The 138,136-nt window shown below is 38.2% G+C and overlaps 19 protein-coding genes, 1 long non-coding RNA gene and 1 pseudogene across 28 annotated transcripts; 8 read left to right on the top strand and 13 right to left on the bottom strand.

Moving 5' to 3' along the window:
• The first annotated feature begins 12,656 nt into the window (after positions 1–12,656).
• On the top strand, positions 12,657–13,780 carry LOC103455304 (uncharacterized; annotated as a pseudogene).
• Positions 13,781–14,515: 735 nt separating this feature from the next.
• Positions 14,516–15,070, bottom strand: LOC139191257 (uncharacterized mitochondrial protein AtMg00810-like). Its single transcript, XM_070811834.1, has one exon. The coding sequence runs from the start codon at positions 15,068–15,070 to the stop codon at positions 14,516–14,518; it is 555 nt and encodes a 184-aa protein (XP_070667935.1).
• Positions 15,071–15,156: 86 nt separating this feature from the next.
• Positions 15,157–18,874, bottom strand: LOC139191256 (uncharacterized). The gene is made up of 4 exons (XM_070811833.1): positions 18,092–18,874; positions 17,819–17,936; positions 17,646–17,755; positions 15,157–16,194 (listed from the first exon to the last, which is right to left on the bottom strand). The coding sequence occupies exons 1-4, from the start codon at positions 18,872–18,874 to the stop codon at positions 15,157–15,159; spliced, it is 2,049 nt and encodes a 682-aa protein (XP_070667934.1).
• A 5,745-nt stretch (positions 18,875–24,619) lies between these two features.
• LOC103455202 (glutaredoxin) lies at positions 24,620–27,155 on the top strand. The gene is made up of 4 exons (XM_008394788.4): positions 24,620–25,289; positions 25,487–25,575; positions 26,702–26,800; positions 26,923–27,155. Exons 1-4 carry the CDS (start codon positions 25,189–25,191, stop codon positions 26,994–26,996), a joined length of 363 nt encoding a protein of 120 aa, XP_008393010.2. The 5' UTR covers positions 24,620–25,188; the 3' UTR covers positions 26,997–27,155.
• Positions 27,156–27,914: 759 nt separating this feature from the next.
• Positions 27,915–31,722, bottom strand: LOC103455201 (LRR receptor-like serine/threonine-protein kinase GSO1). The gene has a single exon (XM_008394787.4). It carries the CDS (start codon positions 31,156–31,158, stop codon positions 28,225–28,227), a length of 2,934 nt encoding a protein of 977 aa, XP_008393009.2. The 5' UTR covers positions 31,159–31,722; the 3' UTR covers positions 27,915–28,224.
• Positions 31,723–35,754: 4,032 nt separating this feature from the next.
• On the bottom strand, positions 35,755–39,856 carry LOC103415229 (uncharacterized). Its single transcript, XM_008353566.4, has 5 exons — positions 39,355–39,856; positions 38,465–38,531; positions 37,782–38,180; positions 36,632–36,975; positions 35,755–36,318 (listed from the first exon to the last, which is right to left on the bottom strand). Exons 1-5 carry the CDS (start codon positions 39,433–39,435, stop codon positions 36,103–36,105), a joined length of 1,107 nt encoding a protein of 368 aa, XP_008351788.2. The 5' UTR covers positions 39,436–39,856; the 3' UTR covers positions 35,755–36,102.
• Positions 39,857–40,396: 540 nt separating this feature from the next.
• Positions 40,397–43,164, bottom strand: LOC103415230 (uncharacterized). Its single transcript, XM_008353567.4, has 5 exons — positions 42,867–43,164; positions 42,286–42,352; positions 41,936–42,069; positions 41,273–41,716; positions 40,397–41,107 (listed from the first exon to the last, which is right to left on the bottom strand). The coding sequence occupies exons 2-5, from the start codon at positions 42,310–42,312 to the stop codon at positions 40,693–40,695; spliced, it is 1,020 nt and encodes a 339-aa protein (XP_008351789.2). The 5' UTR covers positions 42,313–42,352; positions 42,867–43,164; the 3' UTR covers positions 40,397–40,692.
• Positions 43,165–44,449: 1,285 nt separating this feature from the next.
• LOC103415231 (protein MODIFIER OF SNC1 1-like) lies at positions 44,450–54,309 on the bottom strand. 2 transcript variants are annotated; one of them, XM_008353570.4, is made up of 11 exons: positions 54,011–54,309; positions 53,041–53,117; positions 52,760–52,834; positions 52,624–52,668; positions 52,134–52,497; positions 49,798–49,900; positions 49,238–49,312; positions 47,803–49,108; positions 47,449–47,719; positions 44,765–47,378; positions 44,450–44,684 (listed from the first exon to the last, which is right to left on the bottom strand). In XM_008353570.4, the coding sequence occupies exons 2-10, from the start codon at positions 53,070–53,072 to the stop codon at positions 44,862–44,864; spliced, it is 4,788 nt and encodes a 1,595-aa protein (XP_008351792.2). In that variant the 5' UTR covers positions 53,073–53,117; positions 54,011–54,309; the 3' UTR covers positions 44,450–44,684; positions 44,765–44,861. The 2 variants fall into 2 exon arrangements, with proteins under 2 accessions (XP_008351792.2, XP_008351793.2); XM_008353571.4 differs by lacking the exon at positions 49,238–49,312.
• A 1,278-nt stretch (positions 54,310–55,587) lies between these two features.
• LOC103415232 (uncharacterized) lies at positions 55,588–59,278 on the bottom strand. 5 transcript variants are annotated; one of them, XR_011575620.1, is made up of 7 exons: positions 58,044–59,205; positions 57,324–57,476; positions 56,993–57,139; positions 56,653–56,805; positions 56,325–56,447; positions 55,970–56,199; positions 55,588–55,877 (listed from the first exon to the last, which is right to left on the bottom strand). XR_011575620.1 is itself a non-coding variant. In XM_029092737.2 (6 exons), the coding sequence occupies exons 1-6, from the start codon at positions 58,176–58,178 to the stop codon at positions 55,800–55,802; spliced, it is 795 nt and encodes a 264-aa protein (XP_028948570.1). In that variant the 5' UTR covers positions 58,179–59,278; the 3' UTR covers positions 55,588–55,799. The 5 variants fall into 5 exon arrangements, 3 of the variants coding, with proteins under 3 accessions (XP_028948570.1, XP_008351794.2, XP_028948571.1); XR_003768410.2 differs by having other exon boundaries at positions 57,324–57,482; positions 58,044–59,192; XM_029092737.2 differs by lacking the exon at positions 55,970–56,199 and having other exon boundaries at positions 57,324–57,482; positions 58,044–59,278.
• Positions 59,279–59,722: 444 nt separating this feature from the next.
• Positions 59,723–61,593, bottom strand: LOC103415233 (plant UBX domain-containing protein 10-like). The gene is made up of 3 exons (XM_008353573.4): positions 60,924–61,593; positions 60,391–60,564; positions 59,723–60,167 (listed from the first exon to the last, which is right to left on the bottom strand). Exons 1-3 carry the CDS (start codon positions 61,482–61,484, stop codon positions 59,763–59,765), a joined length of 1,140 nt encoding a protein of 379 aa, XP_008351795.2. The 5' UTR covers positions 61,485–61,593; the 3' UTR covers positions 59,723–59,762.
• Positions 61,594–73,379: 11,786 nt separating this feature from the next.
• Positions 73,380–77,455, top strand: LOC103455200 (protein neprosin). Its single transcript, XM_008394786.4, has 7 exons — positions 73,380–74,236; positions 74,558–74,644; positions 74,751–74,963; positions 75,066–75,230; positions 75,395–75,448; positions 75,581–75,727; positions 76,802–77,455. Exons 1-7 carry the CDS (start codon positions 73,778–73,780, stop codon positions 77,177–77,179), a joined length of 1,503 nt encoding a protein of 500 aa, XP_008393008.2. The 5' UTR covers positions 73,380–73,777; the 3' UTR covers positions 77,180–77,455.
• Positions 77,456–79,505: 2,050 nt separating this feature from the next.
• On the bottom strand, positions 79,506–83,201 carry LOC103455199 (arginine-specific demethylase JMJ20). Of its 2 annotated transcripts, none has more exons than XM_008394784.4 (9): positions 82,890–83,201; positions 82,330–82,500; positions 81,898–82,060; positions 81,670–81,787; positions 81,462–81,531; positions 81,286–81,366; positions 80,866–80,922; positions 80,642–80,753; positions 79,506–80,394 (listed from the first exon to the last, which is right to left on the bottom strand). In XM_008394784.4, the coding sequence occupies exons 1-9, from the start codon at positions 83,097–83,099 to the stop codon at positions 79,952–79,954; spliced, it is 1,425 nt and encodes a 474-aa protein (XP_008393006.2). In that variant the 5' UTR covers positions 83,100–83,201; the 3' UTR covers positions 79,506–79,951. The 2 variants fall into 2 exon arrangements, with proteins under 2 accessions (XP_008393006.2, XP_008393007.2); XM_008394785.4 differs by having other exon boundaries at positions 79,506–80,532; positions 82,890–83,171.
• Positions 83,202–84,553: 1,352 nt separating this feature from the next.
• On the top strand, positions 84,554–88,751 carry LOC103455303 (cell division cycle protein 48 homolog). The gene is made up of 9 exons (XM_008394890.3): positions 84,554–84,682; positions 85,295–85,460; positions 85,562–85,790; positions 85,907–86,673; positions 86,772–86,993; positions 87,126–87,197; positions 87,280–87,561; positions 87,697–88,056; positions 88,337–88,751. The coding sequence occupies exons 1-9, from the start codon at positions 84,624–84,626 to the stop codon at positions 88,637–88,639; spliced, it is 2,460 nt and encodes an 819-aa protein (XP_008393112.2). The 5' UTR covers positions 84,554–84,623; the 3' UTR covers positions 88,640–88,751.
• A 746-nt stretch (positions 88,752–89,497) lies between these two features.
• On the top strand, positions 89,498–92,393 carry LOC103455198 (kinetochore protein SPC25 homolog). The gene is made up of 8 exons (XM_008394783.4): positions 89,498–89,759; positions 89,972–90,037; positions 90,278–90,424; positions 90,902–91,000; positions 91,078–91,167; positions 91,272–91,394; positions 91,557–91,783; positions 91,954–92,393. Exons 1-8 carry the CDS (start codon positions 89,591–89,593, stop codon positions 91,963–91,965), a joined length of 933 nt encoding a protein of 310 aa, XP_008393005.2. The 5' UTR covers positions 89,498–89,590; the 3' UTR covers positions 91,966–92,393.
• Positions 92,394–93,079: 686 nt separating this feature from the next.
• On the bottom strand, positions 93,080–97,333 carry LOC103455197 (short-chain dehydrogenase TIC 32 B, chloroplastic). Its single transcript, XM_008394782.4, has 7 exons — positions 96,849–97,333; positions 95,855–96,086; positions 95,656–95,735; positions 94,781–94,934; positions 94,613–94,691; positions 93,642–93,729; positions 93,080–93,543 (listed from the first exon to the last, which is right to left on the bottom strand). Exons 1-7 carry the CDS (start codon positions 96,976–96,978, stop codon positions 93,314–93,316), a joined length of 993 nt encoding a protein of 330 aa, XP_008393004.1. The 5' UTR covers positions 96,979–97,333; the 3' UTR covers positions 93,080–93,313.
• Positions 97,334–107,724: 10,391 nt separating this feature from the next.
• Positions 107,725–108,501, bottom strand: LOC108171110 (uncharacterized). The gene has a single exon (XM_017326787.2). It carries the CDS (start codon positions 108,499–108,501, stop codon positions 107,725–107,727), a length of 777 nt encoding a protein of 258 aa, XP_017182276.2.
• A 1,475-nt stretch (positions 108,502–109,976) lies between these two features.
• LOC103455196 (uncharacterized) lies at positions 109,977–111,603 on the top strand. Its single transcript, XM_029092285.2, has 3 exons — positions 109,977–110,282; positions 110,870–110,955; positions 111,077–111,603. The coding sequence occupies exons 1-3, from the start codon at positions 110,258–110,260 to the stop codon at positions 111,332–111,334; spliced, it is 369 nt and encodes a 122-aa protein (XP_028948118.2). The 5' UTR covers positions 109,977–110,257; the 3' UTR covers positions 111,335–111,603.
• A 737-nt stretch (positions 111,604–112,340) lies between these two features.
• On the bottom strand, positions 112,341–115,428 carry LOC103455195 (SUPPRESSOR OF ABI3-5). 2 transcript variants are annotated; one of them, XM_008394781.4, is made up of 9 exons: positions 115,097–115,428; positions 114,847–114,940; positions 114,593–114,653; positions 114,393–114,505; positions 114,209–114,301; positions 113,761–114,033; positions 113,413–113,633; positions 112,865–113,074; positions 112,341–112,621 (listed from the first exon to the last, which is right to left on the bottom strand). In XM_008394781.4, exons 1-9 carry the CDS (start codon positions 115,292–115,294, stop codon positions 112,493–112,495), a joined length of 1,392 nt encoding a protein of 463 aa, XP_008393003.2. In that variant the 5' UTR covers positions 115,295–115,428; the 3' UTR covers positions 112,341–112,492. The 2 variants fall into 2 exon arrangements, with proteins under 2 accessions (XP_008393003.2, XP_008393002.2); XM_008394780.4 differs by having other exon boundaries at positions 114,209–114,307; positions 115,097–115,402.
• Positions 115,429–117,953: 2,525 nt separating this feature from the next.
• LOC103455302 (galactinol--sucrose galactosyltransferase-like) lies at positions 117,954–122,877 on the top strand. Its single transcript, XM_008394889.4, has 4 exons — positions 117,954–119,216; positions 120,386–120,563; positions 121,236–121,600; positions 122,156–122,877. Exons 1-4 carry the CDS (start codon positions 118,011–118,013, stop codon positions 122,726–122,728), a joined length of 2,322 nt encoding a protein of 773 aa, XP_008393111.2. The 5' UTR covers positions 117,954–118,010; the 3' UTR covers positions 122,729–122,877.
• A 2,164-nt stretch (positions 122,878–125,041) lies between these two features.
• LOC103455194 (transcriptional regulator DEF1-like) lies at positions 125,042–128,293 on the top strand. The gene is made up of 4 exons (XM_029092388.2): positions 125,042–125,409; positions 125,732–126,013; positions 126,511–127,627; positions 127,833–128,293. The coding sequence occupies exons 1-3, from the start codon at positions 125,218–125,220 to the stop codon at positions 127,612–127,614; spliced, it is 1,578 nt and encodes a 525-aa protein (XP_028948221.1). The 5' UTR covers positions 125,042–125,217; the 3' UTR covers positions 127,615–127,627; positions 127,833–128,293.
• Positions 128,294–129,754: 1,461 nt separating this feature from the next.
• Positions 129,755–132,890, bottom strand: LOC103415228 (uncharacterized). 2 transcript variants are annotated; one of them, XR_011575410.1, is made up of 4 exons: positions 132,671–132,890; positions 132,490–132,577; positions 131,855–131,915; positions 129,755–131,128 (listed from the first exon to the last, which is right to left on the bottom strand). It is a non-coding gene; the product is annotated as an uncharacterized lncRNA (long non-coding RNA). The 2 variants fall into 2 exon arrangements; XR_526169.4 differs by lacking the exon at positions 129,755–131,128 and having other exon boundaries at positions 131,683–131,915.
• Between the last annotated feature and the right edge of the window lie 5,246 nt (positions 132,891–138,136).

Here is a 138,136-nt window from a genome sequence, read left to right as displayed (position 1 = left end):
AAGCTTTGTAGGTGAAACTTTTTTAAGTGAAGCTTTTCGGGTGAAGTTTTTTTTTTTGGGTGAAGCTTTGTGGGTGAAGCTTTTTAGGTGAAGCTTTTTAGGTGAAGCTTTGTGGGTGAAGCGTTGGAGGTGAAGCTTTTCGGGTGAAGCTTTTTGGGTGAAGCTTTTTAGGTGAAGCTTTGATGGTGAAGCTTTGTAGATGAAGCTTTGTAGATGAAGCTTTGTAGGTGAAGCTTTTTTAAGTGAAGCTTTGTGGGTGAAGCTTTGTGGGTGAAGCGTTGGAGGTGAAGCTTTTCGGGTGAAGCTTTTTGGGTGAAGCTTTTTAGGTGAAGCTTTGATGGTGAAGCTTTGGAGGTGAAGCTTTTCGGGTGAAGCTTTTTGGATGGAGCTGTTTTTTTTTTTTTTTTTTTTTTTTTTTTTTTTTTTTTTTGGCGCTTGACACGGTCTTCATTTGCTTGTTTTGTAGTGACTGTGGAAGACGGATATAGCTCAATTACCTCTTTATTGAATTCATTGCCAAATGGCCTTCATTACATAGGATGCCGAACGGCTATAGCTCAACACTTGTACATCGTGAGTCTATTTATAGTAGTACTTCAAGTGATCAGCGTTCCATGGATGGCCAAGGGTCTTGCCATCGGAGCTTCTAAGTGTGTAAGAGCCAGGGCGACTGATGCCAATGACTTCATACGGTCCATCCCAGTTTGGACTAAGTGTGCCTTCACTCGGGACTCTGTCGCAGAGTAATCTTTTCTTTAAGACCCAGTCTCCTATTTTGAAAGAACGAGGCTTGACCCTAGAGTCATAATAGTTGGAGATGCGCTGCTTGTAGGTGACATTCCTCAAGTGAGCTTGGTTTCTGTGTTCCTCGACTAAATCCAAGTTGAGGGTGAGTTGTTTGTCATTTTCACTTTGAATGTAGTTCTGGACTCGGAATGTTGCTTGCTCGAGCTCAACAGGGACAACCGCCTCTGTGCCAAAGGCAAGTGAGAATGGAGTTTCTCCTGTTGAAGTCCGATATGAAGTGCGATATGACCAAAGAACTTGGGGTACAAATTCTGGCCAACAGCCTTTAGCTTTGTCCAAGCTGGTTTTCAAAGTGCGCTTGATTATTTTGTTGATTGCCTCAACTTGTCCATTAGACTGGGGATGAGCTGGAGAGGCAAAGCATAAGCTGATGTTGAACTTAGAGCAGAACAACCTGAACTTCTTGTTGTCAAACTGTCGCCCATTGTCAGTGACTATCGCATTGGGAATGCCGAATCTACAAAGGATGTTCTTCCACACGAAGTCTTCTATCTTTGCCTCAGTAATGGTTGCCAAGGGTTCTACTTCGGCCCACTTTGTGAAGTAGTCCACTGCAACGACTGCGTAACAGACTTTGCCCTTCCCTGCCGGCATTGGGCCGATCAAATCAAGTCCCCACTGGGCGAAGGGCCAAGGGCTGATCATAGGAGTAAGAGGCTCTGGAGGGGAATGAGGAATAGCCGCATATCGTTGACATTTGTCACATGAGCGGGATACTTTGATGGCATCCTGGTGGAGTGTTGGCCAGTAATATCCTTGGCGAAAAGTCTTGTGTGCTAGGGACCGAGATCCAGCATGATCTCCACAGACTCCCTCATGTATTTCCCGAAGGACGATTTCCGCCTCGGCAGGCGTAAGACACCTTAAGTATGGCAGGCTAAAACCTCGCTTATAGAGTTGATCATTGATGATCAGGTAGCGGGTAGACTTGTATCGAATTTGCTTAGCCTGGACTTTATCATTTGGGAGGATGCCATGAGCAAGGAAATTATAGATCGGGGTGATCCAACTATCCCCCTGTTGTAAGTTGCATACTTCTGCGGCCATGGTGCTTGGTGTTGCCAACAGTTCGACATGAATTTTTCTTCCAATCTTGTCTTCCACAGCCGAGGCGAGGCGAGCCAGGGCGTCTGCATGACTGTTTGCCGCTCGAGGAACTTGGGTGATCTGGTAGTGGAAGTGCTTGAGCAAAAGTTGTGTTTGCGCAAGATATGCTGCCATGGAGCTGTCCTTAGCATCAAAGTTGTTGGTAACCTGGTTGACCACCAATTGGGAGTCACTGAAAATATCAATTTGTTTAACCCCGAGGTGTTTGGCCAAACGTAATCCTGCTAGAAGGGCTTCATACTCGGCCTCATTATTTGATGCCTTGAATTTGAAACGAAGAGCATACTCCATTGCTACTTTGTCGGGTGTAGTCAAGACTAGTCCCGCTCCACAGCCCTGTTGGTTGGATGAGCCATCAACATACAGACTCCATGCTGGGGTTGTTGGTTCTATCTTCTGAGCTTCTGGGGGTAATGAAGCCACTGCTTCAGGTGTAGAAGCAATGTCAACCGGATATGTGAAGTCGGCAATGAAGTCTGCCACTGCTTGGCCCTTCTCAGCTGGCTTTGGTTGGTAGGAGATGTCAAACTCACCCAACGCTATTGCCCATTTGATCATTCGCCCTGAAGTGTCAGGACTTTGGAGTATCTGTCGAAGAGGATAATTGGTAAGCACGATGATGGAGTGCGCTTGGAAGTAAGGGCGGAGTTTTCGAGCAGACATGACCAATGCCAGAGCCAATTTCTCAATGTTAGAGTACCGTGTCTCCGCATCTTGTAAGGCTTTGCTAGCGTAGTAGACAGGTCGCTCAATATTCCCATCCTTTCGAATGAGAACGGAACTTACGGCTGAAGCTGATACCGATAGGTAGATAATGAGAATGTCTCCTACCTCGGGCTTGGAGAGTAGAGGGGCTTTACTCATGTACTCCTTGAGGTTTTTGAATGCCTCGGCACATTCATCAGTCCATGTAATGTACTTCCTACTTCCCTTAAGTGCTTTAAAAAAGGGAGCACATTTGTCTGTGGCCTTAGAAATGAACCTGGTTAAGGCTGCCACCTTGCCAGTAAGGCTCTGGATGTCCTTTGAAGTTACCGGTTCCTTCATGTCGAGGATTGCTTTGATCTTCTCGGGATTAGCTTCAATGCCTCGTTGGCTAATCATGAAACCTAAGAATTTGCCAGAGCCTACGCCGAAGGCACATTTGTTGGGGTTTAACCTCATTCGATACCTCTTCAAAATAGTGAAAGTTTCAGATAGGTTGGTGATGTGTTGGTCAGCATGTTTGCTCTTGACTAACATATCATCAACGTAAACTTCCATGCTCTTCCCAATCTGCTCGGCGAACATTGAGTTGACTAGTCTTTGATAAGTCGCTCCTGCATTCTTTAGGCCGAAAGGCATGACTTTATAGCAGTATAGTCCTCTGTCGGTAGTGAAGGCTGTGTGTTCTTGATCCGAAGGGTTCATGAGGATTTGGTTGTATCCTGAGTAAGCATCCATGAAGCTCAGGAGTTCACACCCGGCCGTAGAGTCTATAAGTCTGTCAATAAGAGGAAGAGGGAAGCTATCTTTCGGACACCCTTTGTTTAGGTCGGTGTAGTCAACACACATTCTCCACAAGACCTTTTGAAGCAAAAGACTTTCTTTGGTCGGATTTTTCTTAACAAGGACCACATTTGCTACCCATGTCGGGTAATTGACTTCGCGGACAAAGCCTATGCCTTTGAGTTTTTCAACTTCTGCTTTCATTGCCTCGTATCGTTCAGCGTCATAAGATCTTCGCTTCTGTCTCACCGGCTTGATCTTGGGGTCAATACTCAAACGATGACAGATGACATCGGGAGAGATGCCTGGCATGTCCTCGTATGACCAGGCGAAGACTTCAGTGTTCTCTTTCAAAAAAGATATCAATGCTAACCGAAGGGGTGGTGACAATGTGGTGCCAATCTTCACCATGCGATCTGGATAATCTCTTGAGATAGGTACCTTCTCCAACTCTTCAGCAGGTTGGGCTTGCTGGGTGAAAGAGTCATCTCGAGGATCATCGGGTTGATTGTTGCTATCAGGAAGATCCAAGTTCGCTTCATCTAGGCTGGTCTTTGTGACTTAGTCATGTACAGACAGGGTTTCCTTGGGTCCGGGCAAGTGTTGTTGCTTAACTGAAGTGTTGTAACATGATCGTGCACTAAGCTGATCTCCTCTGATGTAGCCGTTGCCATGGGGGGTTGGAAATTTCATCAACAGCATATGCGTGGATACCATAGCCTTGAGATCATTGATGCCTGTGCGCCCAAAGATGACATTGTATGCCGTTGGGCAGTCAACCACTAGGAAGTTAGTGGTAATGGTAGCCGTGTAAGGGCCTGTACCAATAGTAAAGGGTAAATGTATGCTCCCTAAGGGTTGCACGATATCACCGGAGAAGCTTATCAGAGGAGAAATCGAGCGATCGAGCAAGTGTTCAGCTACACTGAGTGCCCTGAAAGCTTCGGCAAACATGATATTGACCGAAGCCCCTGTGTCTACGAGGATTCGTCGAACATCAAAGTTGGCTATGTGAGCCTCCACGATCAATGGGTCGTTATGAGGGTAGATGATGCCTCTTTCTTCCTCAGGGTAGAAACATATCGGATCCCAGTTAGGCTTTTGATACTTCCCTCCCCTGATGTCTTCCACGTGAAACACTTGGTGACCAGGCCTCAGAATTCGTTCACTGTTTTTCATGGCCCTATTGGAAGATTCAGATATGGGTGTGCCGCCGCTTATGGAATATATGACATTCACCTGGCGTTGGTTACGGTTATCCCTTTGAGGGTGAAGGAGGAATTGATCAATTTTTCCTTCTCGTGCCAAAGCTTCAATACGATCACGGAGGATGATACATTTCTCGCTATCATGGCTGTTATGCTCATGGTAGCAACAAAACATGCCCGCGTTATTCGGGGGCGTGTAATCTGGGTGCCTCGGCTTTGGCTTTGGTATCAGGTGAGCTATGCTGGGGTAAATGGCCGCGCATGTGGCATTCAAGGGCGTGTATGTCTCATACCTTGGGGTAGGGGGTATCTTGACGCGGGTTTGACCCACTGCATTGACTGCCTGGGGGCGAGCGTTATTGTGGCGATACCCTTGGTTATCGGGATAGTGTCCCTTACTCTTTTTACTGAAATGAGAGTGGTGAGGATGGAAATCCTTCCTCTTGCCTTGAAATTGATATGTCTGTTGATTCGGCGAAGCATTATGCAAGGCATGGGGAGGTGCCACTGCTGTTTGGAAAGTCGAGGTCTTCTCATTTAGGTGAGTCTGGCTTCCACCTCCCACTTGTTGATAAAGGATGGTTGTAGGGGGTTTCTCCTGATATGTCTTTGCCTCGGCGGAGGCATGGTTATAAGCCTGCGCCATCACCTCAGAGTAAGTCTTCCAAGTATTGGCATTGATCATGTATTTAAAGAAACAATCACGTAGGCCTGCCGTGAAGGCTTTGAGGGCAGTCTTGTCGTCTGCCTCGGCACACCGGGAGTATTCATGGCTGAAGCGGCCAGCATACATACGTAATGACTCATCTGGCTTCTGGCGGATAGTGTACAGGTCATCTGCAGAGTGCAAGCGATCGGTTTGGAAAATGTGTTGGGAAACAAATAGTTTCCTCAATTCCTCAAATGAGTCTACCGTCTCAGGTGTAAGACGACAATACCAATTTAGAGCTCCGCCAGAGAGGGTGGAGGGGAAGAGAAGACATCGCTCTTCGTCGGTGTGCATTCGGTATGCCATGGTGGACTCAAAGAGGTTAAGGTGCTCAATCGGGTCCTCTTTTCCAGTATAAAGTTGCAAGCCAAGCTTTTGCTTTGTCTTTGCTTGAAGGGGGGTGTTGAGGATCCTCCTTGTAAGAGGGCCAGGCCTGGGTTGGTTCCAGTCAGGTATTTCAGCCTGTCGTTCAGCCTTCAACTTGTTTACTTCCTCAAGAAGTTGTAGGACAAGGGGGTCCTGAGCGGAGTTATGTGCCACTGGAGCTTTCTTTCGTAAATCTCCATCTCCTCTTGGAATTAGGAAGGTTTGATCAAGGGCATGTGATTTTTCCCTGGACTCGTTGTACTGGCTTCCAGGGTATGTCTGTCGGAACACCTCTGAGTCCCCTGTACCCTCATGTCTCTCTAGGACTTGTTGCCCCTTCCCCAAATTGGTGGCCGGCTCGGGCCGTGGCAGGGGACCGAGTCTCTCAGAAATCCTTGGGTCATTGATCTTTGAGCTTATATGGATGGAATTCTCTCGACGTTGCTTCAGGAAATCCCGACAATCGCGAAAGACGGCTTTCGATCCTTCTGCCCCTTCAGCAAAGAGGTGTCTCCCTCCACTTCTCATGGTTCGGGTCGAAGCAACTGGGTTAAGAGAAGCCTCATGTTGATTATCAAGTCGAAGGGTAATCTGTTCCCTATCAGGGATATCTATGTCGAATGCATGTGACCCTCCATGTTGGAGGGCACCCAGTTGATGGTTGACTTCCACGGGGGCAACAAGCTCGCGTGTCTGAGCTTGCCTAGCTTCGTGGAGTGTCTCGAAGAGCTTCTCATATTGCTCCTGGAGGACCTCATTCCTCATTGCTATCTTGTTGTTCTGAGCTTCCAACTCATCGACTTTAGCTTGAAGAAGAACTCGTTTTCCTTCCTTCTTTCGTTGTTTCGCACTATGTGCAAGGGGGGTGTCATTCTGTGTGCTGTGGCTTCCTTCGCTTCCCATGTTGGAGAGGGATGCCTGGTCAAAAGAAAGTGTACGAATGATAGAAACCAGCTTGACACAGCTGAAGAGAGTAGGAATAAGTGTCGTTTCCCACAGACGGCGCCAAATGTTGATGCACAAAATCAGCGAAGACTTTGGTACAACAGAAAGTGTCAGGTTTTATGACCTTCGCTTGGTTGCTTCGGTCACTAGTGAGGATAAGTACGTAAATGAATAGAGACAGAGAAGCAAACACAGGATGTACGTGGTTCACCCAGATTGGCTACGTCCACGGAGTAGAGGAGTTCTTATTAGTAGTGGAGGGCTTACACAAGTACAAAGGATCAAGCTCTCAATTTAGTGAGTTCTTGTGAATGATTTCACACAAAATGGCATTCGGCCATATTGTGGGGGAATGACCCCTATTTATAGAAAAACTTGTAGCTTTGTCACATTGACATGTGTCATGTTATGATTGGTTCTTGATGTTGACACGTGCTGCGCTCTGATTGGCTTCTAATCTTGACACGTGTCGAGTAGTGATTGGCCTCCTGGTCGGAGGGGAACTCTTCTGGGTCCTTGACAGTATAGCGTTGGCCGGTGCTCGGTAGTTTCGGGATTGGTCAAGTATGGTACAAACATCCTATATAATGGAAAAAACACTCAAATATCAATCTCATAAGACGGGACATATAAAAGCTTTAGAAGGCACACCTATTTTTTCATTTTCTTTTTTCCGTTTTAGTTTCTCAATTCAGTTGTCAAAGTTATTTTCTTTCTACTAACGTGTGTTTTTTCGTTTTAAGGAGTATCATTTGAGTACAACTTTTTTAGAGCGCTCATAAAATAACTTTTTGATAATTTTAGCTAAACTTTTGCTATAAATTAGAGAGCATGATTAGAGATGCTTGAAAACAAATCAATAAACTTTTAATGTAATTTCATTATGTGATAAACCCAGACTAGATCACAGCAGCAAAATGATAAACTCAAATCCCACTTAAATTCAAACAGCCAAATTATCAGATCTCCTAAATATCACAATTAAAATCTGAAACCCATTGCAGTACCAAAAAAAAAACCCAATTCGAATTGACTGTTTTGAAACGAGAATGAAACTCTCTTTGTGCGGTGGTTGGTGTGAGTGAGTTAGACAGCCAGTGAGAGAATTTGTGGGCATCTCCAATTATCAGATGGAGAGTAGGCGACGAGGAAGGCCACAAGGAGATGACGATGAGGATGAAGAGAGCATGGATGGCGAGAGAAGGCAATGGCAAGAGAAGGCAACCGGGAGGACGACGATGACTAAAGAAGGTGACGGGGAGGACGATGACGCTGAGAGAAGGCAAGAGAGAGAGGGTCGAGTTCATGAGAGATGAGAGCAAAACCGACTAATAATCCAAGCCTTTTGGTTGGTTTTATTAAGCATGTGTGTTGATGCACAAAACCGGATGGGTCTTGGAACAACGTAAATCCGACCGTGAACCTGCAAGAAAGTAAAAAACACAAGATGTATCGTGGTTCACCTCAATGTTTGGGCTACGTCCACACTGATGTTGATTGTATTTCTCTGTAACTGTATGTATGGATTACAAATGTGAGGGGGAGTCCCCCAGAGAAAGAGAGAGTTTGAGAGAGCTTTGCTCTAAATATGAAAGCCTATGTTTAGGGATATGAGGCCCCTTGATTGTGAGGGTGAGGAGTCCCTTTTATAGACTAAGGGCTCCTCCCCTTTTACATAGATCGCTTATTTCATACGAGTGAACGTCAAACGACCGAGTCCATATAACTAGTTCTATCTGATTCTTTATACGATCTACCAAACGAGGCCTAATAATTGTACATGACATTCAGCGCCCTGGAGTATCTGGATCTACTGCAGGAACTGACACAATAACACAAATGCCAAACTTAAGGGCTAGTATAAGAGTCAAACTTAAAGGCTAGTATAAGAGCATCTTTAATAGAAACAGTAAAATCACTAAAACTCTATTTCAAAGAGTTAAATCTAAAAATCTCATCTCCAACAACCTCTATAAAAGTGTATCTATTATAGCAAAATGAACAGTTACCTTTTGGTTCTTTACAGCTACATTCATCCTTCCTTTTTCTAGTCTATTTTTTCGTTGCTATCAATTTTATCTTGGTTATGTGTATGTTCTTTTCTGTTGTTCCTTTTTTTTTTTTTTTTTGTGTATTTTCATTTGTTTGCTTTGTTTTTTTTAATTAAAGATGATAATTCTACACTTGATTTACAATAAGAGAGCGGGAAAAGCTTGACCTTGGACACAATGAGTTGAAGAGGAAAACCTTAACCACTAGGACAATCCACTACTTGTGTTTTGCTTCATTTTAAACAAGTCATGAAAACTAAAATAAAAACATTTAGGTAGAAAAAGCTAAAGTTAAAACCTTGTGTTTCATTTTGAAAATGTCCCAAACTGTAGTATGTAGCACGTAAACTACATTTAGTCTTTGTAGCTTGTAACGTTGTTTGTACAAAGATTAGGAATGAAAAATTTGTAGTTTATCGTTTAATTTTTCAATATTATTTTTATCTAATTTTTTTAGAGCTTTTAGATTGGGACCACCCGAAAAAATTCTGGATCCACCACTAATTAGAGATGGTCCGTGATAAAATATTAGTTAAACAAGCAACGATAGAGTATCTAATCCTAGATTCCTAACACATTCTAATGGAAACAAGGAAAGCAATAACAATTGATGAATTATATTATCCTTTATTTCTCATTTGTATCTTTGCTCAAGAAATTATTTTGATGAAATGGGTTTATAATATGAATGCATTAGCTTTAAATACTAAAAAAAATGGCATAATCACGAATCCTTTGTCAACAGGTAATCAATAAAAGAGGACGAAACATAAATTTGATTTGAAAATCCAAAAGGACTAATATTTTTTTTTTTTTTTGAGCTGTGTTTGAGGTTACCGGTTTTTTCCTTAAGTTGTGTCCGCACTCTCCGCGTAACAAAACACACACACCAAACACAACCCAAACTTCGTTTATTTTCAGAAAATTTTTCTTGTGACTGGAACACGGATGGTACATCACGTGTTTTTATACAAGTGGTGGGAAATTGTTTTTATACTCGTGTTCCGGTCACACTAAAAATCTCTGTTAATTCAAATACTCACCGGCTTTTGCAGCCGCCAACAAACAAAGGTAACATCTTCTTCTATTTAAATTGTGAATCTAATTTTGGTCGAAGCCCACACCTTGACACAAATTATAATCCCTTCAAGTTATGCCTGTAAGGTGTTTATTGTTTGACGAAATGCCTAAGTAGTTTTGAATCGATGAATGAGTTGTTGAATTGTAATCTTGTCTTGGCCCAAAGATAATGGATCTAGCCCATACACAAAGAAAGATCTATGCACATGCTAGAGAATTCTAGCAAAGTTCAAGTTGGTGGAAGAGTCTAGAAGAATGGTGAGGATTCCACCAACATACAAGATTAGTGTTGATAATTCTAGTATAGGAAGGTAGTGGAATTGTCTAGATATATCTAGCATGATATTTCCATGCTTCTCCAAGGTTCCATCCATGCCTATAAAAGGAGAAGGCATCCACACCATTTGAAACAACCAAGAGAGCAAGTAGTGAGAAGTGAGAAGAAGCAACAAAGCTTCTAAGAGTGTTTGAGTGTTTCCTCTTGTACTAGTTTGTGAGTGAATAAAAAATCTTGTGTAAAAATTTTGAGTGTTCTTTCTTTCTCTTGCCTATGAATTTCGCTGCATTACATTCTTCTTTGTGAGATAAACATCTCCAAAGTAGTGAAGTCTTTTTAAGCCCCAACAAATTGGTATCAGTGCGGTACGATCAGGGACCGTCTCTATTGAAGCTTTTGAGAATCGTGAGAAGTTTAGTACTTCGCAAGATTATTGGTTAATCTTGTTCGGCTTATCGAAGCTCTGCCGACACGATGGGAGACCTTCAAGTTGTTGGAGGAATCAAGAAGTTGAACAACAAAAATTACAACACATGGGTGATGTGTATGGAGTCTTACCTACAAGGCCAAGATCTTTGGGATGTCGTCGCCAGTAATGAAGTTATGCAGCCATATAAAGACACCAGCTGCACTTTGAGGAAGTGGAAGATCAAGGCAGGTAAGGCCATGTTTGCCTTAAAAACCACAGTTGAAGATGACATGTTGGAGCACATATGGAAGGCCAAGACACCAAAAGAAGCGTGGGACACCTTCACCACACTCTTTTCAAAGAGGAACGATACAAGACTGCAGCTTTTCGAGAATGAGTTGTTATCGGTGGCTCAACGAGACATGACGATTGCCGAATATTTCCACAAGGTAAAGTCTATTTGCCGTGAAATTTCTGAATTAGATCATAGTGTTGCCATTGTAGAATCCAAGATAAAAAGAATAATTATCCATGGATTGAGACCCGAATATCGAGGTTTCATTGCCGCTGTACAAGGATGGCCGACCCAACCATCACTTGTTGAGTTTGAGAATTTGCTTGCTGATCAAGAAGCTTTGGCAAAGCAAATGGGAGGGGTCTCGTTAAAAGGTGAAGAGGAAACGCTCTACACCAAAAGTAAAGGCAGCTTTAAGCACCATGCTCATGGTGGATCTAAAATAAATGGTGACAAGGCGAAAGGTCATCAAAGAAGAGGGATTTCTCGACCAGGGGGAGCTCCATCGTATCACGACAACCGTGGTCAGTCCCAAAACAATAAAAGGTTTGAGGGTAAGTGCTACAATTGTGGAAAGAAGGGCCACATGGCGAAGGATTGCTAGTTCAAAAAGCATGCAGAAAGTAACGTTGTCAACTCAAAGAAGAAAAGTGAAGATGATTGGGATGTCGTAACATATCTAGTTATGGGAAAGAATAAGACGCTGAAGCATCTTTTTGGTGGTGCTCAAAAAATGAAGTGTTGCCTGACTCAAGAGAGATTAAAGATATGTTGCAGGAGAAAATGGGAGACCAAGCTGCCCAAATCCAATCGAGTCCAGATGAGCTCAAGGAATTGCTTGATGGTGACGATGTCAAGCAAGAAGTACCTAAGAGTCATTGGCAAGTAGGTGTGTATCAACCACCAAGAGAAGTAAGACCTAGTGAAGTGGAAGTATCAAGTCCACAATCACAACTGATGAGGTCAACGAAAATACCAAAGTCAAATCCCAAATACGCCAACGCAACCATAGTAGAAGAAGCAGTTGAAGCTGAGATGCTTAACGAAGCATCACAAAACTCTGAGTGGCATAAAGCTAGAAGAAGAGGTCGATGCGTTAAAGAAATGTCAAACTTGGGATCCAGTGGCAAGGCCAAGAGATGTGAAACCCATATCATGCAAATAGGTGTTCAAGATAAAATATCGACTCAATGAGAAGAAAAGAATGAGCTGGTGTTGAGGGGGAGTGTTAAAGATCAACACCAGCCCATTAAGATCAGTTGCTATAAAGAAACTAGATTGTTCTAGTTCAAACATGCATGGGATTGTGCTAGAAGATTCTAGTAAGTAATATTGAAGGTGGCCGATGCATGCTAGGAAATGCTAGATAATTCTAGCAAGTTGTTTGGATGGTGATGCATGTATAAAAGGTGCATGCATATTAAGAATATGCTAGAAAACTCTAGCCAAAGTGCAACGATTAGTGTTTGGGTTGAAAAGCAAGTCCACCGACTTAATAGGCTGGAATAATCTAGAATAACTAAGTTTGTGGCTAGGATGAATTTAAGCCATGTTAACCGACTTAGTTAGTCGGCAAACCTCACTATAAATATGTATGTATGTTGTAATATAAGTAAGCAATCAAACAAGCAACAATCAAGTAAGCTTGTAAAGAAGTAGTAAGCAGCCAAGTGAGAGTGAGAAGCAAGAATAGTCTTGCAGGAATGTGAGTGGTCTAGAGTTTGTCTCTACAAAGTGAGTGAGTGTCATTGCTTCTCAAGTGTGTCCTTGAGAGTTTGTTGTGTTGTTATATTTTGTGAGTGTAATACAAGTAATTTGTTTACTTGTGTTGTCTTGCCAACACTTGTGTTAGAGTTGTGTACTCTAAGTTTTTCCTCAACATGAGTATCTAATTTGTTCGAAAGTAATCCGGGAATGGATGTGGCACGTTGTAATTTGGAGGGCAATGCTGACGCTGTAGAGTTTTGTCCCCACGACAGGTGCCGCCATGTTCTGACAGCTTCAACATACATACTGCAAGAGGGTGATCGGCCGAGCCAAGCTGGAAGGATATCACTTTTTAACGTTGGTGCTGAATTGGGTCGGCTTGATTTGTTTCAGCGGATTGAAACAGCGGGTATTTTCAATACTAAGTGGAACCCAGTTGGAGACAGTGTGAGTCTCTTCTTGCTCAAGCCTACGTTGATGGTTACTTGAGAATTCACGGTCTAGAGTCGTGCTCAGATGAAGCTCAAGGAATGGAATGCTTATGTGTTCCTTGAGTAGTAAGCAATGAAAACATTTTAGGGTTTTCAATATGCTAAAGTGTTGTGAAATTTTGGTGCAGGGTTTTATTTGAAAGAGATAACTTATGAAAAGATCAGTCATTCCATGTGCCTTTTCCTAGATTGGAACCCTTCAACGACGTCTATCACCGTGGGGCTTTCAGATGGTTCAATCCGGGAATCCCAACTTGAGACAAACGAAATGTGGAATGCGCACGATTTTGAGGTTTGGACAACTTCATTTGATATCCACCAGCCCCAGTTGGTAAACTGGTTCAGATGACTGCAAATTCAAATGCTGGGATTTGCAGGACGGTCCTTCCAACTTGGCATTTCAGAACACAAAGGCCCACACAATGGGAGTTTGCTGCATAGCCAAAAATCCCAATGACACGAATAACGTAGTTACTGGTAGCTATGATGAGTACCTGAGGGTGTGGGATGTAAGATCAATATAAAAAACCTGTTAATGAAGCCTCTATTTGCTTAGGGGGAGGAGTGTGGAGAATCAAGTTCCATCCTTTTGCAGCTGGTCTCGTATTGACACCTTGTATGCACAACGGGTTTTCGATTGTCAACAATAATGAGGATAATACTGAAGTGATTGAAACATACAGCAAGCATGAGTCATTTGCATATGGAGCTGACTGGCACACAGACAAATCACTCAATGAAGGCAAAAGGAATAGCACTTTAGTTGCTACTTGCTCATTTTATGACCGGCTTCTTCGGATATGGACACCGGAAAGCAATTCGCAAGGTTTTTCCATTTGAGTACATCACTTTAGTTGAGCTGGGAACGATCCAAATGGTGTCACTTTCGGGGATTCTGCATTCGCACCTCATTAGGTACGGATTAGTCATGGAACCTATCTGTTGACTTTTGAAGTTTCTGATTTTTATTATGGAAATCATGATAAGAGCATACGCAGGTTACAAATATATAGGGGAGTTTGAGTGAGTTGTAAACTACACTCAACACTCAAGTTACCTATCCCAAATCTCCTTGAATCATGCTAAACAACCAGCATAGGGAACATAACTAAGCTCCTTGGATTAAAGAGTTGACAACAAGATAAAACCTTATACAAGTTGATAAGAACAAGAAGAAAATAAATGGCTATTAACTAGGTAAAACACTAATAGGGTTGACAAAAACCTTATTGCCCAGATAATACCAAGAAACCCTAATTATGAGGAACCCTAAGTAACCAGAGGTCTTTCAATACTCCCCTTCAAGCTGGATCCAGAAGGTTGATGGATCCAAGCTTGCCAAGAAGCTTTTGAAATTGATGGGAGGCTAATGGTTTGGTGAATAAGTCTGCAAGTTAATCGTAGCTCCTGACAAAATGAGTTTTGATGACCTGTGATTGTACTTGTGCACGAACGTAGTGACAGACAACTTCAATGTGCTTGGTTTTCTCGTGGGAGACGGGGTTGGAAGCAATGTGCATTGCTAACTGGTTGTCCCAAAAAAGGGACATGGATTGAGGAGTGAAGACACCAAAGTCACAGTAGACCTTTCAGCCATATTAGTTTACACACAGTAGATGCCATGGCTCGATATTTAGCTTCAGTACTTGATCTTGCAACGACTGTTTGCTTTTTACTTTTCCATGTAACAAGGTTACCTTCCACAAACGTGCAATACCCTGTTGTAGACTTACGATCAATAAAGTTGCCAGCCCAATCAGCATCATAATAACCTGTGATCTGAGAGCTCTCATTCTTCTTCATGATTATGCCACGACCCACTAAACTTTTTAGGTACCGAAGTATTCTTTTAAGAAGATTAAAATGCTCCATCGTGGGAGAGTGCATAAATTGGTTAGCAATGCTTACTGAATAAGCTATGTCAGGCCTTGTAATAGTCAAATATATCAACTTACTAACAAGTCGCTGATAATAGCTTATGTTTAGAAGTGGTTGCCCCTCTAAGCTAAGTTTGAGCTTGATGTCAAGAGGTGTATAGACAGGTTTAGCATCACTCATGTTTGCTTCCTTGAGAAGATCCAGAACATACTTCCGCTGGCTGAGAAAGAAACCCTTGTGAGAGGTTGCCATTTCTATGCCAAGAAAATATCTCAGTAAGTGATTGCAAAACATTGTTGTAGTGAATGCTTGAGCTAATTTATTTCTTTAGAATTGTCTCATGTAATGATCAAATTATCTACATATACGAGGATTATTAATTTCCCAGCAGTTCCTGTGCGCACAAACAGTGAAAAGTCTGCATTGCTTCTTTTAAAACCAACACTTGTAAGGATTGAACTGAGCTTGGCATACCAAGCTCTTGGTGACTGTTTAAGACCATAAATTGATTTGTGCAATTTACACACAACATCAGGTTCATGACTTTGAGGATGACCTGGGGGTAATCTCATGTAGACTTCTTCTTCAAGATCACCATGTAAAAAGGCGTTCTTTACATCCATTTGATACATAGGCCACCCTTTGTTAACAACAACTGAAATGAGTACTCTCACTGAGTTCATCTTTGCAACATGAGCAAAGGTTTCCTTGTAGTCCATATCAAATGTTTGAGTAAAGCCACGAGCCACTAATCTTGCCTTGTGTCTTTTTATGGATCCATCTGAGTTAAATTTAACCTTGTATATCCACTTACAACCTATTGTCTTCTTTCCCTTGGGCAGTGTCACAATGCTCCAAGTTTTATATTGATTAAGGGCATGCAGTTCATATTGTATATCTTGCTGCCAAACCTGTGAATGATTTGCTTCTTGAAATGATTGAGGCTCAACATGCTCAGATACATTACAAAGAAAAACGGCGTATTTAGATGACAGTTTTTGATGGGACACAAAGTTGGACAATGGATACCTTGGCTTGTAAGTGACAAAGTCTTGCAGTCTTGCTGGATAATGTCTTTCACGAATGGGATTTCGTCGAGGCGCAACAGAAAGAGACTCGTATGGAGATTCCTCAGGTGCAACGCTGTGGAGAGATTCATCTTCAACAGAAGTGTTGGTGTCACCACTTGAATCTGGTTGGTTAGTTTCAGCATGGAACTTTGTGTGATGTGCAAACACTATTGCCTTAGATTGAGTGACTTCAGTGGCAAGTATCTCAGTCTTTGGCAATGGAAAAAGGTCCAAGAAACACTCCCCCTGACTTGTACTATCCAGAGATTTGCTGTAATAAGGGTTAGTTTCATGAAATCTAACATCCTTGGAAACAATTAATCTCTTAAGTTATGGATTGTAACATTTGTATCCTTTTTGTGTGGACGAGTAACCAAGGAAAATACATTTGGTTGCCCTAGGATCTAGTTTGTCTTGATGCAAGGGTTGAGTATGGATAAAACAAATGCATCCAAAGACTTTAAGGTGTGACAAGTCCACTTTTCTATTGTTGACCATTTCCATTGGTGATTTGAACCCCAAAACCCTACTAGGTAACCTGTTGATCAGGTAAGCTGCTGCCATAACACTTTGAGACCAAAATTGTTTTGGTACATTCATTTGGAACATTATGGCCCTAGTTTTTTCAAGAAGATCTCGATTTTTTCTCTCGACAATACCATTTTGTTGGGGTGTGCCAATACAACTAGTTTGATGCATGATGCCATTGTAGCTTAAATATCGAGTCATGACTTGGGACATGTATTCGGTGCCATTATTAGACCTTAGAGTTTTGATTTGAAAGGAAAAATGATTTTTAACAAGGTTATGAAAGTTCTTAAACACTTCCATCACTTCACTCTTTGATTTTAACAAATATAACCAAGTGGCTCTTGAATAATCATTAACAAGGGTTATGAAATATTTGTAACCATCAGAAGATTCACTAGTTGGTCCCCATATATCAGAGTGTACAAGTTTAAAAAGATGAAAAGCCTCTAGACAAAGATGAACCTAGAGGTAGTCTAGTTGCCTTTGACATATGGCAAGTTTCACAGTGAATTTGTTCTTTGCCTAAGTCGGGAAACAAGGTTGACAAAACATGTTGAGAATTGTGAGTTAGTCGTTGGTGCCATAAGGAATGATCTTGAATGGAGGCATGGATGAACTTAGACTTGGCTTAGAATCCACTAGGAAAGCTTTTCGATATGTAATAGAGACCATCTAGGTAAAACCCTCACCAATCGTCCTTTTGGTGACATAATCCTGAAAAAATGGCTAAGGGCTGGTTTGGTATTGTTGTGCTTTGAAAAAAAACTGCTATGAGAATAAGCGGCTATGCTGTGAGAATAAACGGCTGTGAAATAAATCAACAGAGTGTTTGGTAAATTTTTTTGTAAAAGTGCTTTTGGAAAAAAAAAAAGCAGTCTAATAGTGGGTCTTTTCATTAAAGAAGCACTGTAGCTCCGTGTGCTTTGAAAAAAAACCAGTTTTCTAAAGTTGCAAACAGCAGCTTCAGTTTTTTCCTTTGATTTCAGCTTATTCTCACAGCAGCTTTCAAAATAAGCCTTTTTTTTTCAGTTTACCAAACACTTAAAACTCTCACAGCTTTTTTTCATGGGTGCTTTTTTTTAAGCACCTCACTCCCAAACTAGGTCTAAATAGTTTAAGGAATTTGTGATTTTTCCTACTGAGAGAAGTTGGAATGGAAATGAAGGAACATATAAGGCCATAAACTCTATTTGGTCTGATATCAAGTGAATTTTTCTATTTCCTACAATCCTAGCACCATCACCATTAGCTACAGACACATGTGATGGTTTATGAAGTTTCTCAAATTTATGCAAGTTTGACACTTGATTAGTCATATGATCTGTAGCACCTGAATCTGCAACCCAAAAATCATGCAACTCATTGATTTTAAGAGTAGTTTTGAAAGCATTCACGATACCTTTCATGTCTTGTTGAGGTAAGCGATCAACATCGGCCAAAAAACCTACAAACTTGCCCAACAATGCAGTGGCACTTCTATCTTCATGGTCAACAGCTCGATCTTCCCTTCCTTTCTCCTGTTGGAAATAGGCTGTAAACTCATTTATAAGAGTAACAGGATTTGCAATGAACTGTTGGCAAGAGAATATGCTCGACTTGTCTTATGTGCAGTCTTATCCTTCATGAATTCATGCTTGAGCTCTGGATGCAGGATCCATCACTTATCTCTTACATGCTCGATGTTGTCACAGTGTAGGCACTTCAGATAAAGGTTTTTTCCTTTGTGCCTTTTTTCATTTGTTAGATAAGCCCTAGCTTTAGTCACATTGGATTTTGTACCACTGTTCATGACTTTTCTTCTTACTTCCTCATGTTGGATGGTTGCACAAATGCTAGTGAAGGATGGTAGCTTAGGATTCATAAGGATATGACTTCTCAAATCCTTATATTTTGAGCTCAAGCTAGACAACAATTGAAATTTTTTATCTTCTTCAGTTCTTTTAAGAAGCACCATGGGATCAGTTGTGTGAGGTCTGTAGACATCCATTTCATTCCACATGCTTCTCAGAGAACCAAGATGTTGAACAAAAGTTTTACCTTCTTGTTGAATGTTGGAGATATCCTTCTTGAGTTGAAAGATGCGTGCAGAGTTGTTTTGATTACCATACATCTCCTTCACAGTTGTCCAGAGAGTGAGAGATGACTCGGAATAGTTGAAGATTTCAGCAATTTTCCTTTCCATGGAATTAAGCAACCATGACATAACCAATTGATCTTTACAAAGCCACCCTTCATATTTTGGAGAAGTAACTTTAGGAGTAGGATGACTGCCATTGATGAAACCAAGTTTGGATCTTCCACCAAGCACAAGACTAACATCTCTTGCCCATGACAAATAATTAAACTCATTCAGTAACACTGAACTGAGTCGTTGATTTGGATTGATATCCATTTCAGAGATGTGAGCAGAATGAGAAGCAATGGTGCTTTCATCCTCTGAATTCTCATCAGCCATATTTTTGTTGAAGGAAAATCACAACAAGTGAGATATACAGAGACAGGCTCAAAATGATGCCCACTTTGATAACATGTTGACTTTTGAAGTTTCTGATTTTATTATGGAAATCATGATAAGAGCATACACAGGTTACAAATATATAGGGGAGTTTGAGTGAGTTGCAAACTACACTGAACACTCAAGTTACCTATCCCAAATCTCCTTGAATCATGCTAAACAGCCAGCATAAGGAACATAACTAATCTCCTTGGATTAAGGAGTTGACAACAAGATACGACCCTTATACAAGTTGATAAGAACAAGAAGAAATTAAACGGCTATTAACTAGGTAAAACACTAATAGGGTTAACACGAACCCTATTACCCGAATAATACCGAGAAACCCTAAACATGAGGAACCCTAAGTAACCAGAGGTCTTTCAATACTATCTATCTTTTCTCGATTAAGTTAATACGAGAAATTCAAGTTCTGGCTATGTTAAGATTAAACAATGAACATGGTTACTACTTTCTTAACTAAAGCTAAGACAGGAACCCATGAAACATGGTCTGCTTTTGCTTCTACGATTGTTCTCAGTGGAGTTTGAATTAATCATTTTGTTTTTCTATTAATTACTTCAGGTTCTAGTTGTCTTAAGATTAAGCAACTAACACTTTACTAATTGCTAAGATTGGACAGCAACCTTGAAACAGGAAAAAGGGGGGGGGGTCCTGCTTTACTGGGATATTTCTGTTAGGAATGTCGGTACTACAAGATAGAGAATGCACAAAGTAAAGTAGAAAATGGACACCAAAAATTTATGTGGTTCGGCAATTTATGCCTACGTCCACCAAACAAGGATCAATCTTCACTATATGAAAAGATGAGTACAACAAGAGTAGTCTTACCAAGCCAAAGACAAGGCTTGATGGATACAAGAAAGTAGGACACACACTTTCTATCACACTAAACTTCACTCACACAATGTGTAGTGGAACACTCTCACTCTCACTCTCACTCTTGGAGTGGAACTCTAGCTTTGGACTTGATCCTTTGCTACTCACTACTCTCTTGATTTGTTGGTTCACTACAACATCACACCCATATTTATAGGTGAGGGTTTGGCATTCTACTAGTTTCTAGTGTATTCTTCAAACCTCTAGCATAGAAAGATCTAGACTAGCCACAAAAGTGTGGCTTCTAGATCTTTCCATTTGCAACCAAGGAAGCTAGTACTCTCTAGCTTCTTCCATCAACTTAATAACATGCTAGAATTGTCTAGCATGCTCCAGCCATCTCTCTTGCTTACTAGAATAATCTAGAACATTGATCATGGGCTGGACCATATACCAACAATCTCCCCCTCCAGTCCATGAGGGAGGAATTCCGATCATGACTCCAAGTTACCTGGAGTCCATCCCAGCAGCCTTAATGCAGAATTCCAACTTTGATTTTGTGACCACCTTTGTCAACATGTCTGAAGAATTATTATCGGTATGAATCTTCTTCAGCTGTAGCATCTTGTTCTCGATAGCATCTCTAATCCAGTGATAACGAATATCAATGTGCTTGGTGCGTGAATGGTATGCAGTGTTCTTGCTCAAATCCAGAGCACTCTGACTATCACAATAAACGCCATAATCACTTTGCTTAAAACCCAACTCTTGGAGAAACCGCTTCAGCCACAACAACTCCTTGCATGCTTCTGTAGCGGCTATGTATTCAGCCTCGGTTGTAGACAAAGCAACACACTTTTGCAACTTGGATTGCCAAGACACGGCTCCCCCTGCAAAAGTAAACAAGTACCCAGACGTAGATTTTCTGCCATCCAGGTCACCTCCCATGTCAGCATCTGTAAATCCTTCCAAGATTGGTTTGGAACCGCCAAAGCACAAGCACATCTTAGAAGTCCCCTTCAAATATCTGAGAATCCACTTAACAGCTTCCCAATGGTCTTTCCCTGGATTAGAGAGAAACCTGCTCACCACACCTACTGCATGAGCAATATCTGGCCGTGTGCACACCATTGCATACATGATACTTCCTACTGCTGAAGAGTAGGGAACAACTGCCATTTTCTCCTTTTCTTCATATGTTTTTGGACACGACTCTTTGCTCAACTTGATATGATTGGCTAAAGGTGAGCTTACCGATTTGGCTGCTTTCATGTTGAACCTTTCAAGCACCCGTTCAACATATTTTTCTTGTGACAGCCACAACTTCTTGGATTTTCTGTCACGAATTATCTCCATGCCCAAAATCTGCTTGGCTGGCCCTAAGTCCTTCATGTCAAAGGACTTAGATAACTCTTCTTTGAGCTTTTTAATCATAAAAGCATCTTGACCGACAATCAACATGTCATCAACATAAAGCAACAAAATGATGAATTTACCTCCAGAAAATTGTTTGATATAGACACAAGAGTCAGCATGAGTTCTCTTGTACCCATTACTCACCATGAATGAGTTGAACTTCTTATTCCACTGTCTCGGACATGCTCTCGGGCTTAGCGGCATCTCCTTCAATTGGCTCATGCAAATCCTTGCAATAGAGAATGTCCTCCATCCTTGGCTTCCATGTTACCCAATTGGAGTTGGTGAGTTTGATCATAGTGCCACTTCCTTCCATCTCGTAGTACGAGCCAACCGGGCTCTGATACCACTTGTTAGGAATGTCGGTACTACAAGATAGAGAATGCACAAAGTAAAGTAGAAAATGGACACCAAAAATTTATGTGGTTCGGCAATTTATGCCTACGTCCACCAAACAAGGATCAATCTTCACTATATGAAAAGATGAGTACAACAAGAGTAGTCTTACCAAGCCAAAGACAAGGCTTGATGGATACAAGAAAGTAGGACACACACTTTCTATCACACTAAACTTCACTCACACAATGTGTAGTGGAACACTCTCACTCTCACTCTCACTCTTGGAGTGGAACTCTAGCTTTGGACTTGATCCTTTGCTACTCACTACTCTCTTGATTTGTTGGTTCACTACAACATCACACCCATATTTATAGGTGAGGGTTTGGCATTCTACTAGTTTCTAGTGTATTCTTCAAACCTCTAGCATAGAAAGATCTAGACTAGCCACAAAAGTGTGGCTTCTAGATCTTTCCATTTGCAACCAAGGAAGCTAGTACTCTCTAGCTTCTTCCATCAACTTAATAACATGCTAGAATTGTCTAGCATGCTCCAGCCATCTCTCTTGCTTACTAGAATAATCTAGAACATTGATCATGGGCTGGACCATATACCAACAATTTCCAGTGGAAAGGCACCTTCACTATACATGAGCTTTGTAAACTAAAGAAATAGAGGGAGAAATATATATATTTATATAAAGGAACAATAAACTAATGTGTTCAAGTTTTCCGATGATAAATTTATATGAATGTCTTCCTTCAAGTGATGACGCAGTTCTCTTGTTTTTTGAGGTGATAAACATTGGCCCTTCCAGTAAACAGCGGTTTCTATTAGTATACAGTGGCTATAATTATGATAATTGCATTGTTCAGTTGGACAGTGAAAATATTAAACCCGAAGCTGAAGATCTCTCCAATCCTTATAATGTTAACAGGTAAGTTAACGGTAGTCATTATGTACATATGTTACCAAAACGGATATACTTCAAAGTGGGAGGAATAAACACAAAATCAGTAGTTCTTGTGTTAAACCTCAGGTTGAAGTATGAAAGAACGAGTTATCTTTTTAAAGATTTTGTTTCCCGTGTAGGTGGAGGAATTTTGATAGAACGATGTTCTGTTTAGCTGTGATTTGTGGAAGTTTGATTCTGTTACGTCCTTTAGTCCTTTTTATCCTGAAAATGAGGAAGAATTCTGAGAAACGGGGATGTTATGGAGCATTCACATTCTCCAGATTTGAGATATTTCTTGTAATACTTGCATTGTCTTGCATTAATGAGGCCTCTGCTGCTCTAGTTAGAGGTACTTTTTACTCTAGAACTGTTTCTTTTGCGCCCTCGTTTCTCTAAGTTTTACCATTGGCAGGAGTCGAAACATCTTTAGATTTGCTTAGATTTTCTATTTCATGTTTTAGTATATACAGACGAGTAATTGGATATCAGCATCGAGTCATAACCCGTTTATTTCCTTAAACTAGAACCCAATCAACATGCATTTTGTTGTTTGCTCTCTCATTCGTGACTTTCGGAAGGTAAACAATCCTTAATCTGACTGTTTTGGGAAGAGTTTCGAGCAGTCACACCCGAACCAGATGGAGCGGGTTTTGGAGTGCGAAAGGGGGCGAGAGCTCCTCAACTCCGAATTCTTCTATTGATTACAAATCAAAACCAAGAGGGTTGTACAAAGATTTAGAGGCTATTTTTGCATCCAAGTGAGAGAGAGAAAAGAGAGGAGTTTTCCCAACAGCAAAATATGTTCCAAATTGTTTTGCAATTGCTTGTATCTCAAGTCTCAACAGATAATGTATAGTTGACAGAAATCACATAACTCGTGATTCTAACAAGGATTGGTGGGTTCTCTCTCTCAACTTTCTGTTTTGTTTTTGTATGAATGATTGATAATCTTAAGACATCGTTTCGTACATTAAGCGGAATATTAACATACAAACAGTGTCACTATGTGCACACAGGACTTGAAAAAAAAATTAAAAAAATTAAATGCCATCTGGAAGAAAAACTTTAGTAATGTCCGTCTTATCACAATTTGCCTTTTGAACTTTCAATTTGGTCATGAGTTTGTTAATTGTTTGAAACGTGCCAAGTTAAAGGGTTGTTTCGTCTACCAAGTGCGAAATCATGTGGCTTTGCGAATGATAAATTATTCTGGTAGTTTGGATCAAATGAATTGAAGAAGATTGAGAGACAAAATGAATTGAAGAAAATTAAGAGACAAAAATTAACAAAAATATATGGGAGGTAAAAAGAGGTGTGTAAAACCCATTATATTTTCTCTGTAAGAGCATCTCCAGCAGAAGCCTAACTGCAAGGTCATTGACGAATCAACAGCCACTGCGCTGGTGACCTGCTCTCCCATAACAGATTGCACAAATGATTTGATTTCCATTCTATATGAATGATGCTTACAAGGTTCGAATTAATGTGATTTGATTATATTTAAATTATAATAGTTTGTGTATATATGATATCATTTTCTGCTTGTTACCTTGTGCTTGCTGCCTTATTAAAATGGCATGTACGATAGTAGTTGTTTCTTGCCTTATGAAACTATGACATTCTATATATGCTTACGAAGTTTGTGAACTATTAAATAATTTGTATTATAGCAATTGCTACTGCCGGTTGTGCCATTTACCAACCAAACCAGCCAACGGTTTTGGTTAAACCGATTTTCGGCAATCGCAAGAGAACGGTTGGTTGGCGATAGATGATTTTCGGTAATTGTGTATATATGGTTAGCTGGTAGCACAAAGAATTTGGCACAGTTTTCCAGTCGAACCCAACCCTAATTAGATTGACTGACGTCTGGAAACAAAGCCCCCCACCCCACCCCTAACCCCCGCATGGTGCCACACAGAGCCAAATGACTCATTGCCTTTCAATCCGAGCTGTTGGATTTCAAAGGGTTAAAAAAAAATGTCATTTCTTCTGCAACTGCCAGATGGGTAGATCCTGCCATCCAACGGCAATAATTTTGAACATCAACCATCAAGATTATTCTTACGATAAAACATTAAAAAAAACAAAAATTTTGAAAAAACAAAAAATAACCAAATTTTTTTTCTATAAATACCCTACCATATTCTTCATTTTCCACACCACAACTCAATATTATTTTTGCTACAATCTCTTATATAAATTTCTACCTTCCAAATCCTCTTGTTACCAATAAAATATAAAACATATACATGTATGTGAATAGTAATCGTCTTTACCTTGCCCTTTCACCTCTTAAACGAGTGAACCTGCACAAATACCATTTCTATTTAAAGTAAATAATAAGAATAATTTCATTGCCTTTCAGATGCTCTAATCCATTGCGTTCCGTTTAAACTCATTTCAAACTGGGATAATATAAATATATTATAACTAGTGGCTTTCGCCTTAAGCGAAAACGACGGAGTTAAAGGCATCACCGATTACGGTGTCGCTAAGAAAACGACAGAGACAAAAGCAACATCCAAATTGGAATTACCGAATCGAGTTCCTCGCTCTGTCTCGTTGATCGGCGAAGCTGATAAAATCACAGCTGATCTGATTCCAACACCTGTGCTCTTCCCTCCCTCTCTGTTCTTGTAATCTCTCGACACTAAGCAAACACATCTCCCTCGCTCTCTCTCTCTCTCTCTCTCTCTCTTTCAAATCGCATATAAAAAGGGGTCAAATGGGTTCACTGTTCACCAAGAGTATCAGCGAGGAACAGCTAGAAATGGCGCTCACCAAGGTCAAAAACATCGTCAACTCCAACCCAGTTGTGGTTTTCAGGTTTGTTTTTCTTTTAATTTCTCATCACCCAATTTACCAATTTCATGTATTTCTTTCTTTTTCTTACACATAAATTGTGGAATTAAATGTGTTTTTTGTGCCAATTAATTAGGTGATTAATCCAATTTGTTGTTAAAAAAATTTCATTAGCTTTGCTTAATAATTTGATGTGTTGTGTTGTTTGTTGTTGCTGGCAGTAAAACTTACTGTGGTTATTGCAAGAGGGTGAAGCAGCTGCTCACTCAGCTTGGAGCAACTTTCAAGGTCATTGAATTGGATGAGGGAAGTAAGTCTCCCTTTATCCTTTTTATTAGTTTTTGTTTGTGATTTGGTAGAATTTATTTTCCAATTTCATTACTGGACCATCAACTTTAAGAAAATAGAGTAAATCATATGGATTTAATAAGATTTTAACAAGGTTCAATGCACAATTAAGAACTTAATAGTCTGGGAGTCTTTAATTTATTCAAATTATAATCCTAACTGAGTTAGTAGCTCATAAAAAATATAAATTTGAAGTCTTTATAAAAAATATAAATTTGAAGTCTTTATTCCTGTGAAAGGAAGGCCTACTGACGCTCCGGTTAGAATATGCGATTACAGGACAGGGGTTCAGGGTCGAAGGGGTAGAGGAAAACCTAAAAGGACTTTGGAAGAGACTCTAAGAAAAGACTTAGAATACTTGGATCTAACGGAAGACGGGACACAAAACCGAGTGCAATGGCGTTCTAGGATTCATACAGCCAACCCCACTTAGTGGGAAAATGCTTTGTTGTTGTTGTTGTTGTTGAAGTCTTTATTCTTAAAGGAGTAAGGATTAAGGATATGACAAAGGAATCAAAAGTCCAAACAAGTCATCAACATTTAGAACAAATTTTGATGACTTTGCAGAACATTCCAGCAACGTAAATTTTGAGTCCTAAAGCAGTGAAAGGGTTTTTCACATAGAAGCCCTTTATAAGATTACAACTTAAAGAAAAAGCTTCAAACCCAATACTAAAAGCACCCTTCGTACTTTGCAATGGGACAAGTGCATCAAAGGAATATTGCAACTAAGAATCAATTAGAACATGATAAGTCGATAGTTGACGGGTTTCTTTCTCCAACTGAGCTGTTTTTTACAACACTAGTGTTGAGAGTATCAATCCCACATTGGAAAATGAGGGACTTTGCATGTGCTTATAAGTAGTTTGGCTATACTGTGGAACCTCGACTTCTTCAACTAGTTATTGTTATAGTGCCTAGTCCATTCCTAAGAAATTGAAACCCGAAACGGGTAAATGCTAATTCAGTGTCATGACAAGTAAACTGAGAATCTTCTTCTGATTGGTGTTATAAGAAGTTTCTAATGCTAAGCTACCCCTAAACTCGTAATACCAAATTACTAAGGAAGTCATGTTTGATTTTTGAAGTTGATGGAGGTGAAATGCAAGCAGCTCTAGCGCAGTGGACTGGGCAAACGACTGTACCTAGCGTGTTTATCGGGGGAAAACATGTTGGTGGTTGTGACTGTAAGTGCATATATTCTTGCTTATTCCATGTTTACTGCAATATGATATCAAAAAAAGACCCCTCAATTCATCTCAATTTAGTTGTTTTTCAAATAGTAATTTACTTTTTTTGGATCGTACAGCTGTTTTGGAGAAGCACAATGCAGGTCAGCTTGTGCCCCTTCTCACTGAAGCCGGTGCCCTTGCCTCCAAGTAACGACTTTGTCCCGCGAATGAAGAGGTGAAACTAAACTTACCCATATTCCTCCATCGGGGTTGAAGAAACGGACCTACATGAACAATGTAATAATAGTTTGATGAAAATAATGTAGCTACTTGAATCATTGTGCTTGAAAAGTCGTCGTTTTTCTGCCAAGTTTCCGTTGCGAATTTGACTACTTCTTTCGTTTCAAACTGAAAATGCTGAGCACACAACTGACATTGGCAAACACCAGCGTAAGTCTATACGCTACTTGAATACGGCAGTATATTTGATAGGGATGGTTGGGAGGGGACAAGATTTGGAGATGTATATCATCTCTGATACAGTAGTATATCTGATAGGGATGGTTGGGACTTGGGAGGGACAAGATATTGAGACACATATTGGGTGGATTCTGTCATAAAACCACTTGTGCTTTTGCAAGTTTGGCATCGTTGATTTAGGGCCTCAAAAGAGTGGTAGAGTTTGAGTTGTACAAGGAGGTGCGGCCCTCTAATTATGCAGGTCCAAAGTTCAAACGCCTGCTTAGAGTCGGCCTAACATTTGAAGACTCGGCAGCACAAGTCTTTGTTTAGTGAAAGAATATTGTCGCTATGGTGTCGGCAAATAACATTGGTGGATAATATGTCAATATCAAAATGTATCAATGTTTTATTAATATTTGTATTTTTATTACATATACAAATATCGATAGTTTTATCAACTATCAATACTATAGATACAGAAATCGATGTTATCGTTATCAGTACATTGGTGGATAATATGTCAATGTTAAAATGTATCAACGTCCAATTAATACTTGTATCAATATTACATATACAAATATCGATAGTTTTATCAACTATTAATACTATAGATGAAGATATCGATGTTATCGTTATCAGTACAAAACCCAATGACGAACGTATAGCGTAGAGAATTTCTACTCTTCTTTAGAACAAAGAAATATGGAGCAACTCAACATTGGTTGGTGTGAATCACCCACTTCAATAAGAGAATCCAATTCAAAATGCCTCTTTACTGTAGAAATCTATACGCTGAAAAAACTCAACCATTTCCACCCAGGTTTAAAAAAAAATACTGAAAAAATTAAAGTAAAGAGAGATTGTACAACAATTTAGTTAAAAAAATGTAAGAAGGAGGTAAAAGATGACTTGGGTAATTTCCATGGATTTCGAACTCTTGGGTAATATTCATGGCTTCGAACTAAGTTATTTACTATTTACCATGGCATCTTCTTTTCACTGTGTGGTGTAGAGTATAGTGCATGCTGCTGTTGCTGCATTTCTTCATCTTTTGAATTGACGAGAGCCAAAGAGTCCACATTCCAACACTCACCACCCCTCTTCTTCTCATTCCCAAAACCCCACAACTCCTCTTCCCTCTTGCACTCCGCCCCGCCTCCGCCGCCGTCCATATTCGAGACGGAAACTCTTCTCCAGTTGCACCACATCCTCAGCATGACATAAAGCATCGCCAAGCATATTACTGCAGACGTTAAAACAATGGCCACTGTAATCCCAGTCTCTGCAGCAGCAGAAAGGCCCTTCTTCCTCTGCCTTTCGGATTCCGAACACGACGCTAGTGGTGGGCCGCAGAGCTTTGGATTACTCGAGAAGGAGCTGGGTGGGAATCCTGAAAAGGTTGATGGGATTTGACCTTGGAGGTGATTATTTGATAGGTTTAGCATGTGCAGGCTTGTCAGCTTTCCGAGTGAGGACGGAACTTCTCCTTGGAGTTGATTGGAAGAAAGATTCAATCTCTCCAACTTCATTAGGTTTCCGAGGGATGATGGGATTTTTCCGGAGAGGAAGTTTTCGCTTAGATCGAGGATTACTTGCAGCTCAGTGAGTTCTCCTAGCCCGGATGGGATCGAACCGGTTAAGTTGTTTTCTGAGAGCCTCAGTTCATATAGCTTCTCGCATTGCCCGATCGTTGATGGGATTGAACCCGAAAAACTGTTTCTTTGAAGATTGAGAACATTGAGAGAAGTGAGATTTCCTATCTCCTCCGGGATCATGCTTGAGAGGCTGTTGCCTTGCAGAGAAAGTTTCAGTAACTTCGAACAGTTGCCGATCTCTGCCGGTAGTGTTCCTTGGAAGTTGTTTGTTGACAAGTCAAGTTCTCCCAACTCTTGTAAGCTCCCTAACCATGCAGGTATTTTTCCTTCGAATCGGTTGTTACTCAGTAGAAAATGCTCGATAAGCTTTGCAGAAGACAATTGAGGTGGCACTTCTCCTGTCAGATTGTTGAATGACAAGTCAAGAAATTTGAGCTGTGTGAGCTGGCCGAATTCAGAAGGGATGGTGCCGGCGAGGTGATTGTATGCAAGGCGGAGACGGGTTAAGTTTCTAGCCATCGCTAGTCTAGAAGGGATTGAACCTGAAAAGCTGTTGTTTGTCAAGTCCACTTTGGTCAGAGAACTCGAACCAGACAGTGGATAGAGGCTTCCATTAAACCGGTTGTGGGAAAAATTTATGATCTTGAGGTTTTTGAGAAGAAAAAGGGATGCAGGAAGAGGGCCTTCAAGGGAGTTGTTGTAAAGGGTAATGGTGCTTAGCTGAGAAATGAATCGAAATGTGGGTGGCAAGGTTCCGGTGAGTTTATTATCTGCCAAGGCCAGTAACCGGAGACTTCTGCAGTAACCTAAGCTTGGCGGGATAGGTCCTGACAAGCCGTTCTGCCTCAGGTGAAGCAGAACAAGACTCTTAAGCTTTCCAATCGTTGCAGGGATGGAGCCCGTGAAATGGTTTCCGAAAAAATCAATTTCTATTAGCTCTGTGCAATTGGTTAACTCTCTTGGTATGGATCCTGACAGCTGGTTGTCATACAGGTAAAGGGTTTTCAAAATTTTCAGCTTCCCAATCTCTGCCGGGATTCTACCTGTGATCATGTTTCCGAACAGATACAGATTTTCTAGGTAGCTCATGTTTCCTATTTCAGGAGGTAGAGTTCCAGTGAAGCTGTTGTTATTGAGTACAAGATCTGTGAGATTCTGTAGCTTGTCCAGGGCAGTTGGCAGCTCTCCTTCGAAAGTGTTATCCGAAAGGTCTAGCTGTTGGAGTGAAGAGCAGCTGAGTAGGTCTAGAGGAAATTTTCCAGTGAGCTTGTTTCGAGCGAGAAGAAGTTGTCGAAGATTTGAGTTGCTGAGGCAGAAATTGCTTGAAATTGTACCTGTCAAGGCATTATCAGACAGAACCAAAGATTCGAGATTCTTTAGTTGCGTGCTGAGGAGGCCTATGCTTCCTGAGAGGTTGTTTCGCGACAAGTCAAGAATCTCGAGCTGTGCTAATTGGTTAAGCCCTGAAGGGATATCGCCGTTCAATCTGTTCCCTGCCAAATTTAAGTAGTTTAAATTTGCGAGCTGGCTTAGCGCGTAAGGAATTGTTCCAGAGAGGCTGTTGTTGGCCAGGTTCAAGATTTGCAGCGATTTAAGTGATCCGATCGAAGAAGGGATATCTCCTTCAAGCATGTTGTTGGATGCTGCAAAGTTTTGAATCTCTTCGAGGCCATGAATCTCTTCTGGTATGAGGCCAGTGAGGCTATTGTTCTGCAGATCAAGAGATGTCAGCTTCTTCAAATCACCAATTTCAACTGGAATGCTTCCATTTAATTGGCAGTAGGCAAGTCCCAACACTCTCAGCTCAGTCAGGTTTCCAATGCTTGGTGGAATTGCACCTGAAAACAAGTTATCTCCTATCCGAAGAACTTGTAAGTTCCTCAAAAGGCCTATTTCTGCAGGAATCTCGCCGGAGAGAAAGTTCGAGTAGAGGAGGAGTGTTTTGAGACCTTGAAGCTGTCCCAACTCGGGAGGAAGTGGACCAGCGAGGGAATTTGAAGAGAAATCGAGTGTTTGGATCGAAGAGAGTTGCGAAAGCTCGCGAGGGATTTGACCGGCTAATCCTGATCCCGATAGGTTAAGACCAATAATATGCAGCTGATCGTCTGAACACGATAGGCCATTCCAACTGCATATATGAGCACTTGGAGACCAGTTGCTCAAAACTCCTACTGGATCAACAAGTTCTGATTTGATTCTCAGAAGTAGGGAGGAAACCCTCGAATCGTCTCCGAGAGAAACAGCAAGAACAGCATAAATTATTCCAAAAAACAGCAAGAAATGAGACATTTCAACGCTGCCAATTACAAAATGCATGATCAAGATCAAGCAGAAACCAAACTATCTGAGATCAATTTCGAAGATTTAGTAGTATTTCTACTCAGAAATTTCATGTTGAAAGAAATACAAATGGAAACAAGAGATGGAATGAGAACCGGAGGAGGGAATTTGATTAAGAGTTAAGACAAGAAGTTTAAAACTATGGTGGGATAAATGGATGCCTTGGAGTTTAAATACTCTTCTGCAGTAGAACTAGGCTTACCTAATCAGTTTGAAAAGCAAGTTGATAACTAACATGCATAAAAAATAATTAGGGTTTTTTTTTGTTTGCTCGATTGTAGCGATCAGCTGATTAAAAGCATTCACCTCATGCACTTGAAGTCCCGATTTTGACCCCTCCTTCCCCAATATCGCTTATATCGAAAGTAATTAGGCTTTAAGCACAGAGGTCTTCTCTTTTTTAAGGTAGCAATCTTTCTCACCTTTTTTCTAGTTCTGCTAAAAGATATGATGATTTTCCTCTCCTTTTTCTTCTCATCAAGGAATGTTATGGATGCTGAAAGATGTTTTTAGAATCTTATGGAGGTGTGGGGAAGGGAAGTGCATGGAGAGATAAGGGTAGTGTAAGCATGGCTAAAAGAAGAAACGCTTAGTAGAAAAGTATTCCACTTGCAACCTAACAGTAAGTTCAAGAGGTGGACCTCACTCTAGGCTCACTTTAAATTTGAAGTTGATATTCGCTGTCTGATTAGGACAATTCTTACGCTGAGTGTCAATGTAGAATTAGCTATAACTAAAATACAGAGTCTCATAATTTTACGAGAAGTGCCCTACAGATAACGTGGTTAGGTAGTATTCCCCAAAATTTCTTCTTTAGTGTGAATATACTATCGGCTATCCACGTAGCTGTCATGATTTTTTTTTTCTTTCTAATATCCAATTTACAATTATTCCAAGAAGAATTGAGTAGCATTGGACTTTCTTATGGACATGTTCAATTTAACTTCTAGGATTGTTGGTCCACTAAATAGGTACAAATCCATGATGCTGTTGTAGCTACAGAATGTAGAAAAAAGGGCTTAGAAAAATTGATAGATTCATGCATCTTTCTACTGTCAATTTGCATTAGGGTTTCCACGTTCCAGGATCTAAAAACAACTAAATGAGGAACAAAAGGAAATAAATTCTGGCATGTACAATTGAATGCTTTCCTTCTTATTGACAACTATCGTTCATGAAATTAGAATGTTGTATTTGTTCCAACATAACGAAGACTAAACGTTACTAGACCAAATGACTAAGTACTCAAAGTTAGTAGTTCAATGAAGTGAGATTGAATGCCTATATTAACATAGTTTCTAGCCCTTCACAAGTTTTCTTATGTTTGAAGTATATATATGCTTTTGGTCGTTTTAAAAGATGGAGTACTAGTTAGAGGAACTCTACCTTACGAATTTTCCTGCCTCCGCTTAACCTTTTCTCCCCCACCTAGAAAGGATTTTGCTTCCCTGATTCGTAAAAGAAAGAAGAAGAGGGCCGACTCTGTCATTTCGAGACGGAATTAGTTCTTTCATTCATTTTGGGATGGGTCGTGACACAATTTTTTTGCGGAGCTCACTCCATTATATATTTTAATGATCTAACCGTCTATCTTTTAGAAAATTATTCATTTGATGATGTTCTAAAAAATATATAGATCAGATCGTTAAAATATATTACGAAATGAATCTCACCAAAACTTGTATAAATAAAGTAGTGACACGGATCCGTCTATATATATATATATTTCTATTGTAACCTAAACTACCAAATACCAAATTAAATACAGGAAGAAAACACAAACCAAAACAACCTCATTGGACTGATCAATCATGGTGAAACGCGCAATAGAGAAGATCCAAATATCATGTGAGGTTTGGTGTAATACATTCAAACATGCTGCGTTGGCCAGAATTAAATTTAATTAGGTATAATCTAATCAGAATATATATAATTGCCTCAGTAATTGTATAATTAATGTATTATTGAAGGGATTATTCTTGCTACTAGTGAACCCTAAAACAAGAGGACAAACAAGGTTGCTTCAAAGTCGGGTTTCTAAATCTTTTGATAGAGAAGTTCTCTCTAAGTGCTTAGCTATCCGCCATAGCTTTATATCTTTTCGACTTTGCTTGGTTTTCAGGATCAAGAAAGAGAGAAACAATATGGATGAATCAAGTCTGAAAAATTGTTGTGGTACTAGATTACCGTCACGTAGTGTGATTAGTTAGGTGATAGAAGATGAAGTAGCGATGAACTTTAGAGTAGTAGTATGACTTTTTAGCGAAAATGGTTTCTAAGATTGGCATAACTCTTCACTTTGGTCCACTTCTATTTATTTCCAATCTTAGGGACCAAAGTGAGGAGTTATGTCAATCTTAAAGTACATTATTGTTAAAAAAAACTTAATAGTATTATAAATATACACGTGTTATGTTATGATTATCAATCACGGCTTGCAGTGGTGTTACAATCTCGCAGAAAAGTTGCCCTCAAATGCTTGATTAGGAAAGGGAAAGATCATATCACGCCCAAATGCTTATTTTTCACTTCTAGTTTTTTCTATATAGGATACCTTTTTTTTCATCTTTATTCCTTTCAATTATTTGGACAAGAAAATTTGAAGTAGCAATTATTTTCTAGAGTGGATATAATTACCAAATAGACTACATAAAGGTAAAAAGTGAACCAAGTGTTTGCACATGCAACAAGTTGGTACTAGGTCACCAACATTTTCATGGCCGCAAATCTACTTGCTCAAGATGTGCTCACATATGAGCTTGAATTTAGAGAGCCCTTCAATAAGGTTTACTTTGAATTATATTTCAGTTTATCTAAATCGCTGAGGAAGATTTAGAAAGACTTAGAAAGAGACTTTATGTTAGATCCCACATCGTCTAGGGGAGTGGATCATCTATGCCTTATATGTACATGCCCACCTCCTTTAGTATGAGGCATTTTGGGAACTCACTGACTCGAGTTCCATCGGAACTCCGAAGTTAAGCGAGTTTGGCTAGAGCAATCTCAGAATGGGTGACCCACTGGGAAGTTGCTCATGAATTCCTAAAAACAAAACCGTGAGGACGTGGCCAGACGGAGTCGGGTCCGTGATTTGATGCTTTAAGAGAAAATATAGAGTACTTGGAGCAAACAAAAGATATGGCGTAAAATCGAACGCAGTAAAATTCTAATAGTCATACAGTTGACCCCACTTAATGGAGTAAAGCTTAGGTGTCACTTTTTTTATAACCATTTGTTGTCTTGAACAACAATGTTCGTTTAATTTTAACTCCAACTAAATGTCTCTCTCTCTCTCTCTCTCTCTATATATATATATATATATATATATATATATATAGTATTATATTTTCCTTTATATATTATAGATTTATTCGGTTTGTTAAACACCTAATATATATTCTTTTGTAGTTTTCTTTCTGACTGCATATTATACATTCTATCACCTTATTTTATTTCAATACAAGAAATAAGAGGAAAAAAATGTTAATCTCCACCAAACCAGAAGACAATTAAGTTTAAATTATATATAATATCACTCAAATAATTAAGCAACACAGACAAAAGAGAAGGTACATCATTAAAGTCATTTCAAAGTAATATTTATTATGGAATTTTAACGAAAAGTTCTCGATACTGTTCACTTTAACGAAAATCCATTTTTTTACATTAAAAAGTCAATCATGGTACTATTCACTTTATCCTTTATTTTGTTCTTATCATTAAAACTCAAAGTTTTCAAACCTCTATCATTAGTTTTCCTTATTTATTAATTATATCAACACCAAACAAACAATTTTAATTATTTCTAAAATTAAAAAAAATCCTCCAAATAGTGTACTTTTTTACTTTTTAATAAATATATTAATTAAAAATTAACTTATTAATAATTAATCCCGGATTATAATTTTTGATGACATGTAATACTCTCAAGAACATGGACTCTTTTATCTTTGAGAAATGAGAAGTCAAGTATTAATATCCTTCTAAACCTTTTATTTTTTTAGTTTATATATTTCCCTTGGATCTTTCGGGGCATGTTGACTTTACTTTGCTTTTTTTTTTCTATAAATTTTATTTTTCTTAGTTTAGTTGGTTGGCCAACTCTATTTGTAATTTTGTACAGGCTCTTCAAAGCTGGACCACCGAAAGTATATCAGGTCAGGGAAGAGACTGATTTAATTCTCTAAATAATAAAAAATGGCTTGTAGGGTACTCACGAAATTCTATTATGTTTCGAGATATCCTAAACTCTAGGATTTGTGGCAGTTATATTCTTAATTAAGGTTTCAACAACTAAAAACTCCTAAGTATAGGATACTCTGGAATATAACAGCAAATCCCAGTTATTTAGGGCAAAAATGTAGAACTTGGACCGCTAGGGTTTCATTAGACGTGAGACTTGTGATAAGTAAGATTATAAATCGCTTAGGCACTCGTGGGTGAGCGGCTGACCGTAGCAAAGTCCTTCCTCTGTTAGGATAAGCGTATGGTTAGCTAAACTTTGATGGGGTTTCATAAAGAAATCAGATAAGCTTGGAACTGAGTTCTCTGTTAAATTCTAAACAAATAGGATTTAATGAAACAAAAATAATCTTATGTGCAATGAAAATGTAGTAAACCAAATCATATGGAAATAGCAGCACAAAATTCTCATCAACTTTGCTCTCTCTCTCTCTCTCTCTCTCTCTCTCTCTCTCTCTCATTTTAAGAATCTCATTTACAAAATCCTGCAACTACCTTCTGACTTTGCTTGAGACCAGTCAAAACTTCAATGGCCACTTGCTGTCAAACTCCAGCCCGAGCGGAACTAAACCACGGAAAAAAGGAAATTGGATCCAACTGATATTCATTTAATTTTCTTGAAAGAAGCCGGATGACATTGTAGCTGAGTTACATGATCCGTACATGATATCGCGGGCTTTAAGGTGGATTAGCAGTGGTGGAAGAGAAAAACCTCATAAGGAAACTTGAGAGAGACCAAATGCAGATAACTCCTAGGCATTGAAGGACATTCAACAGTGTGCCCAAGGAACTGTTTATTGCCAAGTTGTGCGGTGTCGTCTCAGCGCCTCTGACTGTAAAGGACAGAGCAGTCACCAGTTGCGCTGCTCTATTCAGTTGATGCAATCTATAGACCTGCCGATCATAATGGAAATAAAAAATTTTGATTCGTAGACCAGCATGTGTACACAATTATAAAATACATACAGGAGGACTTTCTTATCATTTTCTCGTTTTCCAAGTTGAATTCAACTGAGATTATGAAATCACAAAGAGTTTAATGACGGAGATTGATGGATGCATATCTAATTAGACAGACTAGAATTTAAGAACTATCATCCGGTAGTAATCCGACAACCTACTAGACAACAAGAGAAACAAGATTTTTCATACAATCAAATTCAATTTTCTTGCAATATCCATAAGGAAAAGGAACAGATTGGCTTACTTGAAAGATGACAGGGATAACAGGCCATGAAGGTGACTTCTTATATCTTGCGTACTGCTCAAATGCAAATTGGACCACTATACCAACCAGATATGGAGCAAGAGTAGCAGAAGCTGCAGGGCCAGTCCATGGCCAGACATAACCCATAGTCACCATAGGAATTATAAGACTGAGTACCAAGGAAGCAACAGATGAGATTCGCTGTCCTAACTGAGAGGCTGGGGTTCTGTTACTGGGGACAACCAATTCTGGTTCAGCTGTCCTCCTTGAACAGTCAATCAGAAGAAGAAACACTGCAACACCACTGTAGAAGAGAGCTTCCGTGAAGAACAAGATGAGAAAATCTGAGAAGAAACATATCATGGTTTAGACGGGAGAAAAAGGTTTACTTTCTAAACTGAAAGAATTAAATGAGTTTATAAAGAAAAATAGAATGTATATGTTAAGAAGGATATGAGCCAAAAGTTGTGATACGCTATAGACTCTATGAACGTGTCAACTTTTTACATAATGCCAACGTTCATTTAGTTCCCAAGAGTTGAACCAACAACAGACATTACTTTGCCAGTCCATTGAGCCACATCTAATGTTACTTCTTAGAACTTCAAGTCATTATTCAATATTTTCATCCATGTTCCATTGATTATTGCCCTTCACTTGTAGATATTTCTCTGTACCACAACCCTCTAGTCGTCTATTTCTATCATATTCATGTTAAAATTATCCAACCTACTTCACAAGTTGCCCAAAATCACTTCCAGTCCCTTTCCTCTGTCTTCACTCTTCATTAGAAGCCCTTAAAGTTTCCTAGGATCATTCCTTCACCAACAACTATCTAGAGTCCCTAACCCTCATCCATTTGAGTGGGCTGCACTAACTTTCATCCTAGAATAATCACCCTAGTAGAGTCACTCCAACACCCCAAGATAGTCTTACCCGAAATAAAAACAATGCAAGTTGTAGTGTATAGAAAGTGATACACAGAAAGGTGTATACAGATATATGTAAGGAGACAAAATCTCAAGCTGGCGAGACAAATTTTCTGTGCCTATCCTATCTACTACAATCATAGTTTTAGTTAAAAACAAGTGATGAAAAATACCGGAATTTAATAAACATAAAATCACGACATATAGATATGCATCCTCACCTGTCAACAAAGAATCCTCAAATATAGTAGATAGTATTTTGCGCAGATAGAGTGAGGGGAAAATGAAAGAAGCTAGGAGAACAGCTGGACCAATGAACCATAAGAGGCTGTTTTGGTTCCTTTCTGGATTATTTGTAGAAACTTCTTCTTCCCCTTTATACGGACGGTTATAAAATGAGATTAAACCCGGTTTTCCACCAGTACCATCAAAATGGATATATGAACTGTTAGAAGGAAATATATCTTCAGAATTAGGAAGGTGAGTTTCTTGCTCCATAGCATCTGTTTTTATCTCACTATATTGTGACTGATCTTCAGCAACAGCAAAAAGAACACTGTGACTGTTTGGGATCCTTTTGCTTGACTGCCCTACTCGATGTCTCAATATGCATGAATTACCTGCTTACAGTGGCAGAAGAAATAGACCAAACATATTTAGAGCAATTCAAAACAATCTCGCACTTTTTAAAGAAATGGCATTACAGTTCATAAACTATTTGGTAAAAAGGTTAATAATGGTCAAATTAGAAAAAGTAGCTTCAATAAAATGAAATCCATAGGTTCCCTTCTACAACTATACTATGCTCAGTACCTCGGGGAAAAAACAAATCTTATGCTGGCTATATTGCACATAAGGAAAATTTGAAGACTTCAGTAATTATGCAACAAATATGAAAAGCTACCTTTAGCATATCTCAGCTGTTGACCATTACGTTGTTGGCTGCAGTACGGTACACGCAATAAGCTCAACTGCATATCAAAGGAATCAATTTATAAGCTGAAAAATCGATAAAGTTCTTCTAAAAGGAGGCAGTCATTTGACATTATCAGACCAGACTCATACAATACAACTAGAAGTGAATTTTAAAAATCCTATACAGAAATGACTCCAATTAGAAGTGAATTCGAGCATAACTTACTTCAGCATAGCAAAATGACTCCAAATAGTCAATAACGGTAAAATCCACCGCGCACCGTGCATTCAAATGTGTTAATGTGTATCATCCCAAGAAGCTTAAGCTCAATAGTAGTAGCATAAGTAACAAATATATATATACCTAGTTCATGTACAAAACATTAGAGGTTATGAACTAAACATAATACCCCAAAGTAATACCTCTAACTTCTCACAAAGCCATGTCTAATCCGTAAGATTTCAAATACAAACACCACCAGTGCAACTAAAATCTCTCCAAAGCCAGGTTCTTTAACATCATAACACCCTCTTTCGTACATCAAAGAGCTTAAACAATATCCTACTTTTATTTTCTATTTGTGGAATCAATTTCACCTACCAATTCCACACCTTTTCACCAAAAAACAAACACCAATTCCCCACCTTTTGACCAAAAAACAAACACCAATTCCCCACCTTCTGACCAAAAAACAAACACCAATTCCCCACCCTTTTACCAAAAAACAAACACCAATTCCAAACCTTTTTAGCTACCAGATACAAACTCAGCATGCATTCTCACAAGTTCACATGCAAACATCAAAACAAAAACAAAATAACAAAAATTTGGGGGATATCAAGACTTTTTCTCAGTAACCAAACAGCCCTATAACGCACCTGGGAACCCCTTGTGGTTTGGCAATGGGAAGCAGGATAAGTTGCCAGGCAAGAAAACGAAGAACCACATTTAATCGCCATATCTGTGAAGCAATAACAAGAGGCCGAGCTTGTCAGAGACTCAACGGCTGCATGCTGCGGGATTCTAACGCAAACCCATTTGATTCGAGGAATATATGAGGCCACCCATAAAGAAAATTTTCCGGGAAAATGAAGGAAAGGGTGAGAAAGTGGAGGAATCCGGAGAAACTGAGGAGTAGTTTTGGAGTTATTGCGGAAGACAGCGGCTTTCGTTTGTTGTGTGTAATTCGGTGGGGGCGAAGCGGGCGCCTATAGTTTGGACAAAATCCTATTCTCACGTTATATTTATGCGGATTTTGTTTTGTTTCATTTCCCTCTCTTTGTTTCTCACCAGATTTTTTCTCTTATTTGTTTATCTTTTTCTTTTTTTTCTCTCTTTCGAGCATGTATAAAACTGTTTCTGAAAAAACTAAAAACGATGTGATAATTAAAATGTTTGAGGTTGCGTTCGCAAAAAAATTAATAATATTTATTCAAAAAACACATGATTTTTTATTAAAGATTTTAACTTGTCCATAATAAAATCACTTCTTAAAAAAAAGTGCTTATAAGTGTTTCTACACAAGATATCCCAAGAGAAACCTTCATTTATGTTCTTGCAATTTTTTTTAGTGCGACAGTATGCTTATAAGTGTTTCTACACAAGATATCCCAAGAGAAACCTTCATTTATGTTCTTGCAATTTTTTTAGTGCGACAGTCACATAATATGATTCATTCTCATCCGAGTATCAATCCCGACCATACTTTTATCTCTTCCAACAACGGAGTAGTAGGACTCGATCCGGCCCTAACCCTAATCGATTTTCCAAAGAAGAAGAGGAAGAGAGGATGGGGGGAAGAATGCAGAAAATTTAAAGTGAGATGCATGATGATTCTCAGAGTAGCTGCCATAGCAGTAAAAGAACAGAATAAGTTCGATAACATCCAAACCCCAGAAAATAAGTGACTTGCTACAGAAGTTGAAAATACTTCCTCAATTTGGAACCCCAAGAAAAAACATTCGTGGCAGCTGAATACAATACAGAAACAAAATAATTGGGAACTCATCCAAAAATTAAGAATGCTGCCTTGAAAAAATTACAGAAACCGGACAAATCCGCTTGTCATGATCCTCGGCTAGCTAGACATCAAGAAGAACCCCGATCTAAAATGGGGTCGGTTGGCTCCTCGAAAGAAACTCCAACTTCTAAACCATCATCAGGAGTAACTCCGGATTTCAGCCATTGCTCCCACAGAAGACATTCCTCAGATGCATCTAAATGAGATTAGCCCTCTTTAGGAATCTGATTGTTCTGCAGTAATAAGGCCATATTGATTCCACGAAATCAAGGTATTTCTCGATTATCAACCCTTGCAATGCTTTCATCTTTCTTCTGGATAATTTCTTGTAGTCTAAGTTCTTAACGTTCAGTAAAGGTTGCCAGAAACGAGCCCGTATTTCCTCTTTAAGCTTCCCATGTGTAATGTATGTATAGGCCACCATGTAGTAAGTGGGTAAATTCTTGATTACTTTAACAGTCTGCTTGAAGCTGAAAACATAGAGTGCACACAACCACTGAAGCATCTTGATGTAGAGTGCTACAATGAGGGGTCCTAAAACCCACAAAGGTGTCAACTCCTTTGAAACTTTGGCCCCATGAATCATATTAACTGCCAGGTACATGGGGATGCTGCATATTAAGTGAACAATTAAAATGATGTTGTAAGATAAAAGAAAATAAATCCAAGACGTCTTATGTTAACCGCATAAAACCAGAAGTTCGTTTAAATAGAATAATTGCAGACTTGAAAAAACAGACAAGCAGATGGAGAGATAGAGCACACATTATACTTACAAAATAAGTAAGGGTATCTTTACTGTAGCGTTTAGACCCAGAAAATTGCACCAAACCGTCCGTAGAATCCCATCATTTTCCTTGTTTTGAATCTCATGCTTAGTTTCTGATGTCTCCATTGGAGGCGGTTCTTCCCCCAAAAGCCCATCTTCTACTTCACTTGGTGATTGTGTTCGAAGCATTCTCAACCATTTCTTAAATAAACTATGAATGACGGGGGAAGATGCAATTCTCTCATCTGCTTCAGAGGCATAAGAAAGAGGAATATCATTTGCCTGAGGAGATCCCGTGATAGTATCCTCATTCTCTTTTAGTTTGACCGAATTCTTGGGAAGCTTTGATCCATTTGTTCTACCTCCAGATTTATCATTCTGAGCACTGCCCTTGAAGGCTGAAACTCTGAAAGGTTTAACTTTTGGTCCCCGCATGAGAGAAGCCCCTACACTGAAACAAGTTCTCTGAATTTAAATGGACACGATAAAAAATGTGTATTTGGTCTGGATGTGGGTGTGCGCGTCCATTCCCTCATAGTGCATATGTGCTCCCACAAGTGCAAGTAGAAGAATTTCAATGCAAACCACAAAGTTCAGCTGGTAGGAGACCTAAAGAAAAGTAAATAGAACAAAGAAAAAGATAACAAACTTATAGAAGAAAAACTCCCACCTTAAACAAAGGTTGCGCTTTAGCATAAAGCACTTCTCTTTCCTCCCGACCATTTGATGTGTTGTTACACACTGCTTCAACTTCATCCCTTTGCTCCATGACAAAGGCCTAGAGGGATAAGTCACATAAGAACCCTGAAATGCAACAGTAAAAAAAGAAACATGAGCATAAAAAGAGAAAGCTAGCAACAGAAAGATAAAATCCCAAATTCAAGAACTTGGCGGGGTAAACTGAAAACCAGTAATCTCAAAACATGTGAAGGGGCATAACCTCAACATAGATCATTTCTCTCATACATTAAACGGATACAATGTAATATGCAATTCATGGTACTCTTAATATCAAATTACCTGCATTTGATGGGTAACCAAAGCCATCGTCTTCACCCCAACGACCAAATCATTTACTCAGCAGGGCCTAATTTCATAAACAACCACACATAAGCACTAACTCTTGCAGCAAGCAAACCAGAAGGAACAATTCAACACCATCAAAAAAGAATTCAAAAACTTATCACAAACAGTTAACAATCCAAAACCAAGAACACCAATTCATCTTAAGCTAGCGTACTACACGAAGATTCGGACAAAAGAAACACAAACATTCAAAGGAATCCATAAACAAAATTGAGCAATAGCTTGAAAACTCTTTGCCCTTTCCCTTTTCCTCAAAATTCTCAGCAACCCAACAAACAAATGATTCCCAAACCTACTAAATCACCCAAAGAAAGCAAAAAGAAGCTCAATTTTCACCAAAACAACGCAAAGTTCACAGCTTTATACTTCGTTTCCTTCCCATTTCCTCCATTTACAAAAAACCAAACAACCCAATAACCCCAAGCTCAGAAATCAAACCCTAACTAAACAAAAACAATTAAATTGCAAGAATTGAAATTCAGAACGGGAGAATTGACGAGTAAATTCAAACTAACCTGCCATGAACTTCCCTCCCTTGACAAAAATTGTTGAAATTTGGGGAAAAATAGCTAAGAGTGCCGCTTTTATCTTTGTCGCGCTCTCCGAATTGAATTATGCTAAAAATAGAGAGTGGATAGAAGAAAGAGATAGACAGAAGAAAAAGGGGAAGAAGGTCTTGGACTCTTTGTGGTGAAATTTAGGGGTTTTATATGGATTTTTAATTTATTTATTTTTCAATTTATTTTTTAACAGCGGAATGTGGAGGATAATGAAGCACACCGGAGGAGGGTAAGGTGAAATTGAAGCCGGAGCGTAGAGGGAAGCAGATGAAAATCTAATAAAACTTTGGACCGGGTCGCTTTGTTTGGACTTGGGCCGTTTCGGTTAGCTTCTTTGAGCGGAGGATACTACTCTTTACTATACGCTCAAGCATGGGACAATTTGTTTTTTTTTATTATTTATTTGTAATTTTTATTTATATTTTAGTTTGAACTTTTTAAAAATTAAGTTGTTTTATTTTAGAATCCTAATTAAGAATGGGTATTTTTGGAATATAGGAAGCTTCACATTTTGCATTTTGATAAATAAGAATAGAGTGTTGATAAACTCATCCCATTGTCTTATTTTCTCACCCGTATTTTAGTATAAATTTTAATGTTAATTTTACCCTCTTGTAAAGTGACATGTAAGGACCAAAACAAAAATGTACTGCAGATTGCCAATTTCCTTGTGCCCACCACACATTGCCGGATTGCCCCATTTCCTTATGCCCGTTCACCATCTCTGTAAAAGAAAAAAAAAATCCTTCTCTCTTTCAATTTAATTATTGTGCCTTTCTGGGACGAAATCTCATCTCTTGTAAACAAGTATTTCTACTTCCATTGTTTCTTTCTCCAAAACCCTAATTTCAAGGATCTAATCAAATGCGAACCAATCGATCATATATCACCCATCATTGCTTCATAACATCCATGGCTTTAAACTCTCTGTACGCCCAGCCCCTTCTTTTGTTCTAATCCCAACCCAAACCTCACCTCCCTTCTCTCTAATTTCCTTTATTCTAAAAATTTGAATACATAACTCACCCATTGAATTCCATTGCAATCTGCAATACTTGAAATTCATAGGAAAAATAAAATATCTAGACTATGTAGGGAACAAGAAGATGAGTGGTGAGGCAGTTTTGCTGTCATGGTGGTGTTCTGATGGTTGGGGGACCTTGGTTGGGTGTTGGGAGTTGGTGCGGCACGCCAGCAGAGTAGGGGTGTCGAGGGCTGAAATCACATTAGGGTATTTTAGGAATGATGGTGGGTGAGAAAAGAGTGTTTTCTTCTTTTAACATTTTTGGTGGGTGAAAAAATAAAATGAAGTGAGAAAATAAGACAATAGGATGAGCGTAGTACCACTCATGAGAATATCATGTTTGACCATAAACGAGTGTTAAATGGTGAATATATTAAGTAAATGTATATACCGCTGTTGGAGTCCGGTCTCAAAAGTTTGTAGAGCGGTAAACGTTGTTAATCCCTAGACACCTTTCAACTTTTATCAATATGGAAGTCCTATTTCAGACAAAAAGAATCGATTGAGTACAGCCTTGCAGCAGCAAAAGATGATATATTCGTCGAGGAGTCGCTCTAAAATAGTAAATACAAAGGCCAGAACAAGCAGAAAAATGGTAAATCGTTCCATAGGAAACAAGGGGTGACCAAATCACAATGTTTCACATCCGATTCAATTGAAACACGAACAAAAAAATTAAGAAATAAGACACGTTCGACTACCTCCAACCGCAGCTAACTACTTCAGCACCGTCTACTTTGCCGCAAGCCCTGCTCGGTGGACAAAAGCCGTCATTTGTCTAATTAACATGTACGAACACAGTTGTGAATTTGACCAATTGAAAGAATACCTGAGAATGCTATCGGTCAGTGCTAACCATGCGTGAGTGGTAAAGAGTGGGTTTCACCCGATAAAAACCTCATCTTCAGAATCTTTAATCCTTCTAGCTACTGCTCAATATCTGCATCTACTCGGACAGCGCCACTTTCCCGTCCATGGAAGTTACCACCACCACGTCGTGGATGGCTCTGACCTCTTTCCTTGACTCTTCCACCTGTATTGTAAGAACCATCTCGCGGTTCCTCGGAATAGTTGAATTTTTTGTTGTTGTTGTATGGCCCAACTGGCTGGTACTCAAAATGCGAACTGTGCCTCTGTCTCTCCCGGTTTGCAGGGGGGTTGTGCTGCCTGCTATCATGCCCCGAGTAATTCCAATCCCCACGAGACTCTTGACCTCTCCCAAAACGGCCGTTTTGGTTTCCATTCTTGCGGAACCCTGTGTCAAAATGCTGCTCTTGTCTAGCATCCATACTAACAGGAGCTGTTTCAACAGGGGTAACATGACCCTGGTTCGGAGACCGGGGGAGTCCCTTGAATGAGGCTTTCCTCTCTCTCTTATTATGTCCTTCCCCAGCATTGTTTCTCTCAGATATCACCTGATCATGTTGATGCTGGGCCACATATTCAGTATTATCCTTGTTAGGTGTTGCCTGACGTGGCACCCCACCTCGGGGACTGGTCTCCTTTTTGAAAGTCCGACCAACTTCCACAACAATGTTTTGACCACCATTGGCCCTATTTCCTTCTTGACTATTGCCTGAAGGTGCCTTAGATTTGGGTTGCCAATGAGGCGCTGCACGTTCCCCAACAGCTCGATTCTCTTTGGAAGCGGCAGCTAAGTCTGTTTGACCCGTTTCAGAGGCTGAAAATTGATTGTTATTTTTGTAGGTATCCCCCCCTCTGCTATTTTTCTTTTCAACCAGTTCATGATTATTTCCCATGGTTTTGTGTCCCTTTAATGGATGCTGTCTTCCTCTTCTCTGGTCTTTTGCAGAAACAGAGACTGGTGCAACAGCAACAGGCTCTTCGGGCATGTTCCATCCGTCAGAATCATTCCAATCATAACTCTTTGGTTGCTCTCTCTCTGAGACAACATCAGGCTTCTGGGGTTGATGATGCTGGACTGAATTTTTATCACTCTGACCAACATTTGAAGTATATGATGGTCCATCTTCCGAGCAATGCATGGTAGGTGATTCTGTTGACCCCCGTTGCTTCCATGGTCCATGTGCTTTTCCAGGCTTACTCTCTCTGCTACTCCCATGCCTCAACTCTATGGCAATCCCCACTTCTCCAATAGTTAGAGTAATAGGTTGAGAACTTTCAGCAACTTGAGGACCAGAATCTGATCTCTCAATGGTCTTGTTTATTGCAGTTTGATTGTTTACAGAGGCCACTTGCTGTTGTGTGCTTCCTTGATGCGCCATCTCTTTAGCTACAGGTTTTGGAACATACCTCTCCATTTCTGCCCTCTTATTTTTTGAACTATTTTTTGAACTATTTTGCACTTTACATTCAGCTTTTACAGCACTAACTGCCTCAACTTCATTTTTAGGGATGGCTCCATCAGTTACATCAGCTTTGTTCTGTGACCGCACAGGTGCCCAGACAACAGTATCAGTGCTGTGAGACTTTTCTGAATGCTTAATAGCTTGTGAATTCCTTGACACCCTGCGAGGATGCTGAGGTTTCCGCTGGCTATTTCCTCTACCTTGAGATTCTTCATTTGATAGAGACAAATGTTGCTCAGAAGACTGGTATGCATCCCTAATAACGGTCTGGGACTGAACTGAGGTAGGATCGAACTCCAACTCAGATACCTTTGGCATTCCACTTTCAACATTGGCATTTGCAATATTTGTTTCTTTTGATGTAGATGATGTCAGAGCAGCAGCTGTCGATGTACTCTCTGTTTTGTGCTTATTCTTGCCATTTCTGTTGTCTTTCTTTCTCAGATGAGAAGATGACTCAAGTATGGCACTGGGATTAGCAGTCAGGCTTGACTCACTGCTCGAGGCTGTTTCATTTGGTACAAGTCCAAGTGATGTGGGAAGATCTGTCTGACAATTTGTTGCATCAGCTGTGCTGGTGGAAGTAAACTTTCCAGTAGGCTTCTTTTCTAACTGATTGTTATGTCTTTGTTTAGGGGCCTGCTTCGCCCTAGTGGTATTGCTTTCATGAGCCTGGGGGGCATTGTTGTGATGAACGACATTAGCAACAATAACCTCCTTCGGTTTGGGTACAGATTCATCATGCATCAGAACAGGTTCCTTGCAGACATTCTTTAGCGTATCTGAAGGGAGCTCACTTGATGGAACAGTTGACTTTTCAGCTTTTCCAGTGTTACCCTCGCTAATCTGTGAAGCACCATCCAGATTAAATCCTAAAGCTGATTTCATGCCAGCAATTAGTGGTTCACCCGAGGTTTGAGACACTTCTTGCTTAATCTGGATGGCACCACTTGAGTGACTTTCAATCTTCTGATCTGAACTCTCCACTTGAGTACGTCTGTTCAACTCTTCCAATTTTGCACGAGCCTTGGCCATCTGCCTTCTTGTCCGTTCCTCCTCTTCCTCCTGTAACTGTTTGGTACGTTGCTTGGCTAATTCCCTCATCTTAGCACGCTGGTAAGAAGAGAGGTTAGCTGCAAAGCTCTGACACAAAATCTAACAAGAATTGGAATAAAATGTATACCTGTGCCTCAGAATCATTTGGATCAACCATTGGAGTGGCAGATTCCTCCTCATGTCTGCCTTGTGGATATGACCCTGACTTTTCAGTTGCTTCCGTTGAAACAAGGTGGTCATGCACATGAACATTAGAAGGCATTTCCAAATGTGCAGTTGATACCACAGTTGTTGGTTCGACCAAGGATTTCTTTGCCCACCCTTCACCTTCTTGATTACTAAACCTTCCTCTACCACGATGATCTGATCTACCACCATGTATGGCATGATTGGGTCGCCTGTACATCAGAAAATCAGCATGTTCCAATAATTTCGAATAACATGTACATTCTCAGAGAAAACTAAAAAGTTGCCAACAAACCTGGAGATGGAAATTGCACTGCCCACTTCATGAGAAGGATTTACACTCTCAGGGACATGAGATCTTTCCAGATTTACACTACCACCACCAACAGGTTCATTAACTGAAATGTTAGCTTTAGCATTGACTTCGAATCTGTTATTCTGCTCCTCTCTACTGGAAACAGATGATGTATCACTTCGTCCATCAGAAATACGTGCCTTTGCATTTAATCCCTCTATTTTCTGAATCAGACTGGAGTCTTTTGCAGCAGCCAGGAGCGGTTGTGCAACTTCTGGCATGCCAGAGGCTTCAGTTCCTGATTTCTTCACTGAAATGACATCAACTGTCTTTATCTGTTCCAAACTTTCAGGAGACTTCACTTTCTTTGGAACAGAAGAGGCTCCTTGGTTGTCAAACTTCCTTGAAGCAGCTTCTTCACTGACAATTTTCCTTTGATCCCTCACTCCCTCCTTTCTGTGGTCGGATCTCCAATCATTCTCTGCTGCCAAACCTCTTGGTTGGTCCTCCCTCACAACAGATGATGCATCAGTTGAAAGGCTTGTGACAGTACCCTCATTCCTTTGCTCCTCATTTCTTCTATCCCAACCATCATGCTGCTTCAAAAGAACTTTGTAAGGTCCGTGAGAATCAGGTGGATGGCCAGGTTCTAATTGCTCGGACATCACCTTTGGGTTGGGAGGACCATATCCACTGGGTCTGCCATGAGAATTGGCAGGCCCATGAGCGCTTTGGCTAGGGTAGTTATTATAAACAGGGGGACCAGCTGTCATTCCCACAAATGGAACATCTCTTTCATTTGGATTGCAGTAACCCATTGGAGAATTGTAATAGCCCTCAAAGGCCACTGGACCAGGGTAAAAGCCAGGTCTAATTGGCATAACAGGGCGAATATATGTATCCTGCATATGAGGTCTGTACATATCTCCATTTTTAGGATGGTGTCCTCTTGGTCCTGCTCCAGATGGAGGAACAGATTGCTGATTGCCAAGAGCAGCAGGTGGTATCTGTGGAGGTCCTGGAGGATAATATGGAAATGGTTCCATTGGAAAGCCCCCAGGAGGGACCGGAGCTCCGTAGGGAGCTCCAGGAGGTCCTCTGTACCAAACACCACCTTGTGGATTATTTACTGGACCACCATGCCATCCATCATAGTGTTGGGGAGGAACATTAGCACTAGGGTAAGGGTGGGGATTTCCCTGCCACTTCTCCATACCATGTCTACCTCCATCTTTGTACGAGGGATTTTCTCTTTTCCATGAATTAGTGGTTCCACTCTTCACATTTGCATTTTCAGAAACCTCGCCTACATATGGAAACCAAGCACATACTTAAATACATGAGCGAATGAGAAACCACGGACATTAACCAATAAAAGGATCAATATTGCAACATTCTAATAAAACATATTAGAATTAAGAGTATATGCACAAACCAACTACAGAAGTCCCAGTCGTCTCTTTTGCCGCTCTACCAATAGAAGAGCCAGGACGACTGTAAGAACTGTGATCTGTCATAATGATTGATCAAAAACATTCAGTAAACCGAAATGGAACATCAAGTTCACTACAACATACTTGTACTCATTAATGATATCATATCCTGTAAAACAGTTGCTCGAGGGAAACACAAACTTGAGCTCAAGAAAATATGCGTAGTCATTTTTTTTTTCTATTTTGGCAGTAAGGAAAATGTGTTTAAACACTTAAATAACAAAAATTGGCAGCTATTCCGGACGTGCTAGAAAAAACAATAAAATAACAAAATCGAAGCTAGGTGTAAAGTTATGCAAAATATTTTGTAAACATGAGATGGCAGTATACACATCAGTGCCACATCAATTAATGAAAATCTGATGGCACTGCCAAAAACAGTCAGATGAGGTAATGCAATGTGTGGCATGCCAACTTAACTATCATGTGAAATTTGAAAAAATCTTTGCACACACAGTGTCTTCAACTTTTAAATTATATAAGTGAAATATAGGCATAAGACCTTGCTGCTCGGCACTCTTTCCAGGATTATCTTTTTCTGAACCAAGTGTTGGAAAATCTCCAGAAGTAAGTGAAAACCCATCATTCTTCGATGACATTACTCCCTGCACATGTATAACAGTGGATAATAAAGATAGACTTCAGATTAGGGCTGCAAGTTGGAATGGTGCTTCCAATTCCAATAGTAAATTTCCAAATCCGAACCGAAAATTCCGAAGGCAAGTGTATTTACCCGTTTTTACCTCCCAAACACCCTTATTAATTTTTGGCCATTGATCTTCTTCAATTCATTCGATCCGACAGCCGAAAATTGAGAGGGGTGTGTGAGAAGAAGTACAAATGGGTGTGTGGATAGCACTACCCAATTCCGAATTAGAATATTTTCCAAAAAATTGGAACGGAAATTGGAATGCAATTAGATTCTGAATTTTTCCTAAGTGTTCCAATCTTATTTCAATAAAAAAAAATTCTGATTTTTTATAGTTATTTACTCAAATATAAATTTCGTAATGGGACGTTTGTATTTTATTGTTAGTTTTGGATAAATTTTGTTCATTTTTTTTATATTTAAACATACACGTATTAAAAAGGATATGCAAACTAGTAGATCACAATATTAATTGAATTTATACATAAGCATATACCAAATAACAATAAATTGCATGTACGAAAAAGTTAGAGAATGTCAAAAACATATAAAAAAATATAAATTTCCAAATTATGTTCCGAAATTTCTAAAGATTATTCCGATTCCGATATTTCCGAATATGCTAAAAATTCTGAATTTGAAAATTGTGATATGATCCAATCCCAAAATTTTGGACGGAAATTGGAATGTTTCTGATCTGATCCTTCCGAAAAAACACCCCTACATCAGAAGTTCAGATAAATAGCACAGACACCCCTGCAAAAGAATAAAAATAGCAGGGGCAGTGTTCAACTACCTTGGACTCCCCTAGGAATGAATTGGGTGAAGCATAAGGGGCAAAACCTCAATCCTAACCCTATTTGACCTTAATTCAACTCCCCTAACAATTAAAATTATTTTCCCTTACGATGTTGCTCACTAAAAGCGAACTTAAAAAATGTCATCCTGCACTTCTTTTTTAGTCAATTTGTCCCCTGCGCCTAATTTCATTAGCCAGAGTGGATGAAAGAAACACTCACCGTATATAAATTTTTCACATAACAAGTTAATAACAACCCATATATTCTTTAAAGGGTGTAAAGCTTCCAATAAAATAATAATAATGGGCAATAATACATATAGAATGTAGCTATTTAGTCCTGAAATATTTAACTGCAAAATAAATCCTGAAGTACTTATCAAGATGACCATATTTTTCCAACGTGTAAGAGCTTTTGTGGAAGCAGCATAAAGAGAAGGTCAGATTGGATTGTGTGATTTGGACGAAAAGCCAGTATCATGCTTAAGACTTAAGAGTTAAGACATGTTGTCCAGCAATCCTAACGGAATTCGATGAAGGGACCAAGTTGACATAAATTGGAAAATACAAGTTAACATGGTTTAATTAAGACTAGAAAGACCGTAGTAGCACAAACTGGAAACAACATGGTTAACATGATTAAAACTGAATCTAGAGCCAGGGTGAAATTTTCAGTCAACTGGGACCTTGGCATTTGTATACTGTTAAGAATGAGCATGTTATACGATGAAAATTTAATCCACACAATCAAACATAAGGCTAGATCAAGGATTGCAACATTAACATTATCGAAGGGAAATAAGGTAGTAAATTCTGGTTTGGGGCATTACCAGGATGATCATTAAATTTATTTCAATACAAAGGGTTGCCAAAATATATAAACATTCATTATTGGAGATGGAACGGAAGAGAACAAAAGATACTAATCAGCATATTGTCGACATAGGGATTTTCCAATGCTTTATAGCATATAGGACATTTTCTGGGCTCTTTTATCAAAACCCCACCACCCAAGATAAACACCTTATCTGATAAAGACCATAGCCAAAACATCCAAGACTCACCTACCACCTATCTAGCTAGCAAAAAACACGCCTAAAGGCTAAAAAGAATACGATCTTCATCAAATCAGATGTTAGGTGAGTCTTGTATGTTTTAGCTATGGTCTTCCTTTTTTTTTGACATCTCATCGTTTTATCAGCATTTCTATTGTTGAATATACCTCTGTTGAATTTTCTATTGAGATCAACATTATAAAGGTTTCCAACTGAACCATCTAAATTGGAATGAGAGGTTTCCAGGGTGATCACTCTCTGGTCGGAAGCTTTATCAACCAAGTAATTGTTGGTAATACATATTCAAACACAAAGTTATGAGTGAAGGACCATACCAATTTTTCTGCCGTCCCCGGAGCACTCCATGCCACTGGATGGTCAGAGTGTTCAGCAAATCTTGACAACTGTGAACTACCAGGTCTTGTGTCTGCACTGTGAGGACGCAATGAGGTCGGTGTTGTCTGATTTGATGTCAAGGCCCCAGAAGCCGATGATGGCCTAGAGTTTGAACCCCATGCATTAGAAGAAGGTTCATGCCCTTTGTCGCTACCAGCAGTTGATGGTCGAGTACCACTTCCAGATGAAAGGTGGCCACTGAGATAGCTTGGTGAAGTGCCACCGTCAGCTTTTGGGGACAATGATGATGAACCCCATGCATTGGATGCAGAAGATGATCTACTGCCCCAACCAGGGGTACCCCTACAATAGTTCAAATCAAGAAACACCTAGGTGATGAACTAGTACTAGTAGCAATGAAATATTATACACTGACTCCAACAGAAATTGAACTGGAAAGAGAGAGAGAGAGAGAGAGAGAGAACTCACTTGGGAACGATTTCCACACTTGCGTCCACACCATGATTTTCTAACCTTGAACAGCCAACATAGGTAAAGAATTTTAGCCAAAAGAAAATGGAGCACAATAAACTGACTTAAGGACAGTTTAGCAGGAAGAATATACCTCTGACTAGGTAAGTTTATAGGTTTTGGAACTTTCCCTAAAACAGTCATTCCACTTCTTCTGGAGGAAGCCATCCTGCAACAGTAATGACAGAATTAAAAAACCACTTAAGGATAAGGATGTTGATATCTATGTGCTTGTCTGTCTCCGCATGTAAATCAGTTTTTCCTCAAAAGTCCCAATGGTTTTTCTTTAAATCAACCAATATCAGACAATTCACAAAAATTAAACCAACAATTTCCAATTGCTGAAACATTGTGAATGTTGCCAGATTTTCATACCTCCGGTCCCCAAACAACATACTCGATGTCATGTTTCAATCGTTGCCACAAGATCATTCGAGCCAAATTTTCAAAGCCTGGAAAAATAGGAGACAATTGCAGATTCCATCAGCATGACATTGTAGTCATTGAAACAGGTAAACAAATAAAGCATAGTTTTAGTAGGGTTAGCAAATGGCATAATACGCCACAAAGAACCCAATTTACATATCTTCTATGAATGTTTTATAGTTCATGTTACATGCTTACTGGAAACATTTTTTTATTTGCAGAACGAGACTCCTGATTCAGCATTACAACCAAAAAGTACAACATGGCTACTTCAGGTGCATGTGTTTGCTCCAACAAAGCAAAAAAGACGCAAACTTCATCATTCTTAAGTAAAGCTCAGCGGTACGATCAATGCTAGGTCACAAAATTTGTTACTCTCTTACGACTGGAGTTTGAGCATTTTATATAGCTTCAACCGCTACACTAAACCTATCAAGTTCTCCATTCCAAAAGACGTACTGCACTATTAAAGTGAGACCAAGTTTTCGGCAACAACAAAAAATCCCCAATTTCGAAAACCTTTGTAGTAAACAATGGGACAATACTATAATAAGAATCTATACAACCATGATAATATCCAAAAAATCCTTCAATACCCAATGAAACAAATGATAAGCATATACCTGAAAAGACTGTATAACAAATAACTATATACAAACATATATATACACATACAACAACAAAGCACTGAATCCCACCAGACAAATGCAATCGCTGAGTTGGGCAATAAAGCATGTAAAACAATAAGAACATTCCAGAACAGATTTAGCGTGCAAATTACAGTTTTCAACAGCAAATTCTAATTTATTTCATCCTCGTTCACTCTTTTTACATAAATTCTATTCCTTTTATTTTCTCGGGAAACAAACACGCTAAATCAGCATAAAATTGTCGGGAAAATTAAAAAATAATGACTTGCCTGGTAAAAGAATAGGTTTTAGGGGGTTCCTGGAAACCCTAGCAAAGTTGATGTGGGTTTTGGGAGATTAACGATCAAAACGCAGCGTATAAGGGTTTGGGAGATCGCGACTCGCGAAGAAGGTTCGGAGAAACAGAGATCTCTGGGAGTTGGAAGAGAGAATCTGAGTGTGATTGGATTCAGATCACAGGAAGGCTAAAGGGCGAAGAAGAGAGAGAGAAAAGAGGAGAGAGAAAGGGGGGAGAGAGAGGATGTACGAGTCGTAATCCGATGTAAATTTGTAAATACACAGGTCTTTCAAAATTACCGACTGGTTTAAAAATATTTTTAAAATGATCGAATTTTTAAAATCAATTTTTAATAAAATTAAACTAATTTCTTAAAAAGCATTTCTAAACGAAAACATGCAACACATACCTTGTGTTTTTTCTAAAAACATTCCAAGTGTTTTTGGAATAGAAAATAAATTTCGCCAAAAATGATTTCAATCATTTTAAAAGCAGCTTACAAACGAACTCTTAAATTCGAATTTATGATTTCTAAGAAATTTTTGGATTTGTGATTTTTTAACCTTTAATTTAAGGGAACTTTAACGAAAAGCACTTGGTACTGTTCACTTTAACGAAAAACCACATTTTTACACTAAAAAGTCAATCCTGGTACTATTCACTTTACCCTTTATTTTGTCCTTATCATTAAAACTCAAAGTTTTCAAACCCTTTTCATTAGTTTTCCTTTAATTTAATTTTTTGTTGAAAAAGGGCAAAGTTCTTGTTTTTTGTTTGAGATCATAAATGGGAGGGGTAAGAATGTCATTCTAAGTTTATGGTAGTGAGATTTAGGTATACGATCATAGGACTAATGGAGGGTTAAGAATGTCCTTATCCTAATTGCTTTCGTTTTAGGAAATTGAACGGAAGGTCAGCATCATCTTATACATAAAGCCAGCAAGCTCAATGAATGTTTTTTTGGTGTCACAAACTTCACCAAAAAATAATTGAACAGAAATACCCCTCAAACAAGAAACTTCAAAAGCAACTCAAAATAATGCATCAAATGTGGTAGGGGTATTTTCGTCATTTTAACAGTATTTTTTATAATAATTAATTTTTTTTGTACATTTTTTTTAATTAGTACCTCTCAGTAGGCTAGTAATAATGTGATTCTATCAGTTGTTCATTAAATATTATTTTCTCTATTTTCAAACACATTCAAAACATCTTGATAGGCTTGTAACGTCGGTTATAAAAAAGGTCTATAGCACGCGGATAATAATGTGATTAAATTAGTTGTCAAATGATTATTTTTATTTTTTTAACAAACGATATTATCTACACTAAGGGGTTTCTTCTAACATGATCTAAGATTATTCATTTACTTCCAATATTTGACTTTCCTTTTGTCAATTCACCCATATAAATACATTTAAAACGTGTAAATCGTGCGTAGCATACCGTAATTCAAAAAATGTCTTCACACTCGTGCATGAAGGCTAGCGGGAATAATGCTTTCACAAATAGAGTAATAAAGTTAGGTGGTTTTTTTTTCGTTTTATTTCAATATAAGCAAAGTGAGGGTGAAATCGAAATCAAAATCTTTAGTGCAAATATGTTCACAACCATTTGAGTTAACGCTCAGGTTGAGGGGACTCTTTATTTTTCTTTTTTCAATAATCGAGGCGAGACAGAGAAATCGAACTCAAAACAAATAATATCCATAGCCAAAAGCACGACGCCTTTGCTAAATACCGAAACTCAAAAGCACGACACTTCTTGTCGAGTGACATTTCTCAGTCTCTAAATTTAGCAGGCACCGTCGCTTCTGTAAAATACTCCTTTCTGACGGTCTCCACGGAGCAAAACCTCACCTTCAAAAGACAAAGACTTCAAATGAAACGAAGGTAGACAAGTAACAATATCTTGCAAGAAAATAAACACCAAAGATCTCTAGAAAGTTTACGGTAGGGAGGCTGCATTGAAGAGAAAACTTTAAGAACTCTAGTAAAAAACTTCCAACAGTCTGCTCAAGGTCACGGAGTAAGGATATTTGAGGCAAAGCATGCTTCTGGTTTGTAATGCTACATCGGTTTTTTATTTATTCTCCTTTTTCTTTTTCTCTTATGCAAATAGGTGGAGAAGTTTCTTAAAGCAAAAGCTTTAAGAACTCTGTCGTATATCCTCCTCCTCCTCCTAACAAGATATGCACATACTAAAGGTATCAAATTCGAATGTCGTTCGAGTACAGAGCACAGTATGAAATTTCCTTTTGAACAAACGTAGGGTATGTAATATTCATCTTTGATTGCAATACATACCAGCGAAGAATAAGATTTTAACAACGGTTTGGCGAGCTGCCAAATTGGCTTGAATATAAATGGAGCTTCCACGAAGAGGACTTGGCCCAATCGCTTTGGATAATAGTAGTAGAAAACATCAAACTGCAAGAGATAAGGAATCAACTTACAATGGCCATCATATAATCGTCTTGACAGTTAATATCTAACTAATCAAGAAAATATGATTAGCAGGCCAAAGAACTTCAATTATGATGTATGACAAGCAGAAGCAGCAACAAGAAAAAACGCTAATTCCCCTATGGTAATTAATCAAGGGAGCAATCAGCAGGTAGCTCGGAAAGCTTACCAAAAATGTAATGAAATCTAAATCTGCATTTTCTCTACCAAACGCTCGTAGATTGAATATTCCTAGTATTTCTTCGCTCCCTTCTGGAAGGGCACTCAATGCCTTCTCAATCAAAAACACGCAGAGCTTCTCATTCTCAGCAGGATCATGCACCTGTGGCACTTTTTGTACAGTTACCAATGTACCATACAAAACTTGATCTAAGCCAAAGGTAGCAAAAAATTGATCACAATTCGAAACGGCGTAACACTATTTTGTTGATTAAATTGGTATGTTAAACCTCAAGAATATTAAGATTATATGGTATGGAATCGGACATGGCGAAAAGAATAAAACTTACAGCAGGAAGATGCTTAGAAGCATCCACTATGAGAACTGGTCTGCCGTTAACATCAAGAAAGTCATGTACGTAAGCTTTTCCAGTTTCGGCTATACCCTTCACCGAATCTTGAGACAATTCGGACACTCTGAATTCTCGACGCCATTTCTATCACAGGATTAGGGAAATACCAAAAAAGAAACTGTAATCCTAATTACATTAACCCTTTCCGGCTTTAAAGGGGGAAAGAATCTAAAAGGAAAGAAATTTCCAATGTAAAATGTAAGTGACTAAACATGTTCAAGCAACGACTAACGCAAATTATGCAATTGATCAAGCTAGTGAAGGATACGATTGCTTTATTCAATCTTTCGACAGCATCTTCGACTGAAAACTTGCGGTCCTTGAGAAACCATAGGATCATATCTTCATCATCTCTTCCATTTTTCCCTACAGGAAGACTCTGATAATCTTTCTCAAGCTTCTCCTTCACTTCCAAAACCAGCTGCAACTTCATAAAGCACACAAGATAAGAACAACCACAAAATTTTTTATCAGCAATTCAGAATACAATGTAAGAAAAATCAAATCAACAAGACTGAGAAACATCAAAATTCAAACTTGCATATCGAAGAATCATAATTCACAACTTTTCCAGTCGCTTTCCCGCACTTTCCGAGAATCCAAACAGATTGTCGAGACCAGGGTCCAATGTAAGCAACCCAATTTGAGGAAGATTAAGAAACATAAAAAATTAAATCTTTATACTCTTCAAAATGTGAATTTAAAAACTCAAACTTCAAAATTCAAACTTGTACATCTAGGAATCATAATTCACAATTTTCCCAGTCACTTTGCACATTTTCCGAGTATCCAAACAGATTCAAAGTTAGTGTTACTGGTAGGTGTACAAAAATCCAATCTTCTCCACAAAATGTGAACTAAATATACAAACTTCAAAACTCAGCTGGCATATCTAACAACCATAGTTTACAACTTTCTCAGTCACATTCTCACATTTTCTCAGAAACCAAACAGAATCCAAGTCAGTGGGAATTGCAGGTGGACTTACCTTGTGTGATTCATTGGGGTCTAAGCGGCAGCTCCGAACTGAGAAGCTGCGAATTCGGGACGATTTAATTTGATGGGAACAATTGGAGAGCACAGGAAGATGACGCAGAGGATTACAGATACTGCGGAGCTCCATTTCTCCGATTAGTGGTCCGAAACCGCTGAATCCGATCGCGGTTTTGGTAGGAGGACGATGAGGCCGCTGTCTCAAGCAGCTCACGGTGGCGCCACGTTAGCCGTACAAAACTATTTGTCCAAGAGGACCGGTTGGTAAATATATTAAAGAGATACAGCGACCTTGGGGATAATATACGAATTGTGAGAAATGTACAATGTCGGTTCTGCCCTTCTACACAACAAATCCTACCCACTTGCTCCAATTGATATTTTCTTGAAAGATTGGAAAAAACAAGATTGAATTTTGATTTGGTGAATAAGAAGATTTATTTTACAAAGGATGTCAATTTTGGTTCAATAGTTAACAATATATTAAGGGCTCGCAGCTCGAACTGTACTGATTATTTTTTTCAGATATGATAAATGCAACTCGATAGTACTGACTAAATTAGTTGAACGTTTGGTGCAATACCAGACTAATAACCATATTATTCATACTATATCGAATATAAATTCAATGTAATTATCTAAAAACCCAAATACCTTTCAAATGCTAAACTTCAAAATAAAAAACCCCAAATTAAGCAAAATCTAATTTCAAAAAAAAAAAAAAAAATTTGCCCAGATGAAATTTTTCCTAATTTCCAAGTTCTATCATCATTCTCAACCAAGATTCCAAAATAGACCCAGATCAAATCAGAAGTAGCAAAATTATCCAATTCAAATTCAATGGGGAGAACCCAATTCAAATTCTTAGCCAAGATTCCCAAATAAACCCAGACCAGATCAGAAAAACCCAATTCGAATTCGACTGTTGTGAATTAGAATGAAACTCTCTTTGTATGGTGCTTGGCACGACGAGGAGAGCAGCGACGGGCAGATCGACGTCGGCGAGAGGAGGCGACAGGAAGAACGACGGCGGCCATAGGAGACGACAATGGCGAGAGGATGACAACGAGAAAGACGACGGCGAGAGGAGGTGTTGTGGAGAACGAAGTGTGAGAGAGGAAAGGGAATCATACTAATAATCCAATCCTTTTTGGAATGGTTTATTAAGAAGGTGTATACCTGACTAAATAAGCAAACTGATTAAATTAATCCGGCGACTATTTAATAAGTGAGGACACCAAATGACCGGTCCGTATTATTAGTCATATCTGATCCTTTATATGACCTGCCAAACGAGGCTTGAGTTTGAACCAAAAAAAAAAGTTAACAATATACTAGTGGCACCGTCATATTAAGGGTGAAGTACGGATAACTACCTAATTTAGGAATGATTTCAAATTAACCTTAATTATTTAAAATATCCTAAATAACTACCTAACGTTTTAATATTGGACATCTAGTAGGTCATGAATGTTAAATACTAAAGCTGTTTTTTCACTAATCGTCATCTTTTGGAGCTCTAAATCACTAAATCGACTCTTATTCATCAGTTGAAACCTAAATTTGCTTAGCTAAAAGTGCTCGATTTGGGGATTCAAAGCTCCATAGATGACTTAAGTGTTAAAATTTTCTTCAATATTTGTCCACGTCATTTAACATTAGTGACCAAACATATGTCTAATTTTCAAAACGTTAAATAATATTGTAGAATGTTTTAAACAGTTGGGGCCAATTCAAGAAATAGGCTTGCTCTAGGATGCAGGCCAGCATCCTTGAGTGTGATCCCCATTTGATCAACTCCATACACTTTTCTTGGGAAGCTTGACACCAATCTGTAGTTTCCTCCTATACCAGGAACACCCAATGAATCTATGTATCTGTAAACCGCTTGCAGTTTGTCTGTGCACAAGAAGCATTGCTCTCGTCTTTCGCCATTCGGAAATCTGATCAGTATCCGGGCAGCCTGAGGATCTTGAGGATCAATAGAAGCCTCTCTAGTTTTTCCATGCTGTTTTTGGGCAGAATGGTTTTGAAGCCTCTCATGATTTGCTTTGTTTGGGGCTTCTGCTGGTTTTTGAGGTCGAACAGGTGGAGGTACATTCTTTAGTCTCTCCTTTTGCTGCAAGTAGGCAAGAGTATGAGTTACTCTCGACCTTCTAATTGGTTTTGAACTCCATTAAATTTTAAAACGTGTCAATTTTCCTTATATCGTAAAATCTATCACATTTTTCTATTAGTTTCCCCGCTTGAACGAAAGTTCAAGTCGAAAATAAAAGTAAGGCCTTAAGTTCAGGGGTGTCGCTAAAAAATTTCCTTTATTACAAAACGAAGTGTAAACAAACCTTGTCTATTTGTATAGCTGCAAGATATGCTGCATCTTGTTCTTCCCTCAGACGGCGGTCTGCTATTATTTTTTCTGCCTTCTTGGCCTTCAAACTGCGAAACGCCAGCCCTTGTTCCTCCAGCGTCCGCTGCAGAATCCCCACCAGCTCGGTTGGGGAAATTGGCCCTTCCATCTAAACATGGACAAAGAAATAACAAATAAGAAAATAAAGAAAGTTGAAGATAGTACCCTTATCGTTAGTATTGGAAGCTGAAACTGTTGTTGTTACTGAAGAGACTCACCTACGAAGGGAGGGCCACTGTGGCGGTATCTCAAGTCAATCATGCACTATATATGATATGTTTTAACTTTATTCACATGATAGTAAGTAATTGGCTTGAAATACTGACACAATAACGTCTCAAGATAAGTTTTGTTAATACAATCATTGACGAATGAAACTTTTGGCATTCAACAATAAATTTAGAACTAATGGATGATTCATTTATGAAGTTGCTAATTAAAATCCTTCAAGTTTAGGTTTCAGTTAACCTGCTGCATCACTGCTATGTTATCACCAGCAACAGGAGCTATAACAGCACAGAATGGAAAGCAAGCCGGGCGAAGAGTTGCACTCATTTGTAGACCTTCATCTCTATCTGCAATTGCTCCCCAGGAAACAAAGTTAGCATCAAGAAACTGCACCACCGCCTCAGAAGACAGCGTCTCCCTACAGAAAGAAGGTGTGAAAGGGTGTTCCGGTGAGTGGAGATACAAGAACAAGAACTTGTGCTCATCCTCAGCAATCTTTAGGGTTTCCATAAACCGGCATGCGTAAAAGAATGGATGCATGGTGCCATACTGCTGCTCGAAGCTAGTTAGAAAAGAGACCGATACTTCTGGAAGGATTAGAGGCTCTTCTGGATAATGCATTGGAAAGTTTGATGGTAGGGTTTGAGTTCTTCTTCCTGATCCTATTCCTATAAGGTGTCTGCCGTGCCCCATTGCTCTCGAAAATCCTCCCATAAGGCTGCTCGGAAGGCTTACCATCCGGCGAACGATCCCATTGCAAGATGCCTCTGCAGCTGATCTTATGCCTTCCCTCATTGCCATCAACAATCGAAAGTTTCTTTTTGTAATAAGATCAATTGAGATATAGGGTTAATTTCTTTTACGCGAATAACAGTTAATTACAACGAGAAACCTCTAGTGAAGCCATTACGAACATGAGAGCGGAGCGAATTGAGATATATGGTTGTTCAAAGCAGTACAAACAATCAATCAGTTTCATTGTTACTTTATTAGATTAAGTTTAATTGTGGAGATAAAAAGAGAATTATGGGAGAATGTGAAGATGCTTCTTCTTTTTAGCGTCTAGAAAGATGAAAGGAGAGGATTGTGCTTTGCTTGTGAAACAATCCACCGTTGAATGAGGAAGAAATTCATGAGCATCTAGGTTGAAACCGATTGATCCATCATTTTTCGATCGATCAATAATTCATGTGCACTTTTTGCACGTATGCATATTTCCTTCCCCTTTTCATTTTTTTTTTTTTAATCTGAGAGAAGCATATTTCCTTCCTTAATACCACTTACAATGACTATACAAATTGATCAGTCTTCAGAATATGTTCTTCCATAATGTGAAATGAAGGGCCGGAATTTAGGAACAAAGATAAAAGTTGGAGTGAATAATCTTATGTGCAGCGACAAGACTTTAGATGTAGAGGTAAAAGTTCTTAATCACTTGAGATTCAAATACGCTAATGAACAAAGATAAAAGTTAAAGTGAATATTATGTGTAACAATTTGATTTTCACATATCTTCGAGCATCCGTTTTTTCTTTTAATGCAAGAGATTTTGGGGGAGGAGATTCAAACACGCGATTAGAGTGCATGAGCAAACGCTTTTAACTACTTTGAACTACAAGTCCCTTACATAACATCTTTTTTAGTTTGTCAATAAAGCACAACTGAGAAATTGTACCTATATATGACCAAGGGTATCCCTTTTCCCCGATTAGCATGATTATTATCTTCAAAATGTCAAGTTTAGCAACTGATGGTGGTTTTAGTACTTGAGTTGCTTGAGCACCTTCCCGTCTTCCAGACCACTTTTCTCTGAAGAATTCAAATTAGGTCTTTCATTTCTTTCTGGGAAAATCATGATGACAAGAAAACTTTTTGACCTCCAAACGACAAACCCACATTTTTTTCAAAATTTTAATACAATAAAAAATAAAAACCAAATAAATTCTAGCATTTTGTGGGATGGTGGCTACCCATGTGACTGTAAAAGTCCCTACATTGTATAATTCCATCCTACCTTTGAAGGTTTAAAGTGTTTTGCTTTTGAAAAAAGGCAAATAATTTCAGCTTTTTCTTTCACACACACACATATATCTATATATACATATCTAGTGTAGAATAGTAATAGCTCCTATACAAGATAAACATCACATGGTCTCCAGACTCTCCACATTGATATCATATGACCTATCACCATCTTCAACCTCCAAGATAGTACAAAGGTATATATATAATGGGACTATAGCTTACACCTGCATTATATTATGCAGGCACCACTGTTTTAAGACAAGATACTCAAGCTTGCTAAGCAGGCCTCGCATTCAGTACTCCTACCCTAGCTAGTGCTTGTACCATATGCACTATAAATGTCTCCTGAGCTAAAATGGACTATGTCTCCTGAGCTAAAATGGACTGTCTTATGATGGGTTAGGTCAAGAAATTTGGTGAATTTGGTAATGGGGTTTTTTCGGTTTGTGAAGTTTTAGTTCATATATTTCAAAAGAACAAACTTTGAACACACACCATTCAAGTTACGCTGATCAAAAAACAATATTCAAGGTACAAATTGATATGCTATCGCCCCAAATGCACGTCTAAATCTCAAATCAATATATCTTTTGCTAACATGAATGCTACGTTGGTGCATGTTAGGTGATGATTTTTCATATTTAGAAGGTTAGGAATTCCTTATGATTCATTTATCAATTGGGCATCTATTTAAACAAACAATGAACTTACCAAGTGCTATGACAACAAAATAAAAATTAACTTGACAACCAGACAGATGAAGAGGTCATGTCACATCCCAGACCGGCTCCGTTTTGGGTTTACCATTCCTTCACGGATTTGTTTCTGGATACTTAGACGAGAACTTCCCAGTGAGTCACCCATCCTAGGATTGCTCTCGTTCGCACTCGCTTAACTTCAGAGTTTCAATGGAATCCAAAGCCAGTGAGTTCCCAAAATGACTTGTGCTATAGGGAGGGGAGCATATACATATAAGACACATCACCCCATCTCCGTTGGTCAATGTGGGATGTTACAATTCACCCCCCTTAGGGGTCCGACGTCCTCGTCGGCACACTCGCACAGAGTGACCCTGATACCATTTTGTCACATCCCAAACCGGTTCCGCCAAAGCACGATATTGTCCACTTTGGGCTTACCATTTCCTCACGGATTTGTTTCTCCTAGGATTGCTCTCGTCCAATCTCGCTTAATTTCGAAGTTCCGATGGAACCCGAAGCCAGTGAGTTCCCATAAACAAATCCGTGAGGGAATGGTAAGCCCAAAGCAAACAATATTGTGCTACGGCGGAGTCCAGACTTCACATCCCAGTCTCGACTCCGTCGTAGCACGATATTCACATCCCAATCTTGACTCTGCCGTAGCACGATATTTTCCGCTTTAGGCTTACCATTCCCTCACGGTTTTGTTTTTGGGTTTCGGCACGAGAACTTCCCAATGGGTCATCCATCCTTGGAATACTCTTGCTCAAACTCACTGAACTTTGGAGTTCCGATAGAACCCGAAGCCAGTGAGTTCCCAAAAAACCTTGTGCTATAAGGAGGGGGGCATGTACATATAAACCACACCCACTCTCCGTTGGTCGATGTGGGATCTTATAGGTCAAGATATAAGAATTTGTAACTTTAGAGTTCTACATATTTGCCAATATTTAGAAAAATAGGGATACTCAAACTGAACCCAAAATGGTGCAAAGTATAAGATTCCCTTCTCTTAACCTGCATTCTTAATCATTGAATAATTATGATTATATTACATTGTTCTTTCATTCTTTAAAAACGACATGTTCACAATTCACAAGAGAATCTACTAGCTGGTGCGTGCCCTACAAACTATACAAACAGCAGATGATGAATGCAACTTTACATCATCCCAATCACACCAGGCTGGAAGATTTAGAGCAAATCCCAGCATAATCCGAGCTTAGCTAGCTCTGCCAAAAATTACATGGTGATTAATCTTTTCCTTTTGCCAGTCGGTGCTCTCTTTCATAAAGCATCGCAATGGCAGCCTTTCACTCCAAGTCAAGTGACATAGTATTATGCACCTGAAAAAAAAGTTACAGTTTTATATAATTTATGCCATGAAATGACAATAACTTTATGAATTATCAGCACAAATCACAAACCCTAAAATTATAGAATATAATCCATGCTAAGAGATCTTATAACCTTTTCGATTACTTCAAAATATTCAACCATGTAAAAATTAAAAAACTGTATTCTTTTCACACATATGTGTGTGTGTAAATATATATATATATATATATATATATCAATATTATTGTGGGTCTGGAATCTATTCTGAGAGGCCAGCTTTACAAAAGGAGGGGGGCATGGGAACAACGTAATTATAATCGAGAATGTGGAGGTGTTGCTTTTTAATGAGCGTGGCTTAGATGGACCAATATATATATTCTCAAGTCTCAACTGGTTGCTGCAGATGTTGTTGGGAGTGTGAGTGAGTGGAGGGTCATTTGTGAAAAGAAGAGAGAATTCAAAGAATAGAGTATAATTGGCAAACAGTGATAAGGAGTTGGGAGGACCATTTGAAAGTGACAAGCACCATTGCCTCCCTAGAAAGAGAACCAAAGCACCAGGGTCAAGGTCCCATAGCTTTCTGCCTCCCACAATCTAGTGCCCTAAAAATTCATATCTTCATGGTTAATTTCAAAATTACTAGGTGTAGATAGGAATCTTCTAACTTTAATTATGATTGGTAATCCCACTTTAAAAGAAAGTATGGTAACGGCAATTTTTCGAAGTACCCCTAATATTGTTAGGTGAGGTTACTGAATTCACTCATGTTATAACATGTATATATTAATGTCATATTTTGAAGTATAAACTAATTTATTATTTATAGTATAATTAACGTGTAAACTAATTAATAACATTATGCAACTTTGTTACAATCAAACACAAACTTCAGAGACTTTGAGCCTAATATGATTACACATTAGACTGGTGTATACATGTGGCCCTTAAGTACTTGTATAACTCATATTATAGTGTTTAGATTAAACTAACAAGAATGGTAAGAAACAACCTTCGCACATGTGATTACATTAGCTATAGATGCATATCGTTACTATTGTACATGCAAATGGGTAGATCATTATATCACATTTCATGTGTTTCACAAACATGAATGATCAAAATAAACATAGGTCTACATCCGTAATTGATCCTAACATCTCCTTCTGAGGATTAGGGTTAATCATCAAGATTGAGGGTGCTGTTATTTAGACTATCAATTCCAACAGTAATTAATTACATGTTACCATTTGTCTCTTGGAGGCCTACGGATTTAGCAATATGACAAATTGTCGGCATAGGAGGTTTTGACATGCTTGACCTTAGGCGTCAGCTACCCATGAATCCATGATCGTGACATTCATATATGGATTGCAGGATTGGACCCATCTAATCAATATGCATCGTTTTCCTTAGTAAATATTGCAATAAATTTGATCTGTTCTGGGTGACATAAATATTGAACCGGTGATTCGTCTGGCGGATAAGATTTTTCTCTTCAATTTATTACATTTCGGATCAATTTGTTCTTACTCTTATTAGCGTAGCTTAAAGTAAATATATCGTTTGTAATAAAAAAACTGTAGCTAGTTAAAAACTTAAAACCACATCATTGGCTTTGTCCATTTTTGGATGAATTCCAAAGCATCCCTTTAAGAGCAACTCCAGCCCAACCATATAGGCCGGCCTAAAGTCCAAAAAAAGGTCGGCACCCCCCAAAAACACTCAAGCCGAGCCTAATAGGCTGGCACCTAGCCTAAGCCAGCTTCTAGGCCGGCCCAAAATTTGTTGGGGCATATGACGTCACGATGGCGTCAGCGTGATGTCACAGGCCAGTTCGGATTTTTTTTTGCGCCATGCGCAAGTGGCCGCACGTTCCCGACAAGAAAAATGGGGCGGGGCCCGCATGTGTAGGCGCAACAGAGGGGATTGATGGGATGACACATGGCTCGTTCTGGCCGTTGGATTTCCAACGACTAGTTTTCTAGACCATTGGATTTCCAACGGTAAAAAAATAAAATCAAATTCAAATCCAATGGCTAGTGAAGTGGCGCATTCTGGGACGTCAGATCTTGAGATCAACGGTCCACGATTTTCGACCAAAAAACGAAAAAAAAAAACAAAACGGTCAGAAATATGATCGTTTGCCACGTGTCCACATTTGGGCTGTTGGATTTGAATCTTTTTCAAATCCAACGATCCAGATTAATTAACTTAATAAAAAATTATTAAAAATTGTTTAAAAATACAGAAAAAATAAAAATAAACTTTGTTTCTTCTATAAATACCTAACCATCATCTTCCACCTTACACCACATTTCAATATTTTCAACACTTTCAACCAAAGCTTTCATATACTTTTTGGTGGAAAAAATGGCTACGTGGAAGCTCATCGAAGATGTTACGTTGTGTCAATACTGGGTTCAAATTACTCATGACCCTCTTATGGGTAATGAGATGGACTTGCGAGAAATGTGGAGTAGAATTATGGAAGCGTTTTGCGATAGGCTTGGAGATCGCACAAGAAGTAATCAAGGTCTTAAAGGTTGTTGGAAAAAACTCAACATATCCTTTACTTGTTGGTAAAACACTCTATCTCATGCTTCCATTAATCTAAGTAATGAGAGAAGTTTAGTGGATCAGGTGACAATATTTTTAATTATATGTGTTGATGCACAAAATCGGAGGGGTCTTGGAACAACTTAAATCCGACCGTGAATCTGCAAGAAAGTAAAGAACACGAGAGGTATCATGGTTCACCTCAATGTTTGGGCTACGTCCACAATGATATTGTATTTCTCTGAGAGGATTGTGAGGGGGAGAGCCTCTGTAATGTGAGAGTGAGGCTTTGAGAGAGTGAGAGTTAGGCCTAAGAATTGGCCTCTCTCAATGAGGAGAGTGCGGGGTCCTTTTATAGAATAAGGGCTCCTCACTTATTACATATTTGCCCCTTCATTTATTACATAATTACATTTAAATTCCCCAAGTATTTATATGAGGTCTAAATACGGAGGCCCTAAGTATGGTACAAACAATATGTATTTCACCTGCATCAATATTTTAATTTATTTATTTGTGTTACACCCGTATTTTATAATATTGTCTTATCCCACATTTTATAATATTGTCTTATCCCACATTTTATAGACACTACAAGCACAAGCATTCTACAATGCGAAAAACAACATCAAATCATTCACCAAATGGGAATGTTGGGATGTTGTCAAAGATTGTCCCAGATACAAACTTGTGCCAACTGATCCAGAAGTTGTCATGTACGGCATCCCTCTACACAGTTCGCCAGAAGCAGACCATGCCGCATAGGAAGGCGGCACATTTGAAGAGCGGGAAGGGACGCTTGAAGAAGTGTCAGAGATGCAGCCAACTTATCGATCCCTAAGGCCTTAAGGTAAAAAGACGGCAAAGAAAAAATGGAGTTCTTCCAAAAATCACTACACAAAATATATGGACGAACTTGCTCGCCAAAGTGAATTGAACGTGGCACGAGAAACGGCAAGAGATGAGGCAAAAGCTGCGACTATGGAAGCAATCTTAGCAGCTACTGAGAGAGGTGATGCGGCTAATGAGAGACAAAGAGAAATACTTAATCGAGAAAGCCAGATGCTTAGAAAAGAAATTATGGCTCAAGCAGATCGTGACACTATGAACAATCTTCTAGAAGAAATGTCTCCGAATTCTAAATATTTCTGGATATCGGAAAAAAGAGACGTGGTGCGAATGAGGCGTGCAAAAGACAAGGAAACAAGTCGAGGGGGTTCTAGCTACACAGATCCTAGCTTCTTAAACTTTGTATAATTTCTTTTTTATTTCCTAACTAATTTAATTTCATCTTTATATTTAGTACTTTATGTAATTTCTTATTTATTTTTAGTACTTTATGTAATTTCTTATTTATTTTTTAGTACTTTATGTAATTTCTTATTTATTTTTTAGTACTTTATGTAATTTCTTATTTATTTGTTGTACTTTATGTAATTTCTTTTTTATTTTTAGTACTAGATGTAATTTCTTATTTATTTTTAGTACCAAATAAAATGACATAAACTCACCAAATAAACTTAAAAAAACACACAAAATAAGCTAAGAACTTTATTCTTCCACCACAAGCTCCTTTTAATCTTCACCTTGTTGTAATCCCCACTGGTGCTCAATCAATTCAAGTTGACGGCTTAACTGCCAGTATGGTAGTTCATTGAATTGTACCACTCAACGATCAATTGATTATAACGTCCATCCCGTTCCAATGACTCGTGTTGCACGGGATCTTTGGTGCGGTCATGAGCACAATAGATACGTGTTCTTAAGTTGTTCATCATGTGTGGTTCGTATTCATCGACGACATCATAATCATACTTGTTGATACACAAAACTGGAGGTCTTGGTACAACATAAATCCGACCGTGAATCTGCAAGAAATGTAAATAACACAAGAGTTATCGTGGTTCACCCCATACATCCACACTGATTGTATTTCTCTGAGAGTATTTGTGGGGGAGAGAGTGTGAGAGCTTTGCTCTAGATAGGAGAGACTTAGGGTTTGTGAGGGTGAGGAGGCCCTTTTATAGAATAAGGGCTCCTCCCCTAATTACATATTTGCCCCTTCCTTTATTACATAATTACATTTAAGTCCCCCGAGTATTTATACGAGGTCTAAATACGAGGCCTTAAATATGGTATAAACAATACTCATCTTCCATAATCATGTTGTGGAGAATGATACACGTCATCATGATGGATCGAAGAGTCTCGACATCAAATATTCTTGCAGCAACCCTGACAATCGCCCAACAAGCTTCAGGATACCAAAACAACGCTCCACATCCTTCGTACACTCCTCTTGACATTTTGCGAAGTATTTTTCTTTTTCACTTTGTGGATGTAGCACTGTTTTGACAAACGTTGTGCACCTTGGGTAAATGACGTATGCTAGGTAGTATGCTCATTCGTATTTATGGCCATTCACCCAATATGTGACTCTTAGTGTTTTTCCTTGCAGCACCTCGTTGAACACTGGAGATTGAGACAGGATATTGAGGTTATTTTGAGCTTCTGGAACACCAAAAAAAGCATGCAAAATCCATGTATCAAATGAAGCCATTGCTTCCAAAATGATACTTTTTGCTCCTTTTCTGTTGCCTCCTTGCCACGCACTTGGACAGTTTTTCCAGGTCTAGTGCATGCAGTCGATGCTTCCAATCATGCCAGGAAAGCCTCGCATCTTACCCTTCTTCAGAAGCCTTCGCAGATCCCTTGGCGTGGGTTTCTGGAGGTACTCATTGGTGTACAGGGCTTCAATTGCGGAGCAAAACCGCATCAGGGACTCCAGAACAGTTGATTTTCCCATCCTCGCTATCTCATCCACCTGATCTATAGATACTGCATATGCAAGTCCACAAGGTAGCAGTAACTTTTTGCTCAGGAAGAAGACCTAGAACATGAAAAGCATCATTTTTTTGCACAAAGTATGGATCATGGTTGCAAATAGTACTCATGATTTTGTCGAACAAACTTTGTTGCATTCTAAAACAACGTCTAAAAATATGATTAGGGAATAAACTGTTAGGGATAAAATAATCTTCCAAGAGATCTTTACCTCGTTTTTCCCTCTTTCTATCCAAGTTTGCGGCACGTCTGAGTTTTGATATATGACCCACAGCTTCCATGACACGACGGGAATGTAAGCCCTTCTGCCTTCTATGTTCAGCATCCCCATTCTCTTCCATTGTGAAAGCCTCATCTCCACCTTCCTCTAGATTGAACAATTCTTCATGTTGTGCCAACAATTTTTTCTGTTGCTCATCGATTTCATACAATCTCCTTGAAGAAGACATTGTAAGAACTCAAGATTTAAAAATGATGAAGAAAGAGTCAGAGCTAAAAAAAAAGTATTGAGTTTGGTGTATGAATGAGGATGGATGTAGGGTTTATATGGAAAAAAAAAGGATAAGGTTCTGGACAATGTCACGTGGCACTACATGATTGGTTGAAAATCTTATCAAAATCTTGGCTAAATTATTGTAAACAGATAGTGACATGTGGTGTGTCGGGATTGGTTGAAAATCTTATCGGAAATCTATCCACAAAATAGTACATTCAGATAATGACATGTGGCGTGACAACATTGGTTGAAAATCTGATCGAAATCTTGGCTAAATTATTGTAAACAGATAGTGACACGTGGCGTGTCATGATTGGTTGAAAATCTATTCACAAAAATAGTACTTTTCAGATAATGACATGTGACGTGACAATATTGGTTAAAAATCCTATCCGAATTTAAAAATACTATTTTAATATTTTATAAAAAAAATTAATAATATTTTAAATGGACTGAGTGCCATCGTATTTTGTAAGGGTGAAGATGCATTTGGCCAATTAACTGTTCATTGTAATCAATCACTGTTCATTGAGTGGATTAAATGGGTTGAGTGCCAACATATTTTTTAGAGATTGAGTTGCTCTAATAAACAAACTAAATTCAGCAAGTGCTGAAAGAGCACAAGAACCACATGCTGCATAATTATTTCTCAAATTTTCATTTACTCTTATCTGAATTCACACCAATTACAGTAACAATTTTTTCTTCTCTTTTCTGTCATAACTAAAAAGTAATTCAGGAATATTTAAATTACTGATAAGTCTGTTTAGTCAAAAGAAGTTATCTATCTTTTTTTTAATTAAGTTTCATGGTCCAATTTGAAATGATGAATATACAAGACACTTGAAAATGTAAGGCTGTTTATGCATTCCAACTGTTCCACTTCCTCCTAGTGGCGACTGTTGACAACAGCATTATTAACATTCAGAACATTATTATAGTTAGATAAAAAGAAGTGAAACAATGAGACTGGAAAGATGCTGCAAGGGCCAAATATGGAATGAGCTTTCAGAATTATAAAACAAAGAGGAATGCTAGCTATTTTCTCCGCTTTCTCTTATTTATCTTTATCATTCAATGGATGTCATGCGAACTTATCTTACATCTAAAACTATGTATTAATTGTGTTTAAAACTCCTTTCTTTTCTTTTCATTGATGTTCTTAATTATATGTCAAATTTGGTGGAAAATTTAATAATTTAGGCCTGGTTTGGTACTGAGGTGATTTTGAAAAAAGCTGATATAAAAAAAAGCTGGGAGTTGTTTTTGTGTTTGGTAAACATTCAGCTTCAGCTTTTTTCACAGTTTTTGGTGAAAAAAGCCAAAAACAAGAAGCTGCAAAACCCAGCTTTGAAAAACCGGCTTTTTTTTCACATTTGTTTTACATAAAAGTTTACCAAACACTATAATACTGTTTTTTTTTCAAAAGCACTTTTACAAAAAGGTTTACCAAACACTTTGCTGCTTTATTTCACAGCTGCTTATTCTCATATCATAGCAAAAACAGTTTTTTTCAAAGTACAGCAATACCAAACCAGCCTTTAGTTGGGGATTTAACTACGGTATTACTGGAAAGATAAGTTAATGAGTTTGTTGGATAATTTAATGATTTATGACAACTATTACATAGATTTTTTTTTTTTTTTGTCATTAGTTAAGCTTGGGGGTGGGGGGAATCGAACTTGGGTGAGGTGGGAGTTTCTTTGGCTCTAGTGCCACTGCAACTAGGCCCCCATCCTAACTATTACATAGATTTAGGTGTAAGATAAGTTCAATTGTCATTTATTGAGTGAGAAAAGCAAATGAAAAAAGACGAGATAAGTTCAATTGTCATTTATTGAGAGAGAAAAGCAAATGAAAAAAGGCAAGCGAGGAAGGTAACTAGCATTCCCCTAAAAGAAAAGAGACTCTTTTACTTCATCTGTAATTACTGTGTTCCTCTAAACCAATGATAATATTATAAGAAAACTAATGGAAAATCCTTGAAAATTTTGAGTTTTAATGATAAGAACAAAATAAAGGGTAAAGTGAATAGTATCAAGTTTGATTTTTTAGTATAAAAATGTGGTTTTTTGTTAAAGTAAACAGTACTGTGGGCTTTTCGTTAAAACTCCCTATTATTATGTCATGTTTACTTAGAACGAGGGAACTCCGGTATGTTATGAATTGGAGAAAAAAAAAAAAGACTGGTACGATATCAATTAGTCCTTCAGTTGATTAGATTTTTTATTTTATAGATACTGAATCAAAAAATTTAGTATGAAACGCAATTTTTTGATTTCATGTACGTTAGTCAACATATGAGAAGTCAGAAATTGGAATATTCAATACCCATATTTTATGGAACACATGAAAATTTAAAAATAAGCATTCAGATTAAAGTTGTCATTAGAAATACTTAGTAATTAGGTGAAATAACAATCGGGTACACTAATAGTTAGATCCATTTCTTCAAAATAGAAATTCAAAAGTGTTTTCGGATTCCGACTATGAAATGAAGTTTTGAGAAGCTTATTTACGAAGCAACGAAGTTCTTTTAGCCAAAAAGAAAGGCAAAGAATCCAGAGGCTGTCGCTTGTTAGGTATACTTGGCTTAGCTCTCAAGTCTCAAGCAGTTGCATGTTTCACTATTTTGTAAAATTGTAAATCAACCTGAACTTTGAATCACCCATCTCCTTTCTTGTCCCTCTTTGTGAAAAGAATTAAAACTTGGGGAAGAACAGCCCCACCTATCACCCCTATTTTAATAAGCGAAATGCTAACAGACTGTTTTAAAATTAAAATTATCCATGAATTTTCTGACATATCATGCTTTTAGCAAAAAAATCTTATAATATTTGCTCGAAAATTAACATTAAACAATAAAGTGACATAGTGATAAAAAAAACCTTGCTTTGCTTTGAGAGAGTGCTCTTCCCATTTCTCCTTTAATATCCCCTCATGCTTGAAAAGTTTTCTTAGGTGTCAGAGCACCAAAACCCAAGAATCTCTCTCTCCTCAGAAGATGTAGAGAGAGAGAGTTGTTTATATGTTGGAAATGCAAAGGCAGCGAGTCAAGTGAACAACTTAGCTGGGCAGGCAGTGGCAGCAGAAGACTCTTACATCTTTGATGGTTGCTTCTGTTTTGTAAGGACATGAAGGGAGTAGGAGAAGAAGACTATAATCCTAATCCACCACAACTCCCATGGACAAAACAGAAGAATGTGAAATCCCACTACACAACAACAAGAAGACACCCAGTCCAATGCAACCAAACACAAACTTCTGATACTGTTTTTGTACCAAACACAAGACAGAGTCAACCTACTCCACCACTCGAACCCAAACATTCCTCTAAACTGGCTCTTCCTACTTACTCTCACACCTCCAACTCCTTCTCATTCGTCTCCATGCTTCTTGTTCTCTTACTTCTTGTTGCTTCTTCTTCTCTCTTTAGTCCTGCATTGTCCCACCCAGTTGTCTCGGATTCTGGCCTACGCCGCCCCTCCCCGGCCAATCAGACTTTTCGGACCGGCTCTATCAACAAGTTGAGCGGGGTCCAAGTCCAATCATATTTAAGGAAGATCAACAAGCCTGCTGTCAAGACTATTCAGGCACGACATTTTGTCCTTGATAGTGAATTCAATGCAAATGTTGATTTTCTTGTTGTCTTCGGATTTTTGTGGAGAACTGATTTTCGCACTCCTTTTTTTTTTCTTTCTGCACTTGTCTCTTTATGTTTAGCTTTAAGACAAGCAGATTAGTGCATAAGGAGAAACTAAGAGGTTGATCAATTCGAAAGCCAAATATATAATAATAAATAATTGTCGTCTATGAGATTTGAAAACAATGGGTCGTTAGAGTAAATAGTCATCGACATTTTCTTGTTGTTTTTGAGATTTAATGATTTGGATTTTTGTTATTTCTCGATGCAGAGTCCAGATGGTGATGTGATAGATTGTGTTTTATCTCATCTCCAACCAGCTTTTGATCATCCTGAGCTCAAAGGAAAGAAGCCATTGGTAATCTTCAAGAACAATATGTCAATGACCCTTTTCAACTTTGTGATCATTAACTTGTAAATTTATAATTAGGGGACTAATTACGACAGTGATTTTACTTTTACAGGAGGAACCAGACAGGCCCAAAAGCTATAACAGCACAGATAAAGTGGGAGAGAGCTATCAGCTATGGGCAGACTCTGGTGAATCATGTCCACAAGGAACAGTTCCGATCCGGCGGACCGGAGAGAAAGACATTTTACGAGCAAGCTCCTTCCAAAGATTCGGAAGAAAGCCGACAAGACATGTGAGGAGAGACTCCTCAGGCAGTGGCCATGAGGTTAGTCATTTTTTTCATTCGAAAATAATGAGGATAATAAAGGATTAGGCGAGCAAAACTACGTAATAATATTTTCACTTTATATTGGGTTGAATTTTACAGCATGCGGTTGTGTTTGTTAATGGGGATCAATACTATGGAGCAAAGGCTAGCATCAATGTGTGGGCGCCACGTGTCACTGACCAGTATGAATTTAGCTTATCACAGATTTGGGTCATCTCTGGTTCTTTTGGCAATGATTTAAACACCATTGAAGCTGGATGGCAGGTATATGTCTTTTTTAACATATATTGTCGTGTTCATATACTTCTTCTCTTAATATTGTTTGTATATTTCAAAATTATTTAAAAAAAAATCGCTTGCATAAAAACTTATGATTTTGTGTTTATTAATTGCCAAATTTAAGATTTTCCTTTTACTTTTTTTCCCAGGTCAGTCCAGAGTTATATGGAGATAACTATCCAAGATTCTTTACATACTGGACAGTAAGTTCTATTAATTAATTTTTTTTACTAATTAGATTCTTCCGTTTCTCTTCTGCATGGAGAATTAAGACATAAATTATGAGGAAATAAGTAAAATTAGTACTAATTTGATTCTTAATTATATATTTATAGACAGATGCATATCAAACAACTGGATGCTACAACTTGCTTTGCTCAGGATTTGTCCAAACAAATAACAAGATTGCAATTGGAGCAGCAATCTCCCCAAGGTCCTCTTATGGTAGCAGACAATTTGACATTGGTTTGATGGTTTGGAAGGTGAGTTTTTCAAGTCAGCATTCACATAATTAATTATTTTAATATTCAAATCTAAATACAACAAAATTACACTCAAATCAATATATGATGAAAATACAGGCATAAGATTAGTTAAGTTGGCCCAAACGGTGTTATTTTTTTTATTTGCACTCAACTTCTATCCTCTCTCTATAGCTTACATAAAAAATTTCATTTATATTTATTATGAAAATTAAGATTGGTGTAAACCAAACGCAATAGCGTTTTAGGATTCATACAACAGATCTCATTTAATATGATTAGACTCGGTTATTGTTGTTGTTATCATGAAAATTCAGCTTGTTACCTTCAGGTGTAAGGTTGCCAAAAAAAGAAAAAAAAAATATTTGCTTCTTTGGAAAAAAAACTCCTTTTAGATTTTTCATCATCTAATCCACTTGTAAAAAAGCCAACCGCACCTTTCAATTGACATCAATTTCTTTCTTATTTCCTCCATTATTTTTTTATTTATAGACTCAGATTCTCATGGCCACCCAACTTGGATCAACTTTGTTTCCTTAGAAGGGCTTTTCTATATAAGGGTTTCACTCAAATTGTGTGTCTTTAAATCAATTTATTGATCACTGAAGTAATATATTTAATTGACTCTAGTAATTATTTGTGTTGATAAATGAAATATTACAATCATTTCTTGTCAAAGGAGGGCTTTTCTAGTACTTTAAACGTTGGTTTGTCTCCTCCAACTAGGTTTGGAAGCTTTATCTCCTAAAATTACAGTTTTCTCCTACATAAGTTTTTCTCTTTCTGCTTGCACTTACACCTCTATTTACTCCGTATATATCGGTTCTTGATTTTTACAGTTTAGATTGAATAAATTAAAAAAGAATCAAAAGACAAAAAAAGAAGTGAGAAAACCCTTCACCTAAAGGGACAAAAACTCATCATATCAACCCCAAAAAAGGTGACAAAAAGTTAAACCCATCATTATTCAGTCAAGAAAACATTGCAAGACAAAAACAACTTATTGATCACAATCATTTTGTTCTAAAATAAAGTTAATCAACATGTAATTATGTTTTAATTTAAATTTTACAGGATCCAAAGCATGGACACTGGTGGCTAGAGTTTGGAAATGGGCTCCTAGTCGGATACTGGCCAGCATTCTTGTTCAGTCACCTGAGGAGCCATGCAAGCATGGTGCAATTTGGGGGTGAAATTGTAAATAGCAGATCTAGAGGATACCACACATCTACACAAATGGGGAGTGGACAATTTGCAGAAGCAGGGTCTGGAAAAGCATCTTATTTCAGAAACTTGCAGGTTGTAGATTGGGATAACAATTTGCTCCCACTTACAAATCTCCACCTCCTGGCTGATCACCCTAATTGTTATGACATAAGACAGGGAAGAAATAATGTGTGGGGAACTTACTTTTACTATGGTGGTCCTGGAAGAAATGTGAGGTGTCCATGAATATAATAACAGCATAGTAATTTTTGTTTATTTATCTTATTTTTTGTGTTTAGGTATTGGTTATTTTTTCTTTCTAGTTCATAATAGGGGGAGATTTTTGTGTTTGGACGTCTGTATAGGGCACCAGACAGAAGGGGTTGGGTAGGACCAAAATATAAGGAGTGTGGGGTGCTTTGTGTGTGTAGTTTGGCCGTTTGCACCTAAGAATTTATCCAGAACAGGGTTTTTGTTGTATTTTCCAGTTTTCTTATAAAAAAAAGTGTTGATAGTTTTGTATTGGCTCCATAGTGTTTCTCTGTTTCTTTCTTCAATTTTTTTCCACGAGAAATGAGAGTACATTAGCATAGGTTATGAACACCCTAGAATAAAAGGAGAGCGGAACTTAAAAAGGAGTCGTTTGATAATCATTTTGTTTTCACTTTTTAATTTTTAGTCTTCATTTAAAAAAAATTTAAAACCAAAAACCGCAAAGATTTGATTTGACACGTTTGATAACTATTTTCTGTCTTCAAGAAAATGAAAATTGAAAGTCAAAAAGTGAAAATTATAAAAACTGAAAATGAAATGATTATCAAATAACTCTTTAGAAAACGAGAAGTGATTTCTCACACTAATTCTCTCATTTTGCACATTATTATTTATTTCAACTTTTAAATTGAGTAGATCAAAGTAACAAACAAAAAACCTAAAAACAAGAACGTGTCTAGAAAAAGCGTGTGCAAAACTTTCTTGCTCCCAAGCAAATTTGATGCATGATATTTTATGCATTTTATAGGTAAAGCAAATCCTTAATCCAAGGCCAAAGCAGATGGGTAGCAAACAAGGAAGCAAAGTGTAAACAAATCCAGCACACATGACAACCACTTAACAACTACTTGGAACTTCTTTTCTACCATTGTAAAATCATTGAAGGAAAATTGTGACATTAGAGAGATTTTTCAGTGTTAACAGAAAATGGTCTGGTACAATAAACGTAATAAATTAGAAATTTGAAAGAAAAAAAATTCAATCAATTGTATTATAACAATTAGTATATATGACCGTATTCTCAGCACACTGAAAAAGTTCTCGTGACATTAACATATAGTTGTCAGCCCCAAGAACTACTTAAATAGTATAAGTTTGCATCCCAGCCAAGCTTTTTGCTCCCGACAACACATTTTTTTTCTTTTCCTTTTTGTTTTTGTGGTCCTTTTTTTTATTGGTTGGAAATGACCACAGAGTGTACCTACTTGAGGACTGGTGTTCAGTTGTGTGGATGGAAAACCTACCTAGTCCATACTTCAACAAATGCTTAGTGACACATCACCATCTGTTTATGCTTAAGCATGGACAAAAGGACATAACATATAAATTAGGGTAGATCTATTCACACATCTCTTTTTATCTCGTACACACTTTTATTAGTTTTTTGTTATTGGTCTTTTTTAATTTATTCGATCTGACGGTGGAAATTTGAAAAAAGTATGTGAGAGGTAAATATAAGTGTGTGAATGAAACCACCCATATATTATAGGGTAAAGCATGATTTTGGTCCATGTGGTTTGGACAAAGTTTTACTTCGATCACCGGAGTTTCATTTGTCGCGATTTAAGTTTTATATGCTACGTTTGATAGAGAACATTAGCTTGGATAAAATAACCCATTAAATTCAAGACATATTGAATGAAAAAAAAAAAAAAACAAGTTCCACTTCAACGCTACGAGTATTCGATGGTCTGGATCACGGGACCACAATAAAAACAACACTCCGAACCAATCCACGTCATCCATTATTGTGAGTTTTCTTATCAACCTAATCCTCTCTATCAAACGTAACCAATGTGTACTAATTGTTGCAATTCAATAAGAGGCACGGTGCGTGTATGTTTATTTATACATTTACCCTCACATATTCATACATGTTAATTGTCAAAAAACCTGACGGGATTAAGCTATTATCCTTAAATTACAACCATAGGCAAAATTATAAGCCACTCAGTCCTGATGAATTCCTCTTCACTTGGAAGTGTGAGGTCTTAGATTCGAATCTCGTGGATGGCGAATTCGATACTAAATTAGGTTGCCTATTGTGTGGCTCAACCGAACTCCCCCTCCCCTTATTGTAAAAATATCGATATATTAAAATAAAAAAGGCGAAATTAGAAGGGCAGAAGTGGAATTTTGACAAACTGCAGACAACAAAATCAATGTTTGGCCTACAAAATACATGCAAAAGTAAAAACACCAGAAGACGGTTAACGTGAAAGCAAGTAATGAAACGCGTTAATAAGATTTACGACTTCCTATTTACCACATTTAAACATCATCAAAGTCTAAAGCAAGATTCAAAGTAAAGCAAGCTGACCTGCTTAATCATCATATGAATTTCAGTCAGGTAGAACATATATACAGAGGTGCAAGGAGGAAAAGAAAATATAGATTCATAGAATGATACCAGTGAATTCACCGACTCGGTAGAGTTGTTCAAACTTCAGTGAGTTAGCACGAAGACAATAAGAATCAGCAACTTCAAAGGCAAATACCACTCATAGGGTTTTCCAACCACTGTTCTTGTTATTTGGATCCCACAACCGAAAATCAAACCTTCATAAACCGAATAGGCAGTGCTGCAGGCAGATTGTCAGACCTTCATAAGCCAAATAAGCAGTGCTGCAGGCAGATTTATATCTTGGCGTTGTCCAGTAGTTCACCATTGACATCTTGTAGCGGGATATCAATTCTCATTGAACTGTTTTCATTTTTCAATTAGACAGTGAAAAATCTTGCAGTTCAAACACCCATGAATTCTGCAACAGCATGCTCTACAAATTTAACAAGATCACTGGCAGTAGAGACCTCAGAGCTACAAGTTCCTAGAATTTCCATGTACCTCATATCATCTAACCAAGCTTTCTTTGTATCGCAATTCCAGTCTGGTTCCATGTGTACCATCCCATATTGTCTTCCCAAAACAGTACAAAGTTTAAAGAACTTGGGATCATTTAAGGCTTCCCGGAAATCCAAATGAAATCCATGACTTCCTGTCTGATCTTCCATAGATTTTATATTCGATGCAATTTTTTGAATTGATGCAAGGTTGAAAGTGAAATTCTGAGCAATTGGGGATGAATGCCGAGTGTGATTTCCATTCTTTCTAGCAAAATAATGAAGTTGGATCAAGTTGGCCAGAGAGAACCGTGCTAAGAAGATTAAGAAATCACTAAAGTTCATGCCTGCATTAAAAAGAAAAAATTGGCAAGCAGATTAGGATTTTTCTTTTTCTTTTTCTATAACCTCGAGTTCCACCCCCTCTTCCGGATGCTAAGTTTATTCAGTAGTTATGATTATGTCCAAGTGCTTTGGACTAGCCACTGAGGAAAATTAAACAAGCTTTAGGTTATTGCATGTTCCATCTGCTAGAATATTAGGATATACTGTCATCTACTGAGTTTAAGCTTTCTTCAAAAGTTTGCACTTTACCTGTATTAGCGGCAAGGTTTCGTTGGCAGAGACCTTCAAAATCATCACATATATCCTTGATGTCTTCTATGTACTCCTTAGCTTCGTAGTAGTCCCTCAAAAGCAAATCCCACTATAACTTAATAGATATAAATTAGTGCCACAAGAACACTAGCATCATTAATTTTCCATGGAATGGTAAAAATTTAACACACGAGATACTCTGGCAGTAGTGTTCCACTTACCACCCAACGAATATTATAAGCATTGAACCAGTTGTGGTTTATGGAAATTGTATCTTCCTGAAAGTATTATGAACACAAATAAGATGAAAAAATTCCGTTCATCAAGCATGACAATAGTTTTTGTTTTGATTGAAGTACAGACTGCAGTGTCTTCCTACAAATAGAAAAGTTGAGTATGACAAGCTTCTTGTATTGAGATCAAGAAACATGCAGGGCCAACTCCATTCCAGTAGGCCAAAGGCAAATATAAAATGCTAAACAGAGGGCACATACTGCTATCAGTTTTCCGTTATACTGGCAAGAAAGGTCACACTGCATATGGAGAGTGATTTACTTGGAAAACCTCTTACAAGTGTTACATGCTTTCAGACTTCTATTTTATGATAGGGCGAAACAAACTTGAAGAAATAGAAGAAATACCAAATTATGAACTTGATGATACCATCCGCTAGGCACAAAGATAATCTCATTTGGTTCTTGAATGGACTCCAACCAGATAGCCTGCTCAATAGAAGAATATACGGTTTCAACACAAGAAAAGCTGCAAAAATACAACTAGACAAAAGAAAACTTGAAGATATAGATTGATGATTTACCTTTGCAAAACCAGGAACATTGGTTTCACTAACATCATCAAAGATATTATATACACAGCTTTTCATATTCCTGAAGGTCAAACGAGGGAAAGAAAGTGAAAGAGTTCTATAATATATTTCATTTATCAAAGCAATACAAAATCCAGTGTCCCAGACTCCCAATACAGATCTCTGTGATTACTATTAGTGCAGGAAATTGTAAACTTGCCTGCCAAACACAAGATGACTTTGAGAGGGAGAGAGGAAAAGCCACCGTTTTTTGCCACACACATTCGCTGACCAGCTATATGACCTGAAAACATCAGCATGAAGAGGAGTCCAAGTGCCTGCATAAACCACAGACATGGAGATAAATCTCCTTGAATTTTTTTATGTAGATCATATAGATGACTAGAAAGTGAGAGACCGAATGAACGTATCACAAATATTCTCAAACCTTTTGCTCCCATGTAAACAAAACGATAATCAGAGCAACTAATTTCGTTATTTTCTGAGTAAATGTTGGGATCATTATGCATGTGATAATTGTCAAGATACATGTTGAGCCAATCATCACAAAAGAGCACCGGAGTTGTGTAGGCTTTGTATTCTGGGTACTCCTGGAGATCAGAACACCAAAGGATGATAGAACAAGTCAGGCGACTATGCTAGAAAATTTTGAGATGTTACCTTAGACTAGACACACTGATACGGCCAAAGCGATAGACTCTCAAAGCTGATATGTCCCAACTAAATATACAAAGCCCCCATACACCCAAGGCAGACAGTAACAAGGATGTCAAAGCATAAAATCACCAGGAAACTAACTCCTCAACTGCTCCATAATTCCCCGTAAATAAAGGGTGAATTCAAAGTTTCTAACTAGCACCTTAACAAAATGCCAGTCCTTCAAATATAGCAACTCCTTGCTCATAGCTTCATGACTTGAAGCATTACTATGCTCCTGAATGGGGTCCCCGAGCCATTGCTCAACAAAGTCCGCAACAGTCATTTCCATTCTCTTCTGATCTGTGAATTCTCTAGTACCACAATCTGCAACCTAGTGACAAAATATCACCTCACCTTAAAAAGATCAAACATAAAAAGGCTGAACCTTTAAAGCATTAATTCTACTACAAAACTACAGAAAACAAAACAAAATAAAAGGGGCGGTGAGTTAGCTAATAAGCCCAATTAGGATTAATTCCTCTAACATACTTCTTAATATTACAATCACACATCACCTAAAAAACTACTTAACATTGCAATATTACACCAAAAATTCAAAGCTTGAATCTTTAGCAACAGAAACCAAAACAGGGCTGATATGTTAGCTAATATCTAATTACCACATAGCCAATCTTCTTAATTGTGATTAATTCCTTCTAAACACACTTCATAATTCATATTTAATCTCACTAAATCAGATTTCTGCACGAAATTTAGTACCTGAACTTTGGATTTTCCGAAATGGGTAGCGAAAAATTGAAGATTTGGCTGGCCGTCGTCGGTGACCCAATCTCTGCAAGCCCTCCAATCGTCCATGAGACCTGTGAGCACCACAGGCTGGTTTTTCTCCATGTACCTCTCCACGAACTCATTGTACCCCAGTTTTTTCCCGCTCACCTTCTCTATTTGCCCCCCAATTTGAATACCCATGTTTTCTTTCTCCCAGCTTACGCTACTCCAGCGAGTTAATTCGGATTTTGTACGTTCGGTTTCTCTGCGCGCCCTCTTTGATTTGGGGAAGACGACTTGAGTTGGGCCAGGCCGGGCAGAGGAGGCCCAAAGTGCTTTTAAAGGGCCCAAATTTGGCCGAAGAATGATTTTACTAGGGGTCACAACGGTTGTGATCTATTTACCAAAAAAAAAAAAAAAACAACGGCTGTGATCAGGTTGTTATTTAGTACTAAGGTGTAATGGTATTATTTTTCACTCATAAGTAGGAGTCTTAGAGCATCTCCAAATGAGATGTCGAAAATAATATGCCAAAATTATATTTGATGGCTGATATGGCAAATTGAATACAAGTGCTAAATCCTCTTATTTTTCAATTGATGTGTTACATATGTATTTTATTGGGTCCAGAGTTACATTAACTATTAAAAAATAATCAAAATTAATTTTAGTTTTTATTCTATTGGTTGTTAATGGGATCCATGAATTAAAAATATTTGACTCCTTCTTTGTTTGCTGTAAAAAAAGACAGCTAGAAAGTAAGGAGTCAAATGATTCAACTGCCACATCATATTTGGCATATCCATTGGGGGAATACCTGAATATCTTTTAATCCTATTTGGCATATTTGACATGTCTTTTGGAGATGGTCTTAGGTTCAAATGTAAATAGTGAGTTTGAATCTCTATTTATATTGTGTGCGTGACACTCATAAAATGTTCAACACATAATTCATCTTGATTTCGAGTCATGTATTGTTTCGTGTCTTAAGTTGTCACATATTAATTTAAGAATTTGTGATTTAATAATTTTCTCAATTCAATGGCAATGACTTGATTCAATTTTTTCTTCTTAAGAAATTAGGAATTGAGAGACGTAATGAGGTACTATTACATCTCTTATTTTTTTTCTTTTTAAAAAGAAGACCAGCTGATGGTTTTGCTAAGGCAGTCCATCTTTTTAGGGCCAAGAGTTCTTTTGAAATACCTACTTTCCCTCATCTATGTCTCACATGTCTTAATTTGTAATAAAAAAAAAACTAATTAAGCATTGTTCTTTACCTGGAACAATTAGTAGATTACAAGAACTTTATTTGCATCAATTGAAACTATACAAATCAAAGTGAAACTTTGGCAAACTACAAGGACCAAATTATAATAACTCATTGTTCTCCAAAATTACAAGTGAATGACAAAAATGGACTCCTACGAAATTTAAAAGTAATTTTTTTACGTGGTTGTGCATGATTGGCTTAGAGCATGTGCAAACTCCAACTGATTAGTCCTTTTCCTTGTCGGCAGAGATGTATCTTTTCCCGCACGTAACCGAAATAAAACTCACAACCCTACTCCTAAACGGAATAGGTCCTTCTCTCTAGTTGCCTATAAAATACCAAAGCCCCTCGCATTTGTGTCAAAGTTCACTCTTCACAAAGTTTGAAACTCCCAAAACCTTTGTTGACGATCGACGAAACCGCCAAAATCCAAAACCAAAGAAGTAACAACAATGGCGCCTCTGAGTCCATCTGCTCCTGATCGTTCTCAGCCCTCTTCGTCTTCGGACCCGTACGTATTCCTATAGCCATCTGTTATAGCTATCGCAGTTCGTCTTAGCATCTGTTTGTTTTCTAAAAATAATCAACTTTTGAAACTTTTATCAAACTGAATAGGGAATAGGGTTTAGGGTTTACGGCAGTGTACATGTGTCGATGCTATGTTGATCGTTGTGTTTTTCATTTTTGTCAATTCAATACAAGGGATATTATACTTTAAACTAATCTAACTATGGGGAGGGAGTTCAAACTCAGTGCACATGGTGGGAGCACATCCGCTCTAGCCAATCTCGAACTCGAAAGATTCAACCTTTCCTTTTTCTGCACCATATTTATGCAGTTACACTGGGATCAATTAAGATATATGCTCTATACACATGGATGATTGACTGATTAGTTTCCAAAGCATACTCTTGTACCGCTATAGGTGTATTGTTTGGTTTTGATAGGGGGATATAACACCATTACAATTTTGTTAGCGCTAAATTACCCGAGAGTTCTTGTTTAACTTTTGCCAGAAGTCTTCTATTGCGGGATTGTAGTTTTGAATGAGAAGATTTGATTATTTGTTGGTTGTGATGAGTACTTCGTTACGAGAAACTAAAGTTTTTATTTTCAAATACAGGAAAAGCAACAAGAAAGATTTTTCGACTGCTATTTTGGAACGAAAGAAGTCTCCTAATCGACTTGTTGTCGATGAAGCTGTCAATGATGATAATTCTGTGATTTCCTTGCACCCTGCTGCAATGGAGAAGCTTCAGTTTTTCCGTGGAGACACTGTTTTAATTAAGGTATATTTTGCTCTTCTATATATATTTCTGAGTGCGTCGAACTTGAGTGTCTAAATAAATGCGTAGAAATTGAATCTCACTACTTTTTTGGGGGTGTACAGGGCAAGAAAAGGAGAGACACAATTTGCATTATTATTGCCGATGATGAATGCGAGGAACCGAAAATCAGAATGAACAAAGTTGTGAGAGCTAATCTTAGGGTTCGCCTTGGAGATGTTGTGTCTGTTCATCCCTGCCCTTATGTCAAGTATGGAAAGAAGGTTCACATCCTTCCAATCGATGATACAATTGAAGGAGTGACAGGAAGCTTATTCGATGCATATTTGAAGCGTGAGTATTCTCTTTGAAATTTATTTCCTTATTAATTGTTTGTGTCACACATAAATATTATGTTACAATAGACTTTGTGCTTCTGTGACATGTTTCTTTACATTCTTGGTTCACAGCATACTTCGTTGATTCTTACCGGCCTACGAGGAAGGGTGATCTTTTCCTGGTTCGGGGCATGATGCGAAGCGTTGAGTTCAAGGTCATGGAGACAGACCCTGCTGAGTATTGCATTGTTGCACCGGATACTGAGATTTTCTGTGAGGGAGAGCCTGTCAAACGTGAGGACGAGGAAAGACTAGAGGATGTGGGATATGATGATGTTGGAGGTGTTAGAAAGCAAATGGCCCAGATACGGGAGTTAGTAGAACTGCCTCTTAGACATCCGCAGCTCTTCAAATCGATTGGAGTTAAACCCCCGAAGGGCATTTTACTCTATGGGCCACCCGGGACTGGAAAAACTTTGATTGCAAGGGCTGTAGCGAATGAGACTGGAGTGTTCTTTGTTTTGATCAATGGACCTGAAATAATGTCCAAGATGGCAGGTGAAAGTGAAAGCAACTTGAGGAAGGTGTTTGAGGAAGCCGAAAAGAATGCACCCTCAATCATTTTTATTGATGAGATAGATTCTATTGCTCCAAAGAGAGAAAAGACCCACGGTGAAGTGGAAAGGCGTATAGTTTCCCAGCTCCTGACTTTAATGGACGGCCTTAAGTCCCGTGCGCATGTCATTGTCATGGGAGCAACGAATAGGCCAAACAGCATCGACCCTGCTCTGAGGAGATTTGGAAGATTCGATAGAGAGATTGACATTGGCGTGCCGGATGAAGTTGGAAGATTGGAAGTTTTACGAATCCATACAAAGAGGATGAAACTTGCAGATGATGTAAGATTTTCTATCCTCGAATTTTGATATATCATATTGTTTTGTCTTGCCTTGCGATAAATCGTGATAATTAACTTGGCGTTTTGTTACTATAACAGGTTGATCTCGAAAGAGTTGCAAAAGATACCCATGGTTTTGTTGGTGCAGATCTTGCTGCTCTCTGCACAGAGGCCGCACTTCAGTGCATCCGCGAAAAAATGGATGTTATTGATTTGGAAGACGAAACGATTGATGCTGAGGTGTTGAATTCGATGGCTGTGACGAATGAACACTTTCAGACCTCATTGTCCTCTACAAATCCTTCTGCCTTGCGCGAAACTGTAAGTTTTATTTATTTATTTCAATTTTTGTTTATTTTTAAGTTTAGGAGTAGCAAGCTTGACTTGTTTAGAAGTTGCTACTCAGAAAATCTTTGGACTTGAGAATGACAAACTTATTTTCTTGGTTTACAGGTTGTGGAGGTACCAAATGTTTCGTGGGATGCCATTGGTGGGTTGGACAACGTCAAAAGAGAACTTCAAGAGGTTTGTGATTCAATTTCATCTTCTTCTTCTATACATAATTTTTATGGACCAAAATTCTTACTAATTCCTTTACCTCTTGCAGACTGTTTCAATCCCCGTGGAGCATCCAGAGATGTTTGAGAAATTTGGCATGTCGCCTTCTAAAGGCGTTCTCTTTTATGGACCGCCTGGCTGTGGGAAAACCCTTCTCGCCAAGGCAATTGCCAGCGAATGTCAGGCCAACTTCATCAGTATCAAAGGACCCGAGTTGCTAACAATGTGGTTTGGAGAAAGTGAGGCCAATGTGCGCGAGATATTTGACAAGGCTCGCCAATCTGCTCCTTGTGTTCTCTTCTTTGATGAGCTAGACTCGATTGCAACTCAGGTACTTGAGATTATATATTTATTTTTTTTCCATTCAATCACATTCAAATTTATGTTTACTGGTTAATTTACTTGTTTATTTTGAGAGTAACTGTCATTCGCTTTGAACTAACTCGCGAACCCCCTCCTCTATCAGCGTGGAAATTCTGTGGGAGATGCCGGTGGTGCTGGAGACAGAGTCTTGAACCAACTTCTAACTGAAATGGATGGAATGAATGCAAAGAAAACCGTCTTTATCATTGGGGCAACAAACAGGCCAGATATTATTGACCCGGCATTGCTCAGGCCTGGACGTCTTGACCAACTTATCTACATCCCACTCCCAGATGAGGCTTCGCGCCTTCAGATTTTTAAAGCATGTTTGCGCAAGTCCCCCATCTCTAAGGATATTGACCTAGCAGCTCTTGCCCGTTATACGCACGGTTTTAGTGGTGCAGATATCACTGAGATATGTCAACGTGCCTGCAAATATGCCATCAGAGAAGACATTGAGAAGGTAAGAGGTTTTCTCCTACTTGAATTAATTACTTGCAGCACGAGCAAGATGCCTAATTGCAGAAGAAAATTTATGCTCGTTAAAAGATTTTTTTTTCGTTTTCTAAGACAAAATTCCCTTGACATTCCTTGACATACAAGAAACCTAATTGCAGCATTAACATGATTCATAGATGCTTGTTGAAATTTATTCTTAATTTTTTTTTATAAATCACAATAACATTTCTGTATCACATTCCTGAAAATTGTACTAATCTTTTCCTCCTTTCAAACATTGATAGGATATTGAGAGGGAAAGAAGAAAGAATGCTAACCCCGAAGCCATGGAAGAAGATGAAATTGATGAGGTAGCCGAGATCAAGCCAGCACACTTTGAGGAATCGATGAAATATGCCCGAAGAAGTGTGAGTGATGCGGACATCAAGAAGTACCAGCTATTTGCTCAGACTTTGCAGCAATCTCGTGGGTTTGGATCCGAATTTCGATTTCCTGCTCAACAGACAGAGAACAATGCAGGAGAAGCTGCTCTATCCCCATTTTCTTCAGCCGCGGTTGCTGGAGAGGAAGCTGATCTCTATGATTGAGAACTACACCAATGCCCTTTAGATAATTTAGGCAAATGTTTTAGCTTTGAGGTTATATTTTGATGCGGAAGAACTGTAAATTTCAAGGTAATTAAATATTTAAATTTGAGGTTATATTTTCTTATGCTATAAAATTTTGGATGAAAAGTAAAACAGACTTCATTTTTTGTACTACTGAATTGGGTAAAGTAAAAAAAACTTTAATTTTCAGACTTAATTTTCTCCCAACAAAACAAATTGAAATTCACAAATCAAATCAAGGTAGCACTATTACTTGTAGATGGAGTCATTGCTTTTCTTAGAGATTTGCAGACAAGTATGATCACAAAACCCTAAGTTGGCCAACTAATTACCTTGTAGCTGAAGTGCAAGTATTGCCCAAATCAAATGGTCTAATGAATCCACGTTCATTCCATAGCCAGACTAATTGAATTAAGCGTCTTTGTAGATGATATTTACTTTATCAAATTATATCTAAAAAGATTCATCAACCAATAAAAATACTGACAATCCTTCATATGCGTGTGATGGGGAAAACAAAAATGCTGACAATCGTTGCTGAAATTTATATGAAAAATCCTAGTGTTTTTTTTTCCTTCACGAAGAAGCACACTTAGCTGCGTTAAAAACACTTTTAAGGTTCTCAACTAAACACGGTAAGTGCTTTTGACTGTCAGAGAAACACTTTTAAAAATTTGATCAGTCCAACAACCAAAAAAACAAAGAGAAAAAACAAATAAAAATAAAGAAGCCTAAAGGCCCAATGTATCTGTACCCAGATCCAATACGGCCCACATCTTTTTCCCAATAAATCGACTCACTGAAAAAAAAAAAAAAAAAAACTAAAAAGTGGCGCAAACTTTCATTTTTCAAAAAATAGTTCCGACTGAGTCACCGACTCACCCTCTTCCTCAATCACTCACTCACTCTTCAGTCTTCAGTCTTCAGCAAATGGACGCCAAACCAGAGGAGTCCGTACGGACGAAGATGGAGTCGCTACGGATGGCCTGCGAGAGTGAGATTCCGATCCACCAGCAGGATTTGGATGCCTTCGCGGCGTCGTTTCGGGACTCCCTGGCTTCAGCCCGCGCCACCGCACAGGAAACCCTCCAGTCCCAAGGTCCAGCTTGTCATTTAACCCTTTGATTTACTTGATTTTTTCATAAATTTACTTCGATTTAGGGTTTATATCTGCGTTTTCTTGTAATTCGTGCATAAATTTGGGTTCTTGAGCTGAGTGAGGATGCGTGGTTCGTGCGAAATTAGGGTTTCGGATTTAAATTTTTGTAAATCTCATTTGGCTGAAGTTTGTTTTCTTTCGAATAATTGCAGGTAAGTTAGGAGAGGCTAAAGCTAAATTGAGGGAAGCTGAGGATGATTTGTTTAAAGCCCTAGCAGGTATATACTCTGCATTTTGTATTTATAATTTGGATGGAAATTAGAAATTATTTGGAAAATTTGAAGTTAAAATTGCAAAGAAATTACACTAATCTTATTGTTTAGTAGCAATATCCCTGAAAGCTAATCAATTTAATTGCTGCTTTTGCTGTGATTAGCTGAAATCTTTTTCTTTTAAGATATATTTTTCCTTCTTCAAATTAATCTGTGTTAGTTTATATTTCTTATTGTTCTTTGTAGTGAAGACCCGTAAAGAGGCCAAGCAAATGGCATTGATGGAGGCCATTGAAGCTAGGAAAGCTAGAATTGAAGTACTTAAGAGAACGGTGCAAGATCAAAGGGCTAAGAGGGATGAATATGCTGCAATCCTTTCTCAGCAATCTTTTGGTAATTTCCTCTGATTATTTCAGTTATTAGCACCAATGCTGATTTGTGGTTATAGCTTTCTATCATTTTATGTACTCATTAATAGTTAAACTTTTGCTCTCTGTTTGATTGCATTCTGGTCATATATCCCTTTGGGTGGGTGATGTAGGGCCTTCGGGCGGAAGATTTATGTATGCCTTTGGGCGGGTGATGTAACCTTCGGGCGATTGTGATACCACTACTAAGCACGCTATATACGATATATGTTTATGAAGGTTTTATGGCTTGCGTCACCCTCGGGTGTTAGCCAGCATGTGGCCATCCCGTTGTCCTTCAGACACTGGGATCGGGGCGTGTCAGATTGGTGCTCTTTGTTTGATTGCATTTTGGCTTTTTATTGGAGAGAGACTCGATTTTTCAAAGGACATCATATATGATTGTGATTCCAAATTTTGTTACTTTTTTTTTTTAATTTTAGTAATGTTCAAACTTTGGCAGAGTCTGAAGAAAATTGTATCGGAGACAGAAAAGATGAAATAAAAGAGGCCATCTTGTGGTATAATAGGGTCCTTGGTTTCTACATTGAAGGCGGACATGGTAATTGAAATTATTTGATTGTGCAACATTTCTCATATATCTATTATGGGTAATGACAAACATCCTTCTGTGACTAGGTGTAAAATTCACATTCAAGAACATTAGTTTGAAGAATCCAGATCAGGAATTCCGTTTCACTGTTCGCCATGCAAATGATACTTACACCTGTAAGTATTGTACCTCTTATTTGTAGGGTTTAGTTTAATCTTAAATATACATCTTATATTGTGTATCTCAAACTTTCTAATATTCCGTTTCTTTTAATGTCTAGTGGTAGATTGTGATCCGTACTTGAACGAGACCAAAGAGATGATTCATGAATTGAACAGAAACAATGAGTTATTTAAATTTGTCAGAGATATCAGAGTGAAGTTTCAAGAAGTTGGGGCTCAAGGTAGGCCTTCTCTCTTGCATTTCACCTAAAATCTTCTGTGCTGGAAAGGGAACATCCTCAAATAGTGGCCCTGTATATTATTCTAAAATCTGTCATAGTTCCTGACTCTAGTGCACGTATTGATGTATGTTATTGATTTTTGTGTTCATTATGGTTCAACAGGATTACCAACTGTTCTTCCTCAAGATTCTTCCACAATTTCTGGGTCTGCTCCAGTTTTGTCTGTCTCAACTGGGAGAAGTGAATCTCTGGCCGAGATTTATGACCACCAAGTTCAATATGGAGAAGAAAATAGACATTTCAAGAAACCTAACCATGGGAAGGGGAGTAAAGCAGCAATTCAATCTCCTGCCTCTGCATTATCTATGCGTCGGTCTCCTCGTTTAAGGGTATTTTCTGATTTCACATTTATAGTCTTCCTTCTCTTCCAAGTTTCGGCTTGTTATTTGTTTTCATGACTCACAGTGCTTGAATGCTTTTAATAAGTTTTTATTTACTTTGTAAAAGAAAACCGTTGGTGCAAAATTCTTTTGATAAAATATATTGAAAACTATGGCAGGTTAAGAAATGAAGACGAAGGAGACACTTGATGAGGTTGATGTTCATAATTGGCAACCACAAATGCTTGACGTGTAAGACAAGAAACTTGATTTCTGTGTTCATATAACTTAAGTAGACAGAAACAGCCCAACATGACAGCACCACCTTGTTGCTGGGTTTGTTTCACTTGTGTACTCTTCAGCGTCTTCATTGAACTGAACAGCTAATGGGTAATGAATATGTAAGTCTTGTAATCCCCAAAACTGTTTCGCTGTTGTGAATGCGTGGATTTCACTTGTATTTTGATTGTATCCTAGATTTCGATGTGTGTGTTTTTACTCTTTGTAGTAGAGGCATCGGCTATGGGGATGTATCTTCGTTTCTCTTCTTCACAATTTGTTCATATGTAGCTTCACTTTCACTTCTCAAGAGGGCCGTGATAGAGGATGTTTTCCGATATTTCATTTTTTTCAAGTTTTGATGATGCATTAGGGATATGTCCCCTAAGGGGTTTGCAAGAATTATATATTATATGCTTGCAGGATCTAAGATTTTGGTTCAGATGGTTCAATGTGTAAAGTTCTTGATTCAAATCTGTTTGAGCATCTCCAGCCCTTTCAAATCCCCTAGGATAGGCCTTTAAATCCCCTCCCCCCAGAAAAAAAAAAAAACCCCTCCACCACACACCAGGCCAGGGGAGCTTGATTGTTCCACCAGACAGGAATACACGGCCTAGCACGTAGGTTATGTGACGCAAGGCTGACATCAACGTGATATCAGTTAAATATTAAAAATACAGAAAAATAAAAAAAATAACCCTAACCATGCTCTTTCACTTTTGGTTAAAAATTATATCTGAAGTTAAAAATAAAATTATTTTTTATTATTTTATTTAAAAAAAAATATTTTAATACTAATAGTCTAGGTTATTCAATTTAGGGAGGGAGATGTACTTTAGGCAGTTACAGTTCACTTGGGGATTAAGTTGCCTATAGCTCAAGAGGGCTTTTAGGGGTGGAAGTTCTCTTATTGTATATGCTTCCACAAACATACATTGTTTTATGGACTGAATCTATCATGTTTTTAGCAAATACAAGCAGCCTAGCAGCCGAATTTCCAATCTTGTCATGTAAATATCGAGTCTATTGTACAAAAACAGTGCCAACGTACCATTTTCTTAATTTTTGGTGGGAAAAATTTCAGAGTCACGGTCACACTGTCACATATTGTTACTACAATGCCGCATCATGATTATTTAGTTCCGGAGTCTGTTTATTATGTAGTCCTGATATCCTAGGCCTCTCTATCTTTTGCTTATATAAATCCCCTTATATACATGGCTGAATGGCAGAGGGATGGACTACACATTTTCGCTTTTATTAAGCTGTTGGTTGGGAAAGGCGTCTATGGATTAGCAGACGAGTCTGCTTCCATAACTTATGAGCTTCAGATTCATCATTTGCTAGTTTCGAGCAGTCGCTCTCGTTGCAGTCTGCAAAGTATTTCCCACTCACTCCTTCCAGTTCCGGGCTTAAAGCAACATAGCAAGCTGTTGAAGCACCCTGAGATGTCGATTTTAGAAACTTGGACGCGATGAAGAACACAGAATCTGCATGGGAAGAAAAGGTTCCAGAAAATTAGATTTCGTTTTGCAGTACTGCGACATTAATTCACATTTAAACGTAGATCAAAGGGACAAATCCGTGCCTGTGATGAAGCCCTTATGAGCTCTTATAATTCCGGTCTTTACAACTCCCGGGTGTACTGCGTTGATCGTTACTCTTGCATTTCTTGCCTGTACGTTCAAGAACGCTCTGGTTAGAGATTGTTATATATATTCGGCGCATACAAAAAAAAAATTCTTCCGAAAAATGGTGAAACAAAATAGGGGTTTTTGAACTTTAATTCTTCAAGAAAATTAAAATTTAATAAAAACCTGGTGTTAGATTGAATATTGATTTAGTTCCTTAATGTGTATTTAATTCAAATTCATATTATATTTTTGTTTTTATATTTAATAGATAACTTATTTAATGTTATTACATTAAATTTTAAATTTATTATTATACACATTTTAATTCATTAATTGAATTTAACTTTCTCTAAGTGTACCTAAACGTCTGTATCATAATATATTTTACTTTTAGTGTACCGAAGTGCCCGTATCTAAATATATTGTAGTGAATTAGTGACACATAAGATAATATGTAAAAACATAAGTGTACTGAAAATTATGTACCTAACTATATGATACTAAACTAGTGTACCGAAATGTCAGTACCTAAATATATTATACTAAACTGGTGTACCGAAATGGCCGTACCTAAATATATTATACTAACCTAGTGTATCGAAATATTCTTGCCTAAATATATTGTAATAAATTAGTGGTAGATAAGAAAATATGCAAAAACATAAGTGTACCAAAAAATCTCCACGAAAATATTTTCTTATATAAGATGCTTACCATAATGAGAATTAAAATTTATAATATTTTCATAAAATTTAAATTCAGAAAATTATAAATAAAAAAAGAGACATTAAATACATACGTTTGCATTAAATAGAGTCTAGGGATTAAAATCAATTTTTAATCTTATATAAGACATTTTTCTAAACTTCATCTTATTTAAGGATTAAAATCTAGTTTTCTAAACAAAATATATAAGACTAGCTACCTTAAGCTGTCTTGCCAGTTCCTTGGCATGCAATACGTTTGACAGTTTGGACTGTGCGTATGCTTTTGTACCATTATAACTGCAAGAACAAACATGATTAGTGCTTGTACAAATATTACTAATCACGGTTTAGTAATGGTTAATTAGGATTAAGTGTGATTAATTTACTTCTTAGGGTTGAGCAATTGGTTGAAGCGGAATTCATCTCTCTTGACCCAGCTGTGGATCGCAGAAGAAACGTTGATTATTCTCCCTCGGATGCCGGTCTGAGCTGCTGTTTCCACCATTTTTTCCAGCAGTTTTTCTGTCAAAAAATGATGTCCTGCCAGCCAGAGAAAAGGACTGAACGGTCATGCGATTTCCCAAATGGGCTTTGACAAGAATCACAAGGGTGTTATTGTGGAAAATCCAAAAACGTGTCTGGTGGTCCATTGCACACAAACTATAGGGCACGAGCATGGCCCAGTTTTTCTTGTCATCTTTAGGGAGGGAACAAAGTTTGTACTAGAGCTGTAGATCAATTGAGGTCATTGCTTGCATCTGAACACCTCATTCATGTCCCAAACTAGGGTTTTTTTGTAGGGACTAAGATTCTCTCCCCTCTTTTTTCCCATCATCTCCCCCCCCTCTTCTCTCACATTCTTTATTTTGTCTTTGTCTTTCTAGATAAAATTAATATAAGATGTTGACATGACTTAACCGTAATCGATCAAATAGGAGGAGAGGGAAGGGGAGGGAAAAAAAGAGGGGAGATAATCCTAGTCATTTTTGTAAGATAATTTTTTGTTTTTGTCACGTGATATTACTAATCCACATGTTTTAATGTGAGTAGATAATATAAGTTTTTTCCTTACAAATTTCGGAAAATATTATTAAGTTGTAATATTAGGGGTAACTAAATGACATAATTAGTCGTCCATGAACTTGTAACTTGATATTAATAACTGAATCTCGTGTTATAACAAGAATAAGCTTGTAACACCTGGTGGATCCGTGATGGTCGAACACAAAAGTTTCTCATGGATAGTGAAATAGAAAGTTACCCAAGTAATTTGTAGCAAATGTCATCTCAATTTTGTCTTCAGAATATTCCAAAGCCTGAGAAAACATCCCACCATTGTTTCTGCAAATTGTGAAGATTTCATGCAATAGTACCAAACACAAACACAAACACAAATACAGACTGCATACATATATATACACATATATATAATAGAACATGTTAACTTTGAAGAAACTTACATGAGGATATTGAGGGGAAGTCTTAGAGCTAAGAACTCAGAACAAAATCTGTCAACAGAAGCGAGTGAGCTCAGGTCAATCTCTAAGAGTATAACCTCAGCCTGTGGACTCTCCCTTTGAATCCCATCCTTCACTTCCGCCGCCTTCGATAAATCTCTCGCCGGAATCACGACCCTCACTCCTCTCTTTGCCAGCACTCTTGCCGTTTCAGCTCCAATCCCTGACGTTGCTCCTGTAATTCCCAGGTAATAGAGTCATTTAATTAGGCAAACCTTAGCGTAAATAGTGCATAATTATATGGTCAGAAAGCAGTTGTGATATGGAGAGCAACTCTGAACCAATAGAACACTATTCAAAAGAGACAAAAACTATATCTTGCTAGAGCAAAAAAGAACCACCAGCAAGAAATTAATATAAAATAGTAAATAAAATATTCTAGCTTATCAAAATTTGGTGGGATTGATAAATGTTTTAATATATTTTCCAGGCGATGAACTTTATGTTTCCATCCAAGAAAGCATGGATTGAAGAGTTCTTCTGCAAGCCCTTCATTTTTCATGCCAAGATGAATCAAAACAAATGAGATCGGGAAGAAAAATAATCGGTTAAAGAGAGAGATATAAAGGGTTAGCAAAAGAAGAAATCTTTGAATTATGCCGCTGAAAATTAACAAAAACATAAAAGAAACTTCATCATATCTATGGGATTACAACAAATTAGAGCAAAATCAAATGAGAGCAAGAAGAGAAAAATGGTTAGAAATAGTAAACAATCACTTAATTTCATGAGACTGAAAAAGCAAGAGAAAGCAGTAGAGAACAGTAAAAACCATTTTTCATGTAACCGTACGTAGTAAAAGCCGGTAAACAAACAGAGAGAGAGAACCTGAGAAATCTGAAATCAACTATACTATATATTCATGTGTTCCAATGTTTTTCTGCTCAGAAATCTCTTTTGTTTTATGAGAGAAACTGGATGGTTCTGATAAACTTACCAGTGATTATGGCAGTGAGTTGAGAAGGGACTGAGGAAGAACAATCTTGAGTGACTTGCTCAGCAGTTGAATTTGAGCCATAACCACTTGGGCCTGCAATTCCTGCCAAGTACCTTAGTGTCTCCTTCATGGGGCTCTCAAAAACAAATAATCCTAGCTAGAACTGCAATTCTGCAAAGAAAGAGCTACTTTTGGTGGAAAGTGGAAAATCACATAAATTTATAGTAGCATATATACAGAAGAATTGAGTATTTCTAGGGTACTAAATGGACCACCTTAGTTAGGGTGGTCTCAACCAATAGACACAATTTGTCAACCAATGAACTCAATTTGTTGAATTTTCTAATACCAGTCAAATGAAAATGATTGATTGAGGTGGGCTAAGTGTTTTTGAGTATTTACAACTTTAGGGTTTTGAGGAAACCCTATAAACAAAAAAAAAGGCACCCCATTGCTTTTTGTCTTTGTTTAATCTAATTGTTAGTGTCTGTGCCCCTCACACTCAGGCGCTTTCATTTGCATTATATTTTGTGATGGATAGGATGTGTGTTTGTCATTTTCACTGAGATAATACTAGGGAGACTAAATTTAGAGATCAAATTTACAAACTAAATGATGTGTCATCAATATGAATAAGTACGTTTATCAACGTTTAAGTAATAAACCAATCATCAACTTCCATGTCCTTTAATTTCCAAAATTTTGTTTATAAATTTAATCTCCCTAGCATTGCTCTTTCCAGTGGCATGACTTGTGATTTCAAGTGATTTTTATTGCTTATTTAATGAATTAAAGTTACCATTACGTATAATTAATCATCATCACATCCATCACAATTCACAACAAGAAAAAGTATCAATGTAGGATATTCTTAAATAAAATGGTCGTTGAATGTTGCACTTTTTGTATCTTTTAAACTTGGATCTGATCGATTTCGATGGCCACAATTAACCTTTGCGTATTAGATAATTTCTTCTTATCAATCATCTCCGGAGAAACCAATGTCCTCTAATGCCGGCCAAAGCTAAAGAAAAGTAAAAATAATGATGTTGTGTTTATATTATTAGGTGTTTGATTGCTTGTTTAAGTATAAATTAAGATTAATCAACCATGCATGGCGTAGCCGGGATTTTCAAATAATGGGATCATGATTTCTACAAATAAAACTGCACTGGACCATTTCGTTGAGCACCTAGTAAAAACATAAAGACATAAGCTTTATTGGTCCTAAGTTCCATTTAAGGTTTTAATATAAAGGCCCCCAACCAGTGTCGTAGCTAAGATTTTCAAATAATAAGGTCATGATTTCGACAAAAAAAACTGCAGTGTACTATTTCGTTAAGCACCTAGTAAAAATATGTCAATTCTTGCCAACATCTGCTTAAGGTTTATGCCAACATATGTCAACAATTACTATGATACGTAGAGGCTTGTCAAGGATGACTATAAGAAACTGTAGAGTAATGTTGAAGATTGCAAAGGCTTGTCAACTAAGGCATTTCATTCAAGCATTTCGTGCGGACAACAGAGTTGGACACAAGAAGAGAGAAAATGAAGACAAGATAGAAAAAAACAGAAGAAGAAGTAGGAGAATGCGGTTGTAATTTAGTTTGCCCTAGTTGTTTATAGGGTCAAATAAAATATACATGCAAATATATCGGGTTTCAAAGTTGTTGGGGTCATAAACAACCAATGACCTCATGATGGCTCCGCCACTACATGCATGTTAACTTAAGAAGTCTAATCTTACTGTGCATGAGTAAAAGTGTAAAACATGACAGCATTTGGCATACCCATGTCACAAATACACACAGTAAAACATGACAGCATTTGGTATACCCATGTCACTGATGCATCATCCATATATATTGCTGGCGTGGCCCATGGTTGATTAGGGTAAGTTTTTTTGTCTATATATACCACCGTTAGCGGTTGATATATATCTCGCACAATGAGTGATGTGGCTTCGCTTGTTAGCGATGATTTTGATATGATCTCGCTTGTTAGACAGTGACTTTGAGTATACCTTGAACCCTTGGTATATAATACTCACACTAATGCACCAAATTAAGAAATTTGGGAAAAATGGTGTGAATTATAAAGCCCTATACACGTGCACATGTAATAAATTATGTTATAGATGATAATTACACTACAACCAATCGTTGAGAATTTGAATGTTATGAGACAAGAGAAATTTATTACCACTTTACAAGTAGACTTTTGCATGAATAGGCCACAGATATGTATCAGTGGCATAGACAACAATGCTTTGTTGCGTGCCATATGTCTCTCACGTCTCTCCTTTAGTCCTTCTTGTCCCCATAGCCATTTCATTTTTTTCCAACCTTTTGTGTTGAGAAATAATTATGATGGATGGTGTTGGGTCTTTGATGGACTAAAACAGAGCAATGAGGTTGACTCCTCAACAATGGAGTGTGAACTGGCTACTGCACAAGGGTCCCATTGTGTTTCCAAACTTGCATACACCTCTCATGACGTGCCACACACGAAGAAGCACTTCTCTCTCACTTTATCCATTCACATCTAATATTCATATATAGTACTTTTACAACAAAACTACTCAAATATACAAAATTGATACACTTATTAACACAATGTTCAATAAATGTTGAGACTTATCATTATATGTGAAATTCATCTGTATTAAAAAGTATGTTAGCAAGTGCGTTAGTTTTGTGTTTGCGAATAAATCACATGTACTTTTATGTCCAAATATTGTTGCCCTAGCTTTATTTGCTTCATATTCATGGCATGGTATATATGCTAAAAAGTGTACAATTAAACTAGAGTCGAAATGTTGGAGTCAAAAAGCCGTTTGTTTTTTGTACGTATATACGTGCATACATGCACGCTTGCGGCTTGTTGGGTATAAAAGGTAGAGAAGGAAAAGCTTACTCGTACCAAAAGAAATTAGGATGAGTGAATGTGAATGGTTTAAACTTGTTTTCGAATTTGAACTATTTGCATATAGTTTTGTCGTGGCCTTGACCTATGAGAACAATGCTTTTTCGAGCCATTTATACTACTATACCATGTTATTTCTATAATTGTCGGAGAAGAATCACCTTCTACTCTCTGGATGTACAAGACAATTTTATAATATCTTACTAAGATATATAATTATATTGGTGTTTTTTTTAATCAATGACATTATTTACACTAAGAAAAAAGGGATGAATTAAGCTTCACAATGGGCTAGTAATAATTAAGAACTACTTGATTAATTAAGCGTTCGATCAGATTTACAGTGGAAAAATATAACAAAAGAGGTTATTTTAATACAAGTATACAAATTTAGTTTTAGCAACATGGATTATAGTTGTAATGGTAGAGCACGTACTTAATTATATCTTGCATCAACCATCATAATTCATTTTTAGGGTTTATCTTAATGCTAAACCAACCTTATCTTAATGCCAAACCAACCTCAAAATCCAAACCATAAACATATTAGTTTCACACGAAACATCTGTATATGTATAAAACTAGATTAATGCAAGATCATGTGAACTCGTTTTATTAAAATACCAATATCAAATTTTGACTAATTTTTGTCGATCACTAAACTTCTATGTTCTAATGAATATTATAAGCTTGTAGAGTCTTCTTTTCTTTTTTTAAATACCTAGTCGATTAGTCGAAAATTTGGACTTATTCTTTTCCCATTCTTATTTATGCTAAACACAAAATTATGAAATAAATAAAGGAGAAAAACACAACTTGATATATTCTTTTCTGTCTAATTTTGGGAGATGGGTACGTAACCTACGTAATGTGATTCATGTGATAGATTAATTAAGAGAAGTGAAGGGAATGTGGCCACGTTATAAATTAAAAAATTGGATTTAGTAGAAGAAAATCTTTTAAAATAAGATTATTAGTTTAATAACTTAGTTCCTAATCATCTTTTAATTTCTTTGGTCAACTTAATTACGATTCCAAATAAATGGCCAACAACTCCACGATTACTAATATTGTAAAAGAAGTCTATGAGAGCTTAAGCACAACCTCCACCTAACCTAAGAAAATGATTTTCTATTATTATTTCAACAACCCATAATTTACTTAAACTATTTGAACCACATTTTCTTGCTAGGGAAGAATATTGAAATGACTCCAAAGAAACCTAAGCCTAAGGGCCCAAATGTTGAAAAGGTGTCTCCTCCCTCCGCAAAAATTTCATGCCTGAATTGATTCGTTCTTTAAATCTGTAAATTCCCATTGCCGACAAGCCCTAATTTTTCCTCATATCAATCATATCAACCATATCAACCTAACCTTTTTGTCATCCATGAAGATTAGGGGAAAAAGGTTTACTTGTAAGAAGAAATGTATATTTCATCTTGATGAATGCCACCCCCACGAGTTCACAAGCCAACCATAGGATTACAAATTTAAGTGACCCTCACAATTGAGAAATTTTGTTTGCTCAGGACACGATCACATGTTGTTATTATTTCATTTATATTACAACACATGAATTCACTTTTTATTAATATACACTAATGCAGAATAAATCAATTATGTTATCCATTTTCGTTCCAACATGTGAAAAGTACGTTACATAACTTGTGTTTCGAGTACCTATAAAAATTTCTCACAAATTTCTCCTCACAAATCACGGGATAATTGTATCATAAGCTAGATTATTAACAGTAATTATTAGTTATGATCTATCACCTATATTTAAAAGTTAATTTACTAATTAATTACTCTGTATTCCTAAATATTTTTGTTGCCGGGCCAATCTATGCAAGATTTGGAGAAAAGGTAGTTTGTCTTCATCTTCCATATATATGTGAACCATATCTGACCAACGACGTGGGATTGTTTTAAAATGGAAGCCTAAAACACATCTATCTAGCATGAGGGTTTGATTGAAGACATGGACATACCTCCTTCCCACCAACACTAATTAAAAAAATTCACTGCACACATACTTTAATCTGTGATTAGCACTGGTGGATCACATTAATTGGTTGTTAATACTAGGGGTGGTGGGAAAGGAGACATGAAACAAGACCAATCAAAATCCAAAGACAAGCATAATACATTGTGTTTGCCATTCTTTGGTGAGTGGATTATACTATGTTGGAACTAGGATGGAGCAAATTCAAGACATATTTTCTGCAGGGAAATGATGATATTAATTGATTTTATACTACTTTTGAGTTTGATCTTGTAGATGGCTCTTCCATAAACATCAATTAAAAGTGAAACCAATCTTCATCTTGAGTTTTTTTTTTCTTGGTAACAAACAAATTTAGGGTGAGATTGGTTACTCATATTACCAGTGCCAGATCATACCCACAACCTTAAACAGAAAGGACTTATGCGTCACACCTAACTTCTAGCTGCAACCAGTATTGATTTACATAAAAATTTACCAATCACAGACCAATAAGGAATGCTAGCTATAGGACTCGAACCTTAGTGGGACAACAATTAAAACAGGGACCTTACCAATTGAGGTTTGATTCCCACCAAGGTTCAGTTGGTAAGGGGCTTTGTGTGCTATCCACCAAGGTGTCGCGTGTGCTGCAAAGTTATGAATTTTCCTGGTGGACAGGGATTTTTTTCTTCAACACTCTGTGTCTCGGGTTCAAACCCCCCATTTCCGTTTAATATGTTTTCTGACCAAAAAAAAAAATGACCTAGTTATTGGTTAAAGCCTAATGGATCCCTTCAGTTAAATGGGCTATAGTTTATAACGGGCCTTTCAAAATTCCACTTAGGCGGTCATAATTTGGCCGGGCTTGTTTACGAAAGGCAGTCAAACTATGGAACCGCACGCAGGCGATAACCGCTCTTCCCCCCCCCCCCCCCCCAAATCTAATGGTATTATTAGGAAAGCCCAACCGATTGCAATACTTCTAAACAAGGTCTAAAATATCGATATTATCCTGATATTTTCATCAAAATTTCCGTGTTTTTGGAGTACCGATATTTCCAATATCATCGATATTTTAGACCTTGATAGGAACTCTATGCGGTACTAAGTCACTCATGTATCTTACCATGCAATGTATGAAGTGTAAAATGTTGTACTAATTCATTATATATAAATGATTATGGTGTGTTTAAACTTCTTTCATTAATTACTACATATTTTCTACACTCACAATGTTTGCCAACTCGTTATATAATCAACTTAAATCAGTTAAATCCATCTTGAAATGCATTTCCTTCCATTTTTTTTGTGATAAACTAATAGATAATTCACTAAATAAATATTCTGCAAAGTTTCAATAAAAATTTCCAAGTTTTTCTTACAATTTCCGTAGTTTTTATTCAATTTTTATCGATATCGATAATATCCCGATATTTCTATCGAAATTTCCGTGTTTTTGAACTATCGATATTTCCGATATCATCGATATTTTATACCTTGCTTTTAAATGCAAAAACAAGCCACAAAAGATGGATATATAGCAAGCAAAACAGTGCAGACGACACGACTGCTCGAAGAAATAGGGAGAAAATTTCAAAGCAGTTTAGGATCTCGTCGTCTCTCTGGATGAGTTTGTAATTTTAATTCACCGATTTAGTTGGGTGATTTTTAATCGTTATTTGTAGTGTGCGTTTGCTTGGTTTGTTAATCCAAAAAATTGAGTAGGATTCTTTCGGGGTTTAGAGTTTAACCGATTCGGTTTGTTTGGTTGATTTCTTCAACTATCATATTATTAATACGATGACGACGATGGTGACGATGGGCCAAAATCTAATATGTATATCCCCCTCCCCGCTGTTTCACCCAAAAAGAAATCTTGTATGTAGTATATCGTATACCAGAGACATGAATATTATTAGGGCAACAAATATTACGCCCCCCTTAGTTCTGGTTGCTGGAAATATGGGGAAAACTAGATCATTATGTTTTCCAAGAGCAGTTCCAAACTTTGTTACAGATTCTAGAATTGCAAGTACTGAATATGTCTCCGCCCGCGCCGGCGAGGTACTACCATTTTTTTTCTTCTCTCTTTCGGCACTTTGTGTGTGGTTGTAACACTACGGAGTTTTGTTACAGAACCCGCCAACTTACGGTGTCTACCCTCCTCGTCCCCATCCTTCTCTTTATCCTGTGTATCATCCCGTGAATGTGACTCCTGCCTGTTTCGCCGTGAATGAGTTTAACAAGGAAACGAATGCCAAACTGCATATCGTGAGAGTTGTTGCTGCTTTGGAGGAGCTCAGGTGTGGTTATTTCCGTCAACTACTAACATTGGAGGTGCTTGATGAGGGCGTGGCCAAATTTTACGAAGCAGTTGTTGAAACCAAATCCGGCAGCAACGATATGAGTGATAAAGTTTGTTTGTTTATGGTGTTTTTGGTTGTTTTGTTTGGATTAGTTTCTTAGGGTTAAAAATGGCAGAGAATGGAGAAGACTTTTTGGAGTGTGTTTTAGGGCTTCAAGGCTGTGCCAAATGCAGCAGCACTGATTTCATTAAGTAAGGGAAATTGTAGTAGGGTATGGTGCATTGCCATGACCCATACTTGTTTTAGAGAGTGATTGACAAGAGACCTAAACAACTATTTTAGCCTTAATACTCCAGATTAAATCCTAGCCCTTCATTTTGGGTTTTAAATGATCTAATCTGGAGTGTACACTTGTCACTCACACACTCACACAAACATTTAAACAAAAACTAGCCGTTGAAGGCTTTAACCCTTCATTTCTTCTTTCTTCTTCAATGCGGATAGCAACCATGCTCGGGAGCTCCTTGCTGCCTTCGATCCCTCGACTCCAAGAGTTGTTTAGCTTCCAACACTCCCTTCTAAACTGCTTCTGGGAGTCATGCCAAGCAATCCTCTCAGGTAATTGAATCTCTTTTGTGAAAATGTCTGCGATCTAATCTTCTGTGCTGCAATAGATTAGCTTGATTGTGTTGTCCTGCAATGCCTTTCTGATGAAATGATATCTTCTTTTGATGTGCTTTGTTCTCTGATGAAATATTGAAATTTTGGTCATGGCGATTGCGGAGGTGTTGTCACACAGAACTGGTGTGGCATGAACCTGCAATTCCCCAAAGTTTTTAAGTATGAATCTTAGCCAAATAGCTTGAGCTGTAACTTCTGATGCACTCACATACTTTGCCTTGGCTGTGGACAATGCAACACTTTGTTGCTTCATAGAGGCCCACGAGAAAACCCCTGAACCAAAACTGAAAGTATAGCCCGAAGTGCTTCTGCTATCATCTTCACTGCCACCCTAGTCACTGTCACAAAATCCAATTAAGATAGTTGACTTCCTCATTTCATACTTCCCATAATCTAGTGTTCCTTGCATATATCTTAGAACTCTCTTTGCTGTCCCCATGTGTATCTTGCTAGGATTCTGCATAAACCTATAAAGTAGGCTTGCTGAGAACATTAGATCCAGCCTTGTTGCAGTTAGGTACAATAGACTGCTAACAATGCTTTTGTAAAGACTAGCATTTGCAGGTTCACTTCCATCCTTCTTAAGCTTCTCATTTGCAATTAAGGGTGTAGAGACCAATTTGCATCCTTTCAATCCAAACTTTTCAAGCAAAGTTTCAACATACTTCATTTGATGAATGAAGATGCTACTTGCTTATTGAATTACCCCAATGCCAAGAAAATGATGCAAGAGGCCTAGGTCAGTCATTTCATACCTCATCATCATCTCTTCCTTGAACTCTTCAATCATTGCAGCATCATTTCCAGTGTAGACAACATCATCCACATAGATTGAGACAATGAGTGTCTTGTTGTTGCTTTCTGTCTTGGTGTAGAGTGTAACTTCACTAGGACTTTTCTGAAATCCTTTCTTAGTGAAATAGGAATCAATCTCACTGTAAGCTTTTGAAGCTTGCTTTAGGCCATAGAGAGCCTTCTTTAGTTTGTACACCTTCTCTGGAAACTCTTGACTTGTGAAACCTTGAGGTTGTTCCACAAACACCTCCTACTCTAGCACTCAATTTAGAAATGCAGATTTGACATCCAATTGATGCAGCTTTCAACCCTTCTTGGTTGCTAGGGCTATCAAGGTCCTTATGGTGTCTAACCTTACTACTGGAGCAAATGTTTCATTGAAGTCTACACCAGGCTTCTATGAGTAGCCTTTAGCTATCAATTTGGCCTTGTTCTTCTGCACATAACCACCTAGGTTGAGCTTCACTTTGTAAACATATTTCACATCAATCACAGGCTTGTCACTTGGTTGATTTACAAGTTCCCAAATGTCATTTTTCTCAATCATTTCAAGTTCTTCCTTCATTGTTTTCTTCCAAGCTTTGTCTTTCTTAACTTATTCATATGTGTCTGGTTCCATTACACAGTATTTACAAGTAGCATAAATCTCATCCAAGCTTCTCAACCTCACTAGAGTTGAACTTGGAGTTGTTATCTGTGATTGACTCGGTTGTGGACTCATGCTTGCTTGCTGTGGAGTCCCTTGTATGTCCCCATTCTCTATGACTTTTTCTTTAACTGAGGTCTCCATAGGCTCTCTTGTTTGCCTTTTGTTGAGGTCAAGTTGTAGAGAAACACTGTCCTTCTCTTCTACCCTTGTTTCCCAGTTCCATGTAAAGTCTTCATCAAAGATAACATCCCTTGATAGGATTATCTTCTAAGTTGACAAATTGTAAACTCTATACCCTTTCTCACTGGTTTTATAACCCACAAAAACACCATTATTACTTGATTTCTCCAACTACTGCCTTAGTTGTTGAGGGATGTGGGTGTAGCACATTGAGCCAAACACTATCAGATGCTTCACAGAAGGCTTCCTTCCACTGAACACTTCAAATGATGTCTTTTTATCCAGTGCTTTAGTAGGGCATCTATTCAATAGGTACACTGAGGTGTTCACAACTTTACCCCCAAATGTATAGGGCATGTTCTTCTCATGCATCATAGACTTAGCTATTTCGACTATTGTCCTATTCTTCCTTTCTACAATCCTATTTTGTTGTGGTTAATATGCCACAGTAAGTTGCTTCTCCAACCCCACATTTTCACATAATGCATTGAACTCATGTGAAGTGTACTTGCCTCCCCTATCACTTCTTAATCTTTTGATTTGATATCCACTTTGTAATTCCACCATTGCCTTGAACTTCTTGAATATTGTGAATACCTCAGACTTGAACCTCATGAAATACACCCAACATATCCATGTGTGGTCATCAATGAAGGTTAGGAAATACCTATTTCCACTAATTGTTGTTGTTTGCATTGGTCCACACACATCCATGTGAATCAATTCGAGTGGCTTTGTTGCTCTCCAAGCCTTTCCAGCTTCAAATGGATCTTTGTGATGCTTGCCAAATACACACCCTTCACAGGTTTCATTGCATTGATCCATCTTTGGTATACCTTGCACCATTTCATACTTTTGTAGATTTTGTAGGCTTGTCATGTTTAAATGACCAAGCCTCTTGTGCCATAGCTTCATAGAACCTGTCACACTTGCTTTTCTTGCCATTTCCTCTAGGTACTTCAACATAAGTGAGAAGCTTCTGTTTTTCATTTCCACTCTAGTCATTAGGTTTGATAGGGACCTATCATCATAGATCTCAACCACAGTTCCCCCAAAGAGTAGGAAATAGCCATGATTTATCATTTGATCCATACTAAGTAGATTCTCATCCAATCCAAGCACTAGCATCACCTCCCTTATGCATATTTTTCATTTCTTGGTGTTAATGACCAGAGTTCCTCTTCTAATGGCTTTGACAATGTTTACATCTCCCATTTTCACTTTTCCAGTGAAGTTTGTGTCAATATCAATAAGTAATGACTCATGTGCAGTTATGTGATTGCTGCAGCCATTGTCAATGTACCACACCTCATCTTGCTTGGTTCTTGGACCTTCATTTGAGTAGCTGCCTTAGGTAGGTCTAGAGTTTTGATACCCATTTCCTTCATATTTCTTGATCTTGCCCTTCCACTGTGGTTTTTGTTTGCTTGCACTAGCTTGACTACTAGATCCAACATTGAGTGATTGAAAAGCTTTCTCAGGTGCAAAATCAGCATGTCTCTCAAGCATTTGGTCAAAAGCTCTTAAAGATGTCATCACATCTTGCACACTAAGAGTTTCAGTGTCTTTGGTTTCTTCAATGACACTCACTATTGAATCATAGGGTTTAGTCAAACTAATCAACATTTTCTGGACAATTCTTTCATTAGGCAATTCCTCACCATATGTTTTCATCTTGTTTACAATATCAAACAGCCTAGTAAAGTAGTCTTTTAACAACTCATTCTCCCTCATTCTTGTATACTCGAAATCTCTTCTAAGGGATTGAAGTTTTACTTTTCTGACTTTGGTGTCTCCTCTGTACTCTTGTTGTAAAACTTCCCAAGCTCCATTTGCACTCTCTTCATTTGCTATCCTTAGGAAAATGGTGTTTGAGACAGCACCTTGGATGATTCCAAGTGCTCTAGCATCCTCTATCCGGTTCTGCTTCAGTGTTTTGAGTTGTGTTTCTGTGAGGTCTTCCTCTAGAGCATCGACCTCCATCTCAGGTAGTTCATACCCGTATTGAACCATATCCCATAGATCATAGGACTTGAAAATGGTTGTCATTCGTATTCTCCAAAAGTCGTAGTTCTCCCCATCAAAGATTGGAGCTTTTAGCTCACTGCTACGGCTGGATCCCTTCATTTGCAGGGTTGTTTGTTGGTTGTTGTTGTTGAGGACACTTCATAGGTGCTCCCAAAGATCTCAACTTGCACAGATTACGCCCAGAAAGTTGTAAGATCATAAACTAGGCTCTGAGGCCATATAAAGTTTGTTTGTTTTTTGGTGTTTTTGGTTGTTTTGTTTGGATTAGTTTCTTAGGGTTAAAAATGGCAGAGAAGGAGATGACTTTTTGGAGTGTATTTTAGGGCTTCAAGGCTGTGCAAAATGCAGCAGCATTGATTTCATTAAGTTAGGGAAATTGTAGTAGGGTATGGTGCATTGCCATGACCCATACTTGTTTTAAAGAGTGATTGACAAGAAACCTAAACAACTATTTTAGCCTCACTACTCCATATTAAATCCTAGCCCTTCATTTTGGGTTTTAAGTGATATAATCTGAAGTGTACACTTGTCACTCACACACTCACACATATATTTAAACAAAAACTAGCCGTTGGAGGCTTTAACCCTTCATTTCTTCTTTCTTCTTCGATGCAGATAGCAGCCATGCTCGGGAGCTCCTTGCTGTCTTCGATCCCTCGACTCCAGGAAGTGTTTAGCTTCCAACAATGAGGCTGGTAAACTTTATGGAAGTGGAAGGTAACTGTTTTATGCTATATATATATATTTGGGAGCAGCCTCTCCATAAATGGGGGTAAGGCTAGCCGACATTCACCTCTCCCAGACCCTGCGTAAAGCGGGAGCCTTGTGCACTGGGTACGACGATATATATATATATATATATATATATATATGTTAAATTAGCTTGTTATTTTATTACAAATTTAGTTTTGACTATAACAACAAACACACAACCAAACTTCTTGCCGTCCACCATATTAGGTCTTCACCCAATCTTCTTTTTATTATATGAGGGCTCAAGCTGCTTTAAACGAGGAAATACATCCTTATATACCACCTAGTCTAGTTTTGCTGTCAAGGACTAACTTCCTATAGAAATTAATTCTCATTTGTTGAGTCATCTCAACAAAATTTTCCTCTCTTTTTGCTATCCCAAACCAATATGCAACACTATTTAGAATAGTCTCAATACTATCCCTCTTCATGTCCAGTTCATCCTTAACTATCAAATTAATACTATCCCTAATCAAATCCAATTCATCCTTTAACTATCAAATTGAGTATGTTAGCCAGACAATGCACGTGAAAAAATATTCTCCATTCAACACAAGTGTACTAATACAGGCGCCCCACTTATTGGCGTTTAGGATTCTCATCGCCGAACCGACTTAGTAGGATAAAACTTGGTTGTTGTTGTATCATGTTTTCTAAGTGCAGATGCATACTTTGTAGCAGATTCTATAATTGCAAGCACTGCTGCTTCTGATAGAGGTCCAATTTTAATGCGTGGCCCTGGATACCAAGGTATTGCTTCTTTTTTTCTTTTTCTTTTTTTCGTTTTGCCAAGGATTGTCTAGTTGTGTGTGGTCACTACGGACTTTTGTTATAGTACCCGCGAACTTACGGTGTCTCCCCTCCTCCTCCCCGTCAATCTCCTTATTATGTGGATCATCCCGTGAATAGGGCTCCTGCCCGTTTCTCCGTGGATGAGTTTAACAAGGAAGCGGATGCCAAACTGCATCTTGTCAGAGTTGTTGTTGCTTTGGAGCAACCCAGGTGGGGTTATTTCCATCAATTACTAACTTTGGAGGTAGTTGACGAGGATGTTGCCAAAATTTACGATGCAGATGTTAAAACCAAATTCGGCAGCAGCGATATGAGGCTGGTATCCTTTCGGGAAGGTAACTGTTTTATGCTATATATGTTAATTAGCTTGTTAATTTATCAGTACAAATTTAGTTTTGACTATAACAACAAACACACGACCAAACTTCTTGCTGTCCACCATATTAGGTCTTCACCCAATCTTCTTTACTTGGAACATTTTTATGAGGGCTCAAGCTGCTTTAAACGAGGAGATATGTCCTTATATACCACCTAGTCTAGTTTTGCAGTCAAGGACTAACTTCCTAATTTTCTCATTTGTTATTTTAACAGATTTTTCCTCTCTTTTTGCTATCCCAAACCAATATTGCAACACCATTCAGAATAGTCTCAATACTATCCCTATTTATGTCCAGTTTATCCTTAACTATCAAATTAATACTATTTCTATTCATATCCAATTCATCCTTAACAATCAATTTAAGTATGCGAGCAAAACAACGCATATGAAATAATTCTCCATTCAACACAAGTGATGAATCAATAAAGCCAACCCACTTACTGGCCTTCTAGGGTTCATATGGCCGAACTCACTTAGTGGGATAAGAACTGGTTGTTGTTGTTGTATTATGTTTTCTAAGAGCAGATGCATACTTTGTAGCAGATTCTACAATTGCAAGTACCGCTGCTTCTGATATAGGTTCAACTTTAATGTGTGACCCTGATTATCTGTTGGCCCGCGCTATCGAGGTATTGCTTTTTTTTCTTTTCTTTCTTTTTTTTCTTTTTTTTTTTCTTTTTTTTTTTTTTTTTTTTTTGCCAAGGATTGTCTAATTGTGTGTGGTTGTAACACTACGGACTTGTGTTATAGAAACTGCCAACTTACGGCTTCTTATTCCCTCGTCCCCGTCCTTCTCCATATCCTGTGGATCATCACCTGATCATGGCTCCTGCCCGTTTCGCCGTGGATGAGATTAACAAGGAAAAGAATGCCAACCTGCATCTTGTGAGAGTTGTTGCTGCTTTTGACCGGCGCTCATTTGAATATTTCGATTGGAGGTGCTTGATGAGGGCATGGCCAAAATTTACGGAGCAGAAGTTAAAAGAAAATCCGGCAGCAGCGATATGAGGCTGGTAGTTTTCTATGAGGTCGGCAATCCTTCTTGATCCTCTCTTTCTTTCCAATTTTTAGTAGGGGCCACTCTCGTGTCTTTGCAGTCTTCAGGTGATGGTACAGTGTTAGGCCTTTGAAGCTTATATTTTTTGTTAGGTGTGCATCTCTCTCGATTGAGGAATCGTACCTTTTTCTAAACTTCAAGTAGGGTTTTTATTTATTTGGTACTAAAAATTATGTGTATGTGTATCTTTGCTTTGATTATATAATGAATTGAATGGTGAGTCTGGGTGTTTGCATGATTATAGTAAACAAATGATTTTTGTTTATGCCTAATGCAAATGGATATTGATGATGAGGATTACGATACTAACGGGCGAAACTTTAAATTTTAAAAAAGAATTGCGAACGACTGTTAAAGGATGAAACAGATGACCGATTAGCATATTTGATTAGAATTGAGTGATCCATTGGCATAAGGGGTTGGATTTGAACAACCATTGATTTAACAGGTGAGATAGAAATCGACGCAAACTCAAAAAACCGATTGAAATTGAACCAAACTCGTAAAACCGACCCATTTACCGGAGATGGCTGAAAAGTAAGCATAATAGTCTCAGTTCAAACTCGAAGCACTAATACTGAACAAATATTGAAGATCACGTTTAAAAAGAGCTGTCACTTAATGTCTTCAAGTAGTGGATAATAATGAAACTATCTCCTAGTGCTAAGGTAAAATGAGTTATTTTTTTAGAAGCTGTTATTGACACTCTAATTTGATAAAACCGTAACGAAAAGTTCATCAATGAACGTGTAGAATGACCTTGCAATCACGTTTAAAAAGAGCTGTCACTCATAATGTCCTCAAGCACTGGATAATAATGAAACTATCTCTTAGTGCTAATGTAATATGAGTTATATTTCTAGGAGCTGTTATTGGCACTCTAATTTGATAAAAGCGTAACGAAAAGTTCGTCAATGAACGTGTAGAATGGCCTTGCAATGCTTAACTACACAGACATTTTCGATGCCAAGATATGTACATGCAAATAAATGGTCCTTTGTCACAAATGCACCAAGAAACAGCACAGTTCTTCGTTGATTGGAATTGAAAAGCTGTGTTATCTAAGCAACCGTCGGAAGCCAACAAAAGACATTCATAATTTAGTAAATTTACAAGGCCCTGCTGTCGTGGTGCGTAAATCTTCTTCCCTGAGGCCACCCTAATCCAGCACTACCAATGTTGCCGTGTGCCTGAATAGGTTCCGCCAATCCATTTGTAGTTTTGCCAAGCGTTTCTCCCTGCGCACATTCGAATCGGAGGGGCAAAAGATGAGCAAGGCTTAAAAACGGCAATGAACAAAGTAAATGGCGAACAAACATGGCTATCACCGAATTAAGACACCGAGCGAACCAGGAGATACGTTGCTATACGAGTTTAAAACAAGTAAACGGGTCTTGTATTCACTGGACAGCTCTATGCCATTTCTAAGCTTATATCCATAATTTAATGGGCAGCTCTATACCATTAAGAAATTCAAATACCTCTTTCCAGCCCATGCTTTCTAGAATTTTTCTCGCATAACTGCCCTCTCCAAATGACATGTTCAAGGCCTCTGCCGCGGCTTCCTCCGTAGAGACATCTGGTAGATCACTATCACCAACTATTGAATTCTTTTGTCCTGGACCCACTCCGAAACCACCGTGCAAGGCTCTTCTATCAGCAGCTCTATCCTTATATGCATAGCTCTCATGCTGTCAAATTGACGGGAGACAAATTATCAGGGACATGCAGATTCATATAGACGAGAATAGGCAAATGAGGATTAAATCACTCAGCCCAAACTCGTTAACAGTTTGACAGACTCAGGTATGAGCCTCTTGCACCTGACTAGTAATTACTTGACAAACAAGGATACGAGCGATAGTCTAAAACCATCTTCCTTGAAGTTGAAAGTTATCTATTGACGTAATGGGACTGCTTATGTAGCATTGCTTATGTCAAAGGAAAAACTTCAAAGCTCTACGTGGACTAATTAAAAAATGATATTTAACAAGGGTAAAATTTCAGCAATTGAACATGCATAAGTTACCTTTTCGTATGTTTGGCCACACAACAGAGATGAATCTTTGCTAACTGCCGCTCCATCTAAAGTTTCTGATTCACAGTTTACACTGGATTTAGAGCTGGGGAGAATTTGTTTGTTGACTGATAATTCAGGGAAGCCCCAATCTTTTGTTGGATTTGAAGAATCATAAGTTGGCAAGGAAGATAGGTATCGTCTACTGGGACTCCGCAATTTATAGATTTGTCCTGAAAGAATCACAAGAAGGTCGTTGCAAGTAACAATCAAATTTTGCAATTGGTAACTGAAAAAAGCAGGCAGAACACAGCACAAAACAAAATACAAGTAGGTCTTATGTTAGAGGAAAATGCAAACCTGTTATAACTCGTACCAGATCAAGATGTACTTCACATATTGGAGCAGTTTTTAGACGGCCACCACCAGAAGGCATAGAAGGATGAAGCTTAGCAGACTGTCTCATTAATCTCCCAACAAGCCTCGCTTCCTGACCTTTTCCATCCTTTCTGGGCTTTGTGATCATTTCCCAGTCCCATAAACTCACAAGGGAAGACTCTGGGATAGACACTTCTTCAGATTGAATGACCTGACCATACTGTGCTCGCCAGTTCTCTTCATCCCATGAAGCACCTGTGCCAGATATGCTTATATGTTTCAATATTGTTGGGGTATGATCGCTTACGTATATTTATATAGTAGTGAAAGGCAGACAGACCAAAAGTCCTACAGATTACCTACTTGCTACTTATTGAAATGAAAGTGGATATCAAGTCATCAGAAACGAGCCGCAACATTGTTGCAATACCTTCATCAGAGACGTTTTCTTTTGACTTAATTGCAGCATCAAGGTCCTCGGGAGTCAATTCACGTTCATTGAGCTCCTGACTATCACTGTTCCCTGCAACTACACCAAACAAAACCATTTAAATCCTGCTCCAACCACAGCAATCTTCTATAAAAAAAAATGGATAGCAGAATTCAGGACAAACCGTCTGCTCGCAACTCAACATCTGTTTCAGGAAACAATGTCATATCATCAGCAGCATTGGGTTTTAAATTGGAATAACCCGTCAAGAAAAGATCAATAAGCGTATCTTCCAACCTATAAAAAAGAATAAAACACGAGTTAGGAAAACATTTAACCAATCAATCAAACTAAGAAGGGAGAGCAACACGAGAGCAACAATACCATTCCGAGGCAGGAGGGGGAATTCCGGGTACATCACTGCTACTACGGCAATCTGTATCCCCTGTTTACAAAACAACTAGTTCACTGCCCCAAACCAAAGATCAACATTACATGTCCAAAAGACTAAAAGTCTAAAACTTTGAATATGCTCCAATAGTAGTAAATCAATATATATTTATATATATAAATTCATACACACACGCATATATATACACGCACAAAAACAGAAAGCAATAGGAATTGCAATGGCACACCTGCAACTTCATTGGGTTCCTGCGGAACAGTTTGTATGCGTGGATTTTCATGTGAAAATTGATATTCTTGATTGGGATTTTCCAAATTACCATCCTGAAAATAATTTTCCAACCAAACTACAAATCACTCCACCTAATACCAGACAGATAGAAGAAGAAACAAAAATCATAAATTTAAAAAACACCAATAACAAGTTCAAAAATTTCAATCAGCCCAAGATTTAAAAGAGCGGAAAGCGAAAGAGGGTACCTGGGGAGAGGGAAGAAGGACGTAATTTCCATCTTCGAACTTGTAGTAAAGGCCATCTCGGGTGCTGTAGTACCAGCCGGCTGTTGGGTCGTGGTAAAATCCACTGCCGGCATGGAAATAGAGCTGAGAGCTTTCCTCCCAAACAAAGGAGTTGTGGGCGTCTTGCGGGTCGGATTCTGAGGGACTCGGACTCGCCATTTGATTTGTTCTATACGTGCATGTTTCGAGAGCAGCAGAGACCCGTCGGAGCGGCCTAGGTGGGTTTCTACGACGGTGTGCTCGCACGAACTGCCTGCCAAAGGCGGGTAAGATGATGAATTTGGGCTCAAGTTGGGCCATTTTGACTATAACTGGGCCAGCCTTAAGCCCTTTAAACTTTTTTCTTTTCTGATAGGAGAATAGTTATTGTTTTTTAATACAATACTATTTACTTATGGTCTAGTGATATTCATCCACACTTATAAGTTAAATATCTTAAGATCAATTCTTGTTAAAGGCGAATTTGAATCATATTATTGTAAGTCAATTGTGAGGCTTATTCCACCTCCCATCTTCTTAGTGTAGATAATATTATTTGTTAAAAAAATACAAGCGGCATTTAATAGGTACTAACCTATACTCAAAAAGAGTAGAAAATTGTGATCTGAGACACAATGGATTAAGAAGGAGTATATTAATCACCAAGGCTATGTTCAGAATACTGGTAGACTCGGATTTGTTTAGAAGTACTTTTAAAAGAATTAAAATTATTTTTAGTGTAATATTTTCAAAATTTAGAAAGTATTTAAAATACTTCCTTTAAGAAGTTTTTTCTTCTTCAGATTTTACTTGTATTTTAGTAGAATTAGCTATAAAAACGTTTTCAACAGAAACCCTTTTAACTATTTTATTAACACTTCTTTAACGAGCCCCGCAATCTACTAGTATTTTAAAAGAGTAATGTTAAAGAGACTAAATTTGTAGATAAAATTTTGAAAACTAAAGGACATGAAAATTGATTATTAGTTTATTACTTACAAACTGGTAAATGTGTTTATTCTTATTGATAACCTATCATTTAGTTTGTAAATTTATCTTCTAAATTTGATCTCTCTGGTATTATCGGTTATAAAAATAGCCAAATCATGACAATGTGCTGAGGTGTTAAGCAACGCTGTGGGCGGTGGGCTTTTGGACGTGGGAGTGTGTGGAGAAGCTATTGGAATGCCATGTGTAGGCTGATGTGTCTGTGTGGCATTAGCTCGTGTTTACCATGCATGGATAAAGTCGTTGAAATTTTGAGAGCAACATCTTTGTCACACACGTGTCTTCATCGAGCTAGCAGACAATAGACACTACGTACCACTTTGTCTACTTAATTTGTTCCATCATGTGTTGGATTACATGTGGTAGTTAATTTGGAGCAAACTCCTTCCAAAATTTTATAGCGCTCGAGTATTGGATAATTCGAACTATATAATTATAGGTAGCTTAAAAAGGAAAAATGTAAGGAGTAATCAGAATTTAATGCCCGTATTATGTGGTTATTAGGATTGAAATTGAAGGGTTCTGGGTGAGAAAATGATAGAAGGGTTGTAGCATGAGTTGCAAATACTTGCATATTATGTGGCATAAGTTGGAGGGTTCTCGGTTGGTCGATACCATTTTTTAAGGGAGATGAGCTTATTCTTCCACTCACGAATAAGGTATCTTATGTAGAAACTTCATAATTAAAACTGCTTAATCTCTTAATCTTCATGAAGATCATCTATACATAAAATTATTCACATTGGTGATAGTTAGTCATCCAAATATATTGACCCACATCTTTTGTATATTTAATACATTTGGATAGCTAAACGATCACCAATTAAAATGACTTTTTGTAAGGATGAAAGAGATTGAAGCACCAGGGCCTTATAGAGAAATTGCCTTGAAGCTTAGCTTAAACCTTTCATGTCTGTATCGTCTCACTGAGCAGAAATACAATCATTTTAATATCAGAGCCTTGAGCTAGATGCAAGGGATGTGGGACATGAGTCACACGACTTAGAGTCTTGCAATGCGAGTAAGCGGATCCAAGGTGTCAGGAGATCCCTATGGTCTGGTTCACCTTCCCTCTTTCTCTGACATCGCCGGCTCAATATGGTTCATTCCTAGGCTATGCTCTTTCTCTCACTTTCTTCGACGAAGTTAAGGAGTCACCTTAACGCCCTAGTATCTTCAAATAAAGATTAAGAGATTGAACGATTCCAACTATGAAAACTATATGTTGAATATACGTTATCTACAACTAGAAGAATGAGTTCATCCACAAAGGCGTGAATGTAAGCGTATGTTGAATGTTTATAGATAGGTGGCTTTTTATATAAAAATCATGAGTAAGGGCTCTATCTAAAGAAGCTTAAAATTTTAGTGACCACCACCAATATCATTGATACTGTCTTTAATTTAACCATTTCTTATTAAGTGTATATCACAAAAGTATCAGTGTTATTCCAATTTAACTATTTCTTATTAAGTGTATATCACAAAAGTATCAGTGTTAGCATCACATACATAAATTGTATAAGAGAATAATTGTATTCCTCTTGAGAGAATGCACATATTCGTCCACTGTTACTACGTGTGGCGTTTTATATATATCGCAAAAAAAAAAAAAAAAAATCTGTGGATATTAGAAGAGGAATTCCATGTATATTTTATAAGATATTATATTCACCCAATGTGCCTATGTCATTCCTCCCCTTATAGTTACGAGTGTTATAACCAAGCTATCATAATCTCTTTACAAAACATCTCTCTTTATAATCCTCCCCCTACTACTTCTATCGCCAACCTACCGCAATCACTCTCAATCTTCATCTCCAACCTTTTTGTTTTGGTCAATCCGACCTTATCGATTTCAGAGAAAAAACAAGCTAGCTAGCTTTCCATGGCTTCAAGCATAACTAAGATTAACGTAGCCCTTGTGAATGACACGTCACCACTCCCAATTACTCTCAAAGGATCCAACCTTCTCGCTAATGGCCACCCAATCCTCACTGAAGTCCCTCTCAACATCACAGCTACCCTGTCACCTTTTAACAAGACCCCCTCCGGCTGCTTCCTTGGCTTCGACGCCGACGAGCCCAGGAGCCGCCACGTGGTCCACATCGGAAAACTCACTGAGATCAAGTTCATGAGCATATTCCGGTTCAAGGTCTGGTGGGCCACCCGATGTACCGGAACCACCGGAAACGACTTGGAGCACGAGACCCAGATGATGCTCTTGGACAAAAACGACTCCGGGCTCCCTTACGTTGTGATTCTTCCACTTCTGGAAGGACCCTTCAGAGCCTCTCTCCAACCGAGTCATGCAAACGATGACTACGTGGACATTTGCATGGAAAGCGGCTCGACACGTGTCAGCGCATCGAGCTTCAGGAGCTGCTTGTACATGCAAGTTGGCGGTGATGACCCGTATAGCTTGGTCAAGGAGGCAATGAAGGTGGTGAGGGCCCACTTGGGGAAGTTCAAGCTCCTAGAGGAAAAAACTGTACCAAAAATAGTGGACAAGTTTGGGTGGTGTACGTGGGATGCATTCTATCTTATGGTGCACCCCAGAGGGGTGTGGGAAGGTGTGAAGGGCCTGGTGGAGGGTGGGTGCCCTCCAGGACTGGTCCTCATTGATGACGGGTGGCAATCAATCAGTCTTGACGAGGACTCAGTGGAGGGCCAAGAAGGCATGGCCAGGATATCAGCTGGGGAACAAATGCCATGCAGGCTGATTAGTTTTAAAGAGAATTATAAATTTAAGGACTATGAGGGGGCGTCTGGCAAGGGCTTGGGTGGCTTTGTAAAGGATTTGAAGGAGGAATTTGGGAGTGTGGAGCATGTGTATGTGTGGCATGCGCTTTGTGGGTATTGGGGTGGGATTAGGCCTGGGATTAATAGTCCAGGGATGCCCGAAGAGTGCAGGATGGTTAGTCCTAAGTTGTCTCCGGGATTGCGGAGGACAATGGAGGACCCGGCGGTGGAGAAGATTGTGAGGAATGGAGTTGGGTTGGTTCTGCCGGAGGTGGCCCACAAGTTATATGAGGGGATTCACTCTCATCTTCAGTCGGTGGGGATTGATGGTGTCAAGGTTGATGTCATAAACGTAAGCTCTCTTTTGTTGTTTACATACTATTTTATTAATTACGGTATTGTTATTTGCCTCTTGCAACTCTTTTTTTAAACTTTATTATTACTAAAGGGAGGGTGAGTGTAAACTATTACAATAATATAAGAAAGATGGAGTTTCAAATCAGGCACTCATGGATGGAAACCAACGTCCTATCCACTAGGACACAAGGGATTATACTTTTGAACACGCATGGACGGAAACTATTACAATAATTTATTTCCTCTATAACTTAATTACTACAATAATTTAAGAAAGATGGAGTTTCGAATCAAGCAATCATAGGCGGAAACCAACATCCTATCCACTAGGGCATCAGTGACTATATTTTTTAACACGCATGGGGGGAACCATTACAATAATTTATTGCCTCTATAACTTAATTACTTGGACACGAGTCACATGCCTTACTTAATAGTGTTTGATATTGTCATGCGACATTTTATGAGTTTATCGACACCAATTAACCTAGTTTACATCGTCATTACTATATGATGTTGAATTTCTATCCTCCGCAAATCAAGATGAACTTAGAGACAACATTAGTAGAAAACATGGCCTTTTTCACAGTTACCTAACCATTAGAGAGTATATCGGTATTTTCTCACGTTTATTTATGACTGTTGGTACTTTCTCAAATTTATTGTCTTGTCACCAAGTTTATGATAGTTGGTGACGGAAAATGATCCTTTCTCTGGGATCCTATGATCGCGATCGTTCATTGTACATTGTGCGGTTAGAAATCATTTCAAAACTTAAAATTTAAAATTAAATATAAATAGTACCTAACGAAAACTGATTTCTAACCGCTTCATTGTCAGTTTTCGTTAGGTACTCTTTTTGTCACTAACAAAAAGAGTCACTATATACCCTAGGTGTCACTAACTCTACATTGACTAAATGGTGACTAATGGTACTAGTTACTATTAGCAAAGGTGACTATTGGGGATCAATAGTCACAAATAAAGGTGTATAAGTGGTCAACAGTCCATTATTACTAACGGGTCACTAGTGCACCATTTGTAGTGCCCAAAAAAACATCATCATTGGAAATGTCAGATTGCAAAGATGAATTTGTATATCAGATTGGGAAGTTATATCGTGAGATTTAATTTCTAGTTGAAGCATTTCATACCATGGTGCAGTTGCTTGAGATGTTATCCGAGGATTTTGGCGGTCAGGTTGAGCTGGCTAAAGCATATTACAAGGCACTGACTGCTTCTGTGAGGAAGCATTTCAATGGCAATGGAGTGATTGCTAGCATGCAGCACAGCAATGACTTTATGTACCTCGGAACGGAGGCCATAGCCCTTGGACTTGTTGGTACGTAGATTCTTTATATTCCAAGCAGGTATTCTGCACTCTGAATTTTATTTGAGGTTTGTGCTGATTTATATCCCGAACTTGTAAGTTGTCAATTTTCATTGTGAACTTCTATTTTAGTCCATTATTCTTTTGAATTTTTATAAATAACCAATTATCTTTTCCCGTTGTTAGAGTTTACACTTCCGTCTAAATGTTGTCACGTGGACAAATTGTGAGCCACTCAAGAGGGTGAAAACATCATTTTGCCGCTCTTAACTATTCGTTGCTATACTATGGCCAATATCAAACCTGTACAAAGAAGAATTGGGTTCACGTGAGGGGTTTTAGTGAGGTGAAAGTCTTATTTAACCTCAATGGAGGAAGAATGGTGATCGTGTTCAACCTCAATGGAGGAAGAATGGTGATCATGCGGCAAAACACGTGTCTAATTTAGATGGAATTTTGGATGTAATCTTGATTGAATAAAAAAATAGAGAGATAATTGACTATTTGTAAAATTTCAAGATTGTAATTAGCTGAAATAAAAGTTGAGAGTGAAAATTAATGGAGTGGTACAAGTTAAGAGAATAAATTGAAAATAATTTTTGCGAAGAATCTGCATTTTCTCATCAGTTTTTTGCAGGTCTAATTAATTTCTTAACGTCTACACGACATTATTTATTTGTATAGGAGATGATTTCTGTTCTGAGACGATGGAGCAAGCAGGTGGGACATATTGGTTGCAAGGGTGTCACGTGGTGAACTGTGCCTACAATAGCCTTTGGATAGGCAACATCATACAGCCAGATTGGGACATGTTTCAATCGACACACCCGTGCGCTGAGTTCCATGCTGCATCAAGAGCCATATCTGGAGGACCAATCTACATTAGTGACTCTGTTGGAAAGCACAACTTCAAGCTTCTTAAGAACCTGGTGTTGCCAGATGGGTCCGTACTGCGATGCCAACACTATGCCCTTCCTTCTAGGGATTGCCTCTTTGAAGACCCTGTGCATGATGGGAAAACAATGCTCAAGATATGGAACCTCAACAAAGTAAGAAACCCTCTTAAAATACGGGAAGTCATTTCGCCGCAGTACTTTTTTTTTGTTTTTTTTTTCATTTTAACATATATACTTGTGTTATTTTTTTAAAGAACAGAAATAAACATCGGTGCTTGAACAGAAAAAATAAATGTTTTAAAACTTATTTCCTTGAGAGAAGCTAGAGTCGGTCATACGACTAGTGAGTACTTGCGTAACTCGCAATTGTTTATGGTTGTAAGTCTTGTACTTGTGTGACTTACATCTGTTATAGGTTGTTAGTATTGTGACCACTGACACTGGCTTTTCTCCTTTCGAAATGTAGTAATGTTTCGAAAGCTAACTAGCATTATAACCCTAGGGAAATGAAATTCACAAACCCCTCTGAACACCTACGTTATTAATTTATGTTCCTTGATCATTCTTTGATTTATTCAATCCAAATGCTAGAGATTGAGAGGAATGTAAAGGGGAAGAAAATGAGTGGCGAAATTCATTTCCTTAGCCTAAATGCTTGACCCTTCTTAGTTATGTGCCAACTCAATGTTTTCCTGCATGTATTTACAGTACACTGGAGTTTTAGGTGCTTTTAATTGTCAAGGCGGAGGATGGTGCTCTAAATCCAGGCGTAACAAAATTGCCCCCGACTGCTCAAAGTCTGTGACCTGTTTGGCTAGCCCCAAAGATGTCGAATGGAATCAAGGGAAGAATCCAATTTCAATCAAAGGAGTGAACACATTTGCTGTGTACATGTTCCAGCAAAACAAGCTGAAGCTCTTGCAGCCATCAGAGAAGATAGAGATTTCACTCGACCCTTTTACTTTTGAGCTCCTCACCGTTTCGCCGGTGAGGGTCTTGCCGAAGAAACTGATCCAATTTTCTCCGATTGGATTGGTCAACATGCTTAACACTGGCGGTGCAATTGAGTCAGTAGAATTTGAGGAAGACGAAGATTCCCTTAGTTTGGTGAGAATTGGAGTGAAGGGTTGTGGAGAAATGAGAATGTTTGCTTCAGAAAAGCCAATTGCTTGTAAGATCGATGGGGAGGGAGTGAAGTTTCATTACGTTGATAAGATGGTCAAAGTCCAGGTGCCATGGCTTAGTTCTTCAAGGTCAACTTTAGTTGAGTACCTGTTTTGAGCGAATAGGAAAAAATTGATTTTGCTATTTGCAATTTCAATCTGTAATTCAAATGTGTTTTCTTTTCACCAAACAATCTGATATGTTAGATTGGTAATGTAACTCTGGATTTTATATGAGTAATGTGTTTTAAATTTACGCTAATATAACATGTTCAATATGTTATATTTGATAGTTTGTAAAACAATTAACATAGCGAAAAAAATAATAATTATAATTGCTAAACTACATGTTTTAACAATAGGATGTTTTGTATCTCTTGAAAATATTTTCAATATTTCTTACGGCGGCAAATCCCTCCTCTTGGTCAACAGAATAATATCAATGTCTTTCTTTCAGTTGGTTGACAAAAAAAACATCAATGTCTTTCTTCGGTCGTGAAGATGTTCATTTTCCCTTTTCGAAGCTTTAAAATTGACAAAAAAGCATTAATATCTTCCTTCGATCGTGAAGATGTTCATTTTTCCTTTTCGAAGCTTTAGAATTGATATCAATGTACGTTCCAATTAAGAGATTCACCAGCCAGTAGAGAATAAGCCAATAAGCCAATGTTGTAGTGTAGTAGCAAACTTCAAGAAAATCAATTTCAAAATGAGATCCGATTTTACTAGCCCTCCAACATTGGAAGAGGATTCTCTCTGGATCCATTTTGTGGATTCCTATGTATCCTCACATTCTAGTCGTTCATCGTACATCTTACGACTAGTTTTTGTAAAAAACTATTTATATTTACTTTTAAATAAAAAAAATCAAATGATTTCTGACCGCACGATACATAACGAATGGCTAAAGATGTGGGGATCCCTAAAATTCCCACAAATTGAATCCGAAAGTCATCCAATTCCTCCAACCTTAGCTGCATGTTCAAATCACTATATATAATGTCTCATTGGAAACACCGAGGCAACGTACCTTTCTTCACCAATGAGTTCTTGAAAAGCTGTAATTGACGTGGCACACCCACCTCTATTTTGAAAACAGTGTCACAAGTGTACAAGATGTCCATAAAGAATGAAATAAACCTACAGAGTCTATTGAAATTGAAAGGGTTACAAAAATAACTTAGAATGATAGATCTTAATATTTTTTTTTTAGTTTTTTCTAATATCTTAATCTAAATAAAGGAGGAGTAGTGAGATTTTCTTATGTCTCATGCTATACTATTGTTTAAAAGTAGGTTTTTTTTTTCTTGTCAAAAGAAACAATTGATAACAAACCATGATTATCCATCAATTTCGAAATTATTTAAAAGCAATTAAACTACTAACGTTTAATATTCATATTCAACGATTGATTAGCTCGATAGAATGTACGAAAAAAAAATGGTTTTGCCCTTGAAAATTAGAAAATGATATTTTATGTAGGACTTCCTAAAATATTCATTTCTATATCACTTCATAAATTTTCCATTTTCAATTTTCATGAAAGAACCATGAAATTTTACAAGTGTGGGTGGTTGTTTCTTTCTTTGCTTGGTGCTATATTTTTCTTCATCCATTTGCACACAAAGAAAATAACTAACGACCATATGGGCAAAAAAATAGTAAACACATTGTCAAGTATGTTTATAAAAAAATTAAAATAGATTTGCAAGTCGCGGTATAAAAAAATTGGAAGAAAATTAAAAAAATTAATTAATAAAAGGCATAAGACGAACAACTAAGATAACACCAAGATGTTAAGCATGTGTTGTATGTTATCACAAAAAGTTTAGTTGCATTTAGGATTAGAACAATTTTTGTTTTCTTAAAAAAAGGGGACAACTGGTGGTAAGCCACGATTATCCACCTCTCTTGGGTCCGAAGAGGTTACATGGAATTTTACCCTACTCATGACCAAACAGACTCATCAACTCAGAGCATTGAATCCAGAACATTCCACATAAAATTAGAACAATTTAATATAAGTTATAATTTGCGTTGTTAAATTTCTAATGTTGAGACTCTATTCTCCAAATGCAAGCACTTCATCTCACTTGTAACAATCAATGCTCTAATTACCTGAATTTCAAGCCCGCCATAATTAACTAAACTTTTAGTGGAATTTTGAACATATTTTTCCAATTATTTTTGTGTTTAAATGTCGTATTCTACACTAATCAACATTAAAACAAAGAGAAGTGTTTGAAACAAAATGTAATAGGTTGACAAAAAAATTGCTAACCGCTATGACAATCCACCACTTGCTCACAATTCTTTACGGAAAATTAAAAAAAAAAGGGACATCAACCTTCACTATTGGGCTTTTTCCCAAAAAAGAAAAAAAACCCTTTACTATTTGGGCTTTTACCCACCCCCAATCCAACCCAAAAAGAAAAGGGAATCATCAAGAACAGTGGAGGAATCGGCCTCTGCGGCTCCGCTTCAAACGCTGGTAAATTTTCCGTCGGCAGCTCCGTCGCGCCGCTAACCCCAACACAATCAGCTGTTTGGAAGCTCAGAAAACATGACGGAAAGCACCGGAAAATCGCAGAGAAAAATCCGAGCACAATGAAGACGACGGAGTTTATGGACAAGCAGATCATGGAACTCTCTCGATCCCACTCCGACGATTTCTATCAGCTTTCGTACCCTCAACAATTCGATAACGACGACAAGGACGACGACGACTTCGTTTCCAGCTTTCAGTTCCGCCCCGGACGACGTGTCGTCTCGCAGGAGCCGCGCATTTCCGCTCTCGAGGTATATGCATTTCAAGTTTCAGCTAAAGCTTGAATCTTTCTGTAGGTAACTTGGAAATTTTGAATTTTAACTGGAATTAGTTGTTCTTAGTTAAATTATTTGTGGGTTTTGGATAGAATTAATTAGTTTAATTTTGTATTAATTAATCAAGTTAAATTCAGTTCAATGTGAAATTGTACATTGATGCAATTTTAAATTCTGTTCCATATAAAAATTGCAATTTGAAGTGAGATGTGGTTGAATTTTGTAAGTTTTATGTTTCTTCGTGTTCGTGATTGTTGTGGAGTTTCAAGTGAGTGCTTGCTTCTGTTATGAATCACAGCGTGGCAGTTCTGTGGACCGCCTCAACCTTGCAAAATCTGGAAGCAAGGATGTTGACAGGGCTTCCGAGGATTCGGCATTGATTTCGGTGATAGAGCGAAAGATGGACGAGCATTTTGGCAATCTGTTGCACGGGGTGGAGGGTCTCAGTGCGCGAATTTCTCAGCTGGAGACTCGATTACGCCGGCTGGAGAATTCTGTTGGCGACTTGAAGGATTCTACTGAAATCAACCATGGGAAGGCTGATGGGAAACTGAGGCAACTAGAGAATATGCTAAGAGAGGTATTGTGAAATTATCCGTTTGGTCGTTTATCCGGTCGGTTAGGTTGCATTGTTGTTTGAGTCAAGTTTAGCGGATGGATAACTTGGGTGGTACAAATTGGATCCTGGGGGCACAGAATTGATATTGATGGCAAATTTATTACGTCGAAGATCGAATTTAGCAGGTCCATCCATAGCCAGATAATGGAAATTATCTGATTTAAATGTGTGCATGTGATAAGTCGACTTCGGTAACACGAGGCACAAAGTACTTAAGTGACCATGATTGTATTTACTGGAGCACCAACTTTGACAATAGTGTTCAAGTAGTCGTCGAATTTTTTGTTTTTAACTGTGAGATGTTAATGATTAAATTCATGTTGAAGGCGGTAGGAACTAGGTTTAATTCTTGTTGCAAGTGATAAACAAAAAAACGAAGAAAGTAGTGTGCAGGAGATTCCGTAATATCTGCCAACAGCTTCTTGACATGGTTTGTGTTGCTTTTAAATAAACTGCAGGTTGACAGTGGTATGCAGGATTTGAGAGATAAACAAGAGATAACAGAGGCTCAGTTGGAGCTTGCAAAGCTTCAAATGTTAAAGGGTTACCAGCAATCCGAAAACCAAACGAACAATGTACAAACAGTTTCAGCTCCAGGAGTACTGTCCTCGGCGCCTCGGCAAAGCTACCAACCGCATTCAGTTCAGGCTCCCACCCAACAAGTTCCTTCGCTTCCTACTGATGATCCCCAAACTCTACCCCATCAGAATTTTCCACCGGCACAGGTCCCCACCCAGTCACCTCAGAATCAAATCCCCTCTATTCAATATGCGGATTCTAAGTACTCACCACCTGTGCAAAATCCACAACCCACACCTGAGATGTACTACAGCTTTCAAGTACAGCAGTCGCAACCGCCGCGCACTGCACCGTATCATCTTTCTCCTCCAGCACCACATCCTTCACTAACCTCACAATTACAGCAGCTGCCTCAACAGCAGCCTCCTTTCAATGCTGTTGACCCACAAGCCCAGTTTTCTTTGGTTCATAATCCCGGAGAAACCTCCATGCCATCTCAAAGATATCCTCCAAGCTTCCACAACACCTCTAATGCACCTGGCATGGCTCTCCCAACCCAACAACAGCAATATGCGGGTTCCATTCAGTATACACATGATCAAACCGCAAGCAATCAGTACCCAGAGTTTTCCCCTGGCCATATGCAGCCAGTTCAACATTCATATTTTGATGATTTTCGTTCCCACAGTGGATCTCAGTCGCACAACAGCAGTCCAAACATGAAACACTCGCAAGTCTTGCCAGCCTCATTAGACCGTTCTGGTGGAAGCAGCTTTTCGAAACTGCCAACTGCCAAGGTATTGCCGCACGCAATACCCATGGCTGCTAGTGTGGATAAGGAATCGAGTTCCAGTGGGACTGGAAACAGAATACCAATTGATAATGTCATTGATAAGGTTGTAGCGATGGGATTCCGAAGGGACATGGTCAGAGCAACGGTGAGGAAAATGACTGAGAATGGGCAGTCGGTGGACGTCAATCTTGTGCTGGATAAGCTGATGAACAATGGAGAACAGCCTCAAAGTGGTGGATTTGGCCGGTAATACGTGGTTGCCGGTAATACTTTGCCTTATGATTTATGAGTGTGATATTCAACTGTATGCTTTTGTCTCAATTCTTTATTCTTCTTAATCTGCTGTTTTACTATGTTACCTCCATTTTTCTTTTATTCTCTCCTTTTTTCTTAATGTAAATACTAAATAGCATGTAAATATGAAATGGTTGGTGACATTGAAATTTGTTATGTGTTGTATTTGTGAAGGTAAATTTCACCAAACGTTTGCTTGGCTGTTTTGTAATGGATTTTTCATGAGGAAATCATTCAAACTTGGATTGATTTCGGCTGATTGAGTTGAATTACGAATGTTACTATCAATACGTAAGCATCCAACTCAAAATCAATTGACCAAGTGACCGGATGACTGCGGGTGGAAGGACCCAAAACCAATTGGTTTTTCAAGGACACGCATGGAGCCTGTATCCTGGTGTTTTTGAGCATCTGTTGTGTAGCTTGGGGTGATGCAAATGGACCTGAACTGGAAAGGAACACTTTGAAGCAATGAGAGGACGGACAACTGAGTTTTTTTAATTCACAAAGCTGTGCAGACTTTAGGGGCGTGCTAGTTGCTGCAGCGTCATAATTTATTCTTATTGAATAGAAAAATTCACTTGTCACAGGTTCATGTAACCTCTCTCTCGTTACGTAATGCTGTTACACTACTCTTTTTTTTTTTTTTTTTTTTTTTTTTTAGTACAGTTATATTTTTACATTAAGGGGAGGGGGAGTTCGGCGGAGTCACACAATGGGCAGCCTAATTTGGTATCGAATTAGTCATCCACGAGATTCAAACCTAAGATCTCTCACTTCTAAGTAAAGAGAAATATCATCAGATCGTAGTACTGAGTGCTATTACACTTCTACTCTTAAGCATCCGTTTTCGTAATTTACTCTCTTACGTGAGTCATGTGATAAGAAAGAGTAAAAGAGGAGACTTTTTCATGTAAAATTTTTCTCCTGATTAAGAATTAAAAGTCTCGATTGGTTTATCATATTTATTCTTTAAAAGAAATTCAATTTCCACTAATATAATTCAATGATACAACAAAAGCCATGAACATAACATCATGGAAAGCATTTTCTGTCACGCACCTTAAATTCTTATTGATTATAAAGTCATTTTTCCTCTATTGGGAAGAAGGACCATGTCCTTTATTGCTAGAAAAAGGAGAGGTTTTCATGGCTAGAAAAATAGGACCACAATTTGCTTGGGGTGGGTGGGAGAGGAAGAAAGATAGTGATCAGAGACTTGAAGGCCTTGAGGGTGAGTCTGCTCATGTGAACTAGGAAGGAGGGTTTTGTTTTCAATCTTTCATTCCCCTTGGGAAGAGGAGGAGATTTCTTATTAGATTAGATTACAATGACTAGAATGAGTTCCATTGGATCTCCTTTGGACCTAGAGATTTGGACTGTTCAAGAGAGAGACATAGAGATTTAGGTCCGTTCAAATTTGAGTTTTTGTGAAGTAGGTCATTGAGATGAGCTAATAAGAACCGTAAAGTTGAATTGAGTAGTCTAAATCTCTCGATCAGAATGGATTTCAATCCAAAATTTATGAGCTCTAAGTAGCCTAAATAATAATGGTCCCAAAATTTACAGGCACAAAAGGGATTCTCTTATTTATTTTTTCAACTATTATTGATGGTGCTGATTTTGTGGACCTATGAAATAAGCCAATAGGTGATAGAGTATAGGAATGTATGTGTCTCGTCCCTTTCCATCTCTATTTTTTTTTTTCCAAAACCAACAAATATAATTTGTTTCATCTACCACCACCACCACTCTTAAGTTTTAATGCCTTATATATTCTTTTTAAGGTATTTAATAAGGATGTTTTGGGATTCAAGGACTTTAAGGTAAAAAAATTGGTGTGGTTGTGTAACCTAAACATGTTTTTTAATAGGTTGTCTTGTCACACCGCTATTTGGTATGGATGTTGATGATGAAGTGGAGGAAGAAGAGAGAGTTGTTTGGGTGCGAGTAGCATAAGGTCGGGTGTGTGGAAATCATCGGCTCCGCCGCCATTCAGAGAGGGCGGCAACCACCCTCAAGAACACCCAGCACGGCCTCTCTAAGAGCAGAGCCTCATTCTTAAACTGATGAGCCTTTGGTATAGATGAAAATAAGGTGATGCGTCATGAATTTTGGATATAATATTCATAAATAAATTCACATGATACAATGTAAGTGGATTGATAATATCACGTGGCAATATGATAATCACACTAAATAAATACTTCTATTGTGACCCACAAATCTTTAGAGAGAATTGCATAAACATATCTATACTATCCAAACTCGTGGCAATATGACAATCACACTATCCAAACTCGTGTTTTAGTGTGAATGTACCATCTCCATTACTTATCAATTAAATATTTAGTCAAAATATATATCATTTGCAATGCACGTGAACTCTTAAGAACTCGATTGACTAAAGCTCGTGAGATGCATCTTTTGCTTCTTCAAAGACGAGTTGTAGTCAACAAAATTCTTACTCCAAGTCATTTAAGGGTCTTGGACAGGTAAAGATACACATGAAAAATATTCTCACCTGCGCAACACATAATGACACTTGATGAATTCCTAACGGGGATTGACAGAGATGATACATCCACACTAAATTCAAGAGTTATTGTAGTAACTTGGCAATACTTTAGTTTATCTGAAAAACATTGAACTCATCACATAAAATGTCAGTATCTTTATCAATTTTTCAGATACCAGCATCTTTCGTTGGCCAAAGTGGTAAAGATTTGCACTTTATTTCAAGGGAGAAAAGACCCACGAAAGCTTGCTTGCATAAACTTTGTGGATGCAAGTGGTGCCACACCCACAGTGCCATCTCCAGCAGATCTTAACTAAATAGTAAGGATGCATGTGCTCCCAGTACGTTACTTAAAACGACAACTGCTTAATTTAGTCCAGGTTTTTTAGCTAAAATGATTTTTTGACATTGACATAACTTCTCATTTTAGTCTCTGACATTGAAAATTGATAGAAGTAGTCCATGAGTTTATCATCGTAAATCATTTTGATCATTTCGTAAAAAATTTGTCAATATTCTCGTTAAATTGTCAAGTGAACGACCACGTGACCACTTTTTTGTCTAACCAACATCTCCACTTGACGAAGATATTGATAGATTTTTCAGGCAAAGATTAAAATGATTTACGGTGTACTAATTCAGAGACCGCTTCTATCGATTTTTGACACAACCCAACTCGGAATGTCCACATGGACTCCGAATCGAGTTGTGCTAGCCGACACCATAAAGGTGACGAAGCCATAAAGTGTAGTGATATGAAAAATGTGAATAAATCTAAACCTAAAAATGCCTAAATATAAAAGTGCGCTTGTAAGCGGGAATGAACCCATTTCACACATGATGTCAGAGCATAAGTAAAGTACAGTAGAGGTAGGATGAGAATTATACCATCGAAGGTAATCTTCTAAACCAAGATTTGTCAGGAATCCTCGTCGACACGCAAACATTGCCACTACATGGAGGGGCGAAAAATAAATGTGAATGGGCCTAAAAATAAAGTTTTGTAAAAACCTTTTCGAAAACATAATAACCCCTCGTCGTAAAACAAGTATAGTTTCCAAAATAGTACATACTTTGTATAGTATGAAAATATTTACCGTAGCATGCAATATCTCAAGAATTCAATACGTCACAAAATTCGTAAATAAGCATATAACTTCTAGTAATCACAATATCTCGTAGAAATAAACATATCATATCGAGTGCTCAACGACACATGCTGACACACGAGTTCATGCAGAGGTATTCTAACATGAACAAGACTTGGTGTAATAATGATTTACGCTCTAGTACTACAATCACGTGAAGACTGGTGCTATGCGCATCACATACGAGTCTCAATTGCCTATAGCAATCTAGGACATGACTTGCACCTACAATGGATCCAAAGTGAGTGTATGGTGCGATGTGAACATACAATTGAAGGCTAGCCCTGGCCCAGGCGAGTACTAACACCAGTGTAGCACACGATGAGCAGATAACGTAAATATAGTCATGCCACAATAATTCGAGTCAACATAATATTATTCATAGCCGTCAATCTAATTAAGGTCATCCCGTAGGATTTATAATGATTTCCTAATTCTCATCATTACGACATTTCGTATAAATGTTAATTTCATTACCCATCACCTAGAAAATTCGTTATATATATATATATAAGAAAAGACCCACTCACAGATACTTGTAAGTCGTAGTCGTTCAGACGAGTAGATACGGATTGCTGATGCTAATCGTACCTAAGCATAATAGAGACTTATTAGTAAAACTCAATTAAAACATTTGAATTTGGAGAAATATATGACGAATTTGGAATCAGTGTGTCGAAATACACTAAGAAGGGTCCCCGGCAAATTTTGTAAAAAGTTAACGAAAAAGTCAACAGTCAACCTAAAAAGTCAACTTAAACACCCCAGCGGTCAACTATGTTAAAACTTCAGAATTTCACTAAATGGATGTGAAAAATGGACTCGGGGCGTCAAAATTAGCCTATGAGGGTTTCCGATAAAATTTCGAAAAAGTCAACACGAGGAATATTCTAAGAATATTTTAGAGAATATTCTGAGCCCATTTTTGAAATGGGCTGGGCTGGAACAACAGGCCAAATGTTTGGGCTTAAGCCCTTTTTTTTCGTGTACTAGGTCGGGTAAACCTGTTTGGACTCGCGGGTTGTTGGACCCAACGAAGGAGAAAGCTAGAAACTGGGAATTTTTGCCAGGAAACTTCTCCGGCTCCGTTTAGTTTCAAAACTCAACTAAAACTAGCATATGATATATGAAATTGAAGCTTAAGATGAGAGGAAGAGAAATATACCAGCACGAGGTCCTGTTGTGGCCGAAAAATGGCTTAATGCCGTCGGGTTTATCGCCGAAAACTGGGGAAGTTCTTCCCATATGTGGTTCTGCATTCAAAGATCACTAACATCCGTACAAAAACACTAGGAACGTATAGTAAAACACGATCCACGAAGATTTGGGTGGCTTTCAAAACTTACCAACGTCGGAGACACCATGAACTCACTGGGTTCTCCTCGGTGTTCATGTGCAGCGAGCACAAAGGGGGAAAGAACATCGAGAGTTTAGGATCAGGAGGAAAAAGGGAAGTGCGAGGTGTGGTGGTGGTCGTTGGTGGTGGTGAGGTTCGCCGGAGTGTCGACGACATGCAATTGTGTTGGTGCACACGGAGGAGATATGGGGGACGTGAGAGTAGAGAGGGTGAGTCAGTCTGAAAGGGAAAGTGTCGAGAGAAAGAGATGAGTGTGTGGGAGAAGGAACACTTGGCAAGACAGGAGTGGAGAGTTTGATGTGGGTGTAGTCCCCACGGGCTAGAAAATATTAAAATAATCAAAATATCCCAACAGAAAAATATTAAAATAATAATATAATAATATAATAATTAAAAGAAATATATAAAATATAAAATAGTAATTTTATACAAAAGCATTTTCGGATTCGTAGTTCTATAGAATCTTCATCGTAGCTCCGAATTTGATTCCGCTTGTGCCTAAGCGCTCGTACCGTCGAGTACTTTGAGAATATGATAAAATAGTAGCTCGTACACATAACGAAATGACGGTCAACGAAAGTCAACAATCTCGCCGCTACTGGCATTTTCATCAATTAACTTTTTTAAAATTAATAAAATCGTAAAATTAGGGACGAGTTGTGACAATTTTAGGAATTACTCCAATCTAAAAAAAAATTGACTAAAAAACCTTTAATCAATTATATATGATTTGCGACCATTACCAACAGCATATATTTAGGGCACTCGTCTCTATCAATGTCTTCATCATATATCACTAGGCAACACACACAAAAAATATTTGACCAATAATTGTTAATTAACTTATCTTAAGTGATAAACTAGCGGTTAGTCTAGTAATAATTCTCTCTTCATAATTAAAAAATATTTTGTGTTGAACTATTCCTCATTCGTTGATTAGAAAAATATTTTAACCAACGAAGATGACTAGTCAAAGTAGAAATTTATACAGCTAAAAATTAGTTGGTAGAAATTTAAAAGATTACAAAAGGATCATACTCTAACTTCTAAAACTACAGAGAAATCTCTCATTAGAAATCTGAAATCTCAAATGTACGTGATATATATTCGGAACATCCATAAAGATTTTGCTTTTCAACAATTAATTGAGGTCAAACTTTTAAGTATGACATGTTAACTTAATCAAAGAGGTACCATATCATAAGTATATACCTCACATAAATCAGCAGTACTCAACCTAGACCTGGTTCTTAATAGGTGATCCAATAACGATACAATTCGTTAACGGGTCGTGTCATTTTGTGTCGAGTTGACGGGTCATGCAAGAAATTGTCATGCCTAATGTTTAAATCAGGCAAACAATATCTTATCGAATTTTTAATAGGTGACCCGATAACGAATTGATTCCTTAACGGGTTGACCAAAAACCTATTATTTTCGTATCTTTTCGTGTCGAATTAACGAGTGGTGTAACAAATTACCAGACTTAACTCGTCCGTAATACGATTCCAAATTTATCTCAATAATTTTTTTTGGCTGTTGCAATATATAGTATGAGCTAGGCTGTTTTTTTGTGGCTCTTCCTTGCAAAATAGTGTCATTTCCTTATTGAGTTTTCTTAGTTCATCAATATTGTCTTGCATCATGATGGTCATGGCAAACATTTGACTTAGGATGTTGAAGGCATTTCCCAAAGGTTGGTCAACCAATTTCAGGTCAGTTCGTGTCATTTTCTTGCGTAGTTTTGCTCCTTGCATTCCAATTTTATATGATTTTATAACACTGAAAAATACTTTTGATAGGAATCAACTTTTCTTAGTGAAAATCTTATTCTTGTTTATAAATTTTAAAAAGCGTTCTTCTTATTTAAGTTATCGATTCTTAGTACGTAAGCATGACATGACACAAGTTTTCCATTTAATCTAATTTTTCAGAGTGAGGATTCTGGAAATCCTTAAATTACATCCGTTCATCATGCATTATGCGGTGAGAAATCATTGTAAATTTGTTTTATTTAAAATTGAATATAAACAGTACCTGACGAAAACTGGTTGCACGATGTACGATCTGGTGGTATTCATCTTCACTTGAAAGTGAGAGGTTTTAAGTTCGAATCTCGTGGATGGCGAATTCGATACCAAATTAGGTTGTCCATTGTGTGGCTTTGCCGAACTCTCCCTCCCATTAGTGTAAAAATATCGATGTAAAAAAAACCTCAAATGATACGAAAGCATAATACATTTAAGACAACTTTTTATTTCGATATTTTGTAAAATGATTGACCTATATATAACAAATTCTCTTGGTAGTTGGAATTTTACTATTGCAAGCTACAATGTTTTTGTAAGAGTTGCCCTAAATCTTTATATGTGACAATGATACTATATGGTTAATTATATGATTATTGTGGATGCAAATTTCTTCCTCCTTGATCTTGGACAAAATTGCACCTACAAAACAACTAACACCTTTGGTTAAGGCCAAAAGCCTCATGCGCCCATGATGAATGGGGGGGGCTTTGGCCGAAGAACCTCCGATGCCAAAGTTAGAATTTAGAGAGAAAAGTGTTTGGAGAGTATTGGGAATTTTGCAAGTGTGTTGGAATGATCTTTTGGTGAAAATGGCAGCCTATTTATAGGGATAGGGTGTCACTTATGGTTTAATGTGTGATTTAATGGATTAATTAGGCAATTAATCCATTAATTGGTTAATCAACACATTTTTGGAATAAATATTTTGAAGGTTATGTAATTTATATGAGATGTTTTGAAGGTTATGAAATAATTACCTTGTGGAAAATATAGGATGAGGATGGATGAAATAACTTTGAATTTGTTACCTATTTTGGGCACTTTTGATTTGGTTGAAGGATGATTGCTCGCTGCTCGCGCGTAGGAATCCCGTTGTACCTCAAGGGTATTTTTGTCCTCTTTTGTCCAAAAATCCACGTGTCGCCTTGTGATTATTTTTGGCTCCACAAATGCCCCCACACCTGTTGGGCTGCTCGTAGGAAAGGACAGCAGGTGTATAGATCATCTTACTTTAGGAAACGTATGACTGCTTCCTATTTTGATGTTGATTCACTCTTTAATAGGAAATTAGGTCATTTTAGGAAAGGGAAATAAATTTCTCTCAAAGCCTATCTAAGTCCACCTTAAGTGGGTTATTAAATCAACTTTGGAGAACGATTTATTCTACCCTACAAGAGAGAGAGAGCTTAGAGGATATTTTTCCCCCTCCTCTAGCAATCTTCTACATCTTGCCCGTGCAAAGGACCGTCTTTCGTTGATTTCTTCGTCTTCACCGTACCGCACCGATGTAAGAAAATTTTAATTTTTTCTTGTCTTCTTCTTGGATAGTGCTAATGCGGGGCAGCCGTCGGGGTGGTGCGGTATGTTGGCTGGCAAGGACCAGGAGTCGGCTTGGCATGGGCCGAGGAAGCGTCGTGGTAGGGGCCATTGCTTGGGCTGTTTGGCTTAGCTAGAGCCAAGGGCAGCTTGTGCGGCCGGGGCTGCGGATTGTGGCGTTGGGGCGCAATGCTAGGCGAGCCACATGACTCATGTCCTTTAGGCTCTTGGACCTTACTCGGACTAGGCTGGCGACTGAAAGAAATGAGGAGGTCGTGGGCCTCATGGGTTGCTGGAATGATGGGCATGCAGGCCTCCTGCCTGCTAGAATGCTGGGTTGAGCTCATCTGTTGAGTACCGTGAATGACGTTGGCTGCTTAGTTCTTTTTTACCGAGAGAAATGTGGGCTACTCTCGAAAGAGAAGGTAAAGAGGATCAAGGTGGATGCATTGACTCGTCTAATCGCTGTCGCGGAGCTTACTATGAATGAAGATAGAAAGAAGAGATCTTCCCTGCCTGATCAAGAGATGCCGGTCGAGAAAAATTGAAGACTTCATCCGCTGTTCATAAGGGTCTGCCTGCTGCCGAGATGCTTATGATTGACATAACTTCTTCCAATGGGAATAAAAAATGAGGCTGCTAGATCTGAGCCTGTGGCGCCTGCCATGTCGAGAAAGACTTGTACGATTGCTGATAGGATTGCTCAGCGTAAAGGTCATGTCATGCCCCCAGTGCCGAAGTCTGTACCAAGATGTTTGTTGGGAGCTAAGTCTGATTCACCTTTTGAGAGGCTTGCTACTATGAATAGCAATAAGGTGAACTCTGCTGCTAAAGTGGCGTCAAGGCCCATTCCCTTTGCTACTGAGACTGATTCACCTGCTAGGAAGGAAGAGACTGCTCGCGTGGGCAGCTGTGAGAAATCCACTAAGCCTGCTTCTGGGGAGGCTGCTGAGATCTGTGTGCTTTTGAAACTAAATCTACTTGAAGACATGGACTCTTGTGCCAAGTTTGTTGATGGCGATAGAAAGGTTGTTTGCCCAAGTTCCTTTGCGAAGCATACAACCCAATATAGAAAGACTGCTCTACTTGCTATGATGCATATATAACAAGGCTGCCAAGGAGGTGGCGAAGACTATGGCAGTTAAAGCTTATTCCTCAACCGAGGAGATCAAGAGGTTGGATTATGGGCTTGTTGCTTTAAAGAGGTCTAATATTTCTGCCCCTACTTCTCTGCAACTCAAATTCAAGATCTTGAGTTTGCAGTTTCTGAGCTTCATTTCGCTGCTTATGCAAAGGATGAAGAGTCGATTGCTTCTTATAATCAAGTGATCCATTTCAAGAAGGTAGTCGATAGGCTTGAACCCCAAGTGTTGGAATTTCAAGATGTTGGTCTGAAGAAGGAAGTGGATGAGCTGCAGCGTGTCCGTGTTGGTCTGCTTGAGAAGAATGAGTAGCTAAAGGGTGAGAATGATGGGCTTGAAGTTTCGAGACCTTCTTTATTTCTCCGAAAAACTTGCTTGCTTTTAATTTTGAGGCTTCCATTGGTGAAGTAGTTGGAGAAGTTAGTGCCCAGGCTGAGGCAGCCGGGGGTGAAGCGCTAGATGATGCCGCTGCTAAGAGCGTCGCGGCTGCTGAATGTGTGGTGACTGAGTAGTCGTGGGATGTCTAGGCTGCTATAATCTTCTAGGTAGCCTTTAGGATTTTATTTGTTTTTTCTTGTAGCTCTTGTTTTGCTTGAACTCCTTCGGTCTTTGTTATTTGTTTATAAACATGATTCCTTCACTTTTCTTCATCTTCGTTTATTTTGTTCATGCCTTAACCTGTAGACTTGATAGACCAGTGACAGACATGCTACTTTTTTTATAAGCAGACAAGCTCGCGTAGCCTATGCAACCGTAAGTGTTGGTGTAGAACTTTCCAAAGTTGTTAGCCATAGGGTTAGCAGCCGGATGCCTTACTTACAGAAGTAGACAAGTCTGCGTAACCACTAGGCTATTAACCTTGGCTTTCTCCAATTTCGTAGGTTGTGTAGCAAGTATCACAACACTTTAGGACTTGGTGTAGGTTGTTCTGCGCTTGGCAGAGGTGAAGCTTATCGACTACATAGC

Source organism: Malus domestica, chromosome 14 (genome assembly GCF_042453785.1).
Source record: "Malus domestica chromosome 14, GDT2T_hap1".
Lineage (NCBI taxonomy): Eukaryota > Viridiplantae > Streptophyta > Magnoliopsida > Rosales > Rosaceae > Malus > Malus domestica.
This window is presented reverse-complemented; position numbering and strand designations above follow the sequence as displayed.

Coding starts and splice junctions, on each gene's coding strand:
- LOC139191257 (XM_070811834.1), bottom strand. CDS start 15,070: ATGGCAACCTCTCACAAGGGTTTCTTTCTCAGCCAGCGGAAGTATGTT.
- LOC139191256 (XM_070811833.1), bottom strand. CDS start 18,874: ATGGCTGATGAGAATTCAGAGGATGAAAGCACCATTGCTTCTCATTCT. Junction 17,937..18,091: donor ACTGTGACAACATCGAGCAT/GTAAGAGATAAG, acceptor TATTTCCAACAG/GAGAAAGGAAGGGAAGATCG. Junction 16,195..17,645: donor ATGGTGATGGTGCTAGGATT/GTAGGAAATAGA, acceptor ATTGTTTCCAAG/GATGTTAGATTTCATGAAAC.
- LOC103455202 (XM_008394788.4), top strand. CDS start 25,189: ATGGGTTCACTGTTCACCAAGAGTATCAGCGAGGAACAGCTAGAAATG. Junction 25,576..26,701: donor CATTGAATTGGATGAGGGAA/GTAAGTCTCCCT, acceptor TGATTTTTGAAG/TTGATGGAGGTGAAATGCAA. Junction 26,801..26,922: donor ACATGTTGGTGGTTGTGACT/GTAAGTGCATAT, acceptor TGGATCGTACAG/CTGTTTTGGAGAAGCACAAT.
- LOC103455201 (XM_008394787.4), bottom strand. CDS start 31,158: ATGCATTTTGTAATTGGCAGCGTTGAAATGTCTCATTTCTTGCTGTTT.
- LOC103415229 (XM_008353566.4), bottom strand. CDS start 39,435: ATGGCGATTAAATGTGGTTCTTCGTTTTCTTGCCTGGCAACTTATCCT. Junction 36,976..37,781: donor TGAGGATTCTTTGTTGACAG/GTGAGGATGCAT, acceptor GTTTCTTCTCAG/ATTTTCTCATCTTGTTCTTC. Junction 36,319..36,631: donor TTATCCCTGTCATCTTTCAA/GTAAGCCAATCT, acceptor TATGATCGGCAG/GTCTATAGATTGCATCAACT.
- LOC103415230 (XM_008353567.4), bottom strand. CDS start 42,312: ATGGCTTTGGTTACCCATCAAATGCAG. Junction 42,070..42,285: donor TGGTTACCCATCAAATGCAG/GTAATTTGATAT, acceptor GTTGCATTTCAG/GGTTCTTATGTGACTTATCC. Junction 41,108..41,272: donor AAGATACCCTTACTTATTTT/GTAAGTATAATG, acceptor CTTAATATGCAG/CATCCCCATGTACCTGGCAG.
- LOC103415231 (XM_008353570.4), bottom strand. CDS start 53,072: ATGACATCGAGTATGTTGTTTGGGGACCGGAG. Junction 49,901..52,133: donor CGGGGACGGCAGAAAAATTG/GTATGGTCCTTC, acceptor ATACATGTGCAG/GGAGTAATGTCATCGAAGAA. Junction 49,313..49,797: donor AAAGAGTGCCGAGCAGCAAG/GTCTTATGCCTA, acceptor TCATTATGACAG/ATCACAGTTCTTACAGTCGT.
- LOC103415232 (XM_029092737.2), bottom strand. CDS start 58,178: ATGGAGCTCCGCAGTATCTGTAATCCTCTGCGTCATCTTCCTGTGCTC. Junction 57,140..57,323: donor AAAGATTGAATAAAGCAATC/GTATCCTTCACT, acceptor ATCCTGTGATAG/AAATGGCGTCGAGAATTCAG. Junction 56,448..56,652: donor TAGATTTCATTACATTTTTG/GTAAGCTTTCCG, acceptor TATCTCTTGCAG/TTTGATGTTTTCTACTACTA.
- LOC103415233 (XM_008353573.4), bottom strand. CDS start 61,484: ATGGCAATGAGGGAAGGCATAAGATCAGCTGCAGAGGCATCTTGCAAT. Junction 60,565..60,923: donor ACATAGCAGTGATGCAGCAG/GTTAACTGAAAC, acceptor GTCCATGTTTAG/ATGGAAGGGCCAATTTCCCC. Junction 60,168..60,390: donor CAGCTATACAAATAGACAAG/GTTTGTTTACAC, acceptor GCCTACTTGCAG/CAAAAGGAGAGACTAAAGAA.
- LOC103455200 (XM_008394786.4), top strand. CDS start 73,778: ATGAAGGGAGTAGGAGAAGAAGACTATAATCCTAATCCACCACAACTC. Junction 74,237..74,557: donor CTGCTGTCAAGACTATTCAG/GCACGACATTTT, acceptor TTCTCGATGCAG/AGTCCAGATGGTGATGTGAT. Junction 74,964..75,065: donor CCTCAGGCAGTGGCCATGAG/GTTAGTCATTTT, acceptor TGAATTTTACAG/CATGCGGTTGTGTTTGTTAA.
- LOC103455199 (XM_008394784.4), bottom strand. CDS start 83,099: ATGGGTATTCAAATTGGGGGGCAAATAGAGAAGGTGAGCGGGAAAAAA. Junction 81,367..81,461: donor ATGTTCCTGGTTTTGCAAAG/GTAAATCATCAA, acceptor TCTATTGAGCAG/GCTATCTGGTTGGAGTCCAT. Junction 80,923..81,285: donor ATCATCAAGTTCATAATTTG/GTATTTCTTCTA, acceptor TAATACTTTCAG/GAAGATACAATTTCCATAAA.
- LOC103455303 (XM_008394890.3), top strand. CDS start 84,624: ATGGCGCCTCTGAGTCCATCTGCTCCTGATCGTTCTCAGCCCTCTTCG. Junction 86,674..86,771: donor GGATGAAACTTGCAGATGAT/GTAAGATTTTCT, acceptor TTACTATAACAG/GTTGATCTCGAAAGAGTTGC. Junction 87,198..87,279: donor TCAAAAGAGAACTTCAAGAG/GTTTGTGATTCA, acceptor TACCTCTTGCAG/ACTGTTTCAATCCCCGTGGA.
- LOC103455198 (XM_008394783.4), top strand. CDS start 89,591: ATGGACGCCAAACCAGAGGAGTCCGTACGGACGAAGATGGAGTCGCTA. Junction 91,001..91,077: donor CTACATTGAAGGCGGACATG/GTAATTGAAATT, acceptor TTCTGTGACTAG/GTGTAAAATTCACATTCAAG. Junction 91,168..91,271: donor TGCAAATGATACTTACACCT/GTAAGTATTGTA, acceptor TTTAATGTCTAG/TGGTAGATTGTGATCCGTAC.
- LOC103455197 (XM_008394782.4), bottom strand. CDS start 96,978: ATGAAGGAGACACTAAGGTACTTGGCAGGAATTGCAGGCCCAAGTGGT. Junction 96,087..96,848: donor ACTCACTGCCATAATCACTG/GTAAGTTTATCA, acceptor TGGGAATTACAG/GAGCAACGTCAGGGATTGGA. Junction 95,736..95,854: donor CTTCCCCTCAATATCCTCAT/GTAAGTTTCTTC, acceptor CACAATTTGCAG/AAACAATGGTGGGATGTTTT.
- LOC108171110 (XM_017326787.2), bottom strand. CDS start 108,501: ATGAAGGGATCCAGCCGTAGCAGTGAGCTAAAAGCTCCAATCTTTGAT.
- LOC103455196 (XM_029092285.2), top strand. CDS start 110,258: ATGAGGCTGGTATCCTTTCGGGAAG. Junction 110,283..110,869: donor GCTGGTATCCTTTCGGGAAG/GTAACTGTTTTA, acceptor ACTTTGTAGCAG/ATTCTACAATTGCAAGTACC. Junction 110,956..111,076: donor TGTTGGCCCGCGCTATCGAG/GTATTGCTTTTT, acceptor CTTGTGTTATAG/AAACTGCCAACTTACGGCTT.
- LOC103455195 (XM_008394780.4), bottom strand. CDS start 115,294: ATGGCGAGTCCGAGTCCCTCAGAATCCGACCCGCAAGACGCCCACAAC. Junction 114,941..115,096: donor TCCTTCTTCCCTCTCCCCAG/GTACCCTCTTTC, acceptor AATTATTTTCAG/GATGGTAATTTGGAAAATCC. Junction 112,622..112,864: donor AAAGCATGGGCTGGAAAGAG/GTATTTGAATTT, acceptor GAATGTGCGCAG/GGAGAAACGCTTGGCAAAAC.
- LOC103455302 (XM_008394889.4), top strand. CDS start 118,011: ATGGCTTCAAGCATAACTAAGATTAACGTAGCCCTTGTGAATGACACG. Junction 120,564..121,235: donor CATAGCCCTTGGACTTGTTG/GTACGTAGATTC, acceptor TTATTTGTATAG/GAGATGATTTCTGTTCTGAG. Junction 121,601..122,155: donor AGATATGGAACCTCAACAAA/GTAAGAAACCCT, acceptor ATGTATTTACAG/TACACTGGAGTTTTAGGTGC.
- LOC103455194 (XM_029092388.2), top strand. CDS start 125,218: ATGAAGACGACGGAGTTTATGGACAAGCAGATCATGGAACTCTCTCGA. Junction 125,410..125,731: donor CGCGCATTTCCGCTCTCGAG/GTATATGCATTT, acceptor TATGAATCACAG/CGTGGCAGTTCTGTGGACCG. Junction 126,014..126,510: donor TAGAGAATATGCTAAGAGAG/GTATTGTGAAAT, acceptor AATAAACTGCAG/GTTGACAGTGGTATGCAGGA.